General features: G+C 37.0%; 3 protein-coding genes across 14 annotated transcripts; 1 reads left to right on the top strand and 2 right to left on the bottom strand.

Moving 5' to 3' along the window:
• Positions 1-60,205: 60,205 nt before the first annotated feature.
• On the top strand, positions 60,206-85,447 carry LOC107779393 (uncharacterized). Of its 2 annotated transcripts, none has more exons than XM_016599826.2 (5): positions 60,206-60,343; positions 69,602-70,912; positions 74,217-74,337; positions 83,755-83,814; positions 83,895-85,447. In XM_016599826.2, the coding sequence occupies exons 2-5, from the start codon at positions 69,744-69,746 to the stop codon at positions 85,194-85,196; spliced, it is 2,652 nt and encodes an 883-aa protein (XP_016455312.1). In that variant the 5' UTR covers positions 60,206-60,343; positions 69,602-69,743; the 3' UTR covers positions 85,197-85,447. The 2 variants fall into 2 exon arrangements, with proteins under 2 accessions (XP_016455312.1, XP_016455313.1); XM_016599827.2 differs by having other exon boundaries at positions 60,219-60,343; positions 69,609-70,912.
• Positions 85,448-87,295: 1,848 nt separating this feature from the next.
• Positions 87,296-102,254, bottom strand: LOC107815223 (uncharacterized). Its single transcript, XM_016640762.2, has 3 exons — positions 101,608-102,254; positions 91,807-91,991; positions 87,296-88,145 (listed from the first exon to the last, which is right to left on the bottom strand). Exons 1-3 carry the CDS (start codon positions 102,143-102,145, stop codon positions 87,603-87,605), a joined length of 1,266 nt encoding a protein of 421 aa, XP_016496248.1. The 5' UTR covers positions 102,146-102,254; the 3' UTR covers positions 87,296-87,602.
• Positions 102,255-105,733: 3,479 nt separating this feature from the next.
• Positions 105,734-114,176, bottom strand: LOC107815224 (putative clathrin assembly protein At5g35200). 11 transcript variants are annotated; one of them, XM_075236651.1, is made up of 22 exons: positions 113,894-114,131; positions 113,749-113,807; positions 113,603-113,661; positions 113,447-113,505; positions 113,291-113,349; positions 113,137-113,189; positions 112,898-113,040; positions 112,461-112,612; positions 112,304-112,373; positions 112,099-112,196; positions 110,300-110,441; positions 110,108-110,208; positions 109,617-109,700; positions 109,449-109,499; positions 109,295-109,360; positions 109,140-109,205; positions 108,943-109,023; positions 108,767-108,844; positions 108,349-108,507; positions 108,184-108,259; positions 107,980-108,098; positions 105,734-106,449 (listed from the first exon to the last, which is right to left on the bottom strand). In XM_075236651.1, exons 8-22 carry the CDS (start codon positions 112,557-112,559, stop codon positions 106,081-106,083), a joined length of 1,659 nt encoding a protein of 552 aa, XP_075092752.1. In that variant the 5' UTR covers positions 112,560-112,612; positions 112,898-113,040; positions 113,137-113,189; positions 113,291-113,349; positions 113,447-113,505; positions 113,603-113,661; positions 113,749-113,807; positions 113,894-114,131; the 3' UTR covers positions 105,734-106,080. The 11 variants fall into 11 exon arrangements, with proteins under 11 accessions (XP_075092752.1, XP_075092755.1, XP_075092753.1 ...); XM_075236654.1 differs by having other exon boundaries at positions 112,461-112,597; XM_075236652.1 differs by having other exon boundaries at positions 112,981-113,040.
• Between the last annotated feature and the right edge of the window lie 30,003 nt (positions 114,177-144,179).

Raw genomic sequence — 144,179 nt, 5'->3', positions numbered from 1 at the left:
AGATTGGCACCGAAAGAATCCACTTGAACAGTGTGTGTGTCCGAGGCTTTGATGGGGGAGGTAAAGATTCTGTTGGAGATATAATGCTCGAATTGTCAATAGGGCTTGTTGAGTTTACCATGGAATTCCAAGTGTTAGATGTGGCTGTCTCCTACAATTTGTTGTTGGGCAGGCCCTGGATACATGCTGCTAAGGCAGTCCCGTCTTCTCTACACCAAATGGTGAAGTTTGAATAGGACACGCAGGAAATAATTGTGCACGGTGATGAGGACTTGTCAGCCTGTAATGATACAATTGTTTTGTTCATCGAAGCTGAAGATGATAGGGGACCTTGGGTCTATCAGACTTTTGAAACAGTGTCTGTTGAGAAAATTCCTGAAGGAAAATGCATTTCGGGTCCTAATCTATCCTCCGCGTCCGTCATGGTTGCGAATGAAATATTGAAGAATGGTTTTGTACCGGGCAAGGGCCTGGGCTCATCTCTGCAGGGTATTGTGCATCCAGTGCGCCCCAGTGGGAATCCTGGTACATTTGGTTTGGGATTTATTCCCACAGAGAAGGACGTAAAAAAGGTTAAAATCTGAAACAGAAGGTATGGTCTCTCCCCAAGCCCGTCCCGCACATCTCTATGTCTTTTGTCAAGCGAGGGGCCGAAAAGCCTCCAACCTCCTCAATCCCAAAACCTGTGGTCGATGTTGATGAAGAGCTGATCAAGAGGTTCCAAAGTCTGTTCAAAGAGGTCAATATGGTAGAAGTTGGTGAAGGCTTTAGTAAAGCAGATGTGCATCTCGTTGGCCCAAAAGTGAAGCTTAGCAATTGGGAAGCTACTTCTCTCCCCACAAGGAAGGAGTTTTGGTAGTTTGCTTTGCTTTCCTTTCTGTTATCTGGGTTATTCCAGGGTTGTAATCCAGATTTTTAGTTTTTGCTTGTTTTGATGTTCAAACCCTGCTATCCTTTTATTTTCAATGAAATGCAATTTTCCGTTTTCCGTTATTCTTAATAGTGTTTTATTTTGTTTTTTTTCTTCTCTTGTATAGTTCTTTTTATGCTGGTTGCAGTGACATGACATGCATGAAGAGTTTTCAGCCGAGTCTTAAAAACCAATCTAATTCTGAAATAACAATCCAAGAAGTAGAATATGATGATAAAATAGAATATGATGAAGAAGCAGCATTTGAGGAAATCAGTAAAGAGCTAAAACAATTTGAAGAAAAAACAAAGCCTAATTTGAGTGAGACTGAAGCAATTAATTTAGGGGACCAGGATGATGTTAGGGAAACAAAGATAAGTGTGCATTTAGAATCGCGAGTTAAGGAGGAAATAATCAAAACATTGTTTGAGTACAAAGATGTTTTTGCATGCTCATATGACGATATGCCGGGCTTGAGCACTGATCTGGTAGTTCATAAATTGCCAACTGATCCAGCATCCCCTCATGTCAAGCAAAAGTTGCGAAAGTTCAAGACCGATATGAGTGTGAAGATCAAAGAAGAAATCACAAAGCAGCTTACTGCAAAGGTCATTCGAGTCACTCGATATCCCACTTGGTTAGCCAATGTTGTGCCAGTACCGAAGAAGGATGGTAAGACCAGGGTCTGTGTTGATTACCGTGATCTTAACAAAGCAATCCCAAAGGATGATTTTCCATTGTCGAACATTCACATTCTGATCGATAATTGTGTCAAACATGAGATTGGGTCTTTTGTGGACTGTTACGCGGGATATCACCAAATCTTGATGGATGAGGAAGATGCAGAAAAGACAGTGTTCATCACGCCATGGGGAACATATTGTTATCGGGTAATGCCATTTGGTTTGAAGAATGTTGGGGCAACTTACATGAGGGCGATGACCATCATATTTCATGACATGATACACAGGGAGATTGAGGTTTATACATATGATGTGATCATAAAGTCAAAGAAGCAGTCTGACCATGTTAAGGATTTGAGGAAGTTTTTCCAAAGACTCCGCAGGTATAACCTCAAGCTCAATCCAGCAAAATGTGCATTTGGTGTCCCGTCGGGGAAGCTGCTGGGATTCGTGGTTAGCAGACGCGACATTGAGTTAGATCCATCGAAGATCAAAGCCATTCAAGAGTTACCGCCGCCAAAGAACAAAACAGAGGTGATGAGTTTGCTTGGGAGGTTAAATTACATCAGAAGGTTCATTGCTCAGCTCACGACAACCTTTGAGCCCATCTTTAAGCTGCTAAAGAAGAATGATGCGGTCAAGTGGACTGATGAATGTCAAGAAGCATTTGATAAGATTAAGTGGTACCTGTCGAATCCACCTGTGTTGGTCCCACCAGAGCCTGGAAGACCTTTAATTCTCTATTTGACAGTCTTGGATAATTCCTTTGGATGTGTATTGGGTCAACATGACATCACGGGAAAGAAGGAGCAAGAAATCTATTATATCAGTAAGAAGTTCACTCCCTATGAGGTTAAGTACACTCTGCTTGAGAGGACATGTTGCGCCCTGACTTGGGTGGCACAAAAGTTGAAGCATTATCTATCGTCCTACACTACTTACCTCATTTCCCGCGTGGATCCTCTAAAGTATATCTTTCAGAAGCCTATGCCCACGGGAAGACTGGCGAAGTGGCAGATTTTACTTACTGAGTTTGACATCATCTATGTGACTCGGACCGCGATGAAGGCCCAAGCCTTGGCCGACCACTTGGCCGAGAATCTGGTGGATGATGAATATGAGCCACTGAAGACTTATTTTCCTGATGAAGAGGTCATGTGTGTTGACGAGGTTGACTGAGATGAAAAGCCGGGTTGGAAATTCTTCTTTGATGGAGCTGCTAACATGAAGGGTGTCGGAGTAGGGGCTGTACTTATATCTAAAACAGGGCAACACTACCCTGTAACAGCCCAGCTTCGATTTTATTGCACCAACAATATGGCCGAGTACGAGCATGCATTCTAGGTTTGAGGTTAGCTGTAGACATGGGAGTCCAGGAAATACTAGTTCTGCGAGATTCAGATTTGTTGGTTCATCAGATTCAAGGAGAATGGGAGACTCGAGATTTGAAGCTCATACTGTACCGATAGTGTTTGCATGATCTTTGTCAACGGTTCAGATCGGTTGAATTTAGACATATTCCCAGGATTTATAATGAAATTGCTGATGCCTTAGCCACTCTGACGTCAATGTTACATCATCCGAACAAGGCTTATGTCGACCTCGTGCACATCCAAGTTCATGATCAACATGCTTATTGTAATGTGGTGGAAGAGGAAATCGATGGCGAACCTTGGTTCCACTATGTCAAAGAATACATCAGGTCAGGGGTATATCCAGTACATGCTACAGGTGACCAAAAGAGAACCATTCGATGTCTGGGTAGTGGATTTTTCTTGAGTGGAGGAATCTTGTACAAGAGGACTCCGGATTTAGGACTGCTGAGGTGCATAGACGCTAAAGAAGCTTCAATTATCATGGCCGAAGTGCATTCTGGAGTTTGCGGGCCACATATGAACGGGTATGTCTTGGCAAAGAAGATACTTTGAGCGGGTTATTATTGGCTCACCATGAAACGGGACTGTATCAGTTTTGTTCGCAAGTGTCATCAATGCTAGGTACATGGTGATTTGATTCATTCTCCCCCATCTGAGTTACAGACAATGTCTGCACCTTGGCCCTTTGTTGCTTGGGTCATGGATATCATTGGACCAGTTGAGCCGGCAGCGTCAAACGGGCATAGGTTTATTCTGGTGGCCATTGATTACTTTACCAAGTGGGTCGAAGCTGTAACTTTCAAGTCCGTGACCAAGAAAGTGGTGGTGGATTTTGTTCATTCAAATATCATTTATCGGTTCGGAATTCCCAAGGTGATCATCACAGACAATGCTGCTAATCTCAACAGTCATTTGATGAAAGAGGTATGCCAACAATTCAAGATCATGCATCAGAACTCCACTCCGTATCGCCCCAAGGCAAATGGAGTTGTTGAGGCTGCTAACAAGAACATAAAGAAGATACTTCGTAAGATGGTTCAAGGTTCTAGACAGTGGCATGAAAGGTTGCCTTTTGCCTTACTGGGTTATTGCACTACTGTTCGCACTTCAGTAGGTGCAACTCCTTATCTGCTGGTATATGGAACTGAGGCAGTTATACCTGCGGAAGTTGAGATTCCATCCCTTCGGATCGTTGCAGAAGCTAAAATTGATGATGATGATGAGTTGGTCAAAACCCGGCTAGAGTAGTTGAGTTTGATTGATAAGAAAAGGTTAGCTGCAGTATGTCATGGTCAATTGTATCAGAAGAGAATGGCAAGAGACTACAACAAAAAGGTGCGTCCTCGAAAATTTGAAGTGGGCCAGATGGTATTGAAACGCATCCTTCCTCATCAGGCTGAAGCTAAAGTCAAGTTCGCCCCAAACTGGCAGGGGCCGTTCATAGTGACAAGAGTGTTGCTCAATGGCGCTTTGTATTTAATAGACATAGATGGCAAATGTGTATATACGGCTATCAATTCTGATGTAGTTAAGAGGTACTATGTATGATTTCTTTGCTTACCTTCAGTTGTATTTGGTACTTGGCATGTTCAAAATTGAAATGACGAGGGCATTTTGTTCCTCTACCCAAACACTTTCATCCTTTGTTATCCCTTTTGAGCTTTATTTATTTTCTTTTATACCCCTCTTTTGGAATCAGTAACAGAATTAGAGAACGAAAAATAAATGATGAATGAATGAATGAAAATAAGAAGAATGAAAAAGAAAGAAAAAGAAAATAAGAAAGAAAAAAGAAAGAAAAAAAGAGAAAAGAAAAAAAGAAAAAGAAAGAAAAAAGAAAAAAAGAAAGAAAAAAGAAAAGAAAAGAAAAGCAACAAAAACAAACAACGTCCTTTTGAACTACGTTCGACCTGATTCCTTTTAAGGATACGTAAGCAGCCTTACGGTTCGGTCCCATCAAAATAAAAACTAAAATTCCCCAGACCCAAAGAAACTGGGGCAGAAGTTTTGGTTTAAGTAAAGATCTGATTCCAAAAGTTGTATTTTAACCCCTTCTCATCTTAAATTAGTTTGAGCCTTCATGTCACCCTTTCTTTCTAACCCTGTCCAAAAGTCTACATTACGATCCAAAGAAAGACCTTCTGATCAATCTTTGAGGATGACAGGTCAAGCGAGACAGAGGTATGATTTACATCATGGGTAACACTTTGATCATGGGCACAAAGGAAAATTGAAGAAATGAGAGAGTCTTATTGGTGAAAACCCTCATGGGCACCGTAAGGCGATGGTGAGCTGAGAGAAAATTTAAAATGAGAGAGTCTTATTGGTAAAACCCCTTGCGGGCACTATAAGGCGATGGTGAGTTGAGAGATGAACAAATAAGAGAGGCTTGTTGGTGAAAACCCTTTGGGGCACTACAAATCGAATGAGGCTCATGACTTTACAGAGAATTTGGATCAGTGAAAGCCCGGTTTTGAAGTATGAAGACAGGACATGAACTGAAAATATGATTGGTTGGACGGATTAGGCTGATCGATCTGAAATGCATGTCATGATCATTGGAGCTGGTTGCTTCCCTCAGATAAGTCTTCTTTTCTCATTCTTCTTCATATAGTCATTTGTGCTCAAAATTTTCCTTTGTTCCTTTTTGTCAAAAATCATTTCACTTTGCTCTTTGAGTCTATCTTTATGGGTCTCTTTTGAGTCAGCCTTGTTGAACAAGCAGGAACGGATTTCAAAGCCTACTACCAACTTCTAAATTGCATAAAGCGGAGTCCGGCCAGGCACACCACAATTGACTTGATTTAGAATAAGCAGTATGGTGATAACTGAGGTTCAGGCAATCAAGTGAATCTTGAATTTTGAGTAAATACAAGGATTCAACAACTTTCAAAATGAAAACACAATACAACAAGTGAGTGTGAGAGATTCATGTCATGCAGAGGTTTTGTGGTTCAGTTCTAATCAAAAGGTCAAACAACTTCTTGCTAGCCCGAAGCAGCTAATCAGAATGAAGCATGACAGTGGCGGAAGCAGACACTCAGCAAGGATGCCATAAACTAACCAGCACATTTTCAAACTAACAAAATTCTATTTGTCTGAAACAGGGGCAAGAAAATATTTAAATCCACAGGGGCCTCCCATGGAAAAGCATGGTTCAGGGAGCAAGAAATTCTATTCAGAATCCTCAAAGATGAGAGCATGACTCAGGTAAGTTCGTTTTAAAATTTTCAGGACCCTCTTGGATAATGGAATTTAGTTTTTAAATTTTCAGGACCCTCCTGGATAATGGGATTTAGTTTTTAAATTTTCAGGACCCTCCTAGATAAGGGGATTTAGTTTTTAAATTCTCAGGACCCTACTAGATAATGAGATTTAGTTTTTAAATTTTCAGTACCCTCCTGGATAATGTGATTTAGTTTTTAAATTTTCAGAACCCTCCTAGATAATGGGATTTAGTTTTTAAAATTCTCAGGACCCTCCTGGATAATTGGATTTAATTTAAAATTTTCAGGACCCTCCTAGATAATAGGATTTAATTTAAAATTTCCAGGACCCCCCTGGATAATGGGATTTAGCTTTTAAATTTTCAGGACCCTCCTGGATAATGAGATTTAGTTTTTAAATTTTCAGGACCCTCCTGGATAATGGGATTTAGTTTTAAATTCTCAGGACCCTCCTGGATAATGGGATTTAGTTTTTAAATTTTCAGGACCCTCCTGGATAATGGGATTTAGTTTTTAAAATTTTCATGACCCTCCTGGATAATGGGATTTAGTTTTTAAAATTCTCAGGACCCTCCTGGATAATGGGATTTAATTTAAAATTTTCAGGACCCTCATGGATAATTGAATTTAATTTAAAATTTTCAGGACCCTCCCGGATAATGGGATTTAATTTTAAAAAATTTCAGGACCCTCCTAGATAATGGGATTTAGTTTTTAATTTTCAGGACCCTCCTGGATAATAGGATTTAATTTAAAAATTTTATGACCCTCCTGGATAATGGGATTTAGTTTTTAACATTTTCAGGACCCTCCTGGATAATGGGATTTAGTTTTAAATTTTCAGGACCTTCCTGGATAATGGGAATTAATTTTAAAAATTTTTAGGACCCTCCTGGATAATGGTATTTAGTTTTTAAATTTTCAGGACCCTCTTGGATAATAAAATTTAATTTAAAATTTTCAGGATCCTCTTGGATAATGGGATTTAATTTTTAAAATTTTCAGGACCCTCCTGGATAATGGGATTTAATTTAAAATTTTCAAGACCCTCCTGGATAATGTGATTTAGTTTTTAAATTTTCAGGATCCTCCTGGATAATGGGATTTGGTTTTTAAATTTTCAGGACCCTCCTGGATAATGGGATTTAATTTAAAATTTTCAGAACCCTCATGGATAATGTGATTTAGTTTTAAATTTTCAGGACCCTCCTGGATAATGGGATTTAGTTTTTAAATTTTCAGGACCCTCCTGGATAATGGGATTTAGTTTTTAAATTTTCAGGACCCTCCTGGATAATGGGATTTAATTTAAAATTTTCAGGACCCTCCTGGATAATGGGATTTAGTTTTAAATTTCAGGACCCTCCTGGATAATGGGATTTAATTTAAAATTTTCAGGACCCTCCTGGATGATGAGATTTAATTCGAAGTTTTCAGGGACCTCCTGGATAATGGGATTTAGCTTTTGAATTCCTAGAGCTCTATAGGTAACATGATCCGATTAACACTCACAAATATGCCCAGATCCCAAATTGGGGCAAAAAAGTTTCTTTTGTTTTGTCTGTTTTGTTGCAATATCAGGCGCCCACCTGGATAATGAGGGAATACAATTCAAGTTTTAGTAATCAGGCACCCCACCTGGATAACGAGGGAATACAGTTTCGAGTTTTGGTAATCAGGCGCCCACCTGGATAACGAGGGAATACAGTTTCGAGTTTTGGTAATCAGGCGCCCACCTGGATAACGAGGGAATTCATTTCAGAGTTACTTTCAATTCGTAAATTCAAGAAGCATCAGGATCTTGTATTTTTCTTTTACTTTTGCTATAATTTTTCCATTTTATTTTCGATGTAATGGCAGGAACCGTGGTCCGGAACCTCGACGGCATTTCACTCGACTCTCCACCTCGGTATACTCCATCATTTTACGCATTTCTGAACTACACGTGGACTGATTCCTTTATAGCCAAGGATATGTAGGCAGCTCAAATACCAAGGCTCGGTCATAGTATTTATAGCGATCTTTATTTTCTTCTGAATAAGCGTCGGGTCATAAATCAATTATGTCGCTTATTGTTCTTTGCTCCGAAACTCTTCGTGTTTCCAAGCAAAGAGGGACAGTTGTAAGCACGTAATTTTTGACCCGAGCAACTTTTAAAAAGTAGTATTTTTAAAGAAATAATTAGGATATTTATTTGGGTTTATTTCTATAGGATTTTACTTTATTACTAATTTTAATTCTATTTTTAAGGCACAAAAACTAAAAAATAATAAATACAGTATATATATAGTTTCATGTTTTACCTTATTTCTATTTAGTTTAGGTTATTAATATTTTATAGCCATATCTTTTGTTTTTACCATGATTTTTCACTTTTATTTTGAGTATAATAATTTATATAAAATTGATATTTTAAAAAAAATGGTTTCATAGTATGATATATATTTATTTAATTAATGGGAATTAGTTTTATTTTTTATATATAGTTAAGAAATTGGGCTTGTTAGTCAATGAACCATAGGAATTGAAGAAGTCCCAAATTTTGGCCCAATTTCGGCCAAGACAAGGCCCAAATCTGGGCAACCCAATTCCCCCTTGCAATGTAGCCCCATATCCACCGACCCAACATTTTGACCCGCGACCCGTCTGCCTATCCGCCCCATTTTCCCCCTCTAATCTTGGCTTCCATTAACTTTGATCCAACAGACCCAATTAATCCCCACATCCATATAAAATCTTACTTTTACCAAACCCTAAATCTAAAATACACAACACCAAGCGGCGCCCCCCTCCCATGCTCTTACCATTTCCAGCTCGTGCCAAACTCGCCGGGAAACTCAAAAAAAAAACCGGCGAGTTCACTCAGCCGAGTGCCATGGTCCCCCCTCTCGTCTTCTCCTTCTTCCACGTCATCCCTTCCGTACAAAATCTCGTCATTTTATTCCGATTCATGCGGATTCCTTCTTTTATTTCTTTTGTTTAAACAAAAATCCGGACCCTTGAATAAATCGGGGAAGAATGGGAATCGTTGGATGAATTTTTTGGCCAAAAATCTCCATTTTTCCTATTTTTATTTGTGAAAGGGATTTTCGGATTTTATCTGGTGGTCCCACATGCTTTCTTGGAGAAGAAGGAGGAGGAAGCTTCGAGAGGGAGCTATATATTTGATGTTTTTCGGACAGAAAAGGGAGAGAAAAATTTGGAGAATTTCTTGACAAAAAGAGCTAGGGTTTTTCGGATTTTTGGTTGTTCCGTAAATTTCAATTCATTCGAAAATTAGAGTTTTCTTTTAGTGTTCTTTGATTCTGTTTTGTTTCGTTTTTCATATATAAAAAAGAACAAAAATTAGTTTCTTCTTATTCGGATTTTACATCAAAGTCAGAAAAATACAAAAAAAAGAGTCAGTTTCTTCTTCTGGATTCTTGTTCGAAATGGAGTTTAGCTGAGGTTCGAGGTTCGATATCAGTCGCCAATCTAAAGTTCCGTCCGAGCTCCTGTCCGATTCATTTGCTTGTTTCTTCGTTGGAATTCGGGGAATTGAAGTCGAGCTTCCGTTGAATCATATATTGTTACTTAAAGAGGAGTTCAACTTTGCAGGTTCATTCCCGCGTCCCTCTTCTTTATTTGAATTTGTTTGGAATGGATTGAAATGTATAAAAATCATTAAAATGGATTAAATAAGCAGTGATTTCGAAGAGTGTGTTTAACTTCCCTTTGATTTGAGTCTACGTTCTGTGTCGATTGTATGTGCGTTGAATTTTTCTGGTGAAACCTCCTAGATGATAAACGAGCATGAACTGTTCGGATCCCTGTTTGGTTCAGTCAGATTGATATTTGAAGTGTTAGAACCAATCCCGATGAAACTGTGTATTCATCGTGTCAAGCGGAAGTTGATTTGTCATTGTTTTTGCTTATGATTAAGTAGTCGAAGGCCTTCAGCCATTAGAGTAGTATGTTCTTTGACTTCATCTCTGTTTAAGGTTTGGAGTTCCGAGTTTGGATTTTCATACTCTTTGAAACATGCTTACAAATAAAACCATGCCTTCCAGCTATCCATATCTGAAACGGAATCACACTTTCTCACATGTGTTGAACTAGAATTTCTCTGTTGTTTCCATGACTAGACAAAATAGTTCAGTTCTCTTGGATTTGTGAGTTGTTTTCCCATATAGTCAGTTCGATCATGAGTTAGTAAATTAAATAGTGTGCATTTTGGAGAAGGGTGTGGCATTAATCAACTGGTATTAGACTACTGATTGCGCTCAATCTCCTGTGTTGCAAACTAAGTTTGGATTAGTTTACTTTCATCATGGTCAATCTTGGCATGTTAAGTGTTCGATTACCAGAACTGTAGTTTGTGTCTGCATCAACAGTTTGCATAATTATTCAGTTTATTTGCTCAAATGTGTGCTAGTATACATGAACTTTTCATAATAACGGGCTTGATCTAATAGGCGTTGGGTATTTACTGTATGATTGTTTTCTTATGCAATGAAAAAGGGCATTGTTTTCCAGTGTCGAATGCATTTTTGAGTTTACAGTGGGAATTAGAATAGTAATTAAATGGGTAAACATGTGCTTATGTGATTTTATTGGTAACGGGTAATTGTTTGTGAAGAAAGGGAAGTATGCAATTATTTGGTCTCCAAAGGGATGGTGAGGTGGACATGACTGTTCTTGTCATGCTTCAATTCATTTTCTTTACTATATTTTTCCTCTCCATGAGCATTGGATGTTATTTGTTATTTCACTAATTGGTTGTTGGATATGAAATTGTTTGGATGATTGTAGGGCCGTGGGAGTATGGAAAGACCGAAGCCCATTAACGATTAATTTGTCTCCATGCTTTAAGTGTCGTGCTCAGTCTAATAAAAACGAAAAGTTAAAAAGGGAATGAACATGAACTTAACTTTATATATTTAGTTTCTATTTGTTTTGATTTTATTATATTGCCCGCTAGGAGCATGTTAGGCTGTCATCATTTGGGTAGGCAAGCTTTAGGATTTGTATTGGTTTCGAGGTGAGAGGTCATTCCCTTAGTTAAATTTATCCGGGGAATGCCCTGAAGGATTTGTACATATTTTATTACGGGGAATACCCCGTAGTATTCTGTAACTGGAGGCCGAAGGCGAACTCATAGTACTTTTATTTCTATTTCACTTTTGTTTTTATCTTTCTTTTATTATATGGGAACGACCTCGAGCCTCTTGTGTGTTTGTTTTTCTTTTCTGTGTTTGTTTTAGCTCAATTCGAATATTTTAAAAGCCAACTTGATCATGTACGCAACCGTACTAGCTACGGGACTCGGGGAGTGCTTAACACCTTCTCCCCGAGTCAAATGAATCCCCTTACCCTAATCTCTGGTGCGGACTTAGTTTTAGAGTCTAAAATATTTTAAAAGGAAAAGTCATTTTAAAAGAAAAATGGTGACCTGGCACACCGAAATCAAAGTCAGGTGGCGACTCTGAGTTATTTTCTTTAGAACACAATTTTGTCACTTTTTAATTAAAAAACCTTTTGAGCTTTACTAAATCTTTTTATTTGTTTAAGAGGGTTTAGTGAAGTTTGGTTAAAAAGGGGTATGACATCTAGCTAATCAAAAGTACTATAGATATAAAGTATTATAGATGAACACCATGCTCATCCGAAAGTTCTCCTAATGGAGGATTGTAGGTAGGGTCACTAGGGTGATCCCCCCGCTCCCACTGGAGGAAGCATCTCCCTCCTCGTCCCCAGCAACTTTCCCAGCATTTCAACTCGCACCTGAACCCGCATCATTCGGAGCTGGAGGGGGCAAATCGTCATTGGCAACCACATTCAAGCCTAATGTGATTACCAATTGCTCCACCAGCTCCACTCTCCTAAATAAGATAACATTATAGCAATAATATATCTATATAAATCAATCAAATAAACTGTGATGACCTTTCATCACTTGTTTTCAAAATGAATTCTGCGTTTCGAGGACTTAAAAACCTCTTCAGCATCGCCTCGATTTGCATGCGCAGCCCGGACGTGTAGCCAGAAAAGCCATTATGTGAAAATCTGTGAAAAATGTTAAAATTTTGACTTAAAATGCATTTAAGTTGACTTCGGTCAACATTTTGGGTAAATGGACCCGGACCCGTGATTTAACGGTCCTTGAGGGTCCGTTCAAAATATGGGACTTGAGCGTATGCCCGGAATCGAATTCCGAGGTCCCAAGTCCGAGAAATGAATTTTTAAAAGAAATTATTTTCTGAAAAATATAAAGGTTTTTGAAAGTGAAATGCTATGTGAAATATGTGGTATCGGGCCCGTATTATGGTTCTGGAGCTCGGTACAGGTTCAATATGATTTATATGTATTGTCAGTAAAGTTTGGTAAGAAACGGGATCCATTTAACGTGATTCGGACCTTAAATGCAAAATTTGATGTTCAAAGAAGTTTTGAGAAATTCCATTGATTTTGAGGTTTAATTCGATGTTCATGATGTTATTTTGGCAATTTGATCACCCAGATAAGTTCATATGGTGTTATTGAGTTAGTGTGTATGTTTGGTTTGGAGCCCCGAAGGCACGGGTGAGTTTCGGATGTGTTCCGAAAGGTTTTGAACTTATAAAAAGTTGCAGGTTTTTCAGTTCTGGTGTTCTGGTATTTTCTTCTTCGCGTTCGCGATCGCGAACAGTTATTTATGCTAAAGGAAATTTCCTTCTACGCGAACGCGAGACCAAGGTCTCGAACGCGAAGCTTTGGCAAGTCTTCCCTTCGCGAACGCGAAGGCTTATGAGCCTGGGCGGGGGAGGGGTATTATACCTACGCGAAACCGACCACCTGGATGCGAACGCGAAGGCTCGAGGAGTTAGTGCTCTGCGAATGCGAGCCCATTTCCGCGAACGCGAAGGTCTCTCAGGCCTAGCTCATCCCGAACGCGATGAGCTTGTCGCGAACTCATAGACCAAATTCGCCCAGTTATTTTTAAGTTCAAAAACAGAATGCATTACGGGAATTTCACCATTTTTCATAAACTTCATCTTCTCCACACCTCTTGGGCTATTTTTGAAGAGGAACTTCACCATAGCTTCATAGGTATGTAATCCTAAGCTCGTTTTCTTTCATTTTTATCAACACTCACTAGATTTCTAGGCCTAAAACATGAGATTAAGGGTAGAAAATTAGGGATTTGGGTAGAGTTAGGGCTTTTTGATTATTTGGGAATTTGACCTCGTTTTGGGATCGGATTTCAAAACAAATTATCTATTCAGGCTCGTGGGTGAATGGGTGATCGGGTTTTAGTCTGAACCTCATGTTTTGACCAAGCGGACCCGGGGTCGATTTTTGACTTTTTGGGAAGAATGATTAGAAAGCTATAATTAAGCATTGGAATTGGATTGTTTAGCATTTATTGATGTTATTAAGTCGAGTATGTCTAGATACAATTGATTTGGAGCCAAATTCAAAAGGAAAAGCGGTGTTTGAGGTTTGAGTTGGCCATGGAAGTTCGAGGTAAGTGTTTGGTCTAACCTTAGCTTGAGGGAGTAGGAGTTGTGTCCTATTTGCTACTTGTTTCTTGTTGAGTACGACGTATAGGCATGGTGACGAGTATCTATATGTTGGTGTCGAGCATGACCGTGAGTTTTGAATTGCAATTTAATGTGTTCTTAAATAATACTACGGATGCTTTAATTGATGATTCTCGGTATTGAGCAAGGATTAAGATTGTTCTCGTGGAAATTACTCATGATTGAGTATTGGTGTTAGCTGAGATGGTTAGATGTTGGAATAAGATTGGTTATAGTTGTTTCTCCCTTGCCGGGACTCTTGGTATGATTGTTGTTAAATGTATAGATATGGCTCGGGTTGCACGCCGCAACAGTGTTATATTGGATCTGGTTGCACGCCGCAACAATGATATAAATGGATCGGGTTGCACGCCGCAACAATGTCATATTGGATCGGGTTGCACGCCGCAACAATAATATAAATGGATCGGGTTGCATGCCGCAACAATGATATGAATGGATCGGGTTGCACGCCGCAACAATGTTATAGTGGATCGGGTTGCACGCCGCAACAATGATATAGTTGGATCGGGTTGCACGACGCAACAGTGTTAAATGATCGGGATCGGGTTGCGCGCCGCAACAGTGTTATTATTATTTTGTTGTAGATCTTGAATTGTTCTCTTATATTTCTCTAAATTTTCTGTTGGATTTGATATTTCCCCCGCAGCATGCACCCCCTCCCATCTTTAATTGTTTATTCCTGTTTTATTTTCTGCTGTATATTACATAACTGCACAGGTTTATCTGGGGTCTGGTCTTAGCCTCGTCATTACTTCGCCGGGGTTAGGCCAGACACTTACCAGCACATGGGGTAGGTTGTGCTGATGCTACACATCCCAGAGCAGCTCTTGGACCATAGCATACGGGTGGTTGCCTTCAGTCCAGCTAGAGATCCCGAGGTAGTCTTGTAGGCGTCTGCAGGCCCGGCGTTCTCTTCTATTTCATTATGTGTTCTGTTTTCACTTGTATTCGAGACAGATTGTATTTCCTTTTCAACTCTTGTTTGTAATACTCGTAGACAGTCCATGATATTGTGACTCTAAATTCCGGGTAGAGGCGTATATTGGCATTGTAGTACTGGCTTTGGTTATTTTTATCTGTTTAAGTCTTCCGCTTGTTCTATTTATCACTAATATTCAATGTTGATTACCTGTTAATATAAATTGTTAAAAAGGACTAAAAGTTGAAAGAGTTAGTGATTCTTTGTTGCGTGACTTGCCTATCTTCCACGAGTAGGCGCCATCACGACTCCCGAGGGTGAGAATTCCGGGTCGTGACAAGTTAGTATCAGAGCTCTAGGTTACATAGGTCTCACAATTCACGGACAGGCTTAGTAGAGTCTGAGGGATCGATACGAGACGTCTGTATTTATCCCCCATAGGCTACAGAGTTAGGAAAAACTTCACATGTGTTCTTTCTTGTCGTGTGGTTTGGTTTCTCAATGCTAATTGAATTTCTACTATGTTCTTTCACAGATGGAGAGAACACACACTTCCTCATCCACCGATCAGTAGCCCGAGCCCCCAGTAGCAGCTCCCACGAGGGGCAGAGGGCGAGGCAGAGATCGTGTTAGCAGCCGAGGCGGGGGCAGAGCTCAGCCTAGAGCAGCAGCACTAGAGGCGAAGCCTCAGGTTGACTGTGATGATGAGGTTCCGGCCTAGACAGTTTCGGTGGGCCCAGCTCATGTCCCAGAATGGTTTATTGCTACCCTAGTACTCGAGGATGCTCTGGTCCGTCTAGTGGGAATTACAGAGAGTGTCACCCGGGCAAGCTTGTTTTCTGTAGCACTAGCCATCTCTCAGGCTGGAGGTGGAGCCTAGACTCTTGTTACTCGCACTCCGGAGCAGATGGCTCCCCAGTTTCAGACTCCAGCAGCTCAGCCAGTTGGAGCAGTTCAGCCGGGTGTGGTAGCTTAGGCCGGTGATGAAGCAGCCATGTTTGTCGATGCTTTGTGAAGATTGGACAGGTTCACCAAGCTCTTCACTACTACATTTAGCGGTGCATCTTCTAAGGATCCCCAGGATTATCTAGACAGTTGTCATGAGGTTCTTAGGAACATGGGGATAGTTGAGACCAATGGGGTCGATTTTGCTGCTTTTCGCTTGTCTGGATCCGCCAAGACTTAGTGGAGAGATTATTGCTTGGCTAGACCAGCTGGATTGCCAGCTTTGACTTGGGAGCAGTTTACTCAGTTATTTCTGGAGAAGTTTCTCCCTATCATTCAGAGAGAGGCCTATCGGAGGCAGTTTGAGCATCTCCAGTAGGGTTCTATGGCTGTTACCCAGTATGAAACCACATTTATCGACTTGGATCGTCATGCTCTTGTCATACTTCCCACCGAGAGAGAGAGAGAGGGTGAGGAGGTTCATTGATGGACTTATTCAACCGATTCGTCTTCAGATGGCTAGGGAGACAGTGAGTGAGATTACTTTCCACGAGGCGGTCAATGTGGCCAGGAGAGTGGAGATGGTTTTATCGCAGGGAGGTGGTCATGGGTCAGACAAGAGGCCTCGTCATTCAGGAAGGTTTTGTGGTGCCTCATCTGAAGGCAGAGATTCGTATGGTAGAGGCCATCCTCCTAGGCCCTTTCAGTCAGCATTTCAGGTTTCTCACGGTGCTTCAGGTGGTTGTGGTTCTCACATACAGTATTCTGATCAGCAGCCCTATAGTGCACCACCAGCTCCTATCAGTGCACCGCCACTCCAGAGTTTTCGGGGTGGTCATTCAGGTCGCCAGGATCAGTCTCAGTTTCCTCAGCCGCAGCACTCAGGTGGATGCTTTGAGTGTGGTAAGTATGGTCATATCTGGAGGGCTTGTCTGATATTTGTGGGTACTTAGTCACAGCAGCTGGATTCCCGTGCTATGGTTCAGGCACCAGGTGTTTCACAGCCCGCCCAGCCCGCTGAGGTGGGGATAGAGGTGCTAGAGGTGGAGGTAGAGGTGCTAGAGGTAGAGCTCAGACCGCTAGAGGTGGAGGCCAGCCAGGTGCAGGCCGTCCCAGAGATGTAGTCTAGGGTGGTGAAACCCAGCTCCGATGTTATGCTCTTCCAGCTAGGCCTGAGGCTGAGGCTTCCGATGCAGTCATCACAGGTATTGTTCTGGTTTGTGGAAGAGATGTTTCCGTTTTATTTTATCCAGGGTCTACATACTCCTATGTGCCATCTTATTTTGCACCGTATGTGGTCATGCCTAGTGATTCCTTGAGTGCCCCCGTATATATGTCTACATTGGTGGGTGATTCTATTATGATAAATCGAGTCCATTGCTCTTGTATAGTTGTGATTGGGGATCTTGAGACCCGCATAGATTTGTTGCTTCTGGACATGGTTGATTTCGATGTTATATTACGGATGGACTGGTTATTATCTTACCATGCTATCTTGGACTGTCATGCCAAGATTGTGACTTTAGCCTTACCGGATTTGCCTCGTTTAGAGTGGAGGAGGAATTCTGGTCATTCTACCCGTAGTGTTATCTGTTATATGAAGGCTCGGTGTATGGTCAAGAAGGGGTGTCTAGCCTATTTGGCATATGTTCGTGATTCTAGTGCTGAGGTTCCATCTATTGATTCTGTGCCCATTGCTCGTGAGTTTCCTGATGTATTCCCTTTGAAACTGTTAGGTATGCCACCCGACAGGGATATTGACTTCTGCATTGATTTGACTTCGGGCACTCAGCCCATTTCTATCCCGACGTATCGTATGGCCCCGCCTGAGTTGAAAGAGTTGAAGGAGCATTTGCAAGACTTGCTTGAGAAGGGTTTCATTAGGCCCAGTGTTTTGCCTTGGGGTGCACCGGTGTTGTTTGTTAAGAAAAAGGATGGATCGATGAGAATGTGTATTGATTACCGGCAGTTAAACAAGGTTACAATCAAGAATAAGTATCCGTTGCCGAGGATTGATGATTTGTTTGATCCGCTTCAGGGTGCCAAGGTATTTTCGAAGATTGACTTGAGATCTGGCTACCATCAGTTGAGGATTAGGGCATCTGATGTCCCTAAGACAGCTTTCCGCACTCGGTACAGGCATTATGAGTTCTTGGTGATGTCATTCGGGTTGACAAATGCCCCAGTAGCTTTTATGGATTTGACGAACTGAGTGTTCAGGCCTTACTTGGATTCGTTCATGATAGTCTTCATTGATGATATCTTGATATACTCCCGCAGCTGGGAGAAACGCGAGCAGCACCTTAGTGTGGTTCTTTAGACTCTGAGGGATAGTGAATTGTATGCAAAGTTTTCGAAGTGTGAGTTCTGGTTGAGTTTAGTTGCATTCCTGGGTCATGTTGTATCAGCAGAGGGTATTCAGGTTGATCTAAAAAAGATTAAGGCAGTCAAGAACTGGCCTAGACTAGCATTAGCTACAGAGATTCGGAGTTTCTTAGGATTGGCAGGCTACTATCGTCGGTTCGTGGAGGGGTTTTCATCTATCGCAACCCCTATGACCAGGTTGACCCAGAAGGGTGCCCAGTTCAGATGGTCGGACGAGTGTGAGGCGAGCTTTCAGAAGCTCAAGACAGCTCTGACAATGGCACCGGTGTTGGTTTTGCCCACAGGTTCAGGGCCATATACAGTTTATTGTGATGCATCTCGTATTGGACTTAGTGCTGTGTTGATGTAGGATGGCAAGGTCATTGCCTATGTTTCACGGTAGTTGAAGATTTTCATGAGAAGAACTATCCAGTTCATGATTTGGAGTTGGCAACCATTGTTCACGCGTTGAAGATTTGGAGGCATTATCTATATGGTGTGGCATATGAGGTGTTTACGGATCACAAGAGTCTACAGTATCTGTTGAAGAAAAAGGAGTTGAATTTGAGGCAGAGAAGGTGGTTGCAGCTATTAAAGGACTATGATATCACCATCTTATATCATCCGGGAAAGGCCAATGTGGTGGTCGATGCCTTGAGTAGGAAGTCAGCCAGTATGGGCAGTCTTGCTTATATTCCGGTCGGTGAGAGGCTGCTTGCTTTGGATGTTCAGGCTTTGGCCAATCAGTTCGTGAGGTTGGATGTTTCTGAGCCCAATCGGGTATTATCTTGCACAGTCGCTCGTTCTTCTTTATTGGAGCGTATCCGTGATTGGTAGTATGATGATCCCCATTTGTGTGTCCTTAGAGACACGGTGTAGCACGGAGGTGCCAAGCAGGTTACCTTAAGTGATGATAGAGTTTTAAGATTGCAGTGTCGAGTTTGTGTGCCTAATATGGATGGACTCCGAGAGTTGATTTTAGAGGAGGCCCATAGCTCCCGGTACTCTATTCATCCGGGCGCCGCGATGATGTATCAGAATTTACGGCAGTATTATTGGTGGCAGAGAATGAAGAAGGATATCGTTGCATATGTGGCTCAGTGTTTGAATTGTTAGCAGGTTAAGTATGAGCATCAGAGGCCTGGTGGTTTGTTCCAGAAGATTGAGATTCCTGAGTGGAAGTGGGAACGGATCACTATGGACTTCGTTGTTGGACTCCCACGGACTCAGAGAAAGTTCGATGCAGTGTGGGTCATTGTTGATAGGCTGACCAAGTCAGCGCATTTCATCCCTATGGCAGTCTCTTATTCTTCTGAGAGGTTAGCTGACATCTATATTCGGGAGATTGTTCGTCTTCATGGTGTGCCCAAGTCTATTATTTCGGACCGAGGTATGTAGTTTACCTCACATTTCTGGAGAGCAGTTCAGCGAGAGTTGGGAACACGGGTTGAGTTAAGCACAATGTTTCATCCTCAGACAGATGGGCAGTCCGAGCAGACTATTCAGATTTTGGAGAATATGCTCTGAGCTTGCGTTATTGACTTTGGAGGCTCATGGGATCAATTTTTGCCTTTAGCAGAGTTTGCCTACAACAACAGCTACCAGTCGAGTTTTCAGATGGCTCCTTATCAGGCTTTATATGGTAGGCGCTCGGTTATTGGGTACGGATCTGGTTCAGGATGCCTAGGACAAGGTCAGGATTATTCAGGATAGGCTTCGTACAGCTCAGTCCAGGCAAAAGAGCTATGCCGACCGCAAGGTTTGAGATTTGGCTTCCATGGTCGGTGAGCGGGTATTGCTTCGAGTGTCGCCTATGAAGGGCGTGACGAGATTTGGGAAGAAGGGCAAGCTTAGCCCTAGATTCATTGGCCCGTTTGAGATTCTTGATCGAGTGGGAGAGGTGGCTTATAGACTTGCATTGCCGCCGATTTTATCAGTCGTGCATCCAGTGTTTCATGTGTCCATGCTTTGGAAATATCATAGCGATCCATCCCACGTGTTAGATTTCAGCACTGTCCAATTGGACAAGTACTTGTCTTACGAGGAGGAGCCGGTAGATATTCTAGACCGGCAGGTTCTTCAGTTGAGATCGAAGAGTTTTCCTTCTGTTCGTGTTCAATGGAGAGGTCAGCCTGTTGAGGCATCGACCAGGGAGTCCGATTCCGATATGCGGAGCCGTTATCCCCATCTTTTCACCGACTCAGGTACTACCTTCTTATGTCCGTTCGAGGACGAACGGTTGTTTTAGAGGTGGAGAATGTGATGACCCAAAAGGTCATCACTTGTTTTCAAAATGAATTCTGCATTTCGAGGCCTTAAAAACCTCTTTCAGCATCACCTCGATTTGTGTGCACAGTCCGGGCATGTAGCCGGAAAAACTATCATGTGAAAATCTGTGAAAAATGTTAAAATTTTGACTTAAAATGCATTTAAGTTGACTTCGGTCAATATTTTGGGTAAACGGTCCCGGAGGGTCCGTGGAAAAATATAGAACTTGGGCATATGCCTGGAATCGAATTCTGAAGTCCCAAGTCCGAGAAATGAATTTTCAAAAGAAATTATTTTCAGAAAAATATAAAGGTTTTTAAAAGTGAAATGCTACATGAAATCTATGGTATCATACCCGTATTATGGTTCCGAAGTCCAGTACAGGTTCAATATGATTTATATGTGTTGTTGGTAAAGTTTGATAAGAAACGGGATCCATTTGACGTGATTCGGACCTTAAATGCAAAATTTGATGTTCAAAGAAGTTTTGAGAAATTCCATTGATTTTGAGGTTTATTTCGATGTTCATGATGTTATTTTGGCGATTTTATCGCCCGAATAAGTTCACATGGTGTTATTGAGTTAGTACGTATGTTTGGTTTGGAGCCCCGAGGGCTCGGGTGAGTTTCGGATGTGTTTCGGAAGGTTTTGAACTCATAAAAAGTTGCAGGTATTTCAGTTCTGGTGTTCTGGTATTTTCTTCTTCGCGTTCGCGGGAGGATCATGGTCCTTCCGACTCTACACTAAGGTAGGAAGAGCAAGTCGCAATAGCTTTTACCCGATATGAGGGTCGGGGTCGATTTCCTCAGGGAGCTAGTAGTGGAGTTGGATTGTCTGTCTAGCCTAGAGATGTGTTTGTACTCCTAATTTCACTTCAAACATTTTTGGGTTTTCGAATTATAACTATTTTTATAAAACTATTGATTAACACTAAATTATGCTACGAGAATATTGCTAAGTTGTATCTAATGGGAAGAAGGGCACTAGGGTCGTGACACTACCTAGGTGGCTAATTGACGGGTAGATGTTACTAAGGTTCGATTGACATAATTGGGGCTTATGCTATAACTGTTGCACAATTTTACCCACTCTCACACCTCTCGGTAGAGAAAGTGATTTTGCCCAATTGCCTCTCTCGAGACCAAATGGGTAGGTAAATTAGACCAAGCAACTAGGGTTCAAGTAGGGTAATTACTCTCTCGAGGTTTAACCCGTTAATTGGAACTATCATTTCTCATGAGTCCATCCCAATTCCTTGTTGGGTCAATTTTGGGGTCATAGACTCTCTTTCTCAAGAAGAGTTAAACCCACAAAGCTTGAATCAGTGTTTGCAACCACCAATTCTAGATTAAAACATAAAATTAACCCAAATAGCAAACACCCATAGTCAATCTAACATTAGATGGCAACACTCATCAATTACCCATACTAGGGTTGGGCCACAACCCTAGCTGATAGGTTTAGCTACTCATACTTGAAGAAGAAAATAAAGAAATAGATGAAGAACAAGGCATATTAATTAAATGCTAATGTAAATACAGAGAATCTATTGTTAATTTGAAGCTAAGATGCCAAAAATGGCTACAAATGATGTTCCCACGAGCGCAACTCAACTTTGATATATCTGATTACCTAAAAAATGGTAAAATATTCTATTTATACTAGGCTGAAAAAACTTTACAAAAATACCCCTGCGGGGTCAGTGCGGGCCGCATTAAATGGACCGTGGCCGCACTGGGCTCACTTCTGCTTTTCAGAACTTGGACTTCGTGGACCGCGTAGAATAGACCGCGGCCGCGGAGGGAGCAGACGCGGTCCGCGCAATCACGACCGTGGACCACATGGCATTAGCTTTGTAAACGTTCATATCTCTGACTCTCATGACCGCGGACCGCACAAAAGAGTAGCGCGGCCGCGGAGCCTCCACCGCGGACCGTGAGATATGTACTACGGCCGCGCTTCTTCTAGCCTGGTTTGCCAACTCTTTGAACCACCCAGTGCGTCCGCACTCCTGTTTCCGCGGTCCGCAATGGGCCTTTTTTCCTTAGATTTCTTGGTCTTTGATACTTGAGAAGGTTTCACTCCTTCTTGAGTCGATCCTTGACATTTTGTCACTTTGTCGATCAAACCTGCAATCAAGCACAACTTATGAGCCTTTTAGGACTATTTTGTAACAATATATGATCAAAGCATAGGCAAGTAGGAGCATAAAATATGTTAAAATCCTAACTTATCAGACCCTCACGAACGCGATGAGTTATTCATGCCGAAGGAAATTTCCTTCTACGTGAACGCGAGACCAAGGTCGCGAACGCGAAGCTTTGGGGAGTCTTCCCTTCGCGAACGCAGGCCTGGTATCGCGAACGGGAAGGCTTATGAGCCTGGGCAGGGGGAGGGGTACTATACCTACGCGAACGTGACCACCTGGACGCGAACGCGAAGGCTCGAGGAGTTAGTGCTCCGCGAACGCGAGCCCATTTCCGCGAACGCGAAGGTCTCTCAGGCCTAGCTCATCGCGAATGCGATGAGCCTATCGCAAACGCATAGCCAAATTCGCGCAGTTATTTTTAAGTTCAAAAATAGAATGCATTACGGGAATTTCACCATTTTTCATAAACTTCATCTTCTCCAAACCTCTTGGACGATTTTTGAAGAAGAACTTCACCATAGCTTCATAGGTAGGTCTGTTGTGTCATTTAAGATGTGTGTGCAAAATTTCAGGTCATTCGGACGTGGTTTGGTAGACTTTTTTATCAAAAGCGAGATTCGGAAGATTTTAGAATCTTAAGCTTGAATTTGATGTGATTTGATGGATTCGATATTGTTTGAGGTATTTCGAAGGTTGGTATAAGTTTGGGTAGTGGTATATGACTGGGTTGTGCTTTTGGTTGAGGTCTCGGGGGCCTTGGGGTGATTTCGGATGGTTGGCGGAAGGTTTAAAGTTGAGTTGGGACAGCTGAAGCATATTGTTGCTATCATAACCACACCTGCGGTTGGGAGGCCGCAGGTGCGATGATCGCAGAAAAGGAAGGTAGTCGCAGATGCGACCAAGAAGTAGTTCTTCAGGAACCACAAAAGCGATGAAGTGGGCGTACCTGCGGTAGCGCAGGTGCGAGTATTTAATTGCAGATGCGGAAATGGCCATTTAAGTGAAAACCACAGATGTGGTGGATTAGGCCGCAGAAGCGGGACCACAAAGTGGGAAGCAGAAGCGGGAAAAGGACCGCAGGTGCGAAAAGCCTGGGTCAGAAAGTATAAAAGGTTTCCTCCTAAGCTCGTTTTCTTTCATTTTTATCAACACCCACTAGATTTCTAGGCCTAAAACATGAGATAAAGGGTAGAAAATTAGGAATTTGGGTTGAGTTAGGGCTTTTTGATTATTTGGGAATTTGACCTTGTTTTGGGATCGGATTTCAAAATAAATTATATATCCGGGCTTGTGGGTGAATGTGTGATCGTGTTTTGGTCCGAACCTCGTGCTTTGACCAAGCAGGCCCGGCGTCGATTTTTGACTTTTTGGGAAGAATGATTAGAAAGCTATAATTAAGCATTGGAATTGGATTGTTTAGTGTTTATTGATGTTATTACGTCGATTATGTCTAGATACAATTGATTTGGAGCCAAATTCAAAAGGAAAAGCGGTGTTTGAGGTTTGAGTTGGCCGTGGAAGTTCGAGGTAAGTGTTTGGTCTAACTTTAGCTTAAGGGATTAGGAGTTGTGTCCTATTTGCTACTTGTTTCCTGTTGAGTACGACGTATAGGCATGGTGACGAGTATCTATATGTTGGTGTCGAGCATGACCGTGAGTCTTGAATTGCAATTTAATGTGTTTTTAAATAATACTACAGATGCTTTAATTGATGATTCTCGGTATTGAGCAAGGATTAAAATTGTTCTCGTGGAAATTACTCATGATTGAGTATTGGTGTTAGTTGAGATGGTTAGATGTTGGAATCAGATTGGTTATAGTTGTTTCTCCCTTGTCGGGACGTATTTATTTTTACGGTCGAATCCCTTGCCGGAATAGTATAGTTCTTTGTTGATCCCTTGCCGGGACTCTTGGTATGGTTGTTGTTAAATGTATAGATATGGGTCGGGTTGCACGCCGCAACAATATTATATTGGATCGGGTTGCATGCCGCAACAATGATATAAATGGATTGGGTTGCACGCCGCAACAATGTTATATTGGATCGGGTTGCACGCCGCAACAATGATATAAATGGATCGGGTTGCACGCCACAAGAATGATATGAATGGATCGGGTTGCACGCCGCAACAATGATACAGTTGGATCGGGTTGCACGCCGCAACAGTTTTAAATGATAGGGATCGGGTTGCGCGCCGCAATAGTGTTATTATTGTTTTGTTGTAGATCTTGAATTGTTCTCTTATATTTCTCTAAATTTTCTACTGGATTTGATATTTCCCCCGCAACATGCATCCCCTCCCATATTTAATTGTTTATTCCTGTTTATTTTCCGTTGTATATTACATAACTGCACAGGTTTATCTGGGGTCTGATCCTAGCCTCGTCACTACTTTACCCGGGTTAGGCCAGGCACTTACCAGCACATGGGGTCGGTTGTGCTGATGCTACACTCTGCACTATGTGCAGATCCCGGAGCAGCTCTTGGACCATAGCATATGGGTGGCTGCCTTCAGTCCAGCTAGAGATCCTGAGGTAGTCGTGCAGGCGTCCGCATGCCCGGTGTTCTCTTCTATTTCATTATGTGTTCTGTTTTCACTTGTATTCAAGACAGATTGTATTTCCTTTTCAGACTCTTGTATGTAGTACTCATAGACAGTCCGTGATATTGTGACACTGAATTTCGGGTAGAGGCGTATATTGGCATTGTAGTACTGGCTTTAGTTATTTTTATCTGTTTAAGTCTTCCGCTTGATCTATTTATCGTTAATATTCAATGTTGATTACCTTTTAATCTAAATTGTTAAAAAGAACTAAAAGTTGAAAGAGTTAGTGTTTCTTTGTTGCGCGGCTTGCCTAACTTCCATGAGTAGGCATCATTACGACTCCCGAGGGTGAGAATTCCGGATCGTGACATAAACAGCTCAAGGTATGCCACGTTGTGATTATGAAAAATTCCAAAAACACAAGAAACAAACCTATAAGCCAACTCTGACTATTTATTACCACTGCAATTTAAGGTAATCCTTGTCCTTTTGCTTTCTGGGGTGGCCTATTAGAGGATTACTTACACACTTCACTCTTTAGCTCACTACTAGTAACAACTAAAAAAATAAATGTTATACATTAAAACATTCTTATATAAAGCAGTAAAACAGATTTAAGTTACATATAGTGACAATATTAATATAATTTAATCGCAACTTCGTTACCATTTTTATAAGCAATGATATTAAACAAGATTAGTCATAATTAATTTTTATATATGCACGCACGCACACACCCACACACACAAACAATTAATTTTTCTTTTATTTGTATTTTTTGTGTATAATGTTTTATTCTTAAAGGACATTAAATTTTTAATTTCACATAATAATATTAATATTTATATTGATAAAGGTTAATTTAAGTTAATAAGATAGTAATCATGTCTTGTATATATTACCTTGGATGTTGTTGTAAAAAAATTTATTTACTAATATGAAGATTCGAGTAGTTCCATTCAAAGTTCTAAAATATTTCTAATGTTAAAAGTAAACATCATTTCTTTCTTTCCTTTTTTCTACAAACTTATATAAAAAATAATATCAATAACAATAACATACCTAGTATGATCCCACATGTGAGATCTTGGAAGGGTAGGTGTACGCAGACTCTACCCTTATCTATGCACTATTAAATAATTTGGGACGACAAAATTTTGGGAGTTTAAAGAAAAATCTTTACTAGTCTCTCCTCGAGCCGCCCCTAGATCTATCTTGTAATTACCTAAGCGGCATAGTCTATAAGCTCAGTTGGTCTGAGAACCCGATGTGTTATGAAATTTTAGTTTTCTAAAGGCCTCTATTGGAAGATTGGTTGACAAGCCGAGCTATATATATATATATATATATATATATATATATATATATATATATATATATATATATAAAACTATTGCACGAAAACACCGGTGTCTATTTTCTCTCTCTTTATCCAAAAATAAAAAGAAAAGGGAAAACCACTAAATAACACTTTTTCTTTCCTATTCGGTGCCCGGTACCCACATTGGAACCCGACTATATCTAGATTCGCGCCGCGTAGGACCCCATTCGGGGGAAAGAGCTCCCTACCAAGGATTTTTTCATACACAGGGCTCGATCTCGAGACCTCTGGTTAAGGTAGAAGCAGTCTCATCCGCTGCACCACATCCTTTGGTGGTAATAACACTTCTTTTTATCCCCACAAATAAAGAGAAGAGCGTCTATTAATGGATCTTAGTGATCCACTTTGGGTCGTTATAGTTGGGCCTTTTAATAAAATATTGGAAAGGAATTTTTACATTTAGGAAACTATATTACCCTCCCTACTCAAGTTTTACTATAATTACATTTTATATACTCAATTATCATTTATGTACATTTAAGGGAATTAATGATAATAATTAGTGTCCTAAAATTACTCTAACATGTCTTTCACTCCCCCACATTTCTCTCTCCACATCCCACCCCCTCCCCCACGTATCTTGCACCCACCCACGATTCCACCATTGACAACTATTAAAAAGCTTTTGAAGCTTTGAATTCGAATTTGGGTTTTCAAAAAAAAAATGTTTGAATTGGATGTTGTTGCAAAAAATTGGGAATTCTCTCTACGTCTCTCTCTATCTCTCAATCCCTAATTTCAGTAATGTAAAGCAAAGAAAAAGAGAACAGTAATTCCACCATTGACAGCCATTAAAAAGCTTTGATGCTTTGAATTCGAATTTGGGTTTTCAAAAATCATTATTTGTTTGAATTGGGTATTGTTGCAAATAATTAAGAATATGGTTTGGAGTTTATATCTCAATTTTGAGGGGTTTTGTTGAAGATTAGACTTGGTTTTAGTTGAATTTCAGATTGAAACTCGACGACGACGACGACGACGACGACGAAGAAGAAGAAGAAGAAGAAGAAGAAGAAGAAGAAGAAGAAGAAGAAGAAGAAGAAGAAGAAGAAGAAGAAGAAGAAGAAGAAGAAGACGTGATATACATTATATTTACGAAATTGTAGTAAAATTGTAGTAAAATTATAGAAAAATTGTATTATGTTGTTTATATATTTTTCTTTTATTTATTTAACTATTGTATGAAAGTTGACCAACATTGTATAAAAATTATATTTAAGTTGTATGATATTATAGGTGTATATAACTGAATAGAAATAATGTATGAAAATTGTAGATAAGTTGTATAATATATAATTAGTTGTATGAAATTTATTTTTGTTATGTATAAATCAGATACAAAATATACAAAAGACATATTGTATAAAACTTGTATAACAATTGTATTTAAGTTGTGTGATATTGTAGTTGTATTTAACTGTATAGAAATAATGTGTAAAAGTTGTAGATAAATTGTAGATTAGTTCGTTTGAATCCTAAAAATATGCTCAGCTTGTAAGCAAACAGAATAGTACGTACTCTTTAATTTTAGATTTTGTGTATCCAAATTTTTCCTCTAATCCCAAATTCAATGTCAATCGTTTTGCTCAAACTTTGTCCCGTGGAGGAAAGTCTTCCAAATAATGGACCCATGTCAAAATTTTGTTAACAGTGATGGGATTGATTTTTGTTTAAGTTTAGGAAATTCCCAAGTCCTTTGGTATTGTAGTTGTGCTGTAAAAAAATGAAAATAGATTATGTTCTTCCTCTATATATTTTCTCTTGTGTGATGTAACTTTAGGATAAAGTTTTCAAATTGTTATTTGAAATTTTCATCACTGAATATATATACGTTGTGATATCATGAAACCATAAAATCCAACCATACACTAAATAAAATAATCTCACATTTTATTTAGGAACTAATTAATTTCTTTATTATTAACAATAGATAGACCCTAAGTATAACATACAAATATGTTATAAAAGAAATATTTTTATTGGTATCATATTTTAAGATATATAGAAATTACCTTTCTTAAAATCATGGTTGTTATAGTTATTTTGTGTGCGAAAAATAAACCTACACGTTCCCCCGTAAATAAGAAGGAAAGAAAGTAAGAAAAAAAAGTAAAACTAAGGAATAATTTTGGTGTAAACTATAAGAAGAAAAAACGTTGAAAATAAAACTAAGAAATAAGAATAATATAGGTCTAAAATAGTATAGAGATTTCAACTAAAACTAACATTGGCTAATCAAGTGATATCAAATTGTATGAGTTAGTGCAAATTCACAGCTAGTGTGAATAGCTAGTCATAAGATGAACGAGTGACAATATAATTTCTATTACTAATAAAGATACTAAAAGAGAAGAAGAGAAAAAAAAAAAGGTAAAGAGTGTAACTAAATCTCTTAATTGAAGGCACTAATAATGGATTGGGAGCCTTTTAAGGTGGAATGTATATATTTTGTAAACAAAACTTGTGTAGGTAGGGTAATTTAGTAAACATGGACATTTAGGATAATAAAGTTTCCAATAGTGTATAGGAATGAAAAAATCCCTTATGGAAAATAGTAGGGATTTTTTCCTTCCTATACAATATTTAAAATTTATTTATCAAAATTATTCAATTTTATACATTACCTGCCCTAAATAAGTTTCTCTTATGATTTATATGCAATCCATTATTAGTGGCTTAAATTAAGGGATTCTTTGCTTGAAAAGGGTGTAACGGAAGGAAACGAAGTCCAAATTGTCCTTCCATCTAAATAAGACTCCTTCCAGTTGTGTGTTACCTATTTTAAGTCATAATTAGTGCAACTCTTCTCTCCTTTTGCCATAACTACCGATTTAAAGAAAAGAATAATTTATGGTACAGCAACATAAATATTAAAAATAAATTTTATATAAATTTAATACAAAATTTGATTCATCTACAGCAATATATATACTAAAAATAAATTTCATACATCTAATTATAAAGTATACAACTTATTTAATATTTATCATAACTTTCATACATCATTCTTACCCAGTTAAATACAACCACAACATCATACAATTTAAATACAATTTTCATAAAATTTTTATACAATATACCTTTTGTATATATTTTGTATATGATTTGTAAATATTTTGTATGTGGTATATTCTTCTGCTTCTTCTTCGAATTTTAATATGAAAATCCAGCCAAATCAAATCTAATTGCTTCCAGTCGTCATAGAGATGCTTCAGTTCTATTTGATCAGGACTCTACTTATTCCTACGTGTCATCCTATTTTGCTTCATATATGGTTGTGCCTTGTGATTCTTTGAGTGCTTCTATGTATGTGTCCACGCTTGTGGGAGATTTTATTGTTTTAGATCGTGTCTATCGCTCATGTATGATTACTATTAGGAGTATTGAGACTAGTGTAAATCTCTTACTTCTTGATATGGTAGATTTTGATATTATCTTGGGTATAAATTGTTTGTTACCTTATCATGCTATATTGGATTGTCACACCAAGACGGTGACCTTAGCCATGTCGGGGTTGCCTCGATTAGAGTGGAGAGGGACTTCTGGCCATTCTACTAGCAGAGTTATTTCTTACGTGAAGGCTCGACATATAGCCGAGAAGGGATGTCTAGATTATTTGGTGGATTTAAGTGTGGATGTTCCTTCCATTGATTTAGTACCAGTTGTGCGTGAGTTTTCATAGGTATTTCCTGCAAATCTACCGGGGATGCCATGCGATAGAGATATTAACTTATGCATTGATTTGGCTCCGGGCACTCAGCCCATATCTATTCCACCATACCGTATGGACCCGCCAGAGTTGAAGGAATTGAAGGATCAGTTGCAAGATTTTCTTGATAAGGGGTTCATTAGACCTAGTGTCTCGCCCTGGGGTGCGCCTGTGTTGTTTGTGAAGAAGAAAGATGGTTCGATGAGGATGTGTATAGACTATCGACAGTTGAACAAGGTCACTATCAAGAACAAGTATCCATTGCGAGGATTGATGACTTATTTGATCAGTTTCAGATTAGCAAGGTGTTTTCGAAGATTGATTTGAGGTCTGGCTACCATTAGTTGAAGATTAGGGCATCTGATGTCCCTAAGACGGCTTTTCGAACTTGGTATGGGCATTATAAGTTCCTAGTGATGTCATTTGGGTTGACAAATGCCCCAGTAGAATTTATGAATTTGATGAACCGGGTGTTTAAGCCCTATTTGGATTTCTTTGTGATTGTGTTCATTGATGATATATTGATCTACTCCCACAGCCGAGATGAGCACAAACAGCATCTTCAGATTGTACTTCAGACTCTGAGATAGGTAGTTATATGTCAAGTTCTCAAAGTGTGAGTTTTGGTTGGACTTAGTCGCCTTTTGGGGAATGTTGTATTGGCAGAGGGCATAAGTATGGATCCTAAGAAGATTAAGACAGTTCAGAACTAGCCTAAACCTACTTCAGCTACAAAAAATTGGAGTTTCCTAGGTTTGGCGGGTTATTATCGCCGGTTCGTGTAAGGGTTTTCATCCACAGCAGCCTCATTGACTAGATTGACCCAGAAGGGTGCTCCATTTAGGTGGTCTGATGAGTGTGAGTTGAGCTTTCAAAACCTCAAGATTGTTTTGACTACGGCGCCAGTGTTGGTGTTGCCCACAGGTTTAGGATCCTACATGGTGTATTGTGATGCATCTCGTATTGGGTTCGGTGCAGTGTTGATGCAGGATGGCAGGGTGATTGCATACGCATCACGGAAGTTGAAGGTTCATGAGAAGAATTACCCTATTCATAACTATCACGACCCGGATTTCCCACCCTCGAGAGTCATGATGGCGCATACTTGTAAAAGCTAGGCAAGCCAACTATTAAGGTTTTAAACCATTAGCAATCAACCTAAACAGATATAAACAATAACTAAAGCTAAACAGATGAAAAGTGCGGAAGAGTTATAACAAATTCAAATAATCCGATACATGTCTACCCAAGGATCTTGTGTCACAAATTCACAAACATCTACAGATTTCTACAAATACTGGTCTAGAAAGAAAAGTACAATTGTTCTCGGAATGAAAAGAGACAACAAAAAGCTAAAACAGATGAGGGGGACTTCAGGCTCTGCAGACGCCAGCAAATCTACCTTGGTCTCCCTGGACTGAAGGCAGCTACCTCAGCTACTCACTGGGTCGGTACTGAAATCTGCACAAAAGAGTGCAGAGTGTAGCATCAGTACAACTGACCCCATATACTGAGTAAGTGTCGAACCTAACCTCGACGAAGTAGTGACGAGGCTGGGACACGACGACCATATAAACCTGTGCAGTTAAATCATATACAAACAGAATCATAATAATAGGAATCAACAGAATAAGGTGGGAAAGGGACATGATGCGGGGGGTATCAAATTCTAACAATAAACCAATAAAGAAGCATCAATAAAGAAGCATAATGAACATCATATCTATATCAACAAGAATAATGAAATGGTAATACGTGCACGGCATCACCCTTCGTGCTTTTACTCTCGTCCTTGTCGCTCCCCCTTTTTCGCTCGCGAGAGTCTGGGTTTCGACGTTCATAAGAGAATAACTCGTTTCCTTTCGGGAATTTGGGTATTTGGAGAGTCACCACCTAACGGATTATGGTGCGTTAGGGTACCCAAAATGATTAACTCATGTAACTAGTTTGCTTTACCAGAGATTAGGGTAATGGATTGAAATAACCTTGAGGGGAAGGTGTTAGGCACCCCTCGCGGTCCACAATGGTGGGTCCTGGCCAAACTTAAACTATGTGAATTAGTCATTTTAACAAATAAATAGTTTTAACACATACTCGCAAATAAAGGCATGTTTTGACATTCTAAGTACATGTATGATTCAAGTAATGAAAACAAGGATTGAACAATTTGCACATATATAAAGAAAAGTAAATTTATTTAAACAACGAGAATTAGGAAAGAGGGGTCCTAGGTTGGTTAGCCTATAGGTGTATACCCACACAATGCCCGGTAATCACTCCTCAATGAGGGGCTACACGTGATATTAGCGTGTAGTCATCATATCCTTACGACCCAATTCCCTCCCCTTGGTCATAGCCTAAAGCGTTCTAGCAACCTTGAAAGATATCCTATGCGTGCACTACCCGTCCCTTCCTTGTGGCCCTGTAGGTACTTAGGACCTCTAATTTAGGTAGTTCTAGACCGTCCTAAGGTACTTAAAGGAGAAAAATCGAGGCGTCAACCCAAAACAATTAGGACTAGATTAAATAGGGAATAATTAAAGGCTCATATTTTACCTCCACAAATAGAACAAGTAAGTGCACGTCTCAAACAACAGTTTTCAGATATTTAAGAGGAACTCTAGAACAGGATATCTAGGTGAGTAGAGAATATGCAGTATTAAGTTTGGACCAAAGTGTCAACGACCTATTCAGCTTGCCTACTGATATTAGACCTGTTGAATATGAGCAGTCACAGATAACAGAACATAGTTTTACAGTTGCAGGATTTTTAATCGCCCTATAGGCTTGCCTAGGCGTATAATAGTGATATCATATGAGCATGGTATCTAATCATTAATCAGGCATGCAGTAAATCAGTAAACAATTTTAAATGGTCAATTTGGATCCTATAGGCATGCTCTCTAGTAATATGAATTACGGCAGCGTTGAAAACTTATTAAAGAAACAAATAGATTAGTTAATTAACCGATTCAGAATCTACAAACATGAGTTAAAATTAAACTAAACTGGTTTTAGATCCTATAAGCATGATTTCTAATTAAACATAAGGCGAAGCAAGCGGAATTTATTTGACCAAAGCAGATCCTATAGGGCATATTATCCAACAAAACATTTTTTGAACCAAATGAACCCCTATAGGCATGTCATCTAATAAAACACATTTTGAATTGAAATGGACCCTATAGGCATGTTATCTACCCCCAACTTTACCCACAGTATGTGACTACCCCCCCCACTAATCACCCCAATGTTTGTTTACAATAATTATTACAGACCAAGAATTGAATATAAATTACATAAATAGAATAGAAGTTAAGCTATAGGGAGCCTGAAGCAGGCCCAAATCAATCCTGGTGTACCAAGCCTTCACTAGTCTCAAATGCCCAAAGTTCCATAGCCTAATTCATGTCTAGGTGTGTTAGAGTTCCCTAAGGACCTCAAGGATCCCGGGCAGTGCTCACACCTATACTTTCCTCAAACAAAGACTGATTATGTACAGTGTGGAAGTGTCAGCCCTGATATACCAGAGTTTAGAGATATCTCAAGGATCTCAAAGCAGTACATAAACCAGAGGGGCAGAACTTAGTAATCTAAGAGTAATGTGAGAGTGCATAATGATTTGAAAGAGTTTGGTACACAGTATAAAGAAAGGTCATAGCATTGAAAAGAGTTTTCTAAAAACCTGTACTGGTTTGAGTAAAACAGTAGTTGGAAAAGCATGAAAAAGAACATCTTGAAATCAGAATACCAATCCCAGAACAGCTTCAAAAAACACTTTGGCAAATAGACTTCACACAAGGAGAAAGGGATAGGGGACACCTAGAATGCACTTTAGTGATAGCAAACAAATACACAAATTTCTCAAGAAGTTATGGAATTGACAAGTTAGCTACAAAGATATGTTGAGAACACAGAGGTCTTAGACATGATCAATGCACACAACTAGAGTACCTTTGAAAGGGGTAGATGTCTTAACATGATCTCATTAGTGAACTAGAGTAGGTAAGACTTAGATGAACAGAATAAACAAGCACTTCATGAAGCATTCAAAGTTTTAGATATACTAATCACATGTAGAACAAGAAGAGTTTAGACATGCTGGGTGAGACAGTAAACAAACAATATAGCTTGGACATACTAGTGAACAAATAGAATTCATGCAATTATCTAAAGCAGGATTGTGCATGCTAAACAGTATACTAGTTACAGCTTTTAACAGAACAAACTTAAACATGCTGAGTGATACAGTAATCATGCAGTGTAATCTAAGCATGCTGGTTACACATTAAGCATATGACAGTAGAATAGCAAATAGAACTAGAAATCACAACTAATGAACTCCAGCAACAAAGAAAACACATAGTTTTGGAATGTTAATTGAATCAGGAAATCCCAGTTAAGGAGAGAATACAGAGTATAGAGCAGAGATGGTGCAAATAGACAGCCTTGGCTTATAGCTGACTAGATTAGTGAGAATTGCAAGTAACAGAAGAGAATAGAGAGCTTTTGAGAGTATGAGAGCGTGGAGGAACTAGTGTTCGTGTGTTTGAAGTGAGGAGTAAAGGAGAGTATATATAGCGGTTAAGAGCAAGGAAAAATAAGGTAAAGGGAATCAACCCTTCTGCAATTAAGGAAGCCACATAATCAATTATACACTAATTAGTGTAATTTTCCCTTAATTAAGGGTAACTGACCAACGGTAAAGGCAGAATACATTTAAGGAAAGAAAATCAAATGACCAATTAGGGGTAAATAGACAGAATTTTAATTAAGGAAATAATTAGTGAAGAATCAGTAAATACCACAGTTAATCGAATAAGGTAAGAAAGCTAATCAAGATTGTAAATAAAGGAAATAGTCAGGAATTAGCACATAGGTCTTAACAATGCAAATTGATAAATCAAGAATCCAAATCAGTTACTGATTTAAGAAGAAAAACATAGGTTTACCATGAATAGGTAAAAAATGAATATAGACACATAGAATCAGTAGAAAAAGTCGAACCAAGGACCTTAGTAGAGGCACATTAGGACAAACTCAGAATCCAAACAATAATGTCAAAAAAATTAGGGTTTTTAGCATAAACAAGTTAGGGTTAAAGAAAACTTCATGAAATTGGTTAAAACACATAAGAAACAAAAGATTAAACACTCAAAATTATCAAACGTTTTGGAGAAAGAAATTTTTGGGAAACCCTAGTTTGGAATAACTTAAAGAAGAAAACTGGAAGGTGTGTCAACATATAGAGATTCGAACAAATAGAAGTCAAAAACCTGAAGTATTGTAGTGTTTAAAAATCGGTCAGTAGTAGAGGATAAGAGAAACTTAAAGAAAAATCACAGAAACTTGAAAACATTTCAAGTATGCAGAGATTCAAAAAGTAGATAGCAAAGAACCCAAAATATAGTGCTAAAATCGGTTAACAGTAAAGAAACAAGAGATATTTAAAGAAAAGTCATTGACAAACTCAGAATCATTCCATATCTACAAAGTTCGGGACGGATTCATTTCCAAAGATTAAGGTTTTTGAGAGGAAAGGGGAGGGGTAAAGAGAATCTGGTTTAGAACCAGAGATTTGAACCGTGGAACTTCAATAGAAATTACTCACAAATCATGGACGAACTCTTGAAGAGCCTTGAACGATATATAGACTGGATCTCTTCGAGGTTCTTCCACAAAAACCACATAATTGAACAACCAGGGAGATAAGAGACAAGTAGAGGCTTCGTACAGCCATAGGACGCCATAGATTGGACAAGGATTTGAAGGATTAGGGCTGATTTTGGATGGCGGCGGCTAGGGTTAGGTTTAGGTCTCAGAGGGAATTGGGGAGAAGGGGGTTTCACGACGGCTTTTGGTGAGAAATGGCCGTGTTTGGGGGGTCGTTTGGAACTAAAAAAGGAATGGGTTAATTGTGGCCGTTGATTATGATCAACGACCAAGATTGAAAGGGTTTGGGGCCGGATCGGGTATTAAGGTTTGGGCTGGGTATATTTGGGTTGGTTTAATTTGAAACTGGGGTTAAAATTGGGCTAGGTATTTCGGCTAAGTTTGAAAATAAGGGGACATTTGTTAAGTACACTATTTAATTGATAAAATAATTTTTAAAAATAACTAATAGGTTGTAAAATGATTTTTATGCATGGAAATATTTTAAGATAATTACTTAATATTTTAAAAATATAACATGGTATTTTCTTGTAAAATAATGTCATAATGCATGCATATGCTATAATTGTAAAGTAATTACAATTGCATTCTAAAAATACAAATGTGGCTATTTGTGCAATAATTGAAACTTGGTACAAATGCAAATAATAAAATTAAGCCAAAAAATATTATAAAACTAGTTGTGATGCAATTAGTGATTGCTTTTATAAAATAAATGCTGGGATATATCAATTAAATATTTTAAAAATGCAAAAATTGTATAAAAATACTAATTGATGCCAAAGCATTGTTTTGAAAATATTATGGGAAAAATTGGGTATTAAAGTCCTCACCATATGAAACATCAGAAATGACACGACATCACCCTTCGTGCATTACCTCTCATAATCATGGCACGGCATCACCCTTCGTGTATTATTCCTCCCAATATCGGCACAACATCACCCTTCGTGCATTATCTCTCAAATCATGGCACGGCATCACCTTTCGTGCATTAACACTCACTTACAATATCGTGCACGACATCACCTTTCGTATTTTACACTCTTCCTCACCCAAACAATAGAAACAATAGGTCCCAGCAAGGGATTCAGCTATAACCAATCTCGTTTTCAACAAATATGTTACAATTTGGAGAAGTTTGAGCCTTTGAAAAATCACCCGAGGATGTTTAGGGTTTGAGAAAGTTGTAAAATGATAAAAAAAATCCCGTCTTAAACCTCACTTAACAGGTGTAGTTATCACAATTGCGATCAGGGGTTTGCAATTGCGAACCTTTTGAAATCTTGCTATCTTCGTATTTGCAAAGTAGACGTTGCATTTGCGATGAAGGGCCTTCGCAATTTCGAGCCCAGTGTTCGCAATTGCAATAAGGGCCTGCCCAGGATTGGTTCGCAATTGTGACACTTTGGTCGCATTTCCCAAGCCTAACCACTTCGCAATTGCGAAGCCTGATCTCGAAATTGCGAGATCAGAGGCCTGTGCAAAACACCAGATGCACAACTGCATTTTCCTAAGTCCAAATCACCCCGTGGCCTATCTAAAACTCACCCAAGCCCTCGGGGCTCCAAACCAAACATGCACGGAAGTCTAAAAATATCATACGGACTTGCTCGTGTGATCAGATCATTAAAATAATATCAACAACTACGAATTTAACCTCAAATTCATGAAATTCTTTAAGAACATTGAATTTTTCATTTTCTCAACCAAAGGTCCGATTTATACCAGATCAACTCCGATTCTTACCAAACTTCACAGATTCGACTTAATTATTATTTTAAACTTGTACCACGATCCAGAACCAAGATACGAGCCAAATACCATCAAGAACACGGATCATTCCATTTCAAAAAGTCTTTATATTTTCCAACAAACAATTTTCTTTAAAAATTCTTTTTTCCAGCTAGGGACCTCAGAATTCAAGTCCGGGCATACGTCCAAGTTCCATATTTTACTACAAACCCTACAAGACCGTTGGATCATGGGTCCGGGTCTATTTACCAAGAATATTGACCAAAGTCAACATTAATTAATTTTAAAGGCCAAATTTATTATTTTTCTCCTAAATTTCACATAAAAGCTTTCAGAAAACGCGCCCGGATTGCGCATGCAAATTGAGGTAAGATAAAAGGAGGTTTTAAGGCCTCGGAACACAGTTTTGACTTCTAAAACAAGAGATGACCTTTCGGGTCATCACATTCTTCACCTCTAAAATAACCATTCGTCCTCGAACGGACATAGAAAAGTACCTAAGTCAGTGAAAAGATGAGGATAACGGCTCCGCATATCGGACTCGGACTCCTAGGTCACTGCCTCAACAGGCTGACCTCTCCATTGCATACGAACTGAAGGGAAATTCTTCTATCTCAACTGACGAACCTGCCGATCTAGAATAGCTACCGACTCCTCCTCATAAGTCAAATCCTTGTCCAACTAGACAGTACAGAAGTCTAACATGTGGGATGGATCGCCGTGATACTTCTGAAGCATGGACACATGAAATACTAGGTGTACAGCTGATAAACTCGACGGCAACACAAGTCTGGAGCCACCTCTCCCACTCGATTAAGAATCTCAAAAGGACCGATGAATCTAGGGCTTAGCTTGCCCTTCTTCCCTAATCTCATCACGCCCTTCATGGGAGACACCCGAAGTAACACTCGCTCTTCGACCATGAATGTCACATCGCGAACCTTACGGTCGGCATAACTCGTTTGCCAAGACTGAGTTGCATGAATCCTATCCTGAATGATCTTAACCTTATCCAAGGCATCCGGTACTAAAATCTGTACCCAATAACCGAGCCTCTCCTGGCTCAAACCACCCGACGGGAGATCGACACCGTCTACAATATAATGCCTCATAGGGAGCCATCTAGATTCTCGACTGATAGCTATTGTTGTAGGAAAACTGTGCTAATGGCAAGAACTGATCCCACGAACCTCCAAAGTCAATAACATATGCTTGGAGCATATCCTTCAAAATCTGAATAGTGCACTCGGACTGTTTGTCCATCTGAGAAAGAAATTTTGTGCTCAACTCGACCCGAGTACCCAACTCACGCTGAACTACCCTCCAAAATGCGAGGTAAACTGCGTACCTCGGTCAGAAATAATAGACACGGGCACACCATGAAGACGAACAATTTCCCGGATATAGATCTCGGCTAACCTCTCTAAAGAGTAGGAGACTACCACGGGAATGAAGTGTGCTAACTTAGTCAGCCTATCAACAATAACTCATACTGTATTGAACTTCCTCTGACTCCGTGGGAGTCTAATAACAAAGTCCATAGTGATATGCTCCCACTTCCACTCGGGAATCTCAATCTTCTGAAACAACCCACCAGGTTTCTAATGCTCGTACTTTACTTGTTGACAATTTAAACACCGAGCTACATAGGCAACAATGTCCTTCTTCATCCTCTTCCACCAATAATGCCGCCGCAAGTCCTGATACATCTTTACGGCGCCTAAATGAATAGAATACCGGGAACTATGGGCCTCATCTAGAATCGACTCACAAAGTCCATCCACAGTAGGCACACAAATACGGCCCTACATCCGCAAAACTCCATCATCTCCGACTGTAACCTGCTTGGCACCTCTGTGCCACACTGTGTCTCTAAGGATAAGCAAATGAGGATCATCATACTGCCGATCTCGGATACACTCAAATAATGAAGAACGAGTGATTGTGCAAGTTAAAACATGGCTGGGCTAAAAAACATCCAACCTCACGAACTGATTGGCTAAATCCTAAACATCCAAGGCAAGCAGTCTCTCACCGATCAGAATATACGCAAGGTTGCCCATACTGGCTGACTTCCTAGTCAAAGCATCGGCTACTACATTGGCCTTCCCCGGATGATACAAGATGGTGATATCATAGTATTTCAATAACTCTAACCACCTCATCTGTTTAAAATTTAGCTCCTTCTACTTGAACAAGTATTGCAAACTCTTGTGATCCATGAACACCTCACATGATATACCATATAAATAATGCCTCCAAATCTTCAGCGCGTGAACGATGGATGCTAGCTCCAAATCATGAGTGGGATAATTCTTCTCGTGAATCTTCAACTGCCGCAAAGCATATGCAATAACCTTGTCATTCTGCATCAACACCGCACCAAGTCCGATACGAGATGCGTCACAATACATTGTATATGGCCCTGAACCTGTAGGCAATACCAACACCAGTGCCGTAGTCAAAACTATCTAGAGCTTCTGAAAGCTCACTTCACACTCGTCCGACCACCTGAACTAGGCACCCTTCTGGGTCAACCTGGTCATCGGGGCTGCAATAGATGAAAACCCCTCCATAAATCGACGGTAGTAGCCCGCCAAACCCAAGAAACTCCGGATCTCTATGGCTGATGTGGGTCTAGGCCAGTCCTTGACTGCCGTAATCTTCTTAGGATCCACCTAAACACCCTCTGCTGATACAACATCACCCAAGAATGCAACTGAACTCAACCAAAACTCATATTTTGAAAATTTAACATATAACTAGCTGTCCCTTGGAGTTTGGAGAACGACTCGAAGATGTTGCTCATGCTCCTCCCAGCTGTAGGAATAGATCAAAATATCATCAATGAAGACAATCACGAAGGAAACCAAATAAGGCTTGAACACTCGGTTCATCAAATCCATAAAAGCTACTGGGGCATTTGTCAACCCAAATGACATCACTAAGAACCCATAATGCTTGTACCGAGTGTAAAAAGCTATCTTAGGGACATTGGATGCCCTAATTTTCAACTGATGGTATCCAGATCTTAAATCAATCTTTGAAAACCCTTTGGCACCTTGAAGTTGATCAAACAAATCATCAATCCTCGGAAATGGATACTTATTCTTGATTGTGACCTTATTCAACTGCCGATAGTCTATGCACATCCTTATCGATCCATCCTCCTTCTTTACAAATAACACCGGTGCACCCCAAGGCGAGACACTAGGTCTAATAAAGCCTTTATCAAGCAGGTTTTTCAATTGTTCTTTTAATTATTTCAACTCTAGCGGGGCCATACGATATGGCATGATAAAAATGGGTTGAGTGCCCGGAGCCAAATCAACACAAAAGTCAATATCCCTGTCGGGTAGCATCCCCGACAGGTATGAAGGAAATACCTCTGGAAACTCACGAACAACGGGCATAGAATCCATAGAAGGAACCTCAGCACTAGAATCGCAAACATACGCCAAAAAGGCCAAACATCCCTTAACAACCATACGACGAGCCTTCATATATGAGATAACCTATAGGTAGATTGACCAGGAGTCCCTCTCCACTCCAAACGAGGCAACCCCAGCAATGTTAAGGTCACGATCTTGGCGTGACAGTCCAATACAGCATGATAAGGGGATAACCAATCCATCCCGGAATGAGGAATTAGCACTTTTAAATAAAGGGATCTACACGGGTCTCAAGACCCCCAATAAAGACCATGCAAGTACGATAAACACGATCTACCACAATAGAATTACCCAATGGTGTAGACACATATACAGTAACACTCAAAGAATCACGAGGCACAACCAGATAAGGGGCAAAATAAGATGACACATAGGAATATATGGACCCCAGATCAAATAGAACTGAAGCATCTCTACTGCAAACTGAAACCGTACTTGTGATAACTACATCGGAGGCCTCGACCTCAAGTTTGGATGGAATAGCATAACATCGGGGCTGGGCCCCACCACTCTAAACTACATCTTGAGGAAGGCCTCCTACTGGATGGCCTCCACCTCTAACGGCCTGACCTCCACCGCTAACACCTCGACCCCTACCTCTAGTTGGTTGAGCGGGCGGTGGAACACTCAGTGCCTAGATGATGTCACGGGAACCCTAATGCTGAGAGATGCTTAGTGCTCGAGAGAAAAATCTAGCAATATGCCTCGTATCGCCACAAGTATAACAAGCCCTTGGCTACTGAGACTGCTGACTTTGACGGCCTGAGTAACCACCCTGAAAACTCTAGAATGGAGGTGCACTGATAGGAGTTAGTGATGCACTGTAAGGTAGTTTATCCGAATACTGCATATGAGAACCACGGCCACCTGGAGCACCAGAGAAGCCTGAAGTGCTGAATGAAACAGCCTGGGAGAATGGGCCCTACCAAAAGAATCCCTGCCTCCAAACGAGGCACCACTGAACCTGCCAGAATGACGAGGCCTCTTGTCAGACCCCTGACCACTCCCCTGAGCTAGAACCATCTCAACTCTCCTGGCCATATTAGTCGCATCCTAAAAATAAATCTCGCTTCCTATCTCCTTAGCCATCTACAGTCGAATAGGCTGAGCGAGTCCCTCAATGAACCTCCTCACCCTCTCTCCCTCTCTCTTGGTGGGAAGTATAATAAGAGCATATGGGCCAAGGCAATGATCTGGTCTTGTACTGAGTGACGATCATAGAACCCTGCTAGAGACGCTTAAACTGCCTCCGATAGTCCTCCTTCTGAGTCATAGGAAGAAACTTCTCCAGAAATAATTGAGAGAATTGATCCCAAGTCAAAGCCGGTGACCCAGCTGGCCTAGCCAAACAATAATCCCTCCATCAAGTTTTGGCGGAACCTGACAGATGGAAAGCAGCAAAGTCGACCCCATTGGTCTCCACTATCTCCATGTTTCGTAGAACTTCATGACAGCTGTCCAAATAGTCCTGGGGATCCTCTGAAGATGTACCGCCATAAGTAGTAGTGAAGAGCTTGGTGAACCTGTCCAACCTTCATAAAGCATCAACAGATATAGCTGCTCCATCAGCGGGCTGAGCTACCATACCCGGCTGAACTACTCCAACTGGTTGAGCTGCTGGAGTCTGAAACTAAGGAGGCATTTTGCTCCAGAGTGCGAGTAGCGGGAGTCTGTTCTCCTCCCATAGCCTGAGAGACGGCTGGTACTACAGAAAGTAATCCTACCTGAGTGACACTCTCCATAAGGCCACTAGACGGACCAGAGCATCTTGGAGTACTGGGATAGCGATGAACCCCTCTAGGACCTGAACCGGCCCTGCTAGAATGGTCTGGGATGGAGCCTCCTCCTCAAACTCTACCTAAGGCTCCGCCGCTGGTGCTGCTGCTCTAGGCTGAGCCCTGCCTCTACCTCGGCCTCGTCCACTGCCCCTCGTAGGAGATGCCACTGGGGGCTCGAGCTGCTGATCAGTGGATGAAAAAGCACGTGTTCTCGCCATTTGCGAAAGAACAGAGTAGAAGTTCAATTAGCATTGAGAAGTCAAATCGTACGACAAAGAAGAATAGATGTAAAGTTATTCCTAAACTCTGTAGCCTCTAGGGATAAGCAAAGACGCCTCCGTACCGATCCCTCAGGCTCTACCTAGCTTGTTCGTGAATTATGAGACCTAGGCAACCTAGAACTCTGATACCAACTTGTCACAACCCGGATTTTCCACCCTCGGAAGTCGTGATGGCGCCTAGTCGTGAAAGCTAGGCAAGCCAACTATTAAGGTTTTAACCCATTAGCAATCAACCCAAACAGATATAAACAATAACTAAAGCTAAACAAATGAAAAGTGTGGAAGAGTTATAACAAATTCAAATAATCCAATACATGCACGGATCTGGTGTCACAAATTCACGAACATCTAAAAATTTCTACAAACACTGGTCTAGAAAGAAAAGTACAATTGTTCTCGAAATGAAAAGAGAGACAGTAGAAAGCTAAAACAGGGGAGGCTTCAAGCTCTGCGAACGCCAGCAGATCTACCTTGGTCTCCCTGGACTGAAGGCGGCTACCTCAACTACTCACTAGGTCCGGTACCAAAATCTGTACAAAAGAGTGTAGAGTGTAGTATCAGTACAACTGACCTCATATACTGAGTAAGTGTCGAGCCTAACCTCGGCGAAGTAGTGACGAGGCTAGGACACGACGACCATATAAACCTGTGCAGTTAAATCATATACAAACAGAATTATAATAACAGGATCAATAGAATAATGTGGGAAGGGGACATGCTACGGGGGATATCAAATTCTAATAGTAAACCAATAAAGAAGCATAATGAACATCATATCTATATCAACAAGAATAATGAAATGGTAACACGTGCACGACATCACCCTTCGTGCTTTTACTCTCGTTCTCATTTTCAACAATTATGTTACAAAATAAAACTCAACTTGAGCCAATACTCAACAATAGTAAATTACCAAGAAACTTTCATACGCTTTATTCAACATTGATAATCATCAGTTTGAGCATGAACGATACATAATAAAGTTACAATAATCATAATATAAGATCCACGGGCATTCTTGACACCAACGTATAGATACTCGTCACCACACCTATATGTCGTACTCAATACTAACACATAGCACATAAGACCACAACTCCTATTCCCCCAAGCTAAGGTTAGGCCAAACACTTACCCCGATTCCACGAACAAGATTAAGTCTCAATTACCATTTTACCTCTCGGTTCCACTTCCAATCCGCTTGTATCTAGTCATAATTTACTTAATAACATCAATAAATACTAAATAAACCAATTCTAATGCATGAAAATAGATTTTCCATTGTTTCCCCCAAAAGTCAAAAATTGACCGCGGGACCGCTTAGTCAAAACCCGAAGTTCGAACCAAAACCCGATTACTCATTCACTCACAAACTCAAATATGCAATAGTTTTGAAATTCGACCTCAAATTGAGGTCCAAATCTCCAAAATTTGAAAATCTTAATTTCTACCCAAAAACACCCAATTTCCCATGAAACCCCTAGCTTTTGAAGTGAAATTATGTAAAAAGATGGATTAGATTGAAGAAGATGAGTTAGAAATTACTTACTTATGATTTGGAGAAGTTTGAGCCTTTGAAAAATCGCCTAAGGGTGTTTAGGGTTTGAGAAAGTTGTAAAATGATGAAAAATTCCGTGTGAAATCTCACTTAACAGGTGTCGTTATTGCAATTGCGATCAGGAGTTCGCAATTGCAAACCCTTTGAAATCCTGCTATCTTCGCATTTGCGAAGGAGACGTCGCATTTGCGAAGGAGACGTCGCATTTGCGATGAAGCAATTTCCAGCCCAGTGTTTGCAATTGCGATAAGGGCCTGCCTAGGCTTGGTTCACAATTGCGATACTTTGGTCGCATTTCCCAAGCCTGACCACTTCGCAATTGCGAATCCTGATCTTACAATTGCGAAATCAGATGCCTGTGCAAAACCCCAAATGCACAACTGCATTTTCCTAAGTCCAAATCACCCCATGGCCTATCCAAAACTTATCCGAGCCTTTGGGGCTCCAAACCAAATATGCACGCAATTCTAAAAATATCATACGGACTTGCTCGTACGATCAGATCATCAAAATAATATCAACAACTACGAATTTAACCTCAAATTCATGTAAGAACATTGAAATTTCCATTCTCTCAACTAAAGGTCCGATTTATGCCAAATCAACTCCAATTCTTACCAAACTTCATAGATTTAACTTAGTTATTATTTTAAACCCGTATTAAGCTCCGGAACCAAGATACGAGCCTGATACCATCAAGAACACGCGCCATTCCATTTCAAAGAGTCTTTATAGTTTCCAGCAAATAATTTTCTTTAAAAATTATTTTCTCGGGCTAGGGACCTTGAAAATCGATTCTGGGCATACGCCCAAGTCCCATATTTTACTACAGACCCTACGGGACCAACACAGGTCTGGGTCCGTTTACCAAGAATGTTGACCAAAGTCAACTTTAATCAATTTTAAAGGCCAAATTCATTATTTTTTCTTAAATTTCACATAAAAGCTTTCCGGAAATGCGCTCAAACTATGCACGCAAATCAAGATAAGACAAAAAGAGGTTTTAAGGCCTCGAAACACAGTTTTGACTTCTAACACAAGAGATGACCTTATTTCAGGACATCACAATGACTTAAAGTTGGCAGCCATTGTTCATGCACTGAAGATTTGGAGGCACTATATTTGTGGTGTGTTGTGTGAGATATTTATGGATTATCAGAGTCTGCAGTATTTATTCAAGCAAAAGGATCTCAACTTGAGGCAGAGGAGGTGGTTGGAGCTGTTGAAAGACTATGATATAATCATTTTGTATCATCTCAGAAAGGCCAATGTCGTGGCCGATTCCTTGAGTAGAAAGACCGTGAGTATGGGTAGCCTTGCGTATATTCCAGTTGGCAAGATACCGTTTACTTCAAATGTTCAGGCTTTGGCCAATCAGTTGGTAAGGTTTGATGTTTCCGAGCCCAATCATATTCTAGCTTGCACAGTGTTTTGGTCTTCCTTGTATGAGCGCATCAGAGAGCATCAGTATAATGACTCCCATTTGCATGTCCTTAAGCTCACGGTGCGACACGGTGGTTCCAAGCAGGTTATTGTTGGAGTCGATGGGGTTTTAAAGATGTAGGGTGGTATTTGTGTGCCCAATGTGGATGGGCTTCGTGAGTTGATTCTTGAGGAGGCCCACAGTTCCTAGTATTCTATTCATCTGGGTGTTGCCAAGATGTATCAGGACTTGCGACAGCATTATCAATGGAAGAGGATGAAGAAGGATATAGTTGCACATGTAACTCGGTGTCTAAATTGTCAGCAAGTAATATACGAGCATCAGAGGCTTGGTGGTTTGCTTTAGAGGCTAGAGATTCCTGAGTGAAAATGGGAGTGTATTACTGTGGATTTTGTTGTTGGGATCCCATGGACTCAGAAGAAGTTCGACGTGGTATGGGTCATTGTGGACAGGTTAACCAAGTGGGCGCATTTCATTCCAATGGCAATTACCTATTCTTCAGAGCTGTTAGCTGAGATCTACATCCGCAAAATCGTTTGTCTCCACGGTGTGCCCATGTCTATCATTTCTGATCGAGGCACGTAGTTCATCTCGCACTTCTGGAGGGCGTACAATGTGTGTTAGGCACACGGGTTGAGTTGAGTACATCATTTCATCCCCAAACAGATGGAACAGTTCGAGTGCACTATTCATATATTAGAGGATATGCTTTGCGCTTGCATTAAGAATTTTCGGGGTTCTTGGGATCACTTCTTACCGCTTGCAGAGTTTGCCTACAACAAAAACTACCAGTCGAGCATTCAGATGGCTCCCTACGAGGCATTGTACGGGAAACAGTGTCGTTCGCCAGTTGGATGGTTTGTGCTGGGAGAGGCTCGGTTGTTGTGTACCGATTTGGTTCAGGATACCTTGGATAAGGTCAAGATTATTTAGGATCAGCTTCGCACCGCTCAGTCTAGGTAGAAGAGTTATGTAGATCGTAGTGTTCGTGATGTTGCATTCATCGTTGGAGAGAGGGTATTGCTCCAAGTTTCACCCATGAAGGGTGTGATGAGGTTCGGAAAAAAGGGCAAGTTGAGCCCTAAGTATATCGGACCTTTTAAGATTCTTGAGATAGTGGGTGAGGTGGAGTTCAGGCTTGCATTGCCACTGAGTTTATTAGTAGTCCATCCGGTAATCCATGTGTGCATACTCCGGAAGTATTACGGTGATCCGTCCCATGTGTTAGATTTTAGCTCAGTCAAATTAGACAAGGATTTGACTTATAATGAGGAGTCGGTGGCTATTCTAGCCCGACAGGTCCCGTAGTTGAGGTCTAAGAGATATCCTTCAGTTCGAGTGTAGTGGAGAGGTCAGCCGATCGAGGAAGCCACGTGGGAGTCCGAGTCAGATATGTGGAGTAGATATCCACTCCTTTTCACTAGTCCAGGTACCTTTCTATGCCCGTTCGAGGACGAACGTTTGATTTAGAGGTAGAGAATGTGATAAACCGATAGGTCATTTATAGCTTTACCCTTCATTTATATGGTTTGAGACATCGAATAGCTCTGTTTAGCTTTTCCCGATTTGCATGCGCAGTCTGTGTCTTTTTTTTGGAAGATTTTTATGTGAAAAATTGATAAAAATGTAAAATTTTGCCTTAAAACTCGTTTGAGTTGACTACGATCAACGTTCTATGTAAACGGACCCTGATTAGTATTTAACAGTCCCCGTGGGTTTGTATCGTAATTTGGGACTTGGGTGTATGCCCGGAATCAAATTCGGAAGTCTCTAACTTGATTTAACGTATTTTGTTGAAAACTATTGGAAGACTAAAGGAATTCCTAAGTTTGACCGTAGGTTGACTTTGTTGCTACCAGGTTCAGATTACGGTTCTGAAATTTGGTATAGGTTTATTTTAGTATTTATGACTTTTCTACAAAATTTGGTGCAAAATGGAGTTTATTTGACGTGATTCGGACGTCCGGTTGTAAAATGACATGCTCTTGAGTTTCTTTAAAAATATTATTCATTTTGACATCTGATTCATAGTTTTAGGTGGTATTTTGGTGTTTTGATCACGCGAACGAGTTTGTATGATGTTATTATACTTGTGTGCATGTTTAGTTTGGAGCCCAAGGGCTCGGGTGAGTTTCGGATAGGCTACAGAGTGATTTTTGAACTAAGAAGAATGTTGTTTTTGTTGTCATCTAATGCATGATATTTTGTGCTTCGCGATCGTGAAGGCTCTCTCGTGATCGTGAAGGGGAACTGGGCTGGGGAGGAATTTACTCTCCATAAACGCAAGGAGTTGGTTGCGATAGCGGAGTAGTGGTGGGATTCTACCATCCGCAAACGCGACCTGTCCTTCGCGAACGCGTAGTGTTAGGAGGGGGAAACTAAGGAATTTGACTTAACTCTACACGAACGTGAGCCCAAGCTCGCAAACGCAAAGGCGAAGAGGCTAAGCCTAACGTGTAGAGTTGATCGCGATCGCGATCGCGATGGACAACTGGGCAGTGCTCTTCGCGAACGCATTAGGTGTCTCGCGGACGCGATGAACACCTGACGCCCAGTCATTTAAACTTCTCAAAAGTCGGTATTTCACCCATTTTCACTATTTTCTCATTAGAGCTCGGCCTAGAGGCGATTTTGAAGAGAAATTTCATTATCATTTCATAGGTTAGTATACTTTAACTCATTTCTTCCAATTTCATCAACACCCATTGATTTCTAACCTTAATTTATGCTCTTTCATGATAGAAAAAATGGGGACTTGGGTAGAATTAGAGTTTTGTTTTTGTAAAATTGAGATTTAGACCTCAAATTGAGGTCAGATTTTGAAACTAATTACATAATCGGGGGTGAATAGGTAATTGGGTTTTGGTCCGAATCTCAAGTTTCGACCAAGCGATCTCGAGGTTGATTTTTGTTGACTTTTTCTGAAATAATTGAAGATTGAATCTTTTCCACTCATAAGTAGTTTCTAAAGCTTATTTGAATTGTTTGAGTGCTTTTTGGTTAGATTGGTTTGGAGGCGAATTTTATAGGAAAGGCCCCGGCTGAGCTTTGACTTGATTGTGGAGCAAGGTAAGTGTCGTGGTTAACCTTGACTTGAAGGATTAGGACTTATTTGCCTATTTGCTACGTGCTTAATGTATGGGTACAATGTATATGTGAGGTGACGAGTACTTATGCTTTGTTGTTGGGTTAAAGCATGCGGGTGAGACTTGTTTTCTTGTGATTCATTGCCTCTTTAATTATGATACATATTAAGTTATTACTTATTCGATCATTCTTTCCGTATTTATTGCTTATTTAGTAATTGTTCAGTATTTTGGAAGTTGAAATTTGGTACCTTGGCATCATATTTGATGTTAAATACAGATTTGCGCACTATTTACTTCCCAAATTTATATTATCTTTGTTTCATGGTAAGAAAGGGGTTTAAAGCACGGAGGATGATGTCGTGCCATTGCATTTATCTCATTTATTGATTTATACATAGTGAGGAAGAGAGTTAAAACACGAAGGGTGATGACGTGTCATTTATATCGTTTATTCATTATATTATGGCGAGGAAGAGAGTAAAAATACGAAGGGTGATGCCGTGACTTTCATTTCATTTATTAATTGTTACATAGTGAGATTGAGAGTAAAAGCATGAAGGGTGATGCTGGGCCATTTTATTTTACTTATGTCATCAATTAATGGTGAGGATGAAAGTAAAAGCATGAAGGGTGATGTCGTGCCATTTTTATATCATCTTTATTTGTCTTCGTCATTGATGATTTATTTGGTTATTACGTGATGTTACTCCTGTTGTAGTTATCGTATCTTTCCCCTTCCGCATGTCCCCTCCCAATTGCACATCGTTAATATTTGTTTTGTTTCTGCTTCGTGTGTGTGTGCATATATGTGATGACCCAAAAGGTCATCACTTGTTTTAAAAACAAAACTTCCGTGTTCTGAGATCTTGAAAACCTTATTTAGAGTCACCTCGATTTGCGTGCATAGTCCGAGCGCGTAGACGGAAAGCTTAAATATGAAATTTTGTGGAAAATAATAAGTTCTGACTGTAAAATGAATAAATTTGACTTCGGTCAACATTTTGGGTAAACGGACCTGGATCCATGATTTGACGGTCCCGGAGGGTCCGTAGGAAAATATGAGACTTGGGCGTATGCCCAGAATCGAATTCCGAGGTCCCGAGCCCGAGAAATGAATTTTTAAAGAAAATTATTTTCTGGAATTTTTTAAGGAAATTTGAAATGAAGTTTGATTATAAAGAGATGATATCGGGCCCGTATTTTGGTTCTGATGCCCGGTACAAGTCTTATATATGGTTTAAGTCATTTCTGTAAAGTTTGGTTGAACACGGACATCGTTTGACGTGATTCGGACCTAAAGTGCTAAATTTGATACTTGATGAAGTTTGAGAAAAAGTTCTTGATTTTGAGGTTTGATTCATTGTTACTGAGGTTATTTTGGCGATTTGATCGCATGGATAAGTTCATATGATGTTGTTGAGTTAGTACGTGTGTTTGGTTAGGAGCCCCGAGGGCTCGAGTGTGTTTCAGATGTGTTTCGGCAAGTTTTGAACTTAGGAAAAAGTTGCAGATTCAGAGAAGTTGCAGGTCTTTGAAGCCAGGTCTCGTGGTCCGCGGTGGAAACTTCGCGGCCGCGGTGGGATTTGTGCGGTCCGTGGTGAGCAATGCCAAGCCTCCGCGGCCGCGCTCGATTTCTTGCGGTCCGCGGTGGAGCTCTGCGACCGCAGTCCATTTTATGCAGTCCGCGGTGGAGCTCCGCGGCCGTAGTCCTTTTTATGCGGTCCGCAGAGAGGGTCTGAGAAGAGTATATTTAAACGGACTTTTCAGTTATTTTTCACTTTTCAAAACCCCAAAAACATAAGAGGCGATTTTTCAAATAATTTCTCTTCTCCAAATCAATTGTAAGTCATTTTTAACTAGTTTTCTTCAATCATTAATATCTTTTAACATGATTTCAACTTCAAATCAATTATTTTCATGGGGAAAATTGGGTGTTTTGGGTAGAACCTAGGTTTTTCAAAAAAATGGGGGTTTGGACCTCGATTTGAGGTCCGATTTCAAAATAAATTACATATTTGAGCTCGTGGGGGAATGGGTAATCGGAATTTGGTCCGAATTTCGGGTTTGGACCAAGCGGGCCCGGGGGTTAATTTTTGACTTTTTGGGGAAATCTTTATAAAACCTTTTTTCATGCATTAGAATTGATTCATTTAGCATTTATTGATATCGTTAAGCAAATTGTGGCTAGTCACAAGCGAGTTGGTGGTGGAAACAAGAGGTAAAGCAGTAGTTGAGGCTTGAATTGTGTTCGTTGCATCGAGGTAAGTGTTTGGTCTAATCTTAGCTTGAGGGATTAGGAGTTGTGTCCTATTTGCTATTTGCTTCTTGTTGAGTACGACGTATAGGCATGGTGACGAGTATCTATACGTTGGTGTCAAGCATGACAGTGGGTCTTATATTGTGGTTTTCATGATTTCGTTGTATTATTCATGCCTTGGTGAAGATTCCTAATTATTGTATAAAACTTGTGGAAAGAATTGTGACCTATGAACATTGAGGAGCGTTGGCTCAAGTTGTATAATAAAATTGTGAAAGTATAAGTGCTTTTAGAGCTTTGGCTCGAGTTGTGAAAGTATAAGTGATAATCGAACCTCTAGAGCATTGGCTCGAGTTGTGAAGTGAATTGTGAAGAAAATTTGAGAAAGAGAAAAGATCATTATGTTGTCACCCTTGTCGGGCTATTGTTGATTTATTTGTTGTTCCCTTGCCGGGATTTAATTGTTTAATTGTTGTTCTATTGCTGGGATTCTTATTGCAAAATTTCCTTTATTTCCTTACCCTATTGTTTGTGATTATTGTTTGGGTGAGGAAAAGAGTTAAAACACGAAGGGTGATGTCGTGCATTGTTTGTTATTGTGAGGAAAGAGTGTAAAGCACGAAGTGTAATGCCGTGCCGCACAATGTACCATTCTGTGCCGATTTTATTGATCATATGGTGAGGAAAGAGAGTAAAAGCACGAAGGGTAATGTCGTGCACATTTTTATTATATGATTGCTTTGGTGAGGACGAGAGTAAAAGCGCGAAGGGTGATGTCGTGCATTTGTTGATTTCTGATTCTTTGTTGATGTTCGAGTTATGCTGTTTCTTCATTACTTGTTGTTATTTGATTTACTTCGAGGTTATAGATTCCCTTAGCCTATCTGCCTTGTGATTGTTGTTTGGGTGAGGAAGAGCGTAAAGCATGAAGGGCGATGTCGTGTATTGTTTTGGTGAGAACGAGAGTAAAAACACGAAGGGTGATGCCGTGCAAATTGTTGATTTCTGCTTCCTTGTTGATATTCTAGTTATGGTATTTCTTTCCTTACTTGATGCCTTTCTATTCAGAACTATTATCTCCCCCACAGCATGTTTCCCCCTCCCACATTGACTGGTTATTTCTGTATCTCTTTTCCAATATATATATATATATGAACTGCACAGGTTTATTTGGAGTCTGGTCCTAGCCTCGTCACTACTTCGCCGAGGTTCGCTAGACACTTACCAGCACATGGGTCGGTTGTACTGATACTACACTCTGCACTGTATGCAAATCCAGGAGCAGCTTTCGGACAGTAGTTAGAGGGATTCCTTCAGTCCACCCGGCAACCCAAGGTAGACCTGCAAGAGATCGCAGGCCTTGGCGTCCCCCTCTATCTCTATTTCCTGTTTCATTTCCTTTTGTTCAGAAACAATGTATTGTATTTCTTCAGACCTTGTATGTAGTAACTCTTAGATAGTCTATGACACTGTGACACCAGGTTTTGGGGTATTTGAGGTTTTAAAAGTTGTAATGGACGTAGCCTTAAGATATAAATTGTTGACTTCCGCTTATTTATTTAAAATTCCGCTTTTATCATATTATCGGCTTGTGTTTGTTAAAAGAGGCAAAAATGAAAGTGTAGCAAGTAGTTAAGGTTTGTCTTGCCTAGCTCCCATTAGTAGGCGCCATCACGACTCCCGAGGGTGAAAAATCCAGGTCGTGATAATATGCCTCAGCAAGGCATAAGTCCCGAGGCTGTCTTGTCTTAGCCTCGTCACTACCTCGTCGAAGTTAGGCTCGACACTTATGGAGTACATCGGGTCGGTTGTACTCATACTACACTTCTGCACTTCTTGTGTAGATTTTGGTATTGGTCCTAATTGTGCGTGAGGTGCATCAGCTTGGATCATTGCATACGGAGATTGAGGTAGATCTGCTGGCGTCCGCAGACCTTGAAGTCCCCTTCCTCTTCCCTCTTTTACTATTCATTTCCTTCGAAACAGTTGTATTTATTTCAAACTCTGTTTGTAGAACTTCTAGTTGCTCGTGTACTCGTGACTCCGAATCTTTGGGAGTAGTTATTATTACATGACTTATGCTGGTATTGTATTAGATTGAGCTCCAATCTATCGCTATTTATAATCATTTGGTTTAAACTATTAAAATTTGGCTATTTAACTATCTCACTCTGACTTGCCTAGCAAGTGAACATTAGGCGCCATCACGATCCCGAGGTTTCCATCACAAACCCGAGGTTGAGATTTCGGGTCGTGACACTTTTATTCAAAATAAAGTTTAGAATCTCACTGTTTCTTGCTCCTAATCTGCAGTAGTTTCCTTTGCCGGTGCATTAATGTTGTGCTAGCCATTATGTTGTATTGAAGCTTAAATATAGAGAGATGCTAAGTTGGTGATCAAGCTCTTTTTGCAAAAGATTAAACACTTTGGCATAACAATATGCTACTAACTCGTTATATCTTGGGAAGTTGTGCTTGTTTGAAATTAGATCTTGTGCTAGACTCAAATTTACTTCTAATAACATGTCCAAGCAAAATATGTTACTTGTCTGTAGCCTCATTTAGCACGCAAAATGTTATTTTTATTTGTTGTTGGTGCACTTTAAAGTCGGGGTTTTGACACAATTATCCATAAAAATAAAATTATTTACTCTTGTCTACCCATTTGTTTTTTTACCCATAAATTAATTACATTTCTTACCCATGGTAGGTTTAGTGGGGAATTTTTTCTTTATTCTCCAGTTCTTTTTTTTTTCTATGCTTCTTTTCTTTTCGTTTCTTTTTCTCCTTTTCTTTTTTCTCATTTTCTTCTTATTTTTTTCTTTTTTCCTATTCTAATTTTATTTCATTTATTTTTTTTAATATTCTTTTTCTCTTCATAATCTAATTTCATTTACTGTTTTCACTATTTTTTTATTATTATTTTTTTATATTATTAATAAAGAAAAATCAAATTGTGTACCAATTAAATATAGCTAATACAACCAAAAAAATATTAACTAACATATGATACCAGTATAATATATAGTTATACCAATAGGGTATACAATTGTACGCAAAGAGTTACAAAAAGTTTTATTCAATTATTAAACTGAAATAATATCATTTGTCAATAAAAATTTCAAAAAATTCTAAAAGTATCTAATTGTAAGAGTGTACCGTTACATTATATAGAATACTATAATTTTTATTTTTATTTTGCATTTTCAATTTGCCTCTCACACTAGGTAAAAGTTTAAAGCAAATTAAAAGAGAAAAGGCAAGTGAATTTATGGGTAATAAGTATACTATTATAGTAGATTGTATACTATTACAGCATATTGTTACAATATATTGCATATTATTACAGTATACTATAACAATATATTGTATACTATAATAGTATATTGTTACAGTATAACTATATACTCCTATAATATATTGTATACTGTAGCAGTATACTGTTAGGTAACTGTGTTTGCAGTATAGCTATATACTCCTACAACATATTGTATACCATAGCAGTATACTGTAGCTGTGTTCTTCTTCGATTTTCAACTGAAAATTTCAATCTCAATCACCTCAAATCAGCTCCAAATGCTATCAAATTTTAGTATGAACTTCCAGAAGGTACTATAAACAATATTTAACAGCACCCACCTTGAATCAAACAAGAAATCTTCAAAAATAAAATTGAGCTTCAAGCCCAATAATGGTGGAAATTCAAATACACACAAAAATTTAGATCTGGAAAACTTACTTGAAGATACTATAAGCAATATATTATAGCACCACATCGAATCAAACACTAAATCTTCAAAAAAAAAGTTATTTTCTTCCTTTAAACTTTACTATAACATATAAATTGAAAGTAAATACTATTGAAAAAAGAGATAGAGAAAGAGGAGGGTTGAGAGTGGGCGAGAAGTTGAACTAATATTTTCGGAATGGGGTTTTGACACAATTGGGGAGTTGAGCAAAGAATTGGAGGAAGGTAAAATGAGGAAGAAGAAGAAAAAAGGAACATAATAAAAGCGGCTAAATAGTTTGGGCACATGGGTAGGAGTAGTAAATAATTTGGGCCTGAATATTAAATGGTAAATAGTTTGGAATTAATGGGTATAAAATGAGATTTTCTCTTTAAAGTCTCCTTACAAAATTTTACGGGCTTTACAGTACCCTATTATTAGGTTTACATAAAATTGTATTTTATAGACCATTACTATTACTCAATGAACCAAAACATCCAAAATACAAGATACGACTTCAAGAGATAATATGCAATTAGTATTTTTTTTTGGATCATTTGATTTTTAATGACAATTATTATAAACTTAATATTAAAATGTAATAGCAATGCCTAATGATGAGAGTGGAGCAAAAATGTTTACACTTGCAATATAATCAATTACAATATATTTTATTGATAAGCTACAAGTCTACAACAATGATGTAGTTCGAGGTGATGCTTACTAGTAGAAGACTGCAAATTAGTAAGCTAGAGATGCACAAGTTAGTGGTGATGCTTATTGCTTATTGCTTATTGCTTTTGGTCAATGATAGGGACTGTTTGCTGAAAAGTTTTCCGATCAAAAGACCATAGGTCAAAAATCAACCAGCTTAAAATTAATTTTTTTGATTTAACTGATACATACTTATCGAAGATCGTACAATTAATTGACGACAACATATGAAAGATCAAGACACAATTCGTAACTCTCGTGTATTATTCCTTCAAAATGCATTACACATAAAATGTTTTATATAATAATATTAGTTCCACCTCAATTAATTGGATTACCCAAGCCCTTTAAAATGCAAAATGCATCTCTCTCTCTCTATATATATATATAAGTGGGCAATAAGAAAGTAAGGTGGGACCTCTTTTAGGCTAAGAAACATATTTATCTTTTTTTCTCGTTTTTTGGGGAACTTTCATCATTCTTTCCATTTATTTTACAATAAAAATAAAAAAATTATTTTAATAACTCACAACTCTTTATCTTCATAACTTATAATTTTAATAGTATCTCAATAACTCCAATCCCTTTCATATTCATAACCTCTAAATGTTTAATGTGTAAATTTATGATAATTTATCTCATTTTTTAAATCTTCCCCTTCATTTCTCTCATTTAATCTAGAGTAAATGAGTAATAAAAAACCCATGTAGTAGTTTTCTAGAACAAAGCTCACGTAGCTTTAGCAATTGAATACCATTTCCTTTATTTATATTTGTTGTCCTTTATTTACTTTAAAATTTAAAATTTCATTTTCATAACTCATACTACCTTAACTTCAACTCTTAATAATATCCATAACTCTCATGCTTTTCATATTCATAACCCCCACATATTTAATTTAAAAATTAAAATACCTTATGGTATTCATTTATTTTTTCCTATATAAATTCATAACTTTGTTTCATGAGACCCCTCCCCAAGACTACCCTTTCTATTCTGAAATAGTAATGCTGTCATATTTGATTCATGTTTTAGTTTGGCTTGAGGAAGAAGGCTCTTGAATAATGATCGATATTGCGGGAGGGGGTGTCGACAAGAACTCGAAAAATTATACACTGATTTTGCATTTCTATTTCCTGCTATTTTCTTAAGATTAAGGTCTCAAGTTGTATCTTTTCTTCTCTATTTACTTTCTCGCGTGTTCTCTTTCGCTTTATTTTCTATGAACTTTTGTTTGTCGCAAGTTTGTATTTTCGTTTAGACTCAAATTAATTACTTATGAATTAAACTTTGTTGGAAGTCTGCTAAATACTAACCAATAATAGCTCATTGTGTAAAAGGGATAAATTTTAAACATTCAAATATGCCCTTCATTAGATATTTTGGCAACACTTCTTATTTCTTTTAGTCAGTAAAAAGTGTTAGGGCTAAAAGTCACAGAGCAGGCGCATGTTCTTCTTTGCTGAGCCATCGACATGTTTGTTTCTTGTAAAATAGAAATTATTTTCTACTTTATTTTTACTTGTGATTTTATAAAGTAAGTAGTAAATTATCTTTCATTTTATTCGTATGATTGGATCATGTATTATATGTACGACAAAATAAAATAAAGTATTTGGTTTACTATGTAACTTTTGATTCTTTTTGAAGTATTGTGATAATTATCTTTTTTTTGAAAGTTATGTTTTGATTTTCTTCTTTGAATTGCCTATTATTTGTAAGACAAAAACTTATTTATTTTGCTGATAGGATACAAATAATTGAGCAAGTATTCTGAAGTGAAGTACTCTAGTCTCCTTAGAATGGAGAATATGAGAGGGAAACTAATGAATAGAAAAGAAAAGACAAAGATGAAGGCTAAGAAGGGCATAACGAGAAGGAATATAAAAAAAAATATGTCGCAATTTTCACATATTTCTTTTGTTTTGTTTTATTTTATTTTCATTATTAGTTTCTTTACTTTTATTTCATATTTCTTTTATTTGAATAGGAGAAATTTTAGCAAAGCCGATGTTTTACCGTTTAATGAAAAAATTATCTATTTACATGTCTCTAACATATAATTGTACTTAAAGAGTCATCTATTAACCCCTCACTTCCTCCTCATTAATTATAATATATGTAAGTGAAATGTTTTTCTTAAAAATCCTTTCTCTTTTATTCCTTTTAAAAAGAAAATCAAGAAAAAATGTAGTTACCTAAAATCTAATTCTAATTAAAATGCTAAGTATATGATTTATCAATATGTAGAATTATCTTTTATATCCATATTAATTTTTTTTTAAAAATATCTCTTGCATCCACTATATGTCGTTATTTTTCTTTTTTAAATTTAGTGATATTTCTTATACCCGTGCGAAGCGCGAAAATTTTTACTAGTTTAATTCATATTACCCAAAATAATAAAAATCTTTTCAAATTGGACAATCCACTAATCTCTTAGGCCTCATTTGTTTTTTTTAAAGATTAAAACGTTTGAATCTGAATATACGTTTGAATATCAAGATGTGTATTAAGATTAAGACATCTGAATCCATATCTGAATGTTTTGATATGTATTAAGACCTGAATACTAAATGATTAAGACTGTTTTATTTTAACATCTAAATGTATAAAATTTACTTTTATTTGAAAATTAATAAACATAAAATTCAAATAAATACTAATTAATCTAATATTCCATCAATAAAATATATAACTTTTTAGAATATGATAGTTGCTCGTGGTGATGGCTAACGGTAGTGTTTGTGAATGCCGACTAAAAATGATGGTTGGTGGTAGATTTAGTTGATGGTAGTAGTTTAGGAAGTGATGATTGGTAGTGGTAGCTATTATGATTAAGGATGGTGATGGTGGGTGGTGATAATGGCGAGTGTTGGTTGTGGTAGTTGTGATTGAGGAAGATGGTGATGGGTGGTGGTAGTTTATAATGATGGGCAGTGCCAGCTATGATTGTTGATGGTGATGGGGTGGTTAGTTGTGTTAGTTGAGATGGATGAGTATTAGTTGTCATTGATAGTGGTGGGAGTGGTAGAGATGGTGGGTGGTGGTAGTTGACAATGGTGGCGGCTATGATTGAAGATAATGGTGGTAGTAGTAGGTGGCACAGTGATAGTTGATAATGGTAGGCGGTGGCGACAGTTAATAATGAATATAGATGGTAGCGTCTTAATGAAATTAAGTTGTGTTATAGATCTTAATCATACGGACCTATTCAGAACCCATTAAGTGGTTGTGAAATAAAATAAAAAAGAATTACAAGAAAATACACGTGACTTTACACCATAACAAAAAAATGGTCTATGTTTTTAAGTTTTACCTGACCTAGCCCATATTGTACATATTTTGAAAGCAATAGCAAATTCAAAACATGTGTTCTTACAACCATTGCTTCTAAAAGCTATATATGGAGTTAAATATGTCTTCTCATAACCATTTCTTTCACTCTATCTTCTTCTCACATCTTCTACATATGCTTCAAGGTCATTCAAAGCTTTGCTTTTGAAAATAGGATTTTTTGAGATTGTTAGTGTTGTTTCAATTGATTGAAAATATCAAAGGAGTTCAAAATTTAAATTTGAAGTGATTTGGAGTAGATTTGAGCAAGATTTTTGAATTAAATTTCAAAAAAGACACAAGGAAGAAGACGAAGTCAGTTTTTTGTATAGTCATGTATAATCTTGCATAATAGTGTATATGAGTGTATAAACACATCTTATACACTATTATACAATTTTATACACATATATACAAGGGTCTATAGACGAACTTCTTCCACGATTTTCAGTTGCAATTCTTATTCAAAACCAGTCCAAATCTCCATTAAATGACTTCAAATTTTATATACAACCTCCTTATACTATTTCTAATAAGTTTAAATAACATCCGCTCCAAATTTCTCACAAAATCAAATTCGAAATTTAAACCCACATATTTAAGCTTATTAAAAATCTAATTTTCACCACCCAAATGAATTTGGTTTGTTGAACTAATATTTGAGTCACAATTACTGATTCAAAAATTAATTTAAACGCTTGAACAATTTTTTTAAAATCAATTGGAGTTGGATGTTGAATCTTAGCTTATTATTTTTGGGTTAGTTGATTGTAAATTGAAATATGGTCTATAAAATTAAAAAGTAGGGAGTCCAATTATTTTTATATAAAAATATATATATACAACTATTAAAATTTAAATAATTAAAATTCAGACTTTAAAAACAAACACACTTAATATATTTAAGATTTGAATGACCTTGGTTAGGTGCACGAATGAAGCCTCGGTAGTCTCTGTGTGAATTGTAATTTGTAACGGTCTACTTTATCTCACCAAAACAAAACAAAAAAAGTAGTACCAACCTAGGTGGCAAATAGGTGGGACCCTTCAAAGGGTCCAAGTGGATAGAATTAGAAATAACTCCCTATTTTCCCTACTGATTGGATTCTCAAAATCTACTAAACCCTTCTTCTGTTTGCAATTGCAAAGACTCTCACCCCGGAAACACACACTCTCACTCAAATTCACCCAAAAAACTTCACTTGGCAATAACGGGTTTCAAACCCTAGAAATCCAGGTATACCGATTAGTCCCCCTCAAATTCTCCGTCTATTTTCTGCATTCGGTTCAATGCTATTTTGTTTGTTGTTACTCAATAGTGCTCTGATTTTATATTCTGGGCCATTCGTTCAGCCCTAGATTATTCTTTTTGGGCATTGATTAATTGGGTTTGAATTTTCTGCTTTGCTTGTTTGTTGTCAACTATTTGCCCCCCCCCCCCCCAAAAAAAAAAAAATATAAAAATATAAAATCACCTTCATGTTGCTGTTGTTTTTCAAATAACATTAGGGGTTGTTTGGGTTGGATGTATTAATTTAAGTATTACTGAAATTCCAATTTAACTATGTTTGGTTGCTTTTTAAATCATTGTATTGATAAAATCCCTGTATTAGTTACGTTGCAATTAACATATTATTTTATCCCGAATTCGATGTGGAAAAACCATAAATGTCGTTGAAGTCGAGCACGCAAAACATAAAAATTTCCTGAATTACTTATTTAGTTATAATACTACTTATTTATTTCTTATAATTTAGAGGATGATAAGTTTAATACTTCGATATATATGGCATAAATACTAGTTTTAACAAGTAAAGCTCACTTGTAGCAATTATGTTGCTTCTATAAGGTCTTGAAAGGCCTAAAACGTGATTTCCTTTGTAGCTAAGAGTATGTTTGATAAAAATAACTTATATTGTGTTTAGTCCTATCGATTTTGGGTTGCTAGTTGGTTTTCTATAATTCTGTCATTTTTGTTTGAGAATCGTGTAGCTTCCTCTAATGCAATCTCTTTGTTGATGGAGTATTATTTCAGATACGTCATTTGATATTATGGTGCCTAACTGCAAATAATTCAAATACCTAGATCCATTCTTTCAGGAAAAATTACATGTTAGATGAAGATGTAACACATGTAATTATACGCTAGTTCTTTATTGTACTTTTGTGGTCCTCCTTGGTACATATTAATGAAATGTACTTTGCATTATCAAACATATAATACGATAGGATTATACCAAACGAAATGCGAGACAAGTTCTATATAACATTGTGAGACTAGCAATATATTGTGAGAGTGAATGTTGGGTCTTAAAATGTTCCCAAGATGAATGTAACGAAAATGCGAATGCTAAGAGAAGTATCTCAAGATTGACGATTGAGAATTATCTCAGGATTGACGATTGAGAATCGTTGGACAAGGAAGATGACACACATTAGTTGGTGCTTTATGTGTAAGGGTTCCAGAAAAGACATAGATCATCTCCTACTTCATTGTCCAGTAGCCACGAGGTTATGGTGGGAAAACATGTGCGAGTTCAGAATGTCTTGGGTGGTGCCAGGCACATTGAAAGAGCTTATGTGGGTCGTTTGGAGAAAAAATAGGAGAGTTTCTTTAGTGTTGAGATGCATTTTGTACAATGCGGAATAGCCTCTTATTCCTTATTTCGTTTTGGTGCCACCATGAATTCCCTTTATGTATAAGGTTCAATATTGTTCGTAGAAAACATATCTTTTTGTAGGTTTTCTACCTTTTGGTATACTTCTTGTGTATGAGTGGTTTTTGAGCCTTGTTTTTTAAATAAATATATTACTTGAATAAATAAAAGGAAGAAGATGAACGGTCTCTGACAAGATTATACAACATTAGAATAATAACATCCAACAGAGGGGCTCCCGAGGCTTAGTTCAAATGGCAAAGGTTAAGGGACTTGTGATTTAGGTCACAGGTTCTAGCCTTGCGCCATGCAAACTAAGTCTGATATTTAAGTGGGGAAAGAGGGGCAAGCCCTTTATTCACGACTTTCGAAGGCTGTGGTTGGTCTAGATGGATTTCTCAGTCATAAACAAAACTTAATAGAAGGTGCAAATAAATACACAGAGGATAAATTGAGAGAAGATTGCCTAAGATGGTTTGACCATGTCTTACTGATGTACTTTAAAGGTTTTGTATCTTTCAAGCACAAAGAAGAGAGAGAAACAAAACACCCCGCTAAAGTTTTCACAAAACTAGCGAACGCATTCTTCAACCTCACGTTAGAAGAGTGTAAAATGGATAAACCTTACTCATACGTTTCTCAATCCCAAAAGATTGCAAGAAGCATTGAAAAGTGAAAAAAAGTAAACAAAAATGTCAATCACGTTTTGAATCATATGCTCAAAGAAACTAATCACCAACCTTTATTTTCAACATATTGAGCCATTTAAATAGGCCATACGATGAGTAAAATTGATGAGGTTAAGGAAAACTAATCCTAATTAAACTAGAATAAGAATAAGGTTAAGAAAAACCTATCCTAACTAAAATAGGAAAGAATTCTAGTAGGAATGGAATACCAACTAACAATTTTAATTTGAACAGGACTATAAATATAATCCTACTAAATCAAGAATCAAATTACTAGGAAATAGGAAATAAGAATTCCTAATCTTTATGAAAAAGAAATCCTAATCTTGAATGGATTCTTGAACTTCTTGAATTTCTTGGATTCTTGGCCTTCTTGATCTTGCGTCATTCTCCCCCGGTTGTAAAAGACTTATCGTCGAGTCTAACAGATGGTGCAAGATTTGCTATACTAAAGAATGGGCACCCAATGCTCACCAGGTTTCAAGTTACATTTTGGTAGCTTATCATAGAGCTTCTTCGTGTTGTAAGCAAACTAGCACTTGGTCGAACTAAATCTCACTTTCTGAGTTTCAACTTTCTACCAAGCCTTCTCCATGTAATCTTTCTATGTTGACTATTAAACTTCAACTTACGATATGAAGTTATTGGTGTTAGAACTTCATGAATCTTAACCAACTCCATGTCTAGTTTTGAATTAAACATGGAGATCGACACTCTTCATGGGAATGCATTAATTGTAACGCTTGTACACCAACAATCACTTTGATAATAACCACATATATTTATGACGTGAAGACATCTTGTTTCTTCAACATACCTCAAACTCTCCATTATTCATACCTTTTTAGGTAATCCTTCCTCTTGTTCATGCATATTTCTATGGACTTTAAGATTAATGCAATATATTGACTTGTTAGTAATTTTAGAGACAACAATCAAGTCAATATGGTGTTGAGCATCTCTGAAAGGCGAAAAATCAACGACTCACATAGTTGGATACTCCACTGGATCGTCATAAACCTTTGGTGCTAAATTCTCAACTTGTGGATCCAATGCATATTCCTCATCTCTTTGATAATGGTCTCCATCCGTTGTGTTCTCTTCCCTCAATTTGATTATCTAAATATTTATTATATTGGGCATGGTGCCTTGGTACTCTTATGCCTTGGTCAGATTCAACCTCTTCAGCCTGCTCACTATATCTTACTCTACACGGTTGAATTGATCGAAGTGGTAGACATGGTGGTAGCACTGGTATGTTATGTGATGGTGGAGGTTGTAGTCATTGTGGCGGATTTGATAGCTGATTTTGAAGAACTAGACCTTCCACCCATTCGGTCAGATGCCCCACTGATTTTGTCAAGCTATTTAGTTGCACTTTAAAGCCATCTAGCTGCACTTTAATTTCTTCATTATCTCGTTCAAGGGCTGTATTTCTTAATTTCTGAATTTATAATTTAAGATCCATTGAAGAGGATCCCGAGCTTGCTATTTCCTTGTCTGGTGACACGGTGAACAAGATAGCAAATCAGGAATTCAGACATGGAACCTGTGTTTTGATACCAAATTGCTGTACTTTCAAGATTTTGCACCTCTCAAGCACAAAGAAGAAGAAAAATAAAAGCACTCTGTTAAAGTTTTCACAAAACTTGCGAAAGCATTCTTCAAAATCACACTAGAAGAATGTAAGATGGAGAAAATCTTACCCACACATTCCTCAATCCCACAAGATTGCAAGAAGCATTGAAAAGCGACAAAAACGAAACAAAAAAGTCAATCACGTTTTTGAAACTTATGCTCAAAAAAACTAATCACCAACCTTTATTTTCAACATATTGAGCCGTTTAAATAAGCGATACAATGAGTAAAATTGATGAGGTTAAGGAAAACTAGTTCTTATTTAACTAGAATAAGAATAAGGTTTAAAAAAACATATCCTAACTAAAATAGAAAAAATAATTCTAGTAGGAATAAAATACCAACTAACATTCTAGTTTGACTAGAACTACAAATATAACCCTACCAAATCAAGAATCAAATTACTAGGACATAGGAAATAAGAGATCCTAATCTTTATGGAAAAGAAATCCTAATTTTGAATGGATTCTTGAACTTCTTGAATTTCTTGGATTCTTGGCCTTCTTGATCTTGCATCACTTACTTATACGTTAATATGCACTTGTCAGTAGGTATAACAATACTAATATGCACTTGTCAGTAGGTATAACAATACGATGATTGAAGGTGTTAAAAGAGGATGAGTTAGACTTAAATTCACATAGAGGGAAGTTGTTTCAAATAACCTATAATCCCTCAAAATCAAAGCAAATTTTGCTAAGAACAGAACATCATGGAAGCAAATGATTTGCGATACCAACTAATTAGGATTGTAGCTTAGTTGCTTACACATATACTTGCGAGGAGTAATTTTACTCCGGCTAGAGGTTAGAGACTTGTATGTCTGTGAAAAGATAATTGTGAGATTTGAAGAACATCTAGTTTTTGGAGGACCCCCATTTGTCTTTCCTGAATAGAGTAGAATGGTTGCTTAGTATACAGATACAACAATTGCAATTAGTTTGGGTTAGTCTTGAGGTAAAATTGATTGATACTGATATTATTTGGGAGATGATATAAGGTTTCTAGTTATTTTTGAGCTATAAAATGACATTTACTTCTATTGTTGATAACGTTAGTATGTCAATGGACGCCTCGTGTTCATTTGGAACCAAAGTAAAAAGATGTAGAATGTTTTGGTTTCAACATTATATACCATTTTTTTATGAAGTAAGAGAATTTTTATTGCTGGCATCATGAAGATGCAAGAAATATAAAAGAGGGACCGTACATAATAGAGGGGTCAGCTTTGATACAAAACAGAGCTAAGCTAAAGCTAGGGAGCTGACAAAATCCAAAAACTTAATAGGTCAATTTGCAGGGGCTAAATTATGCCAACTATACAACCATAAGAGACATCTAGCCTTAAGTGTGCAAGGGAGAGTTGATATCCCATCAAAGCATCTGCAATTCCTTTCTGTCCAAACACACACACACACAAAAATGCCAGCAGGGATCAGACTTTTTTGATAGACTTATCAACTTTTCTGGAGACCAACATTCATAGGCTTCTTTGATGCTTCGTGGTATAACCCGGGTGAGACCAAAAATAGCAAGGAACATGCACCGAATATCCGTGACAACGGGACAATGTAGTTGGAGGTGCCTATTAGTTTGTGATTTTTGTAGGCACATGAAGCATCTATTGACAGTCTGTATGCTCTTGTTGATACTCAACATTATACACTTTATCCCTCCGACCTGCAGGATATTTTCTTTACATACCCTTTCTTTGCAGGAGTCCTTTAACACACCCTTAATTTGTCAATTTGGTAGCTAAGATTCCCATATCTTCTTGGGAAGTGCATGACACGCGCCAATGAGAGTGCAACATGTGTCATAACGTAAAATAGAAGGGAAAAACTGAAAAATACTCCCTCACTCCTCTTGAGTTTCATTATTTACAATTTTAACCCCATAATAGTTTTCATCTTGCTAATTTACCCTTTTCTTTCTCTCTTCAAGCCCACTTCTTTCTATGTGATTATTTGGAATACTATTGCACTGCTGTTACTGTAATCCCCCTTATGAAAATATGGGAAAACAAACAACAAGAAATCAACGAAAGAAAAAAAAGGATGCTTTTTACCGCAATATGTTTACTCTTTTTGTAATAATGCTGACAAATGTTCCATAGCAAGTCTAATCCTTTTTTGCCGCCTAATGGTGGCCTAAAATGTGCTTAAATATGGCTTGATCAAAACTTAGTTGGATATAGTCAATAGGTCAAACTGCTTAGACTGCGTAGAGCTTTTCTACTTGGTCGGAAAGCGATTTCTGACAAACCCTTCTCACTATTTCACTACACCGAACTCACCAGCACTACCATTGATGTTGCATCTTGTTGATTGATGCACTTTCATCTATTTGCTTTAGAAAAATTATTATTTTCTTGATTGCTAGAGTTTGGTGAAATCGTAAGCTACCCTTCTATATGCAAAAATTGAGAGAATTGCCAGTCCTCTCAAGACATTCTCTGCGCACTTCCGGTCATTTATGTTTTTCCTTCCCCTTTTAAGTCTTCCACGAACTTTACCAATAAAAACCTTTCAATGTTCAATCATCAATTGGTAGGTCAAAATTATGGTAATTTAAGGGTTGTTTATGCTGAGGGAAGGGGCACTCATGGCACTGTCAATGGGTCCCATTTGCTGATATCCTTTTCTATTCCGTTTGTTAACCAAATCGTGAAGATGAATATGCAAGGTGTTAAAGCATACACTTGTCTTTCATCGATTATATAAAGATTGGCAAATGGGTTTATAATGTACTGGGCCACTCCATCCATTGCCTAAAGGTTTTGGATTGGATGCTTAGATTCTTTCTTATGGTATTAGAGCCAAACTTTAGTGAGCCTGTTTGTACAACCACATTCTTTCTTCATGTTCTATTACTCTAGGATTTGCTTCCCTCAACTTAGCCTATGGAGCTGCTCGAAGCTTCTCTCTCTCAATTCATTCGAGTCACAAACTTTCCCTAGTACTCCTCTCTCAGCTCTAGGCTCACTCTTCGGCCTGTTGAGCCTGATCTCTCTACATCAAGTCAACCCCTCAATCTTTTAGATTCAGCTCACATGTAAAGAATCCGGTTACACATGCGGAGGGTATTGGAGAATTCAGTTGTCTCTCATTGACTGTGTACCGGTTACAAATGGGTTTATAATGTCCTAGGCTACTCTATGCATTGCCTTAAGGTGTTGAACGCCTAGATTCATACACAAAAGGATTAAAGCTGCCGAAAGAATAGGTGATACATTGGAATGGAAAGGGAAGAAATCTATATATATGTTGGACATGTGGCATTCAAATAGCGTCTCAAACACAATTTTACTGTTCACACGCTGCTTTTTTGTTTTTGGCTTGCATGCCACCTGTCATTTTAGGGGGGGGGGGAGGTAATAGTTTCCCTTTTTACAAGTTGAGGTATGTAAAAGGATGTCGATAAAGAAAAAGTGTGTTAAAGAAATTTCTTTGCAAGTCCGAGGGGTAAAGTATGTATTAAGCCTTTTTTATGTTAAATTCTGTAACTATTTTGTGAAAATTGGAATGCCTTTTCGATTGAAAGCAAAACTTTCAGATGGATGCAATGGTACTGCTTTTAACAGCAAGATTGTTACTGCTCGAAGTAAAAATCTCAAAACTGTTAATGCCTATTTTTGTGATGAAAAGAACCATAATTAGCATTCTTCTATCTACTCTGCATCCAATAGTTACCAGAAAGGACGAGGTTGCGGTTTGTTAAAGACGGACTATTGTGTTGCTTCGATTTATATATCTACGCGAACCAAGACGCATACTTTTTTTATTTTTTTATTTTCTATATCACGGTGTTTGGCCCAACTTGCACGCACTTCAACTAATCCACTAGGTATCCTGTCGTCACCCAAGTGTTGTAGTTGGAACTACAATATGAGATCTCCAGGTTGTACTAGCATGTGTCATGCACTAGGCCATCCCTGGAGTAGTTGTATACCTTTCTTAATGATCTTATAGACAATATTCTTTTTATAGAATTCAACTCAATCATTTCAAATAGTAAAAATGATGAGTTTATGTAGTATTTTCCTTGGGAAAATTGCTCGTCATGTTGGAAATCCACTCTTTCATGATAAAGACTCCTCAAAGTATAAGTGTCATTATCTAAAGAAACTTTACCTAGTGAATGCATTTTGATCCATTCCATTAATTTTTTGAAAAAGAAAATGACATTGATCCATTCCATAAATCAAAATGACTAAATATTAGGTAAGAGTTGAAAATAAGAAAAAAAGATGAAAGTATATTTTCATAGAGTGATGAAAATGTCTAACAATTAAAATTTCAGAACTCGAGTATTCAACTAGTTATCCTGAGTCTTAAACACAATGAGACTGTAACTAATATTGGACTGAGATAAATCATTTTTGACAAAAGAATATTAGAATGAAATCCGAATAAAGCAGAAAAGATATAGAGAACTCACATAGTAGGCACAACTAGTTTGGGTTTGAGCCTTATTGGTGTTGTTATTGCTGTATTTTATTTCAATTTTGGAGCACACGTGATATTTCAACGTATACATAAGATTGATAGTTTTACATAGGAACTCCTCATAAGTAGACTTTGCTTTACTTTATCTCCTTGCGTTACGGGCCTTACTTTCAGTCACTCAAATCCCTATGATTTTTTTGAAACAAAAAGAAGGAAAGAGGTTCAAAATGTTCTTGAAAATGTGTACTTTAAGTTGAGGTATGCCGGAGACAATACTTAGAAGTTAGAATTATGCTACAAAGAGATTCAATTCTTTGTTTCTCCCTGGAGGAAGTTGGCTCTGATTTTGCACCAAGGGTGTGGCCTAGCGGTCAATGAAGTGGGTTGAGAACCATGAGATCTCAGGTTCAAGTCCCAGCCTGGACAAAAATACTAGGTGTTTCTTCCCGTCTGTCCAAGCCTTGACAGATAAGTTGCCTGGTACCTGTTGCTGTGGCGGGAGGTAGCAAGTACGCAGTTGAGGTGTGCGCAAGTTTGCCTTGCCAGATCCTCATCTAGAATACCTTCATTGAAAAGAAAAATAAGGAAAACCAAATAGAAGTTAGACACTTTGAGCGGAAAAAAAAATCAGAGATTCCAGAAGGCTATTTTGTCAGATTAGAGATAAATGGTCTAGAAAGAATTACTGAGTGTCATGATGTTAGGATTAGGCGCACGTCACGGGTTCAAACACTATCACTAACAAAACTGGCCTTTAAGTGGGAAAGGGTAACAAGGCAGACCCGTTATCCAGATTTTAGAGCTGTGTGCCACTGGCCCTCGGGGGTTTCTTGGTTATTAGAAAGAAAAAAGAATTAAGGAACAAAGGGGAATGAATCGTTTTTTGGGAATAATCATCAGATAAAGCTTCTAACAGTACCATTAATTTCTATTATCACTCATAGTATTAAGTTTTTCCAGTTATTCCTCTATGCTATTTCTAGCTTTTTGAAGCGCTCGGTAGATTGACTTTTGTTTGTTTTCTTTTGATCATTTCCTTATGTCATTCATCTTAATTTGCCAGTGAACAGGATTGAGTTGCTACTTTTCGCCATTGGATATTGTTGTGACTCGGGAGGGGGCTGATGTGCAAGGCATGATCATAAGAAATATTAAGTTCATCAAGTCTGAAAACTTCTGCTTTATTACGACATAAGGACGCTTGGATGGAAAACAAAATACTTCCATCTTCTTCTGGAGGGTACGACATTGATTCCTGTAGACCGCGTTTAGGCAAAAGGATATCAAGGCCAGTTGATTTGCCTGAATTTTCCTGGCCTCCAGAATCAAGATTAACAGAAGGTGGTCTACTCTTAGGAACTGCCACAGAAGAAAACATTCGTGAATTAACTGTAAACCGATCGAACTCTGCCAAAATGGTTGCTCTTCATGGTGATCAATTTAATTATCAGAACAGTGTCGAAGGTTCTAAATTAACATATAATAGGAAGTCCCAAGAAAATGAAGCTGAAAAACTACACCAGTACCCTTTATGCATGCAGTTGCAATCTACACAGCACCAGCATCCGCATTGGAAATCTGATGTCCCAGCTGGGGAGATGCCCGAATCGCTAAATTGGATATCAAAGAAAAGTAACATGCCTGCACAAGCTGACACCGGTAGATCTTCTTCAGAACCCGATAATTCGTACACTGAAAAATCTCAATTTCATCCTGATCAGGAAGATTTGGCTTCTGGGAACCCTGTTGTCACCTCTAGGATGCCATTGGAAATGCATAATGTTTCCCCTGGATTTGTGAGAGAGGTTGGAACAGTTGAGCAGAATTTTTCTCAGCACCATACCTCATATGCTTTTCACGGAAGAGGTCCCGAGGAAGCTAAAAGATTTGGGAATTCCTGTGTTTTGGAACAAAGTCGTCAGTGTTCAAACAGCAGTGGATGTAATAATCCCTCATCTAGAGATATTCTCTCCTCAGGAGTCTCAGCTTCTACTGAACAAAACATTGGTGGAAGGTCATTGCATAATGAGGTTCAGAGTTCCATTGGTTCTCTCGATAATGGTGTAGACAACTTACTTGAAAGTAGAGGAGGAAGTCATATGGAAGGTGCTATGAAAATGAAGGACCTGGAAGTAATAGATAAGGAGAACATCAAGAGTTCTTTGACAGATGACCTTTCCTCTAAAGATGGCCATCGTCCATCAAATGGTGTTCAACATGTTGAATCAAAGAAGTCAAATCATAGCTCTCAAAGATTAGATGAGAAGAGTAGGTTATCGTCTAATAAAATGCCTCTTGCGGCTGAAAAGCTATGGGATGGATCTCTTCAGCTAAACTCATCTGTTACTGTGTCTGTGGTGGCTTTCTTCAAAAGGTCTTTCCATTTACTTTTTGGTTATTGGCATTTGCTTACAACTTGTAAATAACTGCAAGCTACCTTAGAAGTAATACAAAGTCTTTTTTTAATATATTATTTGAGTTGTTGTCTGTTGTAGATTTATATTGGCACTAATGTTGCCAAATTAAGTATTAAAGAGTCAACCTCCCTAGATTATCTGGTCTCCCCTGTCCCAGTTAAAATAATGTCTGAAATGCTGCTCCTACGCATGTTCATCTTGTCTAAAATGCTAGATGGAACTTATTGCTTTCAATATTCTGCGGTTGCATTACTACATTCTTTTTTGATCAAGTATAAGAAGAAAATACTTGCATTACTACATTCTTTCCTGACTGCATTGTCTTGTTTTGATGAACTTCCAACCCAGCAGCCTGACATTTAACTACTTTGACATAACATGATTTTCATCAGGTGGACCCCTCTTAGAATTTGATTTATATTAAAAATGATGGCACAGTTTATGCATATTTTTATAATAATTTTCTAATGTTATTCGCTTCAGGCATAGATAGCTAAAAACTCAAAGTAGAATGATATTTTAGTGAAAACATTTCAAGAAACATAAGCCCCCCCCCCCCCAAGGAAAAAAGAAGGAATAACTGGTTAAGAAGTGGATTGGAGATAGGACAGTCCAAAAATTTTAGTCTTAAGATTTTTCAAGTTGATGATGGATACTGGAATTTTTTTGATGTATGGAGCTTTAGGAGATACCTGAGAAGTTATGATAGGGTATTGGGGTTTAACCGTGCTCTTTGTAAGCCCAAGTGGATCCTAAGCAACTACTTAACTTTTGCTGCTTTATACTGGACCTACCCAAGCATAATTTAGCCAGCTGATCCCGAAATGACTTAACATGGAGTGGCAGCTGCTGGAGTGTTTAGATAGAAGCTAGAGCTGTGAACTTGCTGCAATTAATTATTGGTGTATAAGCAAAAAAGCTATGTTGTGCTGTCTCTCCAAAAATGTTGCCGTACCCTGTGTTGTATCCTCCAAAAATACGCTACTTTTGGAGGATCTGACACGCACGCGGCAACATTTTTGCAGAGTTCGAGCAACATAGCAAAAAAGAAGCTGGAAATCTGGACAGATTTCGGAAGGTAACGATAAATATGAGAACTGAGAGAAGAAATGGATTTTCGAGGAGGTTGAATTTGTGCTGAGATGATGAAGGAAGCTGTAATTACAGGGTGAGATAGAAGAGAAAGATATAGAATGGGGGGAAACAGATAAAGAAAGAGAGCAATTGGAATAGGTAAAGAGAACGAGAAAGTTGAAGAAATCCAATTATTCAGAGCAGCAGCAGAAGAATTTCTGGAGTTGAAGAAGAATCAGGTTCAAGAAAAGAATTAACAAGGAGTGTAACAAGAGAATAATAAGTGGGTAGCGGGGAGAGGGGGGGGGGGAGGGAGAGAGAGATTAGAATAAAGCTCAGCAATTCTCCATGCAGAGAATGATCTATATACCATCCCCTGTTCCACAATAGTTAATCTCTCTCTACGTAGTAAATACTAAAATTTGAGGTTCATGTTTCAACACCTTCTGCCACTTCCTCAAACTTGGTGTTATCTAGTTTGGCAATTAAGTTGGGTACAGTGGACACCACTAAAGGTTTATGTACATGATAAGACAACTTAATAATAAAAAAAGGATTTACACCACAAAACAGAAAACAATGAAAGAAGAACCAAGTCAATTGCATGTGAAAATTAAGGTAATTTGTCCAATTCTTCAAAACACAGAGACTGCTTTGATCTTGATTTTATAAAAAAAGAAAGAGACTACTTCAATCTTGATAATTGAAAAGCTTAATAAATATTGTAATTAGTTATTCCAGGCCTCCTTACAGCACCATTTTAAATTTTAGCTGATCTGCTTGAGATCATCCCTAAAAAACACCAAGTGTAAAAAGTTGATCGAACCAAATAAAATGAGCCACTTCATTTTCCATGTTCTTTAAACTGTCCCTTCATGATCCAGATTATCGTCAACAGAGAGTATTGGCCAGTGCTAATCTTACTCAAACTCATGAGTTAGAAGCTCCACTCAGCACATTCAGAATGAGCAGCTTTGGTTGGGGCCTAAGCTCACGAAGTTTTTATTTTTCCTAATCTTGCCTTGTTATATGTACAAATGAGGTGGTATATTCAGTGGTTGATTAAGTACAGTACTTGTGACGATACACTAGTAAATAGAAAGATTAAAAGAAAGGAACAATAGCACGAGCTTGATAGAACAGCAAAGTGATTGTTGTCCATGAGCAGTCGAAACGTTCCTTCAATCAATTTATAACCACACTGTATCCATCTAGTGTCAATTTTCAGAGAATAGCTTCATTATATCCCTATTTGCAACTTATTTTGATATGAAGTGTACGAATTAAAAGAATCCATATTTCATTATTATACATTTAAAATGCTGCTGCTGTAAATTTTTTGGTAGTTTTCCTGGGAATTTTTTCTCTTGCGCCCCTTACAATTGAAAGATATCTGGCCGTTTTGGTGTTTTAGAGTTTGCCAGTCAGTCATATTTATCTCAGTGCTTAAATGTGGAACTATTTTAAGGTACATCACAGATACCAGTTAATCTTGAATGCAGTTTAGAGAAAAGGTGAAAAAAGAAATCTTGCCAGTGGGATGTGTAGTATAAGATCTTAGGATATCTTGTCTTTATATTAGAGAGACAGAATCTGTATGATGGCCTTCATTCACACAGTGTTGATATGACAAACATACTGTGCATACTAAAATTGTCCACCATAAAAGAGTTGGAAATTTTCACTTCTCTTCTACTGTAGTAATTGATCATGGTTTTTTCATTCATATCTGTTCGATTTAATTAGCTATATTCTTGAATTGTGCCTATTGCACTCAATGTAGTTAACTTAGTTCTAACATATTTCCTTAGTTATATTTAGTCTTTACTAACTGTTTAATATGGTAGGCTCTTTTGATATAAAAATTGGGTAGGCATCTTCGCTTTATTCGGGCAAGATTCCCGTCTTTCATGGTTACCTATTGAATAACCTTGTTTTTGCTGCCTCTACTATTATGCATCATCTATCTGGCTTTCCATTTTCCATGCTGTTGTTCATATTTTGACTTGTTCTTGCACTGATTCTCCTCACACGTGATGGTGGTGGATCCTATGGCTGTTCACTTGATTTAATGCATTATAAGACCTGCGTGCGTGGCAAGCTGCTTTCTGTCTATTCTTAGATGATTTTCTTGTTGGCCACTGCAGTCATGTTTTGTTGACCTTATGAATGATGAATTTTATGTAGCGGTGAGAAGTTGCTTGATATCAGCTGGTCTGAATTTGTAGAAGTTAAAGGGAAAGTAAGGTTAGAAGCTTTCGAAAAGTACATTCAAGATCTTCCTCGTTCACGCAATCGGGGACTGATGGTAAGATTTGTCTTTGTTCTGTCACTTAAATTTGGGCACTATAATATGGACAGTTAACATGATTCATTCATGATAGATGGGTGTAAATTTTTCAAAAAAGAAAAAAGAAAAAAAATGCATATAGCTTTCCTTAAAATTTCAGCTGAAAAGGAGAAACGTGAAATGGGGAACAAAAAATTAGATAAAAATGTGAAACACTACTTTTTATGTGGGATGCATTTCACTAGTGTCTGATACTTACTTCCTCTTCGTTCCTTAAAAAGAACAAGTCACCTGTTATTTGGATGCCTAAACTTGGTATCAAAAAATATATTGTAGCTTGCTGCTTACACTTTTCTCTGCAAATATAAGTTTTTGAGACTGATGAAAGACAATACTCCCTCTATTCAATCTAACAGTCCTCGTTGACCTGGCATTCTTATCAAGAGAAGATGAAAATACTTAGGTATTCTAAAAGTTGTTTGTTCTTGGCAATGATTGTAGCTACTCTCTGTAAGTTGTTTAACATGGTAGCCGATAAGAATTTTGGGTAGAAATTTCGGGTTTAGGAATGATACAACAGAGTTATCATCTAAGAACTCCTGGAAAACAATAGAACTAAACAGAGACATAAAATCTCGAGCTTACAAAAAGATCAGGTAACTTTCCACTCAAGAGACAAAAGACACCTGAACTGTGGAAGGTTTATCTTGTTTCCTATGTGAAAACTTCAAATGAGGTACTGAACTATCTCATAGATCCACCTTTGGAACATTAAATTCATGTGTCCTGTTCTTCTAGGCTTAGTTTCCAAATGAGGCCTTTGGAAGAGCAACTGCCATTACCTAGCCATCAGAAAAATGACAGTTCTTTTCGGTGTTATCTAATGTTTGGTCACGTTCGGTGTACATACATGAGTAGCCTTGATATTTGGGCCTTTCTTGGTATGACAAAATCACAAAATATTATGGAAAATGTTTTTTTTTTTTAAATTTCTTTATCTCTCCTTAAATCTTGTAAAAGCAACTGCTAAGAGTACTATTATAGAGAAAAGTGGTGTGAATAATTTAACTTTGTCTTTTAGAATCCTTGGCGTTTTGTGAAGAACAAAAGACAAAAGAATCATAAGAGCCATATAGGCGAGACCAACTAGTTAGTCTTAACTCTTAAGGTTGGGTCACACTCACATTAGGTCATCTTTGCTAGAAGTCCTTTTAGTTTGTTTTGAGATCTATTTGTCAGTATAGGGATAAATGTGAGTGTTGGAGAAGCTATAGCCTTAGAGAACTCCTAATCTGTATTGAAAGATAAATTCTTGAGTATTGTAATGAAACGTGCCCAAATTGAGCAGTGGATATAGATGATTCATATATGGACCCCACTTGGGATTGAAAAATGGTTTGTAAAGGAGGTAAATGGTTTTCTTCAATTTAATGTAAATATTTTTTTGAAGAACCTAAGTAAGCCTCTCCAGACCATACAAGTGCGTGTCGAGCCCATGCGAAGGGTTTGGTTAAGATATGCCAGACTCCACCAAGTATACAAATGGAACCTAACCATACATGTCCTCCGATTATATCTTCTAAATTGTCCACACTAACAATCCATCCTATTTTAGTAAATAACCAAATATGATACTTGAGTTAAGGGTCAAGTTGGTAATTTTTCTTACATCTCCCCTTCCCGGAGCCCAGGTATCATATACGCCCCCAAAATAAAGAGCCTTGAATACTAGAAGAAAAGCACCTAGCCCACACTCCCATAATCCATTTTCTCTTCACAAAATTCCCTTCAATCCCCCCGTTTAGTTGACATGAATAGTTAAAGGGAAATATCCAAATCCATGTCTTATTATTTTCAATAATCCATACTTGTAGCAATGAAATACTATATATTCCTCCACCAAGTGATAAATGATTGATTACACATATTTATGATCAATTTTTCTTTTCTCTATAAAGGCCCAGAAATACCTTGTTTACGTATCATTTGAAAGTGCATTAACATAAATACGGCAGTAAGAAACGGCAATACAAAAGTGTTTAAACTATAAAAACAGGTCAAAGTAGATTGTCCCACACTAGCGCTTCCGCGCAATAATTCGACCAAGGGTGATCCTATTACAGGAATAGCGTCAGGGATACCTGTTACTATTTTCACTGCCCAATAACCAACTTGGTCCTAAGGTAAGGAATAACCGGTTACGCCAAAAGATGCGGTTAATACAGCTAGAACCACACATGTAACCCAAGTCAATTCGCGAGGTTTTTTAAATCCGCCGGTGAGAGACACACGAAATACATGCAGGATCATCATTAGGACCATCATACTTGCCGACCATCGATGAACTGATCGGATTAATCAACCAAAGTTGGCTTCAGTCATTATGTATTGAACAGAAGCAAAAGCCTCTGTAACGGTCGGACGATAGTAAAAAGTCATAGCAAATCCAATAGCTACTTGTACTAAAAAACAAGTAAGCGTAATTCCTCCTAAACAATAAAATATATTGACGTGGGGAGGAACGTATTTACTAGTTATATCATCCGCAATTGCTTGAATTTCGAGACATTCTTCGAACCAATCATATACTTTATTGAGATAGGCGTTCAATTGCTTTACACAAACCAACATAGAAAAATGACTTTTATAGTGGATTTCCCAAGAAACTTTTTATGGCATACCTAATAGGACATTGATCCATTTATCCATGTGGATTTCCTTGCCAAATCTTAGAGTATCTGCTAGAATTAGGTGCATATTCTTGAATTAGAATTGAGGGATGAAAATGTTAATTGTTGGGAGTTATTTGACTTGATTAACAAATCATACCTTAGCTTTTACGCTTTATTTGTTAATGTTGGAAATGGTGCTTATTGATTTATTGGTCATTCTGCTGATTTGAGAAATCTGTTGAAGTCTGTCATAATCAGTGAGCAACACTGCCCAAAGCTGGTCTTATCCGCACGTAGATTAAGTGGAGAAAGCTCATTGCTGCATAATTACTAGAAACCTGCATTACTAATTTGCCTACAAGACATTTGCAATTTTTCCTGTATTGGGATTTTGTTCAGGCTGAGTTTTACAAAAAAGTCATTATAAAAAATTAAACACAGATAATTTGAGAAAAGAAAGCAGTGATAAATCTAGAGATCCTCGGTCTTAAATATTATGAACTATCTAAACAATGTTAAAGTAAGTGGAAATGGAAGACAAGTTGACTCTCAGAGACCTCTTATGTAAAGCTTGATAAGTGAAAAATAAATAAATTTGTATTTTGAGCTTGTCAAATTATTTTCGGCAAGATGGCCAACCGCTAACCATTCAAATGCAGAAGACTTCGAATTTCAAAGCTTGTTCAACTGACAGCCTGACACTAATAAGTAACTTAATCTGACTTTGTACTCCAGAGAACTTGATCTGTTACAAGCTGTCTTTGATAGGCTTCTTGAATTTGTTTGGATCATTTACTCCTCCAAACAAGGCCGAACAATGGCAAGTCAAAAAATTGTCTGAAGTTCCACAGGAAATAAAGCGTTCCTCTTGTACAAATTTTTGTTAATACAAATACAGCAGTAGTTGCACTACCACCAACAGCAGTATAAACAGCAGTGGCCAGTCATTACTTCCAAAGTTTAACTCTGCTTCTTCAATCAAATTAGCTAGATGCAACCAACGTTCCTTCAATGATGTGCAATTGTATCTCAGATTTCTCCTTCTCTTGCACACTATCAAACTAAAACCTGTCCTACTTGAAGTAATCTTTCATATGCTCTCAGTTAAAGAAAAGAGTTCCAGTAATTAACATGTTTGAGACACAGGGAGTCATGAAGTTTTAGTTGAGGAAAGAAAAACTAAAGAGAGTAATAAATTGTTTGATTATAATAGAGCCTAACGTTGACCATGAAAGTCAACTAGGATTATGACTTTGAGATAGAGGGAGTATCATCTTTCCCTACATGTATCGCTGTATATTATAAGTTAACTTCACGATATTAATCACTGGATGATCACGGTCATCTTTTTATCTCGAGGAATAGTTATGAAGCACTGTTCAAATACCATCTAATTACTTGCATCTCCAACATGAGAAAGAGTATGTTCATAGAAACTACGCAGAATCAGTGTTGTGAAGAGCGTGAAGCGAGGAAAAGCGATGAGCCCCTTTTCGCTTGAAGCGAGAAGCGAAACACTTGTTTTTTTTAAGTGAAACGGAATTAAAAAAAAACTAAAATAAATACTAAAATTTGGCCTTTCCAGAATAAGTCCAAGCCGGGTCTTTCCTATTTTTTTTGGTGCCATTAAAAGAACAATTTAAGAATCTGCAAAAAAAAAAACAATTACCAGTAAGAACAAAAGATGAAAATCTGAAGAAAAAAAAATTCTGCAATTTTAAGGACTGAAACAAAAAGAAGAAGAAGAAGAGAATGAGAAAAAGAAGAACTGAAGGAAAACAAATTTGGTAGCATTTCGCTGCTATTTTAAGCACTGAAACGAAAAAAAAGGAGGAAGAAGAAAACATACCTGGGCTTGAACTTGAAGAAGAAGAGTGCTGAAATTTGAAACCCTAGTCGTTGGTTGCTCTGCTGCTCGCTGATTTTATAAAAAAAGACTGAGCTTTTTATTTTTTTAATTTAAGTGCTGTTGGCACTGTCACTTAAAAGACAGAAGTGAGCGCTTCAGTCGCTTCACGCTTTTAGGCAGAAGCGGCTGCTTCCAAACACCTGTTACGCTTCACCCAACAGAAGCGACACATTGGCCACTACGCTTCGCACTTAAAGTGCTGAAGCGAGCGTTATTCACAACACTGGGCAGAATACCTAATTACCCCCCCCCCCCCCCAAACACACACACACATACACAACTCGGCACCTTTTATTTAGTACACACCTAAACTATTGGTAGTCCTAGTTACTCTTTGGACTTGGCTATTTGATTGCCTTTACCGCCTGGATGATCTCATCCTTAGGAAGTGACGTAAAAGCACTACCTCCTGGATTTTTTCTCCACGTGTTTTTAGAATAAAATATTTTCTTTTACCTTTTTAAATTCATCAATTTAGAAGATTTTTCCTGGTCCAATTTGTAAAAGACTTGGTTAGAACTCCATTATTTAGGTTAAATGTTTTTATTTGGCTAAAAATAATGGAGTTTCAACATACTTTTTGATAGATTTGGCTCGGGGAAAAAAAAAAGAAACACACAGGTGGAACTCCATTATTCTGGCTAAAACCTTTATTTTGGTAAAACAAATGGAGCTGTAGCCAATTTTCTTTTAAACAGATTTGGCAATAATGAGAAAATATATGCAGTTGGAATAAATAGTCATTGCATCTGAAAAAGAAATAAATAGAAAATACACCTTTTTTATTTGGCAAAAGATAATGGAGCACTAGTCAACCTTTCTTATTGATTTGGCTCGAAAAAATAGTTAAAATAAATAGCCATGGCATCTAAAGAAGAAATACAAAGTTGGTACTCCATTATATTGTCTTAAATAGTTTTTATCTGGCTAAAAATGACGGAGTTCCAGCCAAATATTTAAAAATTGGCTCGAAAAAGAGAGAAATAAACAGTTGGGGAAAATAGTTATTGCATCTAAAGCAAAAAAAAATGCAAATTTGAGGTAGAATATGCATTGTATTCTTTTCGTTAGCCGATGGTCTATCGGAAACAGTCTCTCTGCCCTTCAAGGGTAGGGGTAAGGCTGCGTACATCCTACCCTCGCCAGGCTCCACTTGTGGGAATACACTGGGTTGTTGTTGTTGTAATATGCATTGTATATTAAGAAGAAACAGGATGAAATACAATTGGAACAAGTAAATAATAATTCATGACTATGTGCCAGTTGACCGTTGGGAAATACTTAACTGGAGCTGATTTTTCGATTGTTCTTCACTCTTACGTACCTAAGAGAGTGTCTTCACGCTTTTTGCCACGTCAGCGTCTAGTGGATTAGAGGTTATCAAATATCCAAATCCAGGGGGTAATAAGGAGTATGAATAGTTCTAGTGTGCACCTAATAAATTTTGTCAAGTTTAGGAGGTAACTAGGTATTCTGCCTAGAAACTATGCTGTGTTTCACAGTACTTGCCTTGTTTAATGTGAAATAAGAAACCTCACAAATTATTACAGCACTAAGAAGTATTTAATGCTATACTGAGAAGTGGTAGGATGCTCAACTAGGAGAAATCGGACATGTACTGGAGAGTCACAAAATGGATAAATGAGATATTCAAAATTTAGCGAACTATTGTGGCATTAAACTTATTAGCTATACGATGAAACTATGGGGAAGAGCGATAGAGTGTAGACTTAGGGACACTACAAGAGTTTATGCTTGAAAAATCTACAACGTAGGCTATATTCTTGCTAAGAAGATCGATGGAAATTTATCGCTAGAGGAAGGATCTACGCATGGTGTTCATTAACTCAAAGAAAGCTTATGATAGAGTGCAGAGAAAAGTTCTCAGTGGGTGTTCTTTAAGAAAGTACTTTCATGTTAGAGATAAATGCATAAATGATATGCGTGAAAGATTTACTTAAAAAAAAGATATGTATGAAAGATCTCTCGCTAGTGTGCGAACAATAGTAGGAGACATAAAGGAGTTAGGTGTTGTTCCCATACTTAATTACCTTAGTTATGAATTAGTTAACTAACACTAGACATGATAAGGTCCCATGATGTATGCTATTTGCAGGCGATATAACATTAATTGATGAAACTAGCAGGGGTGTCAACTGAAGTCTTGAATTATGGAGAACCACTCTAAAGAGTAAAGGTCTTAAGATAAGTGGAACTAGAATTGATCGTATTCGTATGCACTGCAAGTTTAGCCCGTATAAGATGAGTGAAGTTGAGGTGAGATAAGAGGGGATTACGGTGCCTAATTGCAAACAGTTCAGATATCTATGCTCAATATTCTAGGAGAATGGTATGATAGATGATGTTACACGTAGAACTTAGTAAGATAATTGAAAAGGAGAAGTGTACCAGAGTGTGATATGATAAAAGAATATCTAGCGAAATGCAAGGCAAGTTCTACAACATGATGGTAATATAGCAACATTATATATGACTATAGGAGAATGTTGAGCCTTTAAAATCTATTATATCAATAATATGAGTGTCTCAGAAATGCAAATGCTGTGATAGATGAGCACTCATACAAATTATACAAGATTAAATATGGCAATATCCCGCAAAACAGAAAAGGGTCAAAATTACCCCTCTACTATGTGAAAAGAATTATTTATGCCTCTTATATATTTTCGATCCATTATTGCCCCCGACGTTCCAAAAAAAATGCAAAAATACCCCCTCCTATGTTAGGACCCTCCAATGTGGCAAACATCATCCATGTGGCCTGACATTTTGCTGAAGTGACGCCACGTGGCATATCACCTCACCACCTCCAACCCCCTCATCCAAATGCATCAAAATATCTCGACCCATTTTTTGTCAAACAAGTATTGCATCTTTCCATCCACCAAATTCAACTTGTCACAAAGACAACAAACAATTGTTCAAGATTACAACAAAAAACAGTAATTAATGCATCAGAATTAAGCCCAAAAGGCAGATTGTGCAACTGAGGAACTGGGTTGATGACTGAAGAAGGAATGATTCCTTCGTCCTTCTAGGAATGAATTTTTGCATCTTGACAGGTGATGAAGCTTGGAAAAATCAACTGAAGTTGTTGCTCCTAAAATTTTGGAGGATGAAACTGCTGGTAGTTGTTAAGAGTGTTTATATACAGATATAGAGTATATAAAATACTAGAAGGGCTTCGCGATTCAGAGGCACATGTCATGAATCATCTTTTATCTGTAGTCATAAATTCCTACTTTTTAGTCCTTTAAAATTGCTCCACTGTTTTGTCAAAATGTCGAAGTCAGTTAATTTTTGGTAAAGTAATGGTGATGGGTTTTTGCGATGACAGAGAGGAGTGCTAAATTGGGAGTTTTCACCGTGAATGTACTGGTTGGATGAAATTTAAGGAGGTAATAGTAGAGGTGGTGGTCGGGTAAAGGGGGAGGTGGTGGTGAAACTTGAAAGAAGGCTAGAAGTAGTGGGGGAGGGGATACAATTGGGTTGGAGCCTTGGAGGTGGTGAGGTGGCATTGCCACATGGCGTTCACTTAAGCGAAATGTCAGGCCACATGGGATGGTATTTGCCACATGAGAGGGTCTTAACGGAGGAGGGGTACTTTTGCACCATTTGTAAGGTCGGGGGTGATAGTGGAACTAAAGTATAACGGAAGGTGCAATAGAGAAAAACGATCTATATAGATGATACCAATGAGTTGGAGTTAAGCTTTAATCATGTTTAATGTGTTTATTTTAGGTCTAATATTTTCTATGAGCCTACGTCTTGTAAAATATTTATAGGTCGGTAGAAAATGTAGAGAACCTACCAATAAAAAAAGAAAAGAAATTGTAGAGAACTTCTAATGCTAGAGAAACTAATTTTTTATAATATTGTACTCGATGGGCTTAAATAGAGCGACGTGGACAGTGAGGATTCATATAACTAACTGTAACTTGCTTGGAGTTGAGGCATAGTTGTATCAATTTTATTTTTTTTATGAAGTAAGAGAATTGCATTAAAGGCAACAAGAAGATGCAACAAGTACAAAAGAGAGATCCATAAAGACAGTCAGCTCCACAGACAAAAACTAGGCTAAAGCTAAGGAGCTGACAAAGTCCAAAAAATTAATAGGGCGATTAACAGGAGCTAAGTTCTGCTAACTATATAACCATAAAAGACGTCTAGCCTCAAGTGCGTATGTAGGAGTTCATATCCCATCTAAACATCTGTGGTTCTTTTCTGTCCAAACACACCACAAAATACAAGGGATCATCCGTCAGACTTTACTGATGGAGTTATCAACTTTCCATGAAGACCAGCTTTCCTAGGCATCCTTAATGTTCTGAGGCATGACCCAGCTTATACCAAAGATGGCAAAGGACCTACACCAGATATCTGCTGCAACTGGGCAGTGAAGAAAGAGATGCCTGTTGGATTCTGGCTGCTACAAACACATATAACATCTGTTGGCCAATTAAGGCATAGTTCTATCATCTGGTACCAGAATGTTGAATCTTCAACAGTCAGACTCAAATCTTTTAGATCTCTCATAATCATTCTGCATGCTTTTGATGTCCAGTTGGGAGGTAAAATTCCCACCATGTTAAAAGGCCTTACAAAGCCTTTGGTGCAGAAAAGGCTTTAGTAATCAGATGATTCAGACTTATTGGCTGTAATAGTCAGATTCATATTGATAGGTGGTTGTGATTCTTAATGGAATATGAGTGTTCAGATTCTTAATTTGAGTTCATCCAAGTGAACAAGCTTTAGATTTTTCAGTACTCATGAAAAAGTTTTCTTCACTAAAACATTATTTTGGTTAGTATAAGTAAATTGTTCTGTATTCAGGTAATTTCTCTATGCTTCAAGGAGGGATCTTCTGGAAAAGGACTCAAGGGCATGAAAGAGGTAAATAGCTATACCACTAAGTGAAGCATATTGATAGTCTATAAATGTTCCCCTGCTTAAGGTAGTTTTGTCTCCATTAGGTTGCAAAAGGATATATAAAAGGTGAGAGAGTCGGGTTTGCACAACTCTCTCCAGGTGTTGATCTTTACCTTTGTCCGCGGAGCGATGCAATTATCACTATTCTTGCAAAATATGGTTTCTTTAAGGGAATGGCAGCAGTGGAAGGAAACTCTGAGTTGATGATTGGTTGTGTTGTATGGCGGAAGAATCGAACAGCTTTGACTTCTGTTGCTAAAAAATCTGAGGGAAAGGTTAATTCCTCGCAGGAGCAGCTTCAAAAGTCACCATCTGATTCTTCTACGTTGCAAGGTGGAGGACAAGGTTCTTTACCTGTGCCATCAGTTGAGAACTCAAAACCATCTGCCCCAGTCAGCTCTTTCTCATCGCTTGAACAAGCAAACACTACTGATGACAAGAACGTTGGTATTGATTCCTCAAGCAGGACAACCTTAACAACTTCCGGTGTGAAGTCACCCACTTTTCAGCAAAAAGAATCTGAACTTTCCAGCTCGCATCTTTGGGGATCTAAGGGGCACTTCTTGGAACCACTCAAGGAAAGTACGGACCTCCCAAAGGCTGTAACATCACTGCTGCCTGATGCATCAAAACCAAAAGTGGCGTTTTCAGAAGATGACGATCTCCCTGAATTTGACTTTGGAACTGCTAGTGGAATATCTTCAAGTTCCCACCGTTCTGATGGATCCATTCTGGACAGTCGACTTCAACTTTCTGGAAGTAGGATTCTAGATATGTCTAAACAGCCAACCATACCTATAGCACCCTCAGTTTCCACGAGTATTCCTAGGTCAATATCATCTCTCAGTCAAAGTATGCCCCTAGCTAAAAATGTCGCTGACCACGGACACCCAAAGTCCATTGGTGGTCCAGTGGCAGTTACAGCTTACGCCTCTGGTTTACCACTGATTCCGCTTGATAACTCTGGCAAGAAGAGTTTATTTTGTGATGATGATATGCCTGAATGGTTGCCACCAGATGCTCAGGATGAAAGAAGAAATGAACAACCAGGGAACTTTCCCCCTGAATCTTCAACCTCAACCTCAAGAAAGTTGCCACCTTTGCCCACCGGATCAGTGTACCCTTATCCATCTTCCACCACAATGCATAGTGGTTTTCCTTCCCGACCATCTCCTCCACTATACCATCTTCCTGCCAATTCCAAAGTGCCACCCCCCATACCCTCTCAAACTGGTCCTAGTTATTTGACAGGATTCACCTTTAATCCAGCTCCAAGGCCACAGTCTAGTTCACTTCCTACTGACAGTTCTTTGCAGCATGCCGATAAAAGAGTAAGAAGGTCTTGATAATAGCATGCAAACTCAATCAACAGTAAACGATTTATTTGAAAGCTGTACATATGCATGAATAGCAGGTTCATGGATAGGAGTAAATTGTGACAGGTTATATAGTTGGTTTTTCTTTCCTTTTTCCTCCCTTTTTCTTAAGTAGTGTTGCCACAGTAACAGTCAAACAGAGGACAATTGTTGTCAACAGGCTTTTCTGCATCTTATACTTGATTCATTTAGCTGCCTTAATCAGCTGTATTATTGGATCTTTTTTCCCTTGTTTTCCCGCCAGTTTGCCCCTGTATATAGTTCATATTGATATCCTTGTGTTATAGATTGATGATGTGTTTAATAGTGTCGACTGTGTAAACACACTTTAAACAAGTAGTGGTTTCTTTCTGGCCTGTAACTCCTATGTAGGCATTGATTCTCTTTTAATATGACTAGTGATTATTTGATTCAATTCATCAGACTTTGGACAAAAATATCTTTCCTGTCTACAGAGCCAAGTGATAATATCTCCATTTTCTTGTGCACATATAGGTGTGTTTAGTTAAGTAATACTCTCCAAATTTTAGTTCTTGAAGTTGGAAAACATCTCGAGTATCATGTCAGAAGGGTCAACTTGACTAAAAGGAGCTCTAGAAAGGACTCGCAAATATACAGTGAAAGGAGTACTTGGACAGTTGAATACCTATCTCCCGGGGCATGTGCAACATTCTCAGCATGCTACTTAAGAATTAGTCGGTAATTATTTTGTTCTAAAATTTTAAACTAAAAATTTTAACTTCAGGACAATAGAACTTTTTTGTTCTGAAATTCAAGACGCGGTGATTAATTTCTAAATAGCAGCCCTTTAAAGTGGTTATTTGGTGTCATTTCTACATGTCTCCCTACCATTACGTTCTACGTTATCTATCATGAAAAACTTTGATGCACCGAATCGAACATAACGTGATCCTAGGGAGGGACCAAGGAGGATGCAACTTTTGTTCATGTGTTTCTTTTTGTGAAACATTAAGTGCATTTTGGGGATCATAATAGCTTAGTAGGTTTGAATTTTATGTCTTTGAGCCGAGGGTCTATTGGAAACAGTCTCTTTACATGCACAAGGCAGGGGTAAGGCTGAATACTCACTATCCTCCCCAGATCCCACTTGTGAGATTATACTTGATTTGTTGTTATTGTTGTAGCTTGTAATCCCCTTTCATATTTCTCTTTCCTCTTCCCTTTGTATAAAAACTTTAAGAAGTGCCATTTTTTCAATTTTGGGGTTAACCTAAATTCTCATCCTGATTTTCAAGTTGTAAAGACCTCACTTGCGTTTCTTCCACATAGTTTTCCTCGTGTTTTATCAATATAGAAGCATTGTCCACCGGGATAACTTTTTGTGCATTGAAAAGGTTAGGGCAAACTCAAAATTGAGTCTATACGAAATCACAAGAAGGTCAAATTGGTTTTAAATTCCGGCTCACACTTGAGATATGCTAAAATAGAGCAACGTGGACAGTAAGAATTCTTGTAGCCAATCATATAATAGGAATTGAAGCTTAGTTGTTCTTGCTATTGCATTGTGCTTGAAATCTAGGGACAGGTGGAAATTTTGGTTTGGACCAAGAGGAAGAATGCAAAAAGGAGATTTCGAAAAGAAAAAAAAAGGCCTTCCAATTTTTTTTTTTCTGAAATGGAATGATATTTGTGGAACTAAAAGGAAATTAGTTGTCTTTGCTCGTTTACTCAACAAACTTCTTGAGCCGAGGGTTTATTGAAAAACATGTCTATTTTTTAAGGTAGGAGTAAGGTTTGTATATACTATTCTTCCCAAATCTCACTTGTGAAATTACACTGGACTTATTGTTGTTGTTTACTCATCAGACAAATCCAGCAAGAGAAGGAAAATGTAAGAGCTTTCCATCGTTCCTTCTTTTCCTCCCTCTAGATTCTAAGCAAAGCACAAACTTCCTTTAATCATGTGGTACAATACATTGGAACTCTAACAATGCCTCGTCTTAATAGAGTTGGCAAAAGGACTCACCTGAACTGATGTTTTTGCCATGCATGAATATTCATTTTGTAATTGACTCCAACACACAACTAAGTGCGTGAAATTACTAATCTAAACAAATAAAAGCACTCTGAAAGAATAGGAGTAAATCATTTACAATATCAAACAAGTGACAATCAAACCAACAAGCAGCAGATCCATTTATGCCAATTCTGCGCCAAGGAGGTCAACTATGACATGTTTAACTCATGTCAACTGATCTCTCTATTTCTTTCTTTTTTTTTCTTTTTTTTTTGTTGGGCGGAGGGGGGGGGGGTGCGAGTTCCTTTAACTTATTTTCCTAGGCAACCATAAAAATCTACAAGGTGATGAACTTATAAAAGAGAACTAAAAAGAAACATTTACAGATTTCAGAGGAATCAATTGGTGGCCAAACTATCTGAATCAATGTCATCAACGGTGAGCCAGTCATTCGATTCCTCACCTTCGGAATCTTTATCCCGGAGAATTGATTGGCCAGCCTTCTGCTGACTACCCTGAGCTTTAGAGTTCTCATTTAGTTGAATCCATTCATGGGATTCACTAGATGAGGAAACTCTCTTTCTATGTGTAGGCTTGCTTCCTTGCAGTCTATCTGATAGATCGGTATCATCATCCTCAAGATCACTGAAAGAAACGTCCTCCTCGTCCTTGTCAGCAAATGAAGTTGTAGTCTTGGTCTTTTCATCTTCTAACTGCTGTTGAGGTTTCTCACCGTGCAAACTGTCTTTATCTTGAGAAGCATTTGCAGTCTCCGCTGAAATATTTTTCTCCTCCAATTTACTTTCAGAACCTTGCTGCTGTCCACTGACCTTGACATCCTTCTCAGATGCATCAACAGTCTCCGACTCCTTAGATGCCTCTGGCTGTGGGGTTTTCTTACTTTGCAACTGCTGCAGAAGCGTCTCTCTTACTTCAACAATCTACAGTAAAAGTCAAATTAACTTGAAAAAGCTTGATGATATCATCATAAATTTTCATTCAGAAAAAAGTTGGAGAAAAGAGAGAACCACCCACATGCACGAATGAGAAAAGAAAGGGAAAAAAAAGGGGGACATGAGCAAAAGAACTGACTACATAAAAAGAAATGACCAAAGGAACTGACTACATAAAAAGACATGACCAAAAGAACTGACTACATTCCCCCATAGAACAACACACCTGAACAGCACCCCAACAGCCCACCCCAAACAGTCCCCTGAAAACCAGTGATTACATCATCTCTCATCCTAAGTCCATTTCGAGATTACATGTGCTATATGTTGGATCAAACAAAAAAAAGATTCAGAAGTAAACCACAACAACCACCTGAAAAGGCAATAACTTTGGCATTTCAGGGAAGAGAAATCGTTGGGCTAAGAAAGTCGATAAATATACAGCCATACAGGGAAGAGCATGCTTTGAGGATTAGACCTTCACAAGGCAAGGCTGTTGAAGCCTACGCTATTATCTACTGAACTCTCTTTTCAGAGGTAGTAGAATATGTCATTCTTGCCAAGTCGAGACTTGGATTTTTTCCGTTAGTAGGCTACACTTTGTACGTTATTTTGGCCGTGGACCATTATTCTCTTAGGTTTAATGTAGCTGGGACCAAAATGAACCAATTTTGTAACTTTTAAGGGCTATTAATGTTCAGGATGACGTATTATGGACCAAGATAAACCTAGCCCTATACTTAAGGGATCATTTTGGTATTTTTTTAGGTTCTTTCTTCACTTTCTGTCTTAGTTTCTCACTTATTTGACTTACAGGCAATGACCGATGAAGTTTTATGCTTCCCTCATTCCTTTTTTTAATTAAAAAAACAGATTTTATTGATGAGAGAGAGGACAGATACAGAAGAGCAGAAGCAAGAAGTCATCATAAAGAGGGAGTTAGCGAAGATGAGGTACAAAATTCTAGAAGTTAAAAAAACATGGGTGCCCAGTTTAAAGCTGTTGTAGGTGACGATACTGTTTCACACACAGAGGATGCGAAAACCCCTTTAACTCAGACCAAGTATTCTAGTAGATATTTAGTCCAAGCATTTTTCTCAATTCTGTTCTAATAACTGCACCAATGAGAAACCCTTCTAATTAACTTTTTAAAAAAAATCCTTTTGGCATGATATCTTCATACAGTTATACAAACATTTGATAGACATGTGACTAGTTTTAGACAAAAATCACCGCGAATTTGACTTTAGCTTTTCTTATTGCTTTAACATTTCTACTAGTATTATCTATTTGGAGTAGGGCTGTTCATTCGAATCGGATATCCGAAATCCGAACTGATCCATTCAATTTCGGATTTCGGATCGGATTCGGATTGGTATATTTTAATTTAATCCGATCCGATCCGAAATCCGAAATTATTAGGCAATGTATAAATACTACACTTTAATTTCGGATAGTCAGAACTTCCTTTACATCTTCCTCCAAGTTATTACCTTTACAATTGCTGGATTTAACTATATTGGCACCATAGTACTCTCATAATTGCATAAACATGAATTTTTCTTAACATATTGCCTCTTTTACAAGGAAAATATACATATTAGTTTGCAACTTTGAGGCATAATAATACGATCCGAATTTGAACCGATCCAAACTTTAAAATCCGATCCGATCCGATATATTTCGGATCGGATTCGGATTGCATTTTCTAGAATCCGAAATCCAAATCCAAAATGTGCTCAATCTGATCTGATCCGTGCAATTTTGGAGAGCCAATATAGATAAATCACTACGTTAACTGTACGGGATAACTACATACTTGTAAAAGGAAAATAAAGAGTCAAAATCATCCCCTTAAGTTTAGAACAATTTATATAAAACATAAAATTACTAGCTTGCAGTAACATAATCAAGTATAGAGCAAACAGCATGTCTACTTATAAGTTCAATGGAAAGGGAAGAACTAGATACTGGTAAAGTAAGTTGTAGCGCTTTCACATGGAGCTGGATTATTCATGAACTCCTCATATTACCTCGTTTTGGACTAGCTTGAGTTAGTCAGCATCCAGCTCTAGCTAAGCTGATAGCTCAAAGTGCCTGGTTAGTAGGCCCACAAGCCGGTCGGTAGGTTTCCATATTACATCTTCCATAAGCTGACATGTTTGTTGCATACATTTACAGTGAACTTATTCGTACGCAACACCCTACCCCTATCTGCAACCACCACCCTCCTTTACAAAATTATTACACAATCTATTGAGGAAATGGAAGTAGAGATCTAACCAAATACTCTTATAGGTCAGAAAGTAGAGCCAGACCAGCAACTCATGAGTACAACCCATGTCATTTGTCATAATATGCGGAGCTCCTGCTGGTGCTTCTGGCTTCAAGAATTTGGGGATATGCAGGAGGATCATGAATGAGTCTAGAAAGAATCAAACTGACTTCTCAGCAATCTATTTTTTTTGTGGCATTTAGGAGTTTTTGGGATTATGAGGCTAGTATGCAGATAAATCACGAATACTGACCAGGTGTTCTTAATTCTATATTGGCAATTGTACAGGGCAGCACCTCTTTGGTGCCTTTCAATATTTTTCACTTAACTAGCTTAACTAAGCTTATGGAATCTGATGAAACACTCAGGCTAAATTTGAGCGTGAAATCTTCTAAGAAGCACCCTAATAAATTTCAGCTTGATTCAACTTACAAACATAATCATAAAAAGATAAAGTATATCCCATGGGCTGACTATGTAGGGAAATCGAGAAACGTAATGTCCTCGAGGGGACAACAAATTCCATGAATAATGTGATTCCCAAGGTTCTAGAAGATTCGTGTAACGAAAAAAGAGGATGATCTGAAGTTGTCATCTCTCCCCAACTTCAACCCCCCAACACCCCCCACCCCCCAAAAAAAAAAGAAAAGAAAAACAATAAGAGTCTAATAAATTTAAAGATCTCCTCACTTTTTGGATAAGGTAAATTCAAAAAATCTCATCACTTTCCCAATATTAGGCTTCAACACATCGGTGGGTGGAATGGTGATCTAATTCTTTATATGGTCTTGGGTAATCCTCACCTCTTGAGCTAGCTTTTGGGGTTGAGTTAGGCCCAAGGTCCATCTCTTTATCATGGTATCAGAGCCAGGCCCACCCAACTCCTGTTTCACCCGATGTTGGACCCCATCATATAATGTCCACGGTCCAGATGCGGGGGTGTTTAGCCCCACATCGATGGGTGAAATGAGGATTTGTTTCCTTGTATGATCTAGGACAATCTTCACCTCTTGCGCTAGCTTTTGATGTTGAGTTAGGCCCAAGGTCCACTTCTTTATCAGGTCAATAGATGATATTAAATATTATCTAGTGGCCATGTAAACTTTCTTCTCTTATTATAGAACGAGACCAGCTTAGAAGATCACACAGCAATTAAGAATGCAATTATTTCAACTTGCATCAATGAACTGGACATTTTATTGTTCAGTAAATGCTATGCGATGTAGTAGCAGTACTTTAGAGCATACAGTTTTTAATCTACAGCACTGCAAATTTTTCTCATATTAAAAATCTCCTCTCCACTCACAAATTTATAAAAGAATTGCAGGCAAAACAGCGCCATTTAGTTTATTAACTTATCAGAGAGAAACTTGCCTCAGGAGTTGACAACAGCTCCAGGTCATTCCCATTCAACCTTGGAAGCAATAAAACAAAATAGATCATCCAAAATTGCCCATCAGATAATTCATGGCAAACCTTCTGCCTCAAGGAATCAAGACCAGGCACAAACTGCTCAATAGACGCCACATGTTCTTTCTGACTATCAGACATGGTAAAATCTGCAACAAAATTTCATAAAGATCAACCAGAGGCCACTAGAAATATGAAGAATATTTGTACAAACAAGGATTCTGTCAAGGAACTACTCCTTTTGATATATAAAGTATGTAAGCATCCAGAAGTGGTCGAAACTCGGAAAAGAACTAGAAAGGAAATTCACTGCTTATTATTTTATAGAATAATAAATATATATTCACTGCTTATTGTTCTAGTTACATTCTCTACATTTTCTTTGATAAAATTCTACATTAATAAAGTCTTATTTACGAAGTGCGTAGAGCAACATAGAATTGTCCCACATCATATTAATATAAAGTATGTTACACCTAATGCAACTCTTGGTGACAGTGAAATGCTATAGTATACCAAATACCCAACTCTAGGTGCCCGCAAAGATTTTTTCTCGGTCATCTATCAATCTCTATGAGAATCAACAACAACAACAACTATGACTCAATCCCAAACAAGTTGGGGTTGGCGATATTTCTTTTCATTTAGCTCAACTTATGATGTGATTCTTCGAGTTAACAAAGAACCAACCGACCAAGATCAAGATCTTGAAATGAAAACGTGGTTTATGGCCGGATTTGTAGGAAACAACGTGTCTCATGTTTTAGGACTTGAAATCTAATAATTCAAAAACGAGGTGAAAGATGACGATCTGAACTATAAGAAAGACTATTTACTCGTTCAAAACAAGTAAATATTGATGTTGCACCAGTTCAATGAATCAAAAAACGAATTTAGATCAAGAAACGTGTTCTTGAAAGATCAAGAACTAAACAAGTTCCGAAAGTCACCACTTAGAATCAATTAACGTGATAAAGAAACACCACACGCAATTGAAAACAAGATAAAGACTATCACCACCTTGCTTGGAACCAAAAACAAGGATAAAGAAGACAAAATAGAGAAAAACACTCTATTGTAAAACTAGGGCAAGCCTCAAAAACGTGAATTCCCTCCACAAGGCAAGAGAACCATTTATATAGGCGTAAGTCTCTTCTTTGATGACTACTATTCCTTCTAATAAGGAAATAAAATAACTAAAGACAAGAAAAGTAAAATCCCTATTCTACAAGGAAAAGAAACTAGAATCCTACTAAAAAGAAAAATCCTTATTCTAAAAGGAATAAAATAAATCCTATTTTAAGAAGGAAAGAACTTGGCTTCTTGAAATCAATCTTGAGCTTCTTGGACTTCTTGCGCTTCTTGAAATTAAGTCCATCTATTTGGACTTGAGCTCTAGAATATGATCTTGGCCAAAATTAATGAAATTTAATATAGATTCTTCTTTTACATCATTCTCCCCTGGTTGAGAAAGACTCGTCCTCGAGTCTAAAGGTTCCACAAATGGCACAAGCTTGGCAACTTCCATGCTTTGATTGAACTTATATTCACCAGGCTCTAAGTTGCATTTTTCTAACTTGTCAAAAAGCTTTATCGTGTTGTAACAAAGCTTAGCATGTGGCTGAACTAAATTCCACTTTCTCAATAGTAACTTTGTACCAATATTGCTGCAATGAATCCTCTTAAATCGATTTTTAAACACTAATCCATGCTCATAAGTTATATTCTTTTGATCTTCAGAAATCTTGAACTTCTCCATGTCAATGTGGTGCTTATGGGATATTCCAAAATAATTCAATTTAGCATCACGAAAACCCTTAGAAGAATCAAATTCAAGTACCTTTGGATCAAGCTTGGAGATCGAAGTATATCTTCTTGAGACTTCATCAGCAACAACGCTCTCATATTTAACTAGATCATAATCATTGATAGAATTTGTATTAAGATTTCCCGTTCCTACATATGCTTGATGTTAGCGGAAACGTAAAAGAAAGAACACAAGATTTAACGTGGTTCGGATCAAAATAATCCTACGTCCACCAGAGAACAATTGTCCTTTTAATATTAACAAAGGAAGGGGAGATTTCCCAATTACACTTAAGAGAATTTCTCTCTTAACTCTCTACTCACTACAATGTATTGTATTATTTTGGGATGATTTCTACAAGTGAAGGAGTGCATCTATTTATAGAGGTAAAGACCTCCTCTTGATGTCATTGCTGACATCAAACTACCTCCTCTTGATGTCATGGGTGACATAAAAAAGGAGGAAGCTTCCTCCTAGCATCCACACCAACTCTTTCCACCAACTCTTCCAATTGGCATGCCATTGTTGACTAAACATAAACCAACATTTTCAGCATGCCATTGTTAACTAAACATAAACCAACATTTTCACTTGAAAATATTTATTCTTTGGAGGCACTAAAAAAACTGGAACAAAATCTAAACTCAAACCTTCCATTATAGACGAGAAATTTTATTTTGGGTGAGACTCCCCCAACAATAGTTGTATAGGGTCACACTCTATATTTGACAAGTGTGATTGTGGGCCCATTTACTGACATTGACTTATAGATAGTGAATTGATGGAATGTGGGCCACCTAAAGGATTAGATATATATAAAAATAAAAGTAAATTGGACTATTGTCCCACGTAAAAGCCACTATCTCCATCTGAATTGAATTAAAGAAGTTGAACACTTAAAAATAAGAGCTTTTCGGTTTTTCCACTTGAAATAACTCCCAAAACAAAATTTGTCCTTAAACACCGTTTCCTCATTGCTATTAATCTAAACCCCATTCTGAATTATTTAGTTATTTAAATAACCTTTAGTAATAATAATTTGACATTACTTTGTAATTAAAATGCATAAGGAGCAAAATTTTAATATAATTAAGAAAATAACTGTTAATTTCCAAGTATACATCCAAGTTCTAGCACGCCTTCAACTTCAAGTTGCGAAACACGTTTTGATAACATCACATATACTACCCTAGTTATAATTATTTCTTTAAACAGTAATTATGTTAGTTTGTCCAAAATACTATTTTTATATAAAATAAATTTTATTAGAGAACTGCACAATCTTAATATAATTTATTCAGGCACATGGCCTTTAAGGGAAATATGCATGAAAATTCGAATTGCGAAAACTAAAAACTAAAACTTATTAAGAAAAACCCATAAACGAAAAAATAAACAAATAGAGAAGCAATTAGTGTATACCAATTTCGATTTTCTCTATAATCAAATCAATAGAAATGACTGGCTTTAGCCTTTAGGAGTTTTATAGGGAGGGAATATTTTATAAGGGTAAAAAAATTAAATTAATTGGACAAAACTCAAGCGTTTTTAAGCCAAAAAAACAATAAGTTAAGATGCACAAATTATAAATTTTAATTTGTTTTGAATTATTTTAGCTTAAAAGTACTTGACTTAAAATTACTTTTAAGTTTATCAAATACTAAAACAAGTCATAAACTGCTTTAAGTTGAATTGACAAGCTTTTAAGTCAATTTAAATTTGACTTAAAAACGCTGTTAGAGCATATTGTGGCAGTTTGAAACCGTCACTAAACGTAAAATAAACCGCTACAATAACATACGTTTTTTTTGTAGTGATTAAACATCCTCTTAATGATAAAAATTTATATTAATCTTATTTTAATTTTATGGTAAATAATATTTTTATAATGATCTTGCAGGTTAAACATAGTAGCAAATGAATCAATATGCAAAAGTCGTCAATGCTAGTGACTACTTTTTTGTACTTCTGTATCAAATGAGAAGCATTTTATTGACAAATTATGTATAACATATTTCATATTTATTTATATCAATGAACAACATCTAAAGGTTCATTTTTAAAGCTTTGATAAGTTAAGACGGTTTTGAAAAGATACGAACTTTGATAATGAAAAAGAAGAAGAAGACAAATATATACAAAATTATAAATTTTATGTTTGGTGGTGATCAACAAAATTATGGTAATTAAGGAGTGAAATGGCTTTCATATTTTTCCATCCATTCATTTCCCTCGTACAATATCTATTTAACTATCTATTTATTGAATATATGAGTGGGAGTGGGATCCAAATCAATAACAAAATCACTTATTCTTATTTGTTAATTCAAATTTAACCAATGTCAGAAAACGGGCCCCACAATCACATTTGTCAAATATAAAGGGTGGCCTCATACAACTTTTGTTGGGTGAGTCTCACCCAAAATAAAATTTCTCATTATAGACTCCTTTTTAAGCAACACTTTCTCTTGTGTTTGCAAAATTTCATGGACTTCTGGATTAATGCGATTTGCAACCTCGTTTGGAAGGATGGAATCAACAATCAAATCAATATTATGTTGAGCATCTCTATTAGATGAAAAGTTAAGCTCACATATGGGATGCTCTATTGGATCATCATCAAACTTCGGAGGTAAATACTCAACTTGTGCATCTAGTGCATGCTCCTCCTTGTGCTCCTCCATAGTAATACCAATACTCAAAGACTTTTCTCTATTGATTGGACCAATCGTTTGTAATTTGGTCACAAAAGAATCATTCTTGGGTTGTAGCAATTTCTTCGGGATTCAATGGTACTAAAATAATCTTACGTTCATCCTTTGTAAAAGAATAGGTATTAAGGTCTTCATCATATTTAGCAAACCTATCATAAACCCATGGTCTTCCAAGTAATAAGTGACAAGCATCCATATTCACTACGTCACACCAAATCTTGTCTTTATAGATCTTACCAATAGAAAAAGATACTAGGCATTGACGAGTTACCTCAAAAGCATCGTCATCTTCAACTTCAATGCTGTAAGGATATGGATGAAGTTTGGTTGACAAGCCGAGTTTAGAAACCATCTCTTCAGAAACGATATTTATGTGACTCCCACGATCAATAATCAATGAACAAACTTTTCCATGGGAGGTACATCTAGTGTGGAAAAGAAATTTATGTTGTGTCGTTTCTTCATCTTCTTGAACCAAGAATCTTCGTCTTGGTTGAATCTTAGACATGATGATTTCTCAACCTTTGGACCTGCGGGTTATAGCTCTGATACCAAATTGATGTGATTCTTCGAGTTAACAAAGAACCAACCGACCAGGATCAAGATCTTGAAATGAAAACGTGGGTTATGGCCGGACTTTTAGGAAACAACGTATCTCATGTTTTAGGACTCGAAATCTAATGATTCAAAAACGAGGTGAAAGATGACGATCTGAACTATAAGAAAGACTATTTACTCGTTCAAAACAAGTAAATATTGACGTTGCACCAGTTCAATGAATCAAAAAACGAATTTAGATCAAGAAACGTGTTCTTGAAAGATCAAGAACTAAACAAGTTCCGAAAGTCACCACTTGGAATCAATTAACGTGATAAAGAAACACCACACGCAATTGAAAACAAGATAAAGACTATCACCACCTTGCTTGGAACCAAAAACAAGGATAAAGAAGACAAAATAGAGAAAAACACTCTATTGTAAAACTAGGTCAAGCCTCAAAAACGTGAATTCCCTCTTTTACAAGGCAAGGGAACCCTTTATATAGGCTTAGGTCTCTTCTTTGATGACTACTATTCCTATTCTAATAAGGAAATAAAATAACTAAAGACAAGGAAAGTAAAATCCCTATTCTACAAGGAAAAGAAACTAGAATCCTACTAAAAAGAAAAATCCTTATTCTAAAAGGAATAAAATAAATCCTATTTTAAGAAGGAAAGAATCTTGGCTTCTTGAAATCAATCTTGAGCTTCTTGGACTTCTTGCGCTTCTTGAAATTAAGTCCATCTATTTGGACTTGAGCTCTAGAACATGATCTTGGTCAAAATTAATGAAATTTAACATAGATTCTTCTTTTACATCAACTTATCATCATCCTTATCAAAATAAAATAAGAGTGTAAGTAAACTCTATGAGATTAAGAGAACACTTTTTATAAGGTAAAAGTTTTATTAATGAAAGTACAAAGAAAGTACATAAAAGAACAAAAAACCACACAGCCCCTACAATAGTTTGAAGTTACATAATTTCCAAGTGAATCCAAGAAATCCAAATACTGATCCATATTCCCAAGCAAACTCCTCTCACACCAAAAAAAAATAGATTATGCCGAAAAAGGTTCTTTTTTTTTTATAAGGAAAAGAGGGATGCAACACAAGAAATTCCCAGGGGGTCACCCATCAAAAATTAAAATGCCGAAAAAGGTTCTTGACTCTAGAAATATGATACTTTTTGTTCTCAAAGCAAGCACTATTGCTCTCACTCAAATAGTCCAGAAAATATACAAAGGGATGGTCATCCAAAATTGTTCTGGATCCTTGCTATCTTCTGGCTTTTCCAGCTTTCCAGTAGGCACCTGACATCTGAAGGCATTACCCAAGCTACACCATACAGATTTAGAAAGAGCTCCCAGCATTGCTTAGCAACTTTACAATGAACGAATAGGTGATTGACTGATTCCAGTTCATCTTCATAAAAATAACATCTATTACTTAACATGAAACCTTTCCTCTGCAAATTATATTGGGTTAAGCATGCTTCTCTGATGACAACCCATCCGAAACAGGACACCTTGACTGGTGCTTTGTACTTCCATAACAATTTTTTTTGGATAAGTAAGTAATGTCTTCTATTCATCTGGTACCAAGATGGTACTGGAACAGATACAAAAAGATAGCAATACTTCCACCAGTCATAGTACATATTTCCCCCTTATAAATATAACAAGTCCTAATATTGATCTATCCTATCAAGATTACTGCTACATCACCAATAATATAAATTCTTTATACACATATTTTTTACTCTAGCAATCTGCAGCCTCTTCCCCTCAAAGCATGCTTTATTTTTTTTCCAGCCAAAGAGTCCACATAATGCAATTAGGAATAGTCCTCCATATCTGCTTCAAATTTCTTCTTACTCTTTGAGATTACCAACTTTCCAACAGGCTCTTGATCTTCTGTGGTAAGACAATAGATACACCCATATTGTTAAGGAATAGTTTCCAGCATTGTCTGGAGTACCTGCAACGCAGAAATAAATGCTCTACTGTTTCCTCCTCATTGTTACAAAAAAAGCATCTGCTACACAATGGGAAACCTCTCCTCTGCAAATTGCTCTGAGCTAAACAAGCCTCCCTAGTCGTTATCCAACCAAAACACGCTGCTTTTACAGGTGCCTTGGTTTTCCAAATCACCTTCCAAGGCCAACTAGAAGTCCCATGACTATTCTGCTGTAAAAGCATTTTATAGCAATTATTAACTGTGAAAAACTTGTCCCTGCTATTTGACCAAACTAAATTGTCTGTTTTGTCCATACTCCATAGCAATTTGGACTTCCATAACATTTTCCTTGACCAATTTGGCTCAAAATACTTTTGATTGCTTTTGCAGAATGCTATAACAGCTCTAACCAGAGTATCTAATATCTTTACTTGTTGTCCATACCCTAACCTCCTCTTTATCTTCCTCTGCCACTGTTTCACCCAATAGTTGTAGTGATTGCCAACATCCTCCACCTCCCTATCATTGAAACCACTTCTAAAATTCAATTGCCACCCACCAGAGTGAAATTCAGAAATACAACCTTCACTATTAAAGGAGTAATCGTACAAAGTTGAGATCCATAACCGATTTGGTCAACTTACCTTAGAGTACTTTGACTATATCCTATGATCGGGATCTATATATTGATTGGGTATTGGTTTGATTTTTAGGGTTAGGTGGTTATTGGTTTGATTTTTAGGTTTAGGTGTGTGCGTGCGTGCGTACGTATATATATATAGATAGTATGAGAATGCTTTTCTATTACGCGAGATATCTCATAAATAAAATATTGGTGTTTAGAAAGATTAAAGTTTTATTAATTTTAGTTCAATAACTTTAACTAATCGTAATATCTACTTTATATGTGGTAATCCACATTTTTTTTTTGATGAAGTAAGAGAATTTCATTAAAGGCATCAAGAAGATGCATAGTAAAAGAGGGTACAAGTAAATAAAGTGTGTCTGCTCATAAAAATTACAAAAAGAAACCTATGTTAAACCTAAGAAGCAGACAAAGTCCAAAAAATGATCACAACTAGATACAGGTGCCTAATTAAGCCAAGTAAAAAGGTTAAATAAACATTTAGCTTTAAGAGAATGGTTTGGAGTTGATATCCCATCAAAATATCTGCTATTCCTTTCAGTCCATATACACCAGAAAATAGAAGCGGGGACCAAAAGCCAAGTTTTTTAATGGATTTGCCAACTCTCCAAGAGCACCTAAGCCACTTTAATACTATTAGGCATGACCCAGGCTAGTCCAAAAATTGAGAAGAACATACTCCACAAATCTGCTGCAACTGCACAATGGAGAAAAAAATGTCTCACACTCTCAGACTCCCTACCTTCATCTGACACATGTAGCACCTATTCACAATGTAGATGTTCCTCCGACTTAGATTATCTTGAATGAGACATGGTTCATATAAAGTTATCCAAGTGAAGTCAATTACTTTAGGTGGAAGTTTAGTTCTCCAGATGAGTTTCCATGGCCAGTTGTCAACCAACTCCTCGTAATCTACATTTATTGGCTGTATCCCAATAACGTATCTGCACTGGGATCCATACCCCCGAATCCTAAAGTGTATGTAATGAAGAATCCGACCTCTAGATCTGCACTCGAATAGGATATCCGCACCCGAGTCCGAGCAACGTAGATGACAGCTCATTAATGATTCTGGAAAAATCCATCATAGCTCTTGTACTTCTAGCATTACCTTTCTTCTCATCCTCAAATCTAATACATTAAAATCCCCACTAATTACCCAAGGTTGTGAGGTCAACCCATAAAGTGCAGCCAACTCCTTCCACAATCCTATTCTCAACTTCCTGTCACAGGGTGCATAAATCCCTGCGAATGTACATTGAAAGCCAGAATTTTCCTCCTTAAGAAACATAGTTACTAAGTATTGTCCCACATATTTGTCCCTGCAACTGCATCTCCTTATATCCCAATACACCACTATTTCCCGACTATTACCTTGAGCAACTCCACCCGTTCACTCCACCTAGACCCTGCATAATTTTTTTTGACTCGTGCCATTTATTTTTGTTTCAGAGAAACAAACAAGGTCTGGATTCCATCTCCTTAAAAGCAAATCTACCCGTCTTCTTTTACCACTATCATTCATACCCTTAAAAAATTTTGTGTGAATCAATTAATATATGCCTTAATCCAAATCATTTGGTGTTGGTTATATGACCTACATTAAATCTACTCTATTCAGGTCTATTCATTAACTTGAATCTTAGCGGGAATGTTTACCCAGCGAACTGCTAGTTGGATTAGTCGAGTTGCAGGCAGCTGGCACAGAAACAATGTTTACGCAAGAAGCACACAAACTCCTTTAACAAGTGGTAATGGAGTAGACTAGTTGTTAGAGAATATACTTGTCCTTCATCAGTTATGTAAGGGTTTATAATATCTTGGACAACACCCATTACCTTAAGATTTTGGGTTGGACGCACTTATATTTTAAACTAGAGAGACACTCAGCAAAGAATAGTGTAATGAATTTCTTACACCATCTGTACAATTTAACCTGCTATTCATTTACCATTTATTCTAGTTCTAGGTTATCAATCAACAATATTAAATAGAGTTGCTTATTCTAAAATGATCAACACTCAAAGAAACTAAAACAAGTAATAATACTCTAAAACATAATCAGTGAACTAGAGCAAAATATTATTTAGGAGTTACCAGTGGGTAAAGATAGTGGAAAATCGGTCCACAACTGAGGCCGCTGTGAGATTGTGCTAACAAACTCCACCACTTCATCCGTAATGCCCACAATTTCCTCTTCGTAATCATCATCGTCGTCGTCGCCGCGATCTTCATCTTCAGTTTCACGATCATTCCGCGACTCATCACTAAACTGTAAAAAATTAGAAGCTAACTTTGAAATCTCTGAAACAGCTTTGTTCGAAGAGAACAAAGAGAGTCCTGATTTAAAGCTATCTCCAATTTCAACTAAGTCGTTTCTAATTCCGCTGAATTTTTCAGAAGACGAAACTTGCTCCGATGACTGGGTTGGAGATGGCGGAGCGAGAAAAGAAGCGACGCCGCGGAGGTGGTGGGAGAAGGTTTGGGAAATTGCTGAAAAATCTTCCTTTATGCTGGAGGAATTAGGATCGGAAATTTTCTCACCCGCCGGCGACGAGGGTTTTTCGCCGCCGGCATCGTCGTCGTCGTCGGATTTGAAAGGATTGGGAAGAGGAAGAGAGAACCAAGATGACATCTTTTTTTTTTAACTCTTTCTTCAATGCTCTTTCTCTCTCTTATTGTTATTTCCTTTTTCCTCCTTTAATTTTTATTCTTTTTACTAATTTTTCCCTTTTTCCTTTTTCTCACCCGCGCGGAATAAGTTTTACTTTGGAAATAAAGCTCGAGGATTATAAAGCTTGAAACAAGATCTCTAGTTAAGAAGTTAAGAATGAAAGATATATTTATTACTTTACCACGACCTTTGATGATTACTAATAATAAGGTAAAATATAAGCCAAATTTGATTGGCATGTTGCCTCAAATGATATATAGAGTAATTGATTTTTAATTTTATTCGCGCCAATTTTTTTTTTACTTTAGGAATTAAATTCAAGGACTTGTAGATAAAGTTTAAACCGAAAACCTCTAATGAAGAATAAAGATGCATTTGTTATTCTACCATAACCTTTTATGGTTACTAACTTTTTCTTGTTATTTGAAAGATGGCACAAATAACAACGTGATTTCAATCCCAAAAAAGTTAGTTTCACTCACTAGAATTCTGTATTTAACTCATCTTAAAATAATATTATGTATAACAAAACAAAAAAGTAGTAAAAGTAATATATATTTTTTACTAGCATAAAAATCTTTGATAGAATTTTCTTTAAGTCATAAAATTGGCTAGTTTTTCCCTGATTACCAGTATTATAATCCTCTTCTTTTATACGGTGTCGAACTACGACAATATGAGCAAGATCATATAGGTGGTGCTTCAAGGAGGACAAATGGAAAGTAGGACCGTTTGGCCATAAATTTTGCCAAAGTATATTTAGAATTTTTTTGGCAATACATGTTTGGCCATAAATTTTATCTACATTTTGACAAATTTCCAAAATCCAAAATTCAAATCCCAAAATCAGCTCAAAAGCTGGTTTTGGCCCCAAAATATCACTATTACGTTTTTTTAAAAATTGCTCCGAACTTTTGTATTTTATAAAAGAGCCCATCATTTATTATTTTTTAATAATGCTGTTTTATCTTCTCGGTCATCTGATAGTGTATATGTAGTTCATTATAAAAATGATAATTTGTACCAAATTTATTTAAGTTCAGGACTATAGTTTACAATAATACAATGAATGCTATTGATAAAGGTTCTGTTGAGTATTTGTGATAGTTTTTAGAACTTGTGCGTATAAGTCATGTTTCATGTTTTTTCAACAAAAAAAAGTAAAATATGTTTTGAAAATTTATGTCCAAACACATTTTCATCTTCAAACCAAACTTCACCCAAATCAAATTTCAAAATAAATTTGGGAATCTATCGTCAAACGCTAGCTAAATTATTCATACGAGCGTGACCAACTAATTACAGTTAAACATAAAAAAAATTAGTTATTTTTGTACATTTACGTTACTCCTAGTCTATTGTTTACAAGATTTTCTTATTTGGTTGGAGATCATAAGTGTTTAGTCACGTGTTTGATAGTAATTTATTTTCCACACTTAATTACGTAATTATTTATTAATAGAACAATGATTTAAGAATCATTATTTAAGAGTAAAACGATTTGCCAAAAAAATTACTAAAATAAAAGGGCAGCCCGGTACATTAAGTTCTAGGGGTCTGGAAAGGACCGGACCACAATGATCTATTATATGCAGTCTTGCCCTACGTTTCTGTAAGAGACTAGTTTCACGGCTCGAACTCGTGATCTATTGACCGCATGACAGTAACTTTATCACTTATCAGTTACACCCAAGGCTCCCTTTCTCGAAAAAAATACTAAATATCTCAACATAAACTATTCAAATGAGGAAATTTTTATATTCATATACTCAATTAAATTAATTTGAGATAGAAATATTGGTATAGTTATTATTTTGGAAAGGTTATTATCAAAGGTAGGTCAGTAGTAGTATTCCAGTAGTTAGGACTCTATGACTCTTGACTCTATCTGTTGTCTTTTCCACTTGTTCTTTTTCTTATTAATATTTTTTTTAATTACTATTTTGGTGGAGAGATGTGTAATAAAGTTGGTTATTTGGTTGCTTCGTTTATGGAGTTTTTGTTTATTTTTATCTATTTTTTGGGATGTCTCTATCTGTTACCAAAAGTTGTATATTGAGAATGGTGGGTCCCGCGCAATCTCACTACCTAATTCCAGATCCTACGCCACAACGATTTGTCCAACTGTGACGGAGCCAGAATTTTTATTAAGGGCTGTCAAAATATAAATAATTAAATACATCGAAAAATCATGTATAGTAAATATACATAAAATAAATAAATTATCTAGCAATATAATGTAATTTTCAGGCGAAGGGGTATCGCTTGACACCCCTTGGTTCAACGTGGCTTCGCCAGTATCGAACCAAGTAATATCACGGCGAATTCTTTAGAAAAATTATAATTTTTATAATGAAATTTGATAAATAAGGTCTCTAGTAAGTAGGGGTGTTCATGGTTTGGTTTAGATCGGTTTTTCCCTAAAAAGAAACCAAACCAAGTAAGTCGGTTTTTCAAATATTAGAACCAAACCAAACCAACTAAGTCGATTTTTTCTCGATTCGGTTTATATCGATTTTTCGGTTTTTTCGGTTATTTGTCGGTTTTTTTCTTAAATATAAGACATACACTACCAAACACACATTTCGGCAACCACATTTTCAACGTAACACTATCAAATCAATTGCCCTTTGACAAATATATTATTTACCAAGATATATTGATGATAATTGAATCAAATAGTGATGAATAATTTAAGGACTCAATTAAATATATATTATTTTTAACATGAAATAGATTCTTACACTTAATAAAAGAAAACTACCAATTAAACTAGAATGTAAAGGTAAAGAACCGTACTAAAAGGGCAAACGATTAATATTTACTATAAAATTTTTAAAACTTTGTATAAAAGTATACATATATATAGGTGTAATAATAAATTTAAAATAGCTACTCCTATATTCGGTTTGGTTCGATTTTTTTAATTAAAACCAAAACCAAACCAAATTTGATCGGTTTTTAAATTTCAAAACCAAAACCAAACCAAAACAAAAAGTATCGATTTTTTTGGTCGGTTTGATTTGGTCTTCGGGTTTTCGGATTTTTATGAACACCCCTACTAGTAAGTAGTTACATAATTTTCTTTTGTCTGGAAAAATAGAACAGCTTATTTGTGGTGCTTTCTTAAAGCCTATAACCTAATGGATGTAAGATTTTGGGGTCAAATCTTATTGTTTAAATAAGATATAACTTCATGGCATTTTTTCAAGTCCATTTTTACCCATCTTAGTAGAGTCAAACCTCTCTGACAGCCTCGTTTGTTCCAAAAAAAATTTGATTGTTATAACAAAATATTGTTTTAGAGAACAAATATTATAAGTTTATAACATAGCATGAAAATTAGTTCCAAAAGAAACTTAGCTTTTATAATGAATGATTGTTATATATCGATGTTGTTATAGATATGTCTAACTGTATAAGAGATAATCACGTTTATCTAAGAAAACTAGCATTTTTTAGTCACCGCTTTGCCAAATATACCTCAACTAACATAGGAAGAGTTCCTTTGAAGAATTCATAAAAAGAAGATAGTAAAAATAGAGAGTATACAAAAGGACCACATTTCATATCCAAACCATGTACAATCACTAAGCAAATTTGTTTCACAATACAAATCTTACAAAAATTCAAAACTCATAAAAGAGCCAAGAAATGGCAATAAGAAAATCCAGCCCAAGAATAAGCAGGTTTAGAAGAAGAAAAAAATTAAGAGTCAAGAATTATTGAGCGTTCCCGCCATGTTTGCAAATAAAGAATGAACCAAGAAAGTTACCTAAATATTTAACAAATAATTTTACACTACCTCCTGCAGTGATACAAATCTATTCTTCAATAGCTTCCTGAGTATCAAAATCAATAGCTGAATACAGCAACATGGTCTCTCCATAAATTGCTCAAATGAGGCCAGTATGATAGGGATTATATGCTTGTACAGGCATACCGGGGCCGTATGGATTGGCATTTGCTCCATAAGGGTTGGCGAAAGGATTCGCAGTCGGTTGTGGTTGGGGAGTCATCATCATCATATGTTGTTGTTGTTGCTGTAACATGAAAGCCTGTTGCTGGTTCGCCATGGCTGCCATTTGCACATTAGTTGGGGCTGCCACCATGTTTGATACGTAGAACGGGTCGTATCCAACGTTTGGCATCATTTGAGAAGCTACTGGTGCAGGTTCCCACGGATTATAGCTCACATTTTGGTTGGTTTGTCTCATTGCATCATCATACAAACTATCTAGCGTAAGTTTGTCAAGTCCTCCGGCCTAGTTTTTTACAAAAGTAGGAAGCGTCAGTATAAGTATGTCTCTTTATACACAACAACAACAACAACAACAACAACAACCCAGTAAAGTCCCACTAAGTGGGGTCTGGGGAGGGTAGTGTGTACGCAGACCTTATCCCTACCCCAATAGGGCAGAGAGGCTGTTTCCAATAGACCCTCGGCTCAGGAAGATGAAAATAAAACAAGAAAACAAGAAAAGACAATTCATCAGTAACGTCAACAAACATAACCATAGAAATAATGACAGCATCCTAAAAACCATAAAATAGATGACATGCAATAACCATAACCCACAACTAAGGTCTAGAGCTATGGAAAACAGTAAGGTTAGTGTGAAGACATTAACCACAAGCCTGTCTAGGACCAACCTACTCAAACTCGCTTCGCCCCCGGAATGGAGGAGGAGAAGTTCGACTACCACCCTATCCTACAACCCTAATGCTCGACCTCCAAACCTTTCTATCAAGGGCCATGTCCTCGGAAATCTGCAATCGTGTCAGGTTCTGCCTGATCACCTCTCCCCAATACTTCTTAGGTCGTCCTCTACCTCTTCTCGAACTCACTAAAGCCAGCAGCTCACACCTCCTCACCGGAGCATCCAAGCTTCTTCTCCGCACGTGCACGAACCATCTGAGTCTTGCTTCCCGCATCTTGTCTTCCACAGAGGCCACACCCACTTTCTCCCGAATATCGTCATTCCTAATCTTATCTATCCTAGTGTGCCCGCACATCCACCTCAACATCCCGCATCTCAGCTACCTTCATCTTCTGGATATGAGTGTTCTTAACTGACCAGCACTCTGCCTCATACAACATGGCCGGTCTAACCACCGCCCTATAAAACTTACCTTTGAGTATCGGTGGCACTTTCTTGTCACATAAGACTCCAGATGCTAGCCTCCATTTCGTCCACCCCACTCCTATGCGGTAAAGTGACGTCCTCGTCAATCTCTCCATCCCCTTGAATAACCGACCCAAGGTACTTGAAACTACCTCTCTTGGGATGACCTATGATCCAAGCTCACATCCATGCCTACTTCCCTCGACTCGGCGCTGAACTTGCACTCCAGGTACTCCGTCTTAGTCCTGCTCACTTTGAAACCCTTAGACTCGAGAGCCTGTCTCCAAACCTCCAACCTCTCATTAACACCGTCTCGCGCACATCTAAATCTTCTGCATATAGGGGTGGATCCACGATTTAACTTGATGTGTTTGACCTTTAAAATTCTCTTACTGAACTCGTTGTGCTTTTGAGATTTCGCAGTTCAATATTTGTTTAAATTTCATAGGTTTTCCCATGAATATCTATGCTCCATATCGAAAATATTGGGTTCAGTTGAACCCATTGTACGAAGATTGCATGCACCTCTACTTGCATCCCATTACTTTAGCCTCCCAAATTCAAGACGGTGAAACCATAATGTTGTCTTTACAATACGATTCATTCAATTTTTTAGTGTCAATGGGCACTGATTAAAAGCAGTGAAATGAGAAAGATGCGTAATTGTACCAGTTTACTCGTCGTAGTGGCACTCTCATTCGAGCTGGGAGCTTCGACAAGAGCCAATTCCCAGCCTGTAGCTCCATTAGTAAGATTTGAAACAGCTGAAGCCGGTGGGTTGCTAGAGCCTGTGACAGCACCAAGAGTCAGAATAACAAGGCTCGGGCGAGTTTCAAACATAGTATATGGTGCAATTGATTCTGAAACACATACCAACTGGTACGATAGCTAAAGCCAAAGAATTTTTCTCATCTAGTTCTGCAACTGCTGGAGAAGGATCATCCAAAGACTAGGGACAACAAATATGAGGCTTTAAATATCCAATCATAGAGTTAAGTACAATAAGGTTATAGATGAAATATGTCTTGAAACTATTACCAAAAGATCAGCAGGTTCTGCCGGTGGAGCTTCCGTTTTAACCGGCTCCGGCTTTGGTTCAGGTTCCTTTTCAGGTTCAGGTGGAGGGGGAGAACGGGAGCCAGCATCTTTGACCTCTGAGTCCTTTTTGTACTCAATAGCCAAAATAACTTTGGGTTCCTGGATGTTGAATATAAATTGCATAGAAATTTAAGATCTCGTTGGAGTAAAACAGACTTGTACATATCATAAGCTATCAGTTTTTTGAACTGCATTATTTTCAAAGAAGTATTTTCACATGCTCGGCCCAAGAAAAATAATCAGGTCCGCACGTGAGGGGGCTTGTTAAACATAAATAAATATAAGTATTCCTTCGATGTTTACTAGCTCCGTCCAGAGATAATTGACATTTATCAAGGCATGAGAGAAGATTGCTTACCGAATCTTTCCGCACGGTAGAAGCTCGTGGTGCTTCTCTCACATACTCCTCCATTGCTTGTAAAAATGATGCAGGGGGCTTGATTATAAATAAAATGCAAAAAGATTAGGGAAACATCTACAATGATGCAATCACGAAAAAAATTGCATATATTTACCAGAAAAGTTTTCTCGTACCTGCTCAATTTTAATAAATTTCTCGCCACGTCCCACGTCGATACTTTTACATATTTCGTAAAACTCTGAAAGCGCTTCAGCCTAAAAATAAATGGAGATGTATCAGCAAAGGTGTCTAAATTCCTAAAGGAACACAGTCTCTTGAACTGTTTTGATGTATACTAGCTGGCTCTGAAAACAATCTTTCGGGATGGTACCTGCTGACCAGCCCTGCGGTATATATCGAGAGACCTAAGAGCATCTGTCCGTTGCATCTCAAAGAACTGCCAAGTAAAATAATTCGGTTAACTTTTATTAGTTATTCCAGAGGAGAAATAAGACTATCTATATTACAGCCATAAGAAAAGCCCACCTTGTCAACTAAATTAACTGTACCATCACTGATAGCGTTATAGATTTTAATGCTCTCTGAAGCAACCTATCAAAATTATAATAAGCAATCAGATAGTGAGAAACCAAATACATTAATCATTTCTGATAAATCGGTGAAGTAACAGATCACTTACCATTGAAAGTGCTAACTGAACCACAAAGTTGTGAACAGACGCCCCTTGTGGCTGCATGAAAGTTTCATGATCATAAGTTTAAGCACAATGTACTGTATATGCCATCTGAAACAAGGACATTTTGTCAAAGTAGCCACCATATTGAACTGATTATGAAGAGTAATGTACCTGACAGCCGATAATACGATACAGAAGTTGTTGTAAGGCTGGTAACTGTTCAAGCAACTCCGGCGTGTCTAAATCTTTAGTTCTCTGCATTAAATGCATTAAAATATAAGGAAATCTCAACACTCAGATGTTTCACTTCACCTAAAGATAAGAAGATTTGTATAAAAAGCAACTGGATCCTCATAATATAGAAGACTGTTAATATCCACAGAGATAGGCCATCTAAATATAAGAAGATTGATACATACATATGTTTTTTGTTTTTTGGGAAAGATAATATGTAGGTATGTGTGTGTGTGGATATATACAAACAACACACACACACACACACATATATATATATAATATGTACGTATGTATATATGTATATATGCATGTGTACATGTATGTGTGTGTGTGTGTGTGTGTGTGTATATATATATATATATATATATATATATATATATTCCTTTGTATATATTGGAAAAGATTAAAAGGGATGGTTCTCTTACCGGACGATCGGTCTCCACATCATATGTCAGCACTCGAAAACATTCCAGCCTCTCCTCCAGGAACAAGGCATACGAACGCACCCAAGCAGAGTAATCCCATGCTGAAGAGTTTATCAGAACACTTTTCAATTTCAGAGTAAAGCACTACGGCCAACTTACTATAATCAAGAAATAGGTAGATAACATGCATACCATTTGGACTAGAGTCATCTTTGAAATGAGCCATGTTAAGCATGCGATTTCTGCTGCGACCATAGTTAATAAGTTCCTCCTGGAATGTAGGGTCCACCTCTCTTAAAGCACGGTGAATGACAATCAATGTTTTTAACGCAACCTGTAAACAAACAACAGTGACAAATGAATCAGTAAAGGTGCTTTAAGTGTCAACTTTAGTGAGGATGCGAGTTAAGATTATCAAAATATCATTGCTATTCAAAGCGCGATCAGCTTTTATGCTTGACGAATTGATGTGAAACCAAGCATATTAAAGCAAAGTAAAATGATTCCTTAAACATTTAAACGAATATTTGATTAACAACATTATTCCTCAGCTCCAAAAGTTAGACCTTTCACAAAAGCAAGACGATATTTAGTCCTTTGCGACTGAAGCTAATTTAAGAAAGGAAGGGCTTATAATCTGATCTGTCCTCACTCCTCACCAATGAAATTAATGTCAGAGGCCATCCGAATCATGTGTCAGTAGACAGAATAACTAAGTACACAGCACACATACTGTTGTCTTATCTTATATGCTCTAGATAAGGCTCTTAAAATATTGGATTTCAACATGAACAAGCGAAAGACAACCCAAATCTTAATGGGTCTTCATAGGAACTTAGTTGCATCAATTTTCTATTGAATCATGATGCTATGATGTAATGTTGCCTTATACTTTACAAACTAAACACAGTAATGTCGTCTTACACTTTAAAAGCTACACAATCCCACGACATTATAATGTTCAAAAGCGTATCTTTCCCCTTATATTAGCTCATTGGGGTGTAAAACAACCCTATAGGGCTAAAGTTCACCGACCTGAGTTTATCTGATACCACCTAGCCACTAGTGTGTGATGATGGTGCCTTTAGACAACAAAGACTCTACATAAGCCAGCAACCAGATTGAAGCTCCAGTAATCAGGTGCTATACAAGATAAAAGTGATACATCAAGAAGTGAGAAACCGTGGAAACTCACCTCGTGACCCACAAAAGTACAGTACCGCTGGCATTGCTAAGTCTTGACGTAGACACTAGAATGCTGCAAGGCGAACATTACCCTATTGAGGATCTTAAAGTGATATACCCCTTAAATGCAGGTCCCTCTTGATCCAAGAAGAGAAATTGTGCGGCATAGAACAATGGACTGACTGCCCAACCATAGATGAATTGTTACATTTAGTTTTGTGGCCTAGCCCCAACGGGGTAGTGTATATGAATCCTAACTCGTCTAACCCTTAAAATAGAAAGCAATTACTCTTGGAGGAAGTTGTTGCTTCAAATGAAGTAATTATGTGGATCTTCTTCACTTCAGTTGAATAGTTTGAAACCTGGAAGCTAATGAACAGGGAATTAATACCTTATTCAATGTATAGCACTTTTTCGCTTGGAAATTTTGGCACAATTAACGTAATAACGTAGCATTTATTGGACTATAACTCAGTTACCAAATTGCAAGCTTATAGGCTTGGAATACAAAAATTCCCTGTGTGTTCCTGGTCTCTCGCGCAAAAGGAAAGAAAAGAAACGTAAAATGAATATCTATCTTAAAGTGTTCACAAATAAAGTCATAGGAAGCAGTTGTATCTCACGTCTACTCTTAGAATCTTTATGGTAATCTGTGCGGTTGTAAATAAGAAACAAAGATTAAACTAACAGGACTTCGCCAAATCAGTATTTTGAGGACTACTTCTCATTAGGTATGAAGCATGATTATAATGAGTTTATCTTTCATGAAAAAGGTGGTGCTACCAAATTGAATTTGTTATCCATACCGCCCAATTATGCGTCTTCGACAATCTTCTTGCAAGAGCGTGAATGCAGTATGCAACATCAGCTCGAGGCCTGGTAGCCGAAATGGCAGAAAAAATGGCTGAAAAATGAGAATCAGAAAATTCTATCAAGTCCCATTCTGGATGTAGTTTGTCGCTATAATTCAGTAAGTTACATCTCCATAACATGAAGATCTGATGCTTTTACCTCTTATGTACTTCTCTTTTGCTGGCTGTTCAACATGATTTGTTGCCTTAACTATAGCAATATCCAATTCCTAAAGAACATTAAGAAAACAGGTATTGAGAGAGCACCCCAAAATGGAAATAGAATGATAATAGGCAGCAAAAAAGAATATCATTACCTTATAGCCGCTATTAATTTTAGCTAAACTGACAGTAGTTGTATCCTTGAGTGCTCCAAGGGTTTTCCTTAAACTGTTCTGCGTACCTCCTCCCGACATTTCCTCTCTTCACGGCAAGAACTTCCAGCAGGCAGTGGCTATAATAATAAGTCCTACATTAAATGAATTCAAATGTACCGTAACGAAACTAAACGTTTCTCCAATGATCAAGATTGATTCAATAAAATTCCAGAAGAAGTGACAGAATGCTATCCTCTAAACTATTAGATAACCGACCACTTAGAATCCGACCAATTGCATACAAAAGACACAAAATAATGACTTTCGACAAATCTTCTACTCATATGGTATTTCACCTGAAATCCGAACACCCTATATCTAAGTCATTTTGATTTTGGTGAATCTAAACAAAAAATCAAAGAATTAAAAGAACCCACCAAGAATCAGGCTGCACATTGATTCAAACACTCAAAATCAAAGATCCAACAAAGTCAAAATTCAATCTTTACTCATATCATACATCAAGTTTTCAGCTCAACCAATAATCCCGCGACCAAAATGGCCAAAAGGGTCTCTTCCTCTGTACAAATAAGAACCAAAATAGCAGGTTTAAAAATCAACTTCATTATCAAAGATCCAACAAAGCTCAAAACTTCAATCTTTACTCATTTTATACCTCAATTTTCAGCTCAACCAATAATTCCAAAACCAAGAAAGCCAAAAGGGTATCTTCTTATGAACAAACAAAAGCAAAAAAGGCAGGTTATAAACTTAACTTCATAATCAAAGATCCATTGAAACTCAAAAATTCAATCTTTACTCATTTATACCTCAAAATTTTCAACTCAACCAATAATTCCAAAACCAAGAAAGCCAAAAGGGTCTCTTCCTATGAACAAATAAGTACAAAAATAGCAGGTTTAAAACTCAATTTCATAATCAAAGATCCAACAAAACTCAAAAATTCAATCTTTACTCATTTATACCTCAAAATTTTCAACTCAACCAATAATTCCAAAACCAAGAAAGCCAAAAGGGTCTCTTCCTATGAACAAATAAGTACAAAAATAGCAGGTTTAAAACTCAATTTCATAATCAAAGATCCAACAAAACTCAAAAATTCAATCTTTACTCTTTTATACCTCAAAATTTTCAACTCAGCCAATAATTCCACAACCAAGAAAGCCAAAAGGGTATCTTCCTAAGAACAAATAAGAACCAAAAAAGCTCAACTTCACAGTTAAAGATCCAACAAAACTCAAAAAATCAATCTTTACTGATTTTATACCTCAAAATTTTCAACTCAACCAATAACTCCACAACCAAGAAAGCCAAAAGGGTATCTTCCTGTGAACAAATAAGAACCAAAAAAGCTCAATTTCATAATTAAAGATCCAACAAAACTCAAAAATTCAATCTTTACTCATTTATACCTCAAATTTTCAGCTCAATCAACAATCCCACAACCAATAAAGCCAAAAGGGTGTCTTTTTATGGAAAAATAAAAATCAAAAAGCAAGTCTGAAAACTGAAAATTCAAGTGAAGTTGAAGAATTTCAGAGAGAAATTTGAGGAGAAAGAAAAGAGGGGTGGAAGGGGGGAGGGGGTGTTAGGACAAGGGGGAGTCTTTTTTGGTGGCCTGCAGCATAGAGAAGAAAAGTCTCCAACAATGAATTTGTTTTGGTTGGCGGTCGGCGTCATTTACCATTTAATTTTATTGTATTTTTTAAAATTTAAGCATATCTATACACTTTCTTTTGTCAATTCTTATGTGTATTCTCTACTCATATAATTGTACACGTTACTTGTGTGTGTATATATCCTCTCTGTCTACTGTTTCACTCCTTTCTTTTGCTTCTTTCTTCCATATATAGAAGCTTCGTGTGACATTTTAGTGTTGAATTTAAGTTTGATGCATTAATCAAACAGGGGTTGTGATAGAGTGATAATTATTCTTTCATTGTTAATCAGAAATTTCAGATTCGAGTTTTGACATGAAGTTGTATTTGTTAGGGAGCTTTTTACCCACTTTAAGTTCTAAGTATGAATTTTCTTTGTTAGGGAGCGCTTTATACTTCAATATTTAGGATTTTTCAGTGCGAATTCAGATTTAGTTGAACCCCAATGAAAATACCGAATAATGAAAAACCAACAAAAAAGTTCGATGCATTGAGTCTATAAAACTAACACAATAGTTAGTTTTTTTGATAATTTATAATCTAGTAAAGCGGTGTGGGATAATATTAGATATGTTATTGTTGTTGTTGTTTTATAATCTAGCAAAGATGATAATTAATTACTTGAGGAAAAAAAAATATATATATATATATATATATATATATATATCTTAAATTATAATGTACGTTTACTTGCAGCTTTGGAAATTATGCACCTTTTTTTGGTTTTCGCGATTTACTAATCTGATTAATTTATGTTGCATAGTAGAATTCACTAAAAGGGACAAAGAACTAATTATAATTAGTTATCTTATTTCTATTACTAACCACAATCCTTTAATCGCGAATGAAAGAATCTCAACTTACAATACTTTTAGATTATGAAAATTTGGCTAAGGTGCGTGCAAGATGGGCGGAGGAGTGGAGGAAGTAACGGCAAAAAAATGTATAATAATTATATCAATAAATACAAAATATATGTCATTATCTTTACTTAAATTTTACCCATTTATGGAATTTGTTGTTGTTATCTTTACTTAAATTTAGCACTTAATTATAATTAATTCAAATGTGATGTGTACATCATGTTGAATACTAATAAAAAATAAAAAAGACAAGCTTTTAGTTGCCTATTTGTTGTTTTTATACTCCATACAGATATAATAGCATTAGTATTATTTGTGAAAACATAAAAATAACGAAGTTTAATATTAAAGTAAAATACTTAAACTTTGCATTCAAGGAAAAGAAAATAAAGAATAAAGCTAATTGACCTTAATTTGTATGCTTCTCTAAAAAATCATATTAACTAAATTCATGTGGAGATTGGATAAATCTAGACTGTTAAATGTGGTGCGTGAAGCTTTAATAACTAAATTCATGTGAAGATTTCTTTTTGCCTTCTTTTCAAATATATCACTTTTTTGTTATAATTTTCTTGATTTTTTTTTCTCATTCAGTGTGTTTAATATTTGCAGTCGACTAATTCGAAGTCCCACCGCATAAAATCCCTTAAATGGGAGTATTTCCTATCAAATTTTTTTAATCTTAGGGCTCGAACTTGAAGCTTCTGATTAAAAATACTATCTTATCTATTTTACTATGGCCCTAGATAATAATTCTCAATTTTCTTATTATATATTTTCTAGTTGTGGTAAGCTTTAAAAAAAGAATAATTGCTAAGCCCAATAAAATTTGAAAAAATAATACTAGCAGTAAAATTCTTCCATTTAACTACTCCGTCTCAGAAGAAAAAGTTGTCAGAATACGGAAGCGTACGATGAATACCCAACAATAAATAAATTTCTTATACTATTGTTATGATCAAATGTAGACCGTACGATTAAGTGGTGATGAGATGGATCATCAGTAATGTGGGACCCAAAAGTTTGAGATGTGTAGTAGCTGTCCACAGCTGAGATGAGATGAGCTCAAAAGACAAATCCACAACTACATGTGCAATTTAGTGAAACTGACCACATTGTACTAACCTGTACCTGCTAACATCAATCTTGTTTTTTAAACAAAAGGAGATGTGATAGAGAGAAAAAGGACACTATTTTCTTGATTTGGTATATAACATTTGAGTTACCAATGGGGCTTTGCTAATTTGAAAATACCTAAATTTTCATTTTTTTTTACGTTAGGTTAGTGTGGGGATGACAAATGGTGCGGTGCGATGTGGTTGCGGGACAAACTCGCGTTAACTGGCAAGGATTTCAACCCGCCTCGCACCACTCCGCATAGCATTTCCATCGGCGTTCACCCGCCTCATACCAACACCTGCATCCACATGCCCCGCCCTGCCCCGTGCCGTATATATATACATATATTTCTTATTTGTTAGTTTTTTTTCTTTTGAGATTTTCGATGGAATTTTCAGTCTAATAAAAACAAATGCAAGATCTTTTCTTGATCATGTACTGAATTCGTCAATAAGAAAAAAAATATTTTTGTTGCTCACTTTAAAACCGCAAATCACCCCTTTTAATGTATTACTATTCATTATAAGTAGTATTTTACATTATAGTTGTTTCTATTCATATTAACTCTCTATATTATTATCTTACCTTTATATCTTATCATTCACGATATATTAATTTTTGCTCTAATCTGATCACGAAATTTCAAGCAAGTATTTTACTCTTTGTCTATGCACATTAATAATTAAAAAAAGAGCTGTCTAAAAAAATATAAAACTGAAGTAGGCATATATATCAAGCAGAGAAAGAATAGAAGAAGAACCAATGGTTTCATACACTTCTTTCAATTTCTGAATGTGATGTTAAAAAATTAATATTGTAATCATTAGCTGAAAAAAGTTTCAAAATGTTTCCCACTAATGAACTTCATTTCTCTAAGATAATTTGAAATACAAAATTTGGTTAAGAATTTTAAATAGCTTTTACTATTTTGATTAGAAAGTTTACCGCATTTTTCATTCTTATTTTGTGTTGCTGGATAATTTGCAGAATAGGCCAATCACAAAAGTTGCTTAAACTCGCGTAAACCCGCATAGACCTGCAATTCGCTCCGCATCAGTTTTTTCTAAAAATTACCTCAACTCGCCCCTGCCCCTGCCTCCGCCCCGCATAGCTTTAAACCCGCACCGCCCATTGTCATTCCTAGGTGAGAACTCGACTAATTTTACGCGTCGTGTAAGGCCCAGTAAAAAAAATACACTTTATTAGGGTTATTTATTTCATGATCAATTTCATTGTTAATTAATGCTAAAAGATGAATTCCTTAATATATATTAAACCATCTAAAAACTCAATTAAAATGGACGGGAGGGAGTAATAAAATAATTAATCACATCTTGCTAATTACTACATTTATTTGAAAATATTACACTAACGGGCTTTGTATTTTAAGGATTATAAATCTTTTCAGAAACTTAAATATTACGCACATAGAGAGAGAGAACCAACTTTAGTGATTTTGTTTCTTGAAAAGGTATTGAGTAGTAAATTTTTAAAGAAATGTTAGAAAACTTGATTATCGGTTAATTAATTGTGTAGAAAACATTCTTAGTGGGACATAAAGAACAAAACCAGCATCTTTAATAAAGGAATAAAAGAAAATTTAAAACACAGCATGACAAAAGGGTATTATTTGTGCTTGGTGGGCAATTACTGTATTATTCCTTTTTAGACTGGCACAAACCTAAGGAAAGATCTAAAACCAATAATTGAACAATAAACAAATAAAAAGTAATCCTAGTTCATGAACGCATAAAATATTTATTTATTTGGTTCCGTATGAAAGCATTTGATAATTAAATTTTTGGGTGGTTTACCTCTTTCTTAATCAAATGAGAGGTTAACATTTTCATTGTCAAAAGTTGTTTACATAAGTTAGAAAGCGCACTTAGAATCTTTCAGGACTCCAAATTATTAAATTCCTTTGAGATTTAAGTCAATTCGCTTAATTACCATGAAGGGAACGCATACGCAGAGGTTTTGAGTTCGACTCTTGAATATGGAAAAAGAATTTGATAGAAAACGCTTTCCTTTTAATGGATCTTATGCGGCAAGAATCCGGGAAACTGTACAAATATTAGATTTTTAGGCTACTATATAAGTTGTAGCTGATTGCAGAAATGTAAGGTAAAACTGCATACAATGTTATTCAATCTGTATTGCTGTAAAATCAATAAATCAATAAACTTTCTGAAAAACAGAAACAGAAAGTTAGTAGAACTTGAACGTCAAAATAAATTCTGAAAAAGTATAGGAATAAATCGAGCCCACTGAATACACAGTGTATTCTTAAGGAAATTATTCCCCTCAAGTACCCGAGGTTATGGAATATATCCTCCCAGGATAGAACGATTTAACTCACCAGCGTATTGGTACCAAAAACTCTGGTGATCGGTGAACAACTCAATGGTCGTAAAACACACTGGAAAATATTGTGCAGAAGAAGAAGAAGATAATCAGAAAATTTTTGTAAGTAACTATTCTAAGATTTAAAGGCATATTTATAGCCAATTTGGCACTGTTTCTAAAAAGGTTTGCAACCTTTCAGAACAGCCATAGCTGTTGGAACATGTGGGAAAAAGTGCGGGAAAAACAAACGGATTTAAAATAATTCGGGAAAGAAAATGGATCGGACCGGACCGGATCGCGGGTCATGGATTATTTCGGATTGAATTTTTGTTAATTAATTTAATTAATTAATTAATTGAAAAGAATTTTGTCCAAAAAAAATAATCAATCAATCGATCTTTGACCAAATCCAAATCCGAAGCCGAAGCCGAGCCGAGCGAACGACGACGACGGCGCGAGGCTTGCCTTCTTCTTAACTCTTTAAGAGCTAAAAGACGAGCTTCTCTATATATACGCATTTTTTTTTTCTTCTACCAATAAGGGACAAAGTGCATTAGTAAACGATCTTTGACCAAATCTGAAGCCGAAGCTGAAGTCGAGCCGAGCGAGCAACGATGACGACGATGGCGCGAGGCTTGCCTTCTTCTTAACTCTTTAAGAGCTAAAAGATGAGTTTCTCTATATATACACAAAGATATTCTTTCCTTCTACCAATGAGGGACAAAGTGCATTAGTAAAGTGAACTAATTCAAAATTTCACTTCCCTCCATTTTTTTCCCCATCATTTTTCCATTCACACCTCTATTGGTATTAATAACAAAACTCAACAATCCCCTACATGAATGAGGAATAGTTATAAACTTAAAGGAATGCACGAACATGTGTGTGTTTTATATGCAAGAATTAATTGCATCTGAATAAGTAGGTTTCCCTTTGAACTTTTCGTAGTGAACTTATATCGGATATACTCGGTCAATCGGTAGATTTGATATTTTTGAACCGTCGAGCTTTGTTGTATACCTAGACAATATAAGTCACACAATCAATCCTTAACCGTCTATGGTTCTCACGGTTGTGTTCGTTTCAGCCATGAACACCACCTGATTTCATGAGTGCTTAGAGAATAAGCCTTTACTTTCATTCCCGTTGAAGCGGTTTACACTTCACACTTACATAGGTGATTCCTAAACCTGTAATCCTAAAGACACATTATCTGGCCATACCCTGCCAGACTTAGCAAATCATTAAAAAGCTTTAAGCTTTATTGACTCATTAAAAAGCCTTAATGTTTTACCTTGTTTTTTAAATATTGTCTTCATCACGAGAATGGTTGATATATTTGACAATATTGAACTGTCATTCATAACTTTGTTTGATCTCTTTGAACCTAGCTCTTGGGATCTCTAGTCTGCTAGGTAGAGTTACCGCTATGATGACTTGTCCTAGGCCTTAACCCCATTCCATTTGATGATCTTTCAACTGCCTCTCTAGATAGGCCTTTTGTAAGTGGATCCGACACGTTATCTCTCAACTTTACGTAGTCAATTGTGATAATTGTCTAAGGGTATTGTGTCTCCGTCATATATGACGAGATTTTCCGTTATACATAATGCTCCCTGCCCTACCTATTGTCGCTTAACTATCACAATGTATACAAATATGTGCTAAAGGTTTGGGCCAAAATGGAATATCTTTCAAGAAATTCCAGAGCCATTCAGCTTCTTCATCGGCCTTATCTAAAGCTATGAATTCAGATTCCATTGTAGAACGGGTGATGCACGTTTGTTTGGATGATTTCCAAGACACTGCTCCACCCCCAATTGTGAAAATATATCCACTTCTGGATTTAACTTCAGATGATCCAGCGGTCCAATTTGCATCACTATATCCCTCGATCACGAAGGGATATTTGTTATAATGCAAAGCATAATTTTGAGTATGTTTCAGATACCCCAAAACTCGTTTCATTGCCATCCAATGTATTTGATTGGGATTACTTGTAAACCGACTCAGTTTGCTAATAGCACATGCTATATCTGGTCGCGTACAATTCATGATATACATCAAACTTCCGAATACTCTTGCATAGTCCAGTTGTGAGTCACTTTCACCTCCATTCTTTTGAAGTGCATAACTCACGTCAATTAGAGTCTTGGTAATTTTGAAATCCAAATACTTGAACTTGTCAAGTACCTTTTCAATATAGTGAGACTCTGATAATGCTAGACCTTGTGGAGTCTTGTGAATTCTGATTCCTAAGATCACATCAGCAACTCCTAAGTCTTTCATGTCGAATTTGCTAGCCAGCATGCTCTTTGTAGCATTTATATCTGCCATACTTTTGCTCATTATCAACATGTCATCAACATATAAACAAACAATGACTTCATGACCTGGAGTATTTTTAATGTTAACACATTTGTCCCACTCGTTGATTTTAAATCCACTTGCCAACATTGTTTGGTCAAATTTTGCATGCCATTATTTGGGTGCTTGTTTAAGTCCATAAAGCGACTTAACAAGTTTGCACAGTTTCTTATTCTTTACCAGGAACTACAAAACCCTCAGGTTGTTCCATGTAAATCTCTTCTTCCAATTCTCCATTTAAGAAAGTTGTTTTAACATCCATTTGATGGATTTCAAGACCATACACGACCGCTAGTGCCACTAACACCCTAATAGATGTTGTCACACCTCCTTTTTCCGTCCCCGCGAGGGGTGAAGGAGTTTTTTCTAATTAAAGGACAATCGAAACAGGATTTGTTTATTTATTTCAGAGTCGCCACTTGAGAGATTTAGGGTGTCCCAAGTCACCAATTTTAATCCCGAATCGAGGAAAAGAATGACTCTGTATTACAGTCTGCGAACCAGAAATCCGAATAAGGAATTCTGTTAACCCGGGAGAAGGTGTTAGGCATTCCCGAGTTCCGTGGTTCTAGCACGGTCGCTCAACTGTTATATTCGGCTTGATTATCTGATATAATACATATTATAAACTTATGTGCAAATTTTATCCTTTAGCCGCTTTTATTATTTTTTGTTTATTGTTATTATTTTACGGAGAATCGCAACATTGTGAAAACGTATTTCAAACCACGTCGCAATCAATGCACCCGTGGTTATCGACACATTTCGACTCCGTTGAGATTTGGATTTGGGTTACATAAATGCACACCCATATTTAAGACAATAATTTGTTAAAGACGCGCCTAGAGCGACTAGCGTATTGTTGTTTTGGGAAAGGCCGTAAAATTTCACTAGACGGCCAACTCCGATGTTCTAAATAATTAATGCATACATTTGTGAGGGCCCCGCAATCTACATATTTTACTAGGCGAGGCTCGTCTCATTTATTTTAAATGGACAAATCTTAAAGCGACTACATTTTTCTATTAAAATTAGTCTCTAAAATAAAGAAAGAAAATCCTAATTAATTACGAGCTTTTATTTATTTATTTATTTAAGAAAGTATGGCATACTAATTGCTAGAATAATACAAATATTGATGAAAAGGAATTTTACTCAAAAATTCGAAATTATAAATAAAATAAAAATTCGACAACTAATATTCAAAAGAATCAAATATAGCTAGATTAAAACTCGCATTGTTATAAAAAAACTATTGAGATTAATTATTCACAACCATTTGAAACTAGATTTAACCATAATTACTAATGCTTATTAGAAAGTTTATTAAACTTAAACGTTCTTCTAATCTTGTTTGAACTCAAATCGTGCCTTAATGCCTAATTCACGAAATTCAGTTTAAATTCATACCTTAGCTAAATTTAGCTACTTGTTCACGATTAACCTACTGTTGATAATCTTAAAACCTTCATAACTAGTGAATTAACCCGTTTTGCCAAACTGATTCATTAAAGACTAACTTATGTTATTTTCTCTTATTCCAATTATTATTCAGTAATACATGAAATAGCCTAAATACAATCAATAAAAGGAACAACGAAAAGCGACATTAAAACTTTAAAATTCAATTCTTCATATGTATTCATGCTTCCACATTATTAGCTTGCAATAGCTAGTGTTACAGTCGTGCACCTGATATTGGAAGCAAAAGAAAAGGAGATCAGTAGAAATTCAGTAGCATACAACAACAACACCACCCAGCAACCAATAACCAGCAACGAGAAACCAGTGACAGATTTTGAAATCAAGATAAAAATCCAGAAACACCAACAACAATCAACGGACAAAAGCCAAGGGAATCTTTTCAGATTTGAAAGACTAATTAATTGTTCAACCCTTAATTTCTGAATCCGTATATCAGAATATTTAGATTGTATATCAGGTGTATACTATTCTTCTTTTGAATTTTCAGAATGTTTTTCTTTTTATTTTTGGAATCTTAGTAATTTCAGAATTTTTCTCTCTATCTTCAATATTCAGCTCTCTCTTTTTATCTCTCCACTCTCCTTCTTTTTTTCCTGTCCTTTAAAAATCCGGTCAAGTCCCCTATTTATTACCATATTTCAGCATTTTTAAACATAAAACACACTATCTTCCCACTCATCCCCCTTTTAATCCCACTACCTAATGTTTTGTCCCCCACTACATTAAACAAATATATCAACCCCACCCATTACATCTTGTCCCCCATGCTTAACATAAAGAATTATATTATTCCCCCACTAATTTATGTCTTCCCTCCCCATTATATTAATCAATTATATCAAATGTTCAATTCCGAAAATACCCCTCCGACCTTACTGCAATTACCATTTTACCCCTGAACGTACTACAATTTACCAAACTACCCCCGTCAGCTATAACCAATTCACCTAATCAATTTCAACCAAAATACAGCAAATATGACCAATTTCTAAACAAATTTCAACAACAAATTCAAACTAAATGATGAACAACAAAGAAACAACTAAAATTATTTTGATTGAACAATATTTTTAACAACAAACAAACCTACTTTCAGATTCAACAACAACAACAAACAAGTATATTCAGATTTCTAAATTCAATAATCATTTGAACTTAAAATTAAATCTAACGACATTACAACCAACAATTTCTATATTAAAACTAAACAAGATCATGAAACAAACTGAAGAAATAATCAAAAATGATAATCAACAAACAAGAAGATCAAACTTATACTAATTTCGGGTTCAAGAATAATCAAACAAAGTATGGACATAAATGAAAAGATTCAACAACAATAACAAGCAAGTTTTATTCAAATTCGAATTAAACTCGAATTAAGCTTAAACAAAACAAATAAACATATTAAAATCACTAAACTTCAAATAATCAATTGATCTTTTTAAATTAAATCCAACAAAATTATAACAAAGATACATTGAATCAAAAAATTAAAAACCAAAACATAACTTCACATTAAATCACTGAATTAAAAACGAACTTCAAACAAAATGAACACGAATTAAATCTATATTAAACAACAAACAACGGATTCAAATGATTTAAACAACATTAACAATTTCTGAAAAAAATACATAACAACACATGAAACAAACTGAAGAAATAATTAATTAAACTTCAATTTGAATCTAACGACATTAAACTAACAATTTCACATGAACAAACTGAAAAATTAACAAAACAATGAACACGAACAAAATAAAAATCAAACATTTACCGATTTTAGATTCGAGAATATCAAAAACAAAATACGGATAAAATGAAACTCAAACCCACTAACCGGATTGAAACCACGAACAACGACTGACCAACAATGAACTCGAACTGTGTATGGACTGTTTCGACAAACTCCGACCAAAGTGAAGCAGCGACGAGCTACTGTGACGGAGAAGTCGAAGAAGAAAGCAGCGTTTGGACTGTTGTTCGTTGGACGAAGCAGCAGGCGACGGGGAGAGGCAATAGCTATGGTGGCCTGGTATGGGTGGTTGGGAGCAGCTGCTCGACGTCTTGGCTTGGTCGTAGCAGAAGTAGCAGGAAGCAGAAGCAGGAGCAGCTTGCGAGGAGAAGAATGAAGAAGACGCAACAACGGTCGAGGTGAAGCAGAAAAAGCAACAGCGACGAGCTTGCAACTCGTCCATGGTCAGCAGCGACGGGCTGGAAGTTCAGGTTGTCGTCCGACATGGTCGTGGTGGACGTGAGGACTGTGGTTGTTTGGGTTTGCTGGAGGGGTCGTTTGAGAAGGTGAAGCAACAACGATGGCTTTTTGAGACGCGGCGACGATGTTCGTTGACGGGCTGCTTCAAGTGGTCGATGGAGCTGTTCGTCGTTGATGGCTGGAGCTCGACGGATGGTGGTGCAATGAAGACGACGCAGCAGGGGTGGCGGGGCAGCCATGGATGGCTTGTTTGGAGCTTGAAGAAGAAGAAAGAAAAAGAGGGGGGGTGGCGGATGGGTAGTGTTTTAGGTTTTTTTAGTTTTCTTTTGTGAAATGTAAGATAATAGGGGTGTTGGGTTATGGACTGGGTCGACCCGGTTTGGAATGGACCGGGTCGTGGAGGAAGGTTGGGTATTTTTTTTGGCTTGTGGCTTGAATTTGAAAAAGAGCCCAATTCCGATTTTCTTTATATTTTTGCTCTCTTTTCTTCTTTTATTTTTCTAAAACTAAATTCTAAAAATCCTTAAATTATTATTAAGTTATAAACGTGCAAATTAACTCCCAATAACAATTAACACACAATTAAGTAATAATTAAGCATAAAATTGTACATTTGGACATTAAATGCTAAAAATGCAAAAGATGCCTATTTTTGTAATTTTCAATTTTTTGTAACACAAACTTAATTACTAACAATTGTAGAATTAAATCATACATGCAAATGCGACGTATTTTATATTTTTATTAATTTAAACAAATAAACATGCACAAACAAAATACAAATAATTATACAAAAATACCACAAAAATACAAAAATTGCACACAAAAAGGAAAATTGTTTTATTTTGAATTTTTTGGGAGTAATTCTTTCATAGGGCAAAAATCACGTGCTTACAGCTGTCCCTCTTTGCCCGAAGACACGAAGGGTTTTCGTGCAAAGATAAAGTGGGCGATTTTTGCCCATCCGAGTACTCCGTGTGAAGCATTTTTTGAAAGATTTGGCCGAACCTTTGCTTCAGAGGTTTCCTACATACTCTGGGCTAAACAGGAATCAGGTCAATGTAGTTCGGGAAGTTTTGGTAGCTGGGACTACCATGGGACTGCAATGTTACTGCTGTTGCATGCTACTTTTACTTGTTTGCTGACCTCCTTATTACACCATGCTTAAAAGAAAAATCAAGAAGTTAGGCTAGACTACGGATTACAAGATCCCATCTATATTCCATTTGTTCTTGATGCCTTGCTTTCTTGTCGGCTTGCGTCGATTTCGGTGCGTCTTTCTTCCGAGAACTGACGGGGATGACACCGACCTTTTGCTACTCTAAATACCAATTCTCACTGTCTGGTTCGGTCCGCTGGGGATATGGCTTTCTTCATTAAGCTTTGTTATGCTGGGCATAATTCAATGTTCACAGGCCGCTTCTTTCAAGATGCGTCTTTTCTCCTTTTTGACTCATGCGCTTAATTTTGCGCTGGGATCTCTTGGTGCAACCTTCCGCTTTCCGGTGCTGGGGATTTTTATTGTTTCCCATTGGGGATTCCTGTTGGATTCTTCTGCTTTACTGACTTGCAATGTATTCCTCTATTATATGGGTGTGCTCCCAACTTCAACCAACAACTTTGAAAAATAAAATCGTCATTCCTCTCTTCAGGCGGGCTCCTGACTTCATCAACAACTTTGAAAAATAAAACGCCTTTACTTTCTTCAGGCTGGCGAGATTTCAAAAACTTTTAAAAATAAAATGCCTTTCCTCTCTTCAGGTGGGCGCCTGATTTTAACAACAACTTTGAAAAATAAAATGCCATTCCTTTCTTTCAGGCGGGCTCCTGACCTCAACAACAACTTTGAAAATAAAATGCCATTCCTTTCTTTAGGCTGGCGAGATTTCAACAACTTTTAAAAATAAAACGCCTTTCCTTTCTTCAGGCGGGCTCCTGACTTCAACAACAACTTTGAAAATAAAATGCCATTCCTTTCTTTAGGCTGGCGAGATTTCAACAACTTTTAAAAATAAAATGCCTTTCCTTTCTTCAGGCGGGCACCTGACTTCAACAACACTTTGAAAATAAAATGACATTCCTTTCTTTAGGCTGGCGAGATTTCAACAACTTTTACGCCATTCCTCTCTTCAGGCGGGCTCCTGACTTTAACAACAACTTTGAAAATAAAATGCCATTCCTTTCTTTAGGCTGGCGAGATTTCAAAAAATAAAACGCCTTTCCTCTCTTCAAGCGGGCTCCTGACTTCAACAACAACTTTGAAAATAAAATGTCATTCCTTTCTTTAGGCTGGCGAGATTTCAAAAAAATAAAAATGCCTTTCCTCTCTTCAGGCGGGCTCCTGACCTCAACAACAACTTTGAAAATAAAATGTCATTCCTCTCTTCAGGCGGGCTCCTGACCTCAACAACAACTTTGAAAAATAAAAAGCCTTTCCTTTCTTCAGGCGGGCACCTGACTTTAACAACACCTTTGAAAATAAAATGCCATTCCTTTCTTTAGGCTGGCGACATTTCAACAACTTTTAAAAATAAAACGCCTTTCCGTTCTTCAGGAGGGCTCCTCACTTCAACAACAACTTTGAAAATAAAATGCCATTCCTTTCTTTAGGCTGGCGAGATTTCAAAAATAAAACGCCTTTCCTCTCTTCAGGCGGGCTCCTGACCTCAACAACAACTTTGAAAAATAAAACGCCTTTCCTCTCTTCAGGCGGGCTCCTGACTTCAACAACTTTGAAAATAAAATCCTATTTGAGGGCGGATGAACCCAAAATATCCTATTTGAGGGCGGATGAACCCAACATATCCTATTTTGAGGGCGGATGAACCCAATTTCTTCAACTTAAATGTAAAGACTGAAATATATTCCTCAGTTATATGGGCGGGCTGCCAACTTCAAAACTTGAAATTTAAATCGCCATTCTGTTCTTCAGGGGGCTCCTGACCTCAACAACTTTCTTAAATATTAACACCTCCATTCTCCAGGCGGGCTCCTGACTTCAACTCTAATACTTTAAAAATAAATCAAGCTCTTTTCGAGCTTTGGAGAAAGATTCATCGGACTAAGATTTGATATCTCAGGAGAAAATTTCATCAGACTAGGACTTTTATCCTAGGAGGAAAATGTAAAGATCAAAGGTTTGAGAAACTTACCTTTGTAATTCCTTCTTTTCTTTTCTTTTTCTCTTGCGCTGCTTTGTTCCTGTTTCAACTCTCAAGCAAAGAAAATTTTATCAGTTTTTAAAATGGTGGCCGATTTGTGGCCTTGCTGGGGATGATTTTCTCCTTTAAAAGCTCGTGTTGTCTTTCCCCGAGACTGCTGGAGATAACACTGCTGGGGAATTATTTACTTACCTGTTGGGGAATAATATTATTGGGGAGTCTCCTTTCTTCCCCTTTTCTCCAAAGCTACTTCCTTCAAAACTTTTCTCTCTCAACATTGCTGGGGATAAAATGTTATCAGCCGGGGATAATGCTGTTGAGGATAACACTGCTGGGAGATTTTGATTCCTTCAAAACTAGTGCTTCACTCTTCTGAAGGCTGCTGGGAATGATACTGGCCTTTTGCTTTTTCCGAGCACAAGTTTCATCCTTTTGTTCTGTCCGCTGGGGAACAACTTCCTTTATTAAAACTTGTTATGCTGGGGGTAAAACTAGTTCAAAGACCACTTCCCTTGAGACTGGTGCTATCTTTATTCTTCCCCAAATGGGTATCTGACTTTCAGAAAATTTTCTAAATGAAAGGAAAATTTTCTGCCCCAGTTTGATAATCTCCCTTGTGGCATGCCTTTCCGCCATCAATGCCATTTCCTTTTAAGATTCGACTGTGGTGGTTGGTTGTGATACTCCTACTGGGGATGGCTTTTCCTTTTCTCCTTCCCTGCTCTGCGTTCCAAAAAACTTGCTGGGGATGATATTATTTGCTGGGAATGTTCCCTTTCTGCTGGGGATATTGTCACACCTCCTTTTTCCGCGCCCGCGAGGGGCGAAGGGGAGTTTTCTCCAATTAAAGGACAGTCGAAACGGGATTTGTTTGTTTGTTTCAGAGTCGCCACCTGAGAATTTTAAGGCATCCCAAGTCACCAATTTTAATCCCTAAATCGAGGAGAATATGACTCTGTTTATTATTCTGCGAACCAGAAATCCGGATAAGGAATTCTGTTAACCCGGGAGAAGGTGTTAGGCATTCCCGAGTTCCGTGGTTCTAGCACGGTCGCTCAACTGTTATATTCGGCTTGATTATTTTGATTTATTAAATACATTTTTATTGCATGATTTTATTGTTACCGCTTCTATTTAAATTGTTTATAATTAAAGACCCTTCTTCGAATCGAATCACGCGTACGTGTATTCGTTTTATATATTAATATTTTTTAACGTGAAAATCGTGTCACGCGTACTTATACACAATATAATAATTATTATTTATTTATTTATTTTTTTTTTGAAATTTTTTATTATATAAAAAAAGACTTAAGTTCGAAATTGTGCTAAAATAAAATTATGAACGTTCGTCGCTCTTGTATAATTAAATATTGAACCGCACATCTCGAGTTATATGAAATTAATATTGATATTCTCCGAAGAGCCCCCTTTTTATTAAATGTTCTTTCGAAGTTGCGCGAACGCATAATCCGAATTGCTTTTAGAAATATAATCAGGTTACGCGAACGCATCCCTAATCACGCAAAAGATTCTTAATAGTAGTATAGATTTTCCATAAATGTTTATTGCATCTATCTATTTTTAAATGTAAGAATCGTGGAGAATTACCGATTGGGATGCCACCAAATTTCTTGACAAAGAATTCAAAATTTATAAGGCGTTGCTACAAGTCTTATTTTACGCGTATGAATTATATACCTCAAAACTATTCAAATTTTAAAGAATTAATGATATGAAAAAGAAACAAACAACATGTAACTAAAAATACTACCATTTTTATCGTGGATACAACATTAACATATCCAAAAATTGAATCGCATATAAAACTGGAAAAAGAATTAATTTGATAAACAAATTAATAGTTTCTGCAGAACTTTTATTGTTACATTTAATGCGAATTCTATTTCTACATATCCTTGACATAAAATGTTGCAATTCGTGCTTGTAAATCCCATATCCTTCTCATATACTTGTTTTTAGTCCAAAGTTATAATTGTTTGGTTAATTTGTTTACAAAGATTGAGTTTGAGATAAATAAACCAATTCTTATTCTTTGCCTATGCGACTATTTGCAAACTTAACTCTATATTTTGTAAAAAAAATCATTGACATTATTTCATATATTAAAAGAAATGAGTTGATCGCGTTCCTAAAATAACTAAGCCATTAGTTATTAAGAAAGAGAACTAATCCACTAATTGATTTAATACTATATTAACCAACTAAAACAAAACTGAAATTTAAACTAATAAAATCTAAATGAGTAGAAGACATCCTTATAATTCCAAACTTCATTTACTTGTCATGTTGAAGCTCTTCACAACATGAGTTTAAAAGATATGTACCTGATATTGGAAACAAAAGAAAATGAAGATGAAAATCAGCAACAGTAATAACAGTGCAATAGCAACAACTGCTCAGCAACAGTAACAACCCAGTAACAGACCGGTGGAGTAGTAATCCCAAAAACAAAAGCTTTAAGCTTTAAATGTAACAACAACCATTAATACTAATTTCACACAAAGAAAGAAAGCAGTATTTTTTTTTAGCTTTTATTTTTATTTTGAAAGCTTAAATATTTTTCGGAATTTTTCTCTCTTCTATTCTCTGTCCGTTTTTTTTCTCTCTATCTGTATTCTTCTTCTTGTCTTGTGTTCAAGACTTCACATATATATAATCCCATCCCATAAATCTTTTAATCAATACTTTTTCTCTACCCAACCCATTATCTTTCCACTCATCCCCATTACATTAAATAAACATATCACACCACCCCATTATATTTTGTCCCCCATGCTTTATTAAAAAAAATGCAAGATTCCCCTTTAATTTAAATCTTGTCCCCCCTTTATATTAAATAATCATATCACAACCCACCCCATTTCATTTTGTCCCCCATGCTTCAAATAAACAATTTCAAAATGTACAATTCCTAAACTACCCCTCTGACCCTATTACAAATTACTACTTTACCCCCGAAAGTACTATAAATTACCAAACTACCCATCAGCTATAACACATCAATTAATCAAACTTAACCAAAATATAGACAATATGATCAATTTCTAACAATGTTCAAACAACAATATGAACATGGATGAACATCATAACAACAATATCACATGAACACGATTTTAACAACATTTCAACAACAAATCACATGAACACGAATTGAACAACAAAGAACAACTAAAACTTGATTGAACAATATTTTAGCAACAAACAATCCTATTTTCGGATTCAACAACAACAACAAACAAAGTATGAAGATTTCTAAATTCAATCATATTGAACTTAAAATCAACTCTAACAACATTACAACAAACAATTCTTATATTAAACTTTAAACAAGATTATGAGAACAATTCAAACAATAATCATAATGGTAAACAAGAAATCAAACTATACAAAATTCGGATTCAAGATCATCCAAACAAAGTATGAACATGAATGAATCTATTTTAAGACAACAAACATGACGGATTAAACGATTAAAACAATATATTCCTTTAATACAACTAAATTCTTTAAACAAATAACAAGATCGACGAAGAAACAATTATGAACTTAAACTTGAACTTAACAATATTAACAATTTCTAACTATACATAAACACATGAAACAAATTGAAGAAATAGTTGATTAAATTTCAATTTGAATCTAACAAACATCAAACTAACAAATATTCACTTAAACAATAATACAAAACATGACATGAATATGAAAACAACTAATTAAACTTCCATTTTAAAATCTGAAAATTAATTTAACAAATAACACATGAACATGAACTAAAAATTAATTCAAACGATAAACAAAACAAACAAGAATCAAATACTTATCGGCTTTTACTTCGAAAAATATAAAAACGAAATAGACTCAAAACCAAACTAACCGGTTTAAAACAACTATGAAGCACGAAGAAGATGAAGGAACAGCAGAAATGGCAACGTGCGCAGCAATCTAGCTGTGTCCATGGCAATGAAAGAACCGAAACATGGCCATGGAAGTCGTTGAAACAGCAGACAAGGCAGTAACGGACGGGCTGGCAGCGTTGCGGCAATGGAGGAGCTTTGTCAACGTATTTTGGTGAAGCAGTAGCAGTTGATCGATGCCGAACAGCAGCAGCAGCGGAGGCCATGGCAGCAGCAGTCGCGAGGCAGCTGGAGCAGTTTTTCGTGTGTTTGGCTAGTGACGGAGTAAGCAGCGACGAGCCGCATCCATGGAATCCATGGTGTTTCAGAAACAAGGGCAGCAGCGAGACACAGTGGCGTCAACTTGTTCAGCTTAAGGACATCGAAGGAGAAGGACGCAGCAACCTGAGCAGCTGGTCGACGATGAGCTTGGCCATGGAAGCGACTGGGTGTAACAGTGGAAGGAGGCGACGGAACAGTAGGGTCGACGGGCCAAGCGACTGGGTGTAACAGTGGTGTTTGGTGGTGGTTTGGATGTGATGCTGGTGCTGGTCAGCCATGGATGTTGATGGCGAAGCTCAGTGACGACGGGGATGAAGCGGGCAGCGGTGGGTTTGATATTTTTTCTTCTTTGATTGAGGGTTTTCCGGCGATGCAACGGGGAGGTCGACGTGGATGGTGGTGACGTTGGTTGTTCTGAGTGGACGAAGAAGAAGGTAAGCGCAGCCATGGGAGGTAGCCATGGATGGGGTGTGAGGAAAGCTTGGAGAAGAAGAAGCAAAGAGAGGGGGGGCGGATGTGTTTTTAGGTTTTTTAGGGTTTTTGGTTTTTGTCTTTTGTTTTGTTTTGTTTTTGTTTTGTAAAAATGAAAAAATGAAAATGAAGAGGGGGAGTTGGGTTATGGACTGGGTCGACCCAGTTTGAAATGGACTGGGTCGTAGGGAAGATTGGGCCATTTTTTGGGCCTATAGCTTGAAATTGAAGAAGAGGCCCAATTCCGACTTTCTTTATATTTTCGCTCTCTTTTCTTCTTTTATTTTTCTAAAACTAAATTATAAAAATACTTAAACTATTATTAAGAACTAAATTAAGTTATAAAGGCACAAATTAACTCCCAATAACAATTAACGCACAATTAAGTATTAATTAAGCATAAAATTATATATTTGGACATTAAATGCTAAAAATGCAAACGATGCCTATTTTTGTAATTTTTAATTTTTGTAAAACAATTTTAATTACTAACAATTGTAGAATTAAATACTACATGCAAAATGCGACATATTTTTGTATTTTTTATTAATTTAGCGAATAAACACGCACAGACAAATACAAATAATTCTTCAAAATATCACAAAATATCACAAAATTGCACACCAAAGAAAAATCATTTTATTTTTGAATTTTTTGGGAGTAATTCTCATATAGGGAAAAAATCACGTGCTTACAGCTGCCCCTCTTTGCCCGGAGACACGAAGGGTTTTCGTGCAAAGATAAAGCGAGCGATTTTTGCCCATCCGAGTACTCCGTTGAAGCATTTTTTGAAAAAGATTTGACCGAACCTTTGCTTCAAAGGTTTCCTACATATCCTGGGCTAAACAGGAATCAGGTCAATGTAGTTCGAGAAATTTTGGTAGCTGGGACTACCGTTGGACTGCAATGTTACTATTGTTGCATGCTATTACTATTGCTTGCTGATCTCCTTGTTACACCGTGCTTAAAAGAAAACAAGAAGCTAAGCTATACTGCAATTTTTCTTGTTGCCTTGCTTTCTTGTCTGCTTGCATTTCTTCCGGTGCTTTTCTTCTTTTGACACATGTACTTGAGTTTGTACTGTGACCTCTTGTTGCAACCTTCTGTTTCCCGGTGCCGGGGAATTTTATTGTTTCCTGCTGGGGATTCCTATTGTAACCCTCTGTTTTATTGTCCTCTGACTTGATCTTGAAATGTATGCCTCTGTTCTATGGGCGGGCTCCCAACTTCAATACTTGAAAATTAAAGACTTGAAATGTATGCCTCTGTTATCTGGGCGGGCTCCCAAGTTCGATGCTTGAAAATTAAAGACTGAAATGTATGCCTCTGTTCTATGGGCGGGCTCCCAACTTCAACAACAACTTTAAAAATGAATGCCATTCCTCTCTTCAGGCGGGCTCCTGACTTCAACCAATACATCGACATTCCTTTCTTTAGGTTGGCAAGATTTCAACAACTTTTAAAAATAAAATCCTATTCGAGGGCGGATGAACCCAAAATATCCTATTCGAGGGCGGATGAACCCAAAATATCCTATTCGAGGGCGGATGAACCCATATATCCTATTCGAGGGCGGATGAACCCAAAATATCCTGTTCGAGGGCGGATGAACCCAAAATATCCTATTCGAGGGCGGATGAACCCAAAATATCCTATTCGAGGGCGGATGAACCCAAAATATCCTATTCGAGGGCGGATGATCCCAAAATATCCTATTCGAGGGCGGATGAACCCATATATCCTATTCGAGGGCGGATGAACCCAAAATATCCTATTCGAGGGCGGATGAACCCAAAATATCCTATTCGAGGGCGGATGAACCCAATATATCCTATTCGAGGGCGGATGAACCCAAAATATCCTATTCGAGGGCGGATGAACCCAAAATATCCTATTCGAGGGCGGATGAACCCAAAATATCCTATTCGAGGGCGGATGAACCCAAAATATCCTATTCGAGGGCGGATGAACCCAAAATATCCTATTCGAGGGCGGATGAACCCAAATATCCTATTCGAGGGCGGATGAACCCAAAATATCCTATTCGAGGGCGGATGAACCCAAAATATCCTATTCGAGGGCGGATGAACCCAAAATATCCTATTCGAGGGCGGATGATCCCATTTTCAAAATCTTGGAATTGTCTTACCTCCGACTGTTTTTCTTCGAATCGTGTTGTCTTGCTATCTCTTAAAACTTGAATTAATTTCCTCGTTCCTCCGAGAAAATCTTCTACAATGGCAGAAAATTTTCTGCCCCAGTTTTGGTGCTTTTCCTTGTTCTCCAGGTGGACGCCTGACTTCTGATATTTCAACTGTCCTTCCTTGTTCTCCAGGTGGACGCCTGATTTCTGATAATTCAACTGTTTTCCCTTGTTCTCCAGGTGGACGCCAGATTTCTTCTTCAATTTTTCATCCTCATTCTCCAGGTGGACACCTGACTTCTTTTTCAATTTTTCATTTTTTTTAATTATTATCCTAGGAGAAAATTCATCAGACTAGGATTTGATATCTTATCTTAGGAGAAAGATTCATCTGACTAAGATTTTATCTTGGGAGAACAATTTCATCAGACCAAGATTTTGACTCTAGGAGATAAATCGTCAAACTAGGTCCATTTTGTTGTGATCTTAGGAGAAAGATTCATCCGACTAAGATTTTATCTTGGGAGAACAATTTCATCAGACCAAGATTTTGACTCTAGGAGATAAATCGTCAGACTAGGTCCATTTGTTGTGATCTTAGGAGAAAGATTCATCCGACTAAGATTTTATCTTGGGAGAACAATTTCATCAGACCAAGATTTTGACTCTAGGAGATAAATCGTCAGACTAGGTCCATTTGTTGTGATCTTAGGAGAAAGATTCATCCGACTAAGATTTTATCTTGGGAGAACAATTTCATCAGACCAAGATTTTGACTCTAGGAGATAAATCGCCAGACTAGGTCCATTTGTTGTGATCTTAGGAGAAAGATTCATCCGACTAAGATTTTATCTTGGGAGAACAATTTCATCAGACCAAGATTTTGACTCTAGGAGATAAATCGTCAGACTAGGTCCATTTTGTTGTGATCTTAGGAGAAAGATTCATCCGACTAAGATTTTATCTTGGGAGAACAATTTCATCAGACCAAGATTTTGAATCTAGGAGATAAATCGTCAGACTAGGTCCATTTTGTTGTGATCTTAGGAGAAAGATTCATCCGACTAAGATTTGATATCTTATCTTGGGAGAAAAATTTCATCAGACCAAGATTTTGACTCTAGGAGATAAATCGTCAGACTAGGTCCATTTTGTTGTGATCTTAGGAGAAAGATTCATCCGACTAAGATTTGATATCTTATCTTGGGAGAAAAATTTCATCGGACCAAGATTGTATCGGGAGGTAAATTCATCAGACTAGGACTTTTTATCCTAGGAGAAAAATGTAGTAAAGATCAATGATTTGAGAAACTTACCTTCGTAATTTCTTCTTTTCTTTTCTCCTTCCTTTGCGCTGCTTTGTTCTTGCTTGCTGGGGATAATACCACTGTGGGAGTCTCCTTTCTTCCCCTCCTTCAAATTTGTTTTTGTTTTTTTTATTTTTTTTATTTTTCTTCAACACTGCTGGGGATAAAAGTGTTATCTTCTTGGGATAACGTTGTTGAGGATAACGCTGCTAGGGAATTTTATCCCTTCAAATTGATGCTTCATTCTTTTGGAAGCTGCTGGGGATGATAATGGCTCTTTGCTTTTCTGAGCACAAGTGTCATCCCTTTATTCTGTCTGCTGGGGATAACTTCCTCCATTGGAAACTTATTATGTTGGGGGCAACCCTGGTTCAAAGACCACTTCCTTGGTCCTATTTTTATTCTTCCCCAAATGGGTACCTGATTTTCCAGAAAATTTTCTAACTGAAAGGAAAATTTTCTGCCCCGGTTTTACAGTCTCCCTTATGGCATGCATTTCTGTCATCAATGCCATTTCTTTTACCTGTTTCAAAACAAAATTTGTTAGCTTAAAGTGTGGTAGTTGGTTGTGATACTTCACTGGGACGGCTTTTCCCTTTCTCCTTTTTTGCTCTGCATCCCACAACTTGTTGGGGATGATATTATTTGCTGGGGATAATCCTTTTCTGCTGGGGATATCCCTCTTCTTTCGTGGTATGGCTTGGAGACTTGCATTTTCCCGACCTTTTAGTCTCGCATGAATTTCCCAAATCATTCTTATTGCTCTCCTTGTTTGTCCACGGGCCTTGGCCTTGAGGTTTTAATAACCTCTGATTTTGGCAAGGATATCCCTCTTGACACTCGTCAATCCTTTTGTCAATTCCCTTTTGCTGGGGATATCTTTCTTGACACTGGCCTTGTGCTCGTTCCTTGCTGACTATACCACTTGGATGTACTAGCCAGATCTCATCTTGCATAATTGGAAAGCTGATGGCCTATTTTGAAGTCATTTCCCACTGGTTCTGACCAAACAGACTCTACTGGGGAATTTTCTATGAAAGGAGAAAGATAAAAAAAGAACAGAATAAAAGACAAAGGAAAAAGATGACTCTTTAACAAAAGAAATTATAAATAAAAACCTATCAAACGCAGACACCGACTCTAATGGTCATGACATGCATATGTGGCCTATCCTCCGTCGTCAATCGTCTTTCAAGATCTTCCCTTGACTATTCTCCATCTGATTCCCAATCTTATTCGACTTGTAGTGCCCAAAAGGTTTTCACCATCAAGTCTCTCTCATTTTGGTTTTTCTCTCAGCTTTCATCGCCTTATGGTGTCCGTGAAGATTTTCACCGATAAGACTCTCTCATTTATATCACTTTCCAGCTGGGGATTTGGAGTGTTGCCGGTATGACTCTCTCTGCTGGAGATTAGAGTCCTTTCTGCTGTGGAACAGAATGTTATGTTCGTCGGTAAGATTCTCATTTGTCTGACTTGGCATCTTTTGCAGACTGATCAGAAGGTCTTTCTTTGGACCGTAATGTGGGTTTTTTGGATAGGCTTAGAAAGAAAGGGTATTAAAGGCTAAAAAACAAATCAATTTGGGGTTCAAAATTACAACCTTCGAAATCATATTTGTTTATAACAAGCGCAACCCTTGCCCCAATTTCTTGCTTGGGGATTATTTATTTATTATATATATTTTTTAAATTTTTTTTTGTTACACTATGCATATTACGCACATTATGCGCACTATGCACCCTATGACCGAGCTGTGAAGCGCCTACGTATCCTCTTTGAGGAATCAGGTCAAACGTAGTTCCCAATTCCTCTTTTTTCTTCTGACTTTCTTTTGTTTTTTTTTTTTGATTTTTTTTACCTTCTAGGCTCGTATTTCCTAGTCGTTGCTATTGATTCCGAACGAGGGGTATGAAAGAAAATAAAATAAGGCTCAAAAGGGGTAACGAAGGATAAAGTGTTTAGGTAGCAGAACAAAATGCCTTCGTCATTCCAGTCTTCAAAACATGCCAAGTGCAAACAACACAATTGAACATAGATTTATAGTCTCTTCCGACGGTGCTGGTCTTGACAATTATGTTAAATACTTGCTTTTCATTTGTCATTTCTAAAGCACTGCTGGGCGACACTCTCATTCTCATGAATGACCCTCATGCCAATTTGGCGAATCTTGCATTTAACGGTCTTCTTTATGTTTTACTTTCCCCAGTTCCGCATGACTCGGGCTTCAAATAATCTCAAACCGTTCTTATTTCCTTTAAATGCTTTGATCACCTTCCGAGGGTTATATGATTAACTTTTAAGACTAGGCCCAAACTGTGTGCGCATGTCATGTCACGAGAATCGGCGCTGAACAAAAAATGATAAAAGGACTAAACAAAAGATGTCTGGAAACAACAAAAGACCGACTTTTGTATTAGACTACTGACGAAATGGTTTGAATAATAAAACAAACAAAACAACCAGAATAAAATCCTAACACAGCCTTGACAAAACTTAAACAAATTGATATGACAAACTGGAAAGATAAGAAGGTTTGACACAAGACAATATTCGGATTACAACCCTAAGAATAATCCGGACAACAGAAATGACAACAAAATAAGACACCACCAGCTTCTCTCTTGCTAACCAAGGAACGGAGCGTCCTTCCATTTTATCAAAATTGGCATCTTAGCCACTAAGCTTTGCATTAGTATTGCCAAGAGCATTACCAACTTCAATATCATCAACCTTAGTCAACAAGTCCTAATAGGATTTGAGTGTTTCTGTTATCAAGTCTGATCCCCGCAAAGTGTGCTTCTGGGTCTTGTAGTTTCGGCTTACCACAAACAAACCACCTTCTTTCTTTGCGATTCAAAACAGGTTAGAATGGACTCAGTCGGTCCTCATTATTAACAACATTTTTTTTTCATTTTTCTTCTTTTTCGATTTTTTTTTCATTCATTTTTTTCTTTTCTTTTTTTTTCGATTTTTTTCATTTTTTTTTTCATTTTTTCTTTTTCGATTTTTGTTTTTCATTTTTTTCATTTTTTCTTTTTCATTTTTTTTTCATTTTTTTGTTGTGGTCGAATCTTATGGAGATTGCCTACGTATCATGACCCCGCATGAATCAGACCTTGCGTAGTTCGGACCAATAAAAGATAAGCAATACTAATCATTTGTTTTTTCAATTTTCATATTGGGTTTCAAAGGTTTAAAAATGACCTACAAACTTGAAAATCAAACGACCCACATATTATAATCAAAAGTTTTACAAACTCCAAAACAAACTGCCAGCTTCCTTTCTCCGTTTGACAAATGCAACCAAACGGTTATTTTTGCAAATGTGGCCCCGTCCAAATTTTGAGGCCGGAGAGGATTATTTTATGTCACTTTACACACTTGTCCGTTCTTTTACGAAAATAGCCTTTCGACAACTGAAAGATACTCTGAGGCTATTTCGGCAAGAACGGTTTAAGACGCGGCCGAAGCTGGCTCGGCTTATTATGACAAAATTCAAACGGTATTCACCTGACCGCCGACTATTTTTTTTTATTTTTTTTTCAAATTACAATAAAAACCTGGTGTTGCAAACACGGCCCTTCAGCGCCTCGGGGACGAAGATTTTTAAGGCTGTGTGAGTCAACTAGACCAAAATCCTAAACATGACCCAAAAGGTGGTTGTTTATGCAAAGTCGGCCTTCTGGCGTCCCATTCGGGAACATTCGGCTATGTCTTGATAAAACAACGTCACCCGACTTCTTTATGATTCTTAAAATTTGACATATTTTTTTTTTGGCTATTTTGTTTTAGCAAAAAGTGGAGGCTGGACACTGCCCGACTTATTTATGAAAAAAAATTAAAATTTTGACATGTTTTTTATTTATTTATTGGTTTTTGGCTATTTTAGCAAAAATGGGGGTTGGACCCGATGAGGGTTGCCTACGTATCTCACATCCGGTGAGAATCAAACCCGCGTAGTTCGGGCAGGTCATGAATAAAGTAAGTAAACTAATTTTAAATTATTATTATTTTTGAATTTGTAAAAGAACTGCTTTAAAAAAAGAAAGGAAGTATATTTTTTTTTTGGATTTTTGATTTGAAAAAACTCGTAAAAATTCCTTTTCTTTTGATTTGAACTTTGAGAATTTCAAAAGTAAAAGGAAGTTTTTTTTTTCGAATTTCCATTTGTCTCTTTTTTTTATTCTAAAGAAAAAAAATATTTTTTGAATTTTACTTTTGATAAAAGAAATGCTTCTAAAAAATATTTTTTGAATTTTGAATTTTCTTTTCAATTTTGAAAGAAGAATCAAAATATTTTCGGATATTTTTTTTTCTTAAAAGAAAACATTTTTATTATTTTTGTTTTATCAACAATGGAAAATAAAGATATTTATATTATTTTTTGCAAGACATATTTTTTTTTGGAATTTTATTTTGAATTTTCTTGGCAAGACAAATACTCTTTGCAACAAATAAAAAAAAACTTTTCGGATTTATATATATATATATATATTTGCGACAAATAATGAAAGACTTTTTATTTTTTATTTTTTATTTTTTATTTTTTGCATTTTCATAAGCAAATAAATAAAATAAAAAAACCATTTTAAAAATAAGACTCTTTTTTATTTTTATTTTTTATGGCAAGACAAACTATTTTTTTTTTAAATTTTTTTTAAAAACAAGACAGAACAACGACTCTTTTTTTTTCCTTTGCTTTTAATAAAACAAACTAATAAACATTTTTTTTTCATTTTCTTAAAATTTCTGCAGAGTTTTGACAGTATTTGGGCATTGGTTTTTTTTTTTTCAAAAATAAACAGTCAATTCCCTAACCGCTATTTCTTTTTTTTTTTTCAATTTTAAAATATTATTCATGATATTCAAAAGTCAGTCAACACACAAATCTGGATCAAATAAATGCGCAAGTAGCAGCAAGTAAGATGCATCAGGATGGTCATTTTTTTTTGGTACACCTGTCCTAGACAGACCCAACCCCTGTGTTGAGTCTCCAAAGTCAAATGCACGTGATGCAAACAATCGCTCATACTAGGGATCCGGCATGAAGTTGAGTTATTCTAAGTGAAAAAACCTGAGGCATATTGATCTAGCCCTGGATTACCCAAACGGACAGTTTGAGCCGAAGTAGGGGCAACGTACCGGGAGCACGAAAGTCTACCTGGCCTAGTTACTTCTCCCACCTTCGTCTTATTTGGTATGACTTTAACAGAAAGGTGGGCCACGCGCACGTGTGCACCATAAATTTAGAAGACTCAGAAAGAAGGGGGTTTCGTAGCAGTTGTATATATTCATAATTCAAATAATATTAAAGCGGTAAAAGTGTCATTTAACACATTGGGCATATATCATGTAAAAAAATCAGATAATAAATAAAGCCAACTATAACAATTATTTTAAGCTCGAATTCTTGAACCCTGAACCAGTGGTTCTGGGTTTCCAAATCCCCAGCAGAGTCGCCAGAGCTGTCACACCTCCTTTTTCCGCGCCCGCGAGGGGCGAAGGGGAGTTTTCTCCAATTAAAGGACAGTCGAAACGGGATTTGTTTGTTTGTTTCAGAGTCGCCACCTGGGAATTTTAAGGCGTCCCAAGTCACCAATTTTAATCCCTGAATCGAGGAGAATATGACTCTGTTTATTATTCTGCGAACCAGAAATCCGGATAAGGAATTCTGTTAACCCGGGAGAAGGTGTTAGGCATTCCCGAGTTCCGTGGTTCTAGCACGGTCGCTCAACTGTTATATTTGGCTTGATTATTTTGATTTATTAAATACATTTTTATTGCATGATTTTATTGTTGCCGCTTCTATTTAAATTGTTTATAATTAAAGACCCTTCTTCGAATCGAATCACGCGTACGTGTATTCGTTTTATATATTAATATTTTTTAACGTGAAAATCGTGTCACGCGTACGTATACACAATATAATAATAATTATTTATTTATTTATTTATTTATTTTTTTTCGAAATTTTTTATTATATAAAAAAAGACTTAAGTTCGAAATTGTGCTAAAATAAAATTATGAACGTTCGTCGCTCTTGTATAATTAAATATTGAACCGCACTTCTCGAGTTATATGAAATTAATATTGATATTCTCCGAAGAGCCCCCTTTTTATTAAATGTTCTTTCGAAGTTGCGCGAACGCATAATCCGAATTGCTTTTAGAAATATAATCAGGTTACGCGAACTCATCCCTAATCACGCAAAAGATTCTTAATAGTAGTATAGATTTTCCATAAATGTTTATTGCATCTATCTATTTTTAAATGTAAGAATCGTGGAGAATTACCGATTGGGATGCCACCAAATTTCTTGACAAAGAATTCAAAATTTATTAGGCGTTGCTACAAGTCTTATTTTACGCGTATGAATTATATACCTCAAAACTATTCAAATTTTAAAGAATTAATGATATGAAAAAGAAACAAACAACATGTAACTAAAAATACTACCATTTTTATCGTGGATACAACATTAACATATCCAAAAATTGAATCGCATATAAAACTGGAAAAAGAATTAATTTGATAAACAAATTAATAGTTTCTGCAGAACTTTTATTGTTACATTTAATGCGAATTCTATTTCTACATATCCTTGACATAAAATGTTGCAATTCGTGCTTGTAAATCCCATATCCTTCTCATATACTTGTTTTTAGTCCAAAGTTATAATTGTTTGGTTAATTTGTTTACAAAGATTGAGTTTGAGATAAATAAACCAATTCTTATTCTTTGCCTATGCGACTATTTGCAAACTTAACTCTATATTTTGTAAAAAAAATCATTGACATTATTTCATATATTAAAAGAAATGAGTTGATCGCGTTCCTAAAATAACTAAGCCATTAGTTATTAAGAAAGAGAACTAATCTACTAATTGATTTAATACTATATTAACCAACTAAAACAAAACTGAAATTTAAACTAATAAAATCTAAATGAGTAGAAGACATCCTTATAATTCCAAACTTCATTTACTTGTCATGTTGAAGCTCTTCACAACATGAGTTTAAAAGATATGTACCTGATATTGGAAACAAAAGAAAATGAAGATGAAAATCAGCAACAGTAATAACAGTGCAATAGCAACAACTGCTCAGCAACAGTAACAACCCAGTAACAGACCGGTGGAGTAGTAATCCCAAAAACAAAAGCTTTAAGCTTTAAATGTAACAACAACCATTAATACTAATTTCACACAAAGAAAGAAAGCAGTATTTTTTTTTAGCTTTTATTTTTATTTTGAAAGCTTAAATATTTTTCGGAATTTTTCTCTCTTCTATTCTCTGTCCGTTTTTTTTCTCTCTATCTGTATTCTTCTTCTTGTCTTGTGTTCAAGACTTCACATATATATAATCCCATCCCATAAATCTTTTAATCAATACTTTTTCTCTACCCAACCCATTATCTTTCCACTCATCCCCATTACATTAAATAAACATATCACACCACCCCATTATATTTTGTCCCCCATGCTTTATTAAAAAAAATGCAAGATTCCCCTTTAATTTAAATCTTGTTCCCCCTTTATATTAAATAATCATATCACAACCCACCCCATTTCATTTTGTCCCCCATGCTTCAAATAAACAATTTCAAAATGTACAATTCCTAAACTACCCCTCTGACCCTATTACAAATTACTACTTTACCCCCGAAAGTACTATAAATTACCAAACTACCCATCAGCTATAACACATCAATTAATCAAACTTAACCAAAATATAGACAATATGATCAATTTCTAACAATGTTCAAACAACAATATGAACATGGATGAACATCATAACAACAATATCACATGAACACGATTTTAACAACATTTCAACAACAAATCACATGAACACGAATTGAACAACAAAGAACAACTAAAACTTGATTGAACAATATTTTAGCAACAAACAATCCTATTTTCGGATTCAACAACAACAACAAACAAAGTATGAAGATTTCTAAATTCAATCATATTGAACTTAAAATCAACTCTAACAACATTACAACAAACAATTCTTATATTAAACTTTAAACAAGATTATGAGAACAATTCAAGCAATAATCATAAATGGTAAACAAGAAATCAAACTATACAAAATTCGGATTCAAGATCATCCAAACAAAGTATGAACATGAATGAATCTATTTTAAGACAACAAACATGACGGATTAAACGATTAAAACAATATATTCCTTTAATACAACTAAATTCTTTAAACAAATAACAAGATCGACGAAGAAACAATTATGAACTTAAACTTGAACTTAACAATATTAACAATTTCTAACTATACATAAACACATGAAACAAATTGAAGAAATAGTTGATTAAATTTCAATTTGAATCTAACAAACATC

The sequence above is a fragment of the Nicotiana tabacum genome, chromosome 18 (genome assembly GCF_000715075.1).
Source record: "Nicotiana tabacum cultivar K326 chromosome 18, ASM71507v2, whole genome shotgun sequence".
Lineage (NCBI taxonomy): Eukaryota > Viridiplantae > Streptophyta > Magnoliopsida > Solanales > Solanaceae > Nicotiana > Nicotiana tabacum.
Note: the sequence above shows the minus strand (reverse complement) of the source record. Positions and strands in the feature narration are given on the sequence as shown.

Coding starts and splice junctions, on each gene's coding strand:
- LOC107779393 (XM_016599826.2), top strand. CDS start 69,744: ATGGAAAACAAAATACTTCCATCTTCTTCTGGAGGGTACGACATTGAT. Junction 70,913..74,216: donor GTGGTGGCTTTCTTCAAAAG/GTCTTTCCATTT, acceptor AATTTTATGTAG/CGGTGAGAAGTTGCTTGATA. Junction 83,815..83,894: donor GACTCAAGGGCATGAAAGAG/GTAAATAGCTAT, acceptor TGTCTCCATTAG/GTTGCAAAAGGATATATAAA.
- LOC107815223 (XM_016640762.2), bottom strand. CDS start 102,145: ATGTCATCTTGGTTCTCTCTTCCTCTTCCCAATCCTTTCAAATCCGAC. Junction 91,992..101,607: donor TCCACTATCTTTACCCACTG/GTAACTCCTAAA, acceptor ATTTTGTTGCAG/ATTTTACCATGTCTGATAGT. Junction 88,146..91,806: donor AGCTGTTGTCAACTCCTGAG/GCAAGTTTCTCT, acceptor CTTTTACTGTAG/ATTGTTGAAGTAAGAGAGAC.
- LOC107815224 (XM_016640763.2), bottom strand. CDS start 112,559: ATGTCGGGAGGAGGTACGCAGAACAGTTTAAGGAAAACCCTTGGAGCA. Junction 110,442..112,098: donor CGAAGACGCATAATTGGGCG/GTATGGATAACA, acceptor GTTTGTTTACAG/GTTGCGTTAAAAACATTGAT. Junction 109,701..110,107: donor ATGTGGAGACCGATCGTCCG/GTAAGAGAACCA, acceptor CATTTAATGCAG/AGAACTAAAGATTTAGACAC.